We start from the raw sequence: 144,179 nt of genomic DNA, 5'->3' as shown, positions 1-144,179 counted from the left end.
ATACATGTATATTTGACCTGTACCTAGAATACATACATATCTGACCTGTACCAAGTATACATGCATATCTGACCTGTACCAAGTATACATGCATATCTGACCTGTACCAAGTATACATGCATGACTGACCTGTACCAATTATACATGCATATCTGACCTGTATCAAATATACATGCATATCTGACCTGTACCAAGAATACATGAATATCTGACCTGTACCAAGAATACATGAATATCTGACCTGTACCAAGAATACATACATATCTGACCTGTACCTAGAATACATACATATCTGAGCTGTACCTAGAATACATGCATAACCGACTTGTAATTAGAATACAAACACATCTGACCTGTACCAAGTATACATAAATGTCTGGCCTGTACCAAGAATACATGCATATCTGACCTGTACTAAGAATACATACATATCTGACCTGTACTAAGAATACATACATATCTGACCTGTACTAAGAATACATGCATATCTGACCTGTACTAAGAATACATGCACATCTGACCTGTACCAAGTATACATACATATCTGACCTGTACCAAGTATACATACATATCTGACCTGTACTAAGAATACATGCATATCTGACCTGTACCAAGTATACATACATATCTGACCTGTACCAAGAATACATGCATATCTGACCTGTACCAATTATACATACATATCTGACCTGTACCAATTATACATACATATCTGACCTGTACCAATTATACATACATATCTGACCTGTACCAAGTATACATAAATGTCTGACCTGTACTAAGAATACATGCATATCTGACCTGTACTAAGAATACATGCATATCTGACCTGTACCAAGTATACATAGATGTCTGGCCTGTACCAATTATACATACATATCTGACCTGTACCAATTATACATACATATCTGACCTGTACCAATTATACATACATATCTGACCTGTACCAATTATACATGCATATCTGACCTGTATCAAATATACATGCATATCTGACCTGTACCAAGTATACATGCATATCTGACCTGTACCAAGTATACATACATATCTGAGCTGTACCAAGTATACATACATATCTGACTTGTAATTAGAATACAAACACATCTGACTCGTACCTAGCATACATGCATGTCTGACCTGTACTAAGAATACATGCATGATATCTGACCTTTACTAAGAATACATGTAAATCTGCCCTGTTCTGAGAATATATGCATATCTGACTTTCAAATAACAATTCTATATTGCAGAACAAAACAATATGGATTCCAGGCTACAAATAACCATGCACTATACTGTAGAACAGGACAGCATGGATTTCATAGCCATGCTTTACTGTAGAACAGGACAGCATGGATTTCATAGCCATGCTTTACTGTAGAACAGGACAGCATGGATTTCATAGCCATGCTTTACTGTAGAACAGGACAGCATGGATTTCATAGCCATGCTTTACTGTAGAACACGACAGCATGGATTTCATAGCCATGCTTTACTCAGTGTAGAACAGGACAGCATGGATTGTAGACAACAGCCATGCTATATACGCTTTAAAAAATGATAATGGATTCCAGGCTACAAATAATGTTGCTACTTTAGATTTGGCAACCATACACAATCCATTGGACAAGTAGATAAGCAAGGTCATATGCATAACTTCAAATGGTATCATCACTCAATAGGTCAAAGTTCAAGGGTCAGAAGTAGTGTACACTAGAAGTCAGGTTAGAACACAGTATCCACAGATCCCCATAATCTTATTATATCACAGACGTTATAGTTTAAGTCTTTTGATGTCTTCACTTCTGAAGTCAATTCTGAAAAGAAAAAAAGAAAAAAAAGTGTCAATTTTTGCATGTGGAGTCATGGTGGTTGAATAATGAGAAAGACTTATTGGAATATGCAGGTTGCAGGTTTGAGCCTTACTACTACTGCCATATCTTTCTGATAGACTAAAGTCCTTGTATTGGACAAGATTTCAACCATGATTGTGCCCCTGTCAACCCAGCTGTATAATTAGGGACCTGGTAGGATAGAGGTTGCAATGTGAATGAATGCTTTTATCCTATATCCTTATAGAGGCTGCAATAAAGTGTATGCTCCCTGGGGAGTTGAGTAATTGGAAAGGGATATTGTGTTGCAATAGGTCTGTGCTATGGGTAATAATTGTATAGAGCTTATTAGTGTGGGAAAGCAGTATATATAAACTAATATTATTAGCACAAGTACTAAACTTACCTTAGTGCTAATATTATTCTAACTTCTGCTGGGGTCAATCTCCAGGTCAAAGGACCGGAATTAGGTCCCCAGTAATCTAGGATTTCAGCAACCTAGTGAAGAAGTAGGTACAAGAATGTATTAGTTGACAAAATCAAAGGTAATACAAAATGCAGGTATGCCTCCTTCCACCTCCCTAGGACACCCCCCCCCCCCCAATAAAAAATCAATCACCCACATATAAAATCCAACAATAACAAATAACGTTCCTATAGTCAATATGAAATATTCCAGTTACCCACTTTGTGGCTGTTTTCTACAGAAGGATTGTGTGAGGGCGCCATACTTTTGGTTAAAATGTTTAATAGGACTGTAAAATGGAGTTACTTTGGAACGGTAACTTGGAAACAAATACAATGCGTTTGATCCATCTACTAAAGGCCTTCATCATGGAATGATCTGATACATGATAAAAATGTTGAATACATGCATATCTGACCTGTACCTAGAATAAAAGCAGCAACATTGTTTGGGCAGATTTCAATGGTACATCGTACCTGTAAACTACTTGTACACTTCATCACTTCTAGTTTTTATAAGATTTCATACAAGACTTACCCTTTCTAGATTAAGAATGGTAGCCATCTGTGTTAACCTTGCAAATTTATCTCGAATTGTCCACTGTGTCACTGATGTCAGGTAGCCAACTAAGGCACGCAATTCCTTGTCAAACTGTAAGCCACCGAGCTGTAAAGAAAATCAAGCAAAAAAAAACAAGGGAAATAGTACAAAAATGTAGCAAGTGACAAAATGAAACCTATCTGAAGTCAAACATGTGAACAATGTCTAAGATTCCAAAGAAATCATTATATTGCAAACAAAGTATAAACATATTAAAGAAAAATGTAAGATGGGACAAAATGAAATCATATTAAAATGGAATATTTAAAAAAAGGTCTAAGGCATCAAAAACCGAAATCTGTTCCGTTAAAAATCCCCACATCTATCATTCCAATTTGGGGAGGGAGGGGGAAGGAGAGACAGACAGAGAGACAGAGCCTGACATACAGAGAATCAGAAAGACACATGCAGAGACAGAGAGAGATACTGGGCAACTGACAGTGACAGAGACAAAGATAAAAAGACAGAGGTAGAGAAACAGCGACAGACAGAGACAGAGATAGACTGACTGAGTGAGAGAGAGAGAGAGAGAGAGAGAGAGAGAGAGAGAGAGAGAGAGAGAGAGACTGACTGACTAACTACAACAAAGACAAAGATACAAAGAGAGAAACAGAGACAGACAGAGAGATAAAAAGAAAAAGACAGAAAGAGAGAAAAAGTTGTTCCAAGTAAAACTTACTCTATTAAATACAGACTTCATCACAGCTTTCTCCAACGTTGTCACAACTTCACTCGTCAACAAACTAACCAATGCATCATAATTACTGGTTGTCAAAGATGTCTGAAAAAATAAAAATAAAAAAGATATCAGGATTATGTATACATGTCACCATTATGGCAAGTTGTATTGAAAACCATAGGTTGACATATACCGGTATATACAGACAGGTTTGACAATAATAAGAATAATAATATTTATTTCTTTAAAACCGCTTTACATGTAGAACAAAACATCTCAAAGCGCTTCACACAACTTTGTAAAAAGAATTAAAAAACCATCAATAAAATACTTTCATTCAATAAAAAGGTGTGTCTTAAGATTTGATTTAAAAACATCAATATTTACGCTAAGACGGAATGAAACTGGTAGACAAAGTTCTATATCAACAGCTGTGTTAGTTGTACAGCACACATCCCCCACCCCCACATTTGTTATTGAAAGCATTTTTCACAGCATGGCACAAAACGAGTCTTTGTAGAAAATACACTGCATATTGCATGCTTTCCAACTGTACCTTTGTCTAAATGTTCCCATTTGTTCATGAGTTAGCAAGTGGGAGTTGAAAATTCAGATTTTTTCATGTCACAATGTATGCTCATTTCTTTGTCATTGTTGGATACCTCTACAAGTGTGCATGTGTGTGTTGCACAGGCAACAAGCATTTTTAAGAACATTATTAAACTGTTGTGACTGCTCCTATCCCAGACAGAGGTACATGTACTGTCATCACCTTTCAGTTTTATTTGGCACACCCTCAAATGCAGATTTGAGGTCTTAGTACAAGACTAACAGTCAAGTACAGTGTGTGTTCAACAAACTTACCTTGAATGAAAGTAGGAGTTGTTCTAGATTTATAATGAAATTTTGAACGAAGGGATCATTGGCCTCGTAGTTGGAGAATTCTTCTTCTGTGATATTATGGTTAGCAGACAAGAAAGCATCTACCATGGGTTTGATTCGAGGTTTAATTGCACTGGTATTCAACTGACTCAGACCATACTGTGTACAAAGGTAAGAATATCACTGTCAGAAGTTTGTTTTACAACCCATAACACAAATTAAAGAATTTTCTGTATATACCACAATTTTTTATAGTATCCATATCAAGTACAACGCATAACATCAAAGTAGTTTTCTGTATCTACCACAATCGTTTATAGCATCCATATCAAGTACAACCCATAACACCAAAGTAAAACCTTTCTGTATGTACCACAATCATTTATAGCATCCATATCAAGTACAACCCATAACACCAAAGTAAAGCATTTTCTGTATGTACCACAATGTTTATAGCATCCATATTAAGTACAACCCTTAACACCAAAGTAAAGCATTTTCTGTAATTACCACAATCATTTATAGCATCCACATCAAGTGTAAAAGTACACTGTTTCATTTGCTAATTGACTGCATTAGAAAGGCTACATGCTAGGCTTGTAAATAAACCAATTGAAACAGTATACTTTTACACTTGATGTGAATGAGTGTAGCACATACATAGAGAAAGTGCTTTACTTTGGCGTTATGAGTTGTAAATGAACATCACCTCTTAACTACACTGCTGTGAAGGAAATAAAATGTAAAGTTTTCACACAGACTTTGCTATGATACTTCAGTAAAAGAAACACACAAGTGTTGAGAACTATCACACAAACTTTACTGTACTGCAAAGAAGGAAGGACAAACATGTGCGTTTACGTTGAGGAAAATATATTTTACAACAGTTGAGTAAAAAGAACAACCCAATAAAATCCTAATGACACAGAGAGATCAAAATTGGAGAACTTACTTCAAGTACATCTTTAAACTTGTTTGAGACATGAGCTAAATCAGACAGACAACTCTCCAACTTGGCCCTTCCTTGTTCACTGGCATGTGGAAGTAGTACTGTACACTGGTCTTCCAAACTCTTCTTTAATGTGATCACATATTCACTACTCACTTCTGCATTGTTTAAAGTTGTCTGGAAATGTCAATAAAGCAAATGGTATAGTTGATCATACAGAATAGAAAATAGTGTGTGTGTGTGTGTGTGTGTGTGTGTGTGTGTGTGTGTGTGTGTGTGCGTGCATGCAGGTGTATGTGCATGTGTGTGAGTGCATGGATGCCTGTATGTGTTTGTCAGTGTGTGCATGTGTGCACGTGCACACATGTGAGTGAGTGTGCGTGTGTGTAAGGGGAAAGTAGACCAGTGCAAATATTGTTGACAACTTTCATAACTGAATATTGAAATACAACAACTTCTATAAAGTATGTTAGCAGGACTTATATATGCAGAATAAACTTTTAGCTTGTATTTAGCTAAAATAAATCAAATGCCGAAAAATATAATTATGACTACAATATTTGACATTGGTGATACATGTAGTATACTAATACTCACCAGAAAGGCTGCCTTTATTGCACTGGAATCTGCAGAAGATGTAGGAAGTTTACCTTGCTGCAGTAAATTGTATGCCTGTGTCATATCTAATGTTCCTGATGGGAAACCTGCTCTAAACTTGGAAAACATGACATCACGGAAATCAGACTCAAGGAGATTACAGGCATGGTTTAGCATTGCACATACTCCATCAATACTTGAACTTGAAATAGCTCTCCTGGAGGAAAACAAGAAAGCTAGGTTAATACATGTACTTCAGATAGACATAGAGTTATTGATATCTAGTTTTAACATCACTGTATATTAGTACAAATCTTCAAAATGTGTACAAATACATGTTGGTGATACTTTCAATTCACAATCCCTAATTTATCAATTTCATAAATATATAGATAGTTAATGAATCAATCAACAATTCAGTGAGTGGTGAGTGAGTGAATGTGTATGTGTGCGAGTGAGTGAGTGTGTATGTGTCTGAGTGAGTGAGTAAGTGTGTATGTGTGCGAGTGAATGAGTGTGTATGTGTCTGAGTGAGTGAGTGAGTGAGTGAGTGAGTGAAGGAGTGAGTGAAGGAACAAATAAATGTTTCAGTCACTGAATATATTTCATAAATGAATGAATGAATGAATGAATGGATGAAAGGAAGAATGAATAAAAGTGAACGAATGTATGAATGTATAAAAATGAATAATGATTGAATGAATGAATGAGTAGGTGAATAAGTGAGTGAATCACTGAATTTCATCAATGGAGTGAGTGAGTGAGAGTGAATCAATAAATAAACAAACAAACATACATATGTATGTATGAACGTACGAATGAACAAACAAACAAACAAACAAAAGAAGCAAAAGCAGCAGGATGAGACACAACATTCCTGACATTACCTGACACATTTCTTGACAATAAAGAATGAATCATCAACCATACTAGATGTCTGTAATCCACCCTCAATGCAATCTAGTTTGATAGCCTGAAAAAAAATCAAATACTCAGATAGTTAACAAAACAAACACTCACATGAAATAATGAATAAACTGAGTTGGGTGCTGACATCTTCTGAGCATTGACATACTGTGAAATACTAAATTTTCAAGTGGAATTTATTTCGCTGGTGTGGTTTTTTTTCTGTTAAAATAAAATCCATTGCAGTACTTTTCACTCACAGATACTATGTACACTTTCCTAAATCATCGAAAATTAGGTCAAGCAATATGACAAAATTCTCTTTTGTGAAAATCAAATCCCTTGAAAAATACTATCATAGTATTACCAGTATACAGTAGTATGTATTATTACATATGTACCAGAGATTACTTGCACTGGTGTGTGGGCATACTAGTGGTATTTGTACTGCAGTACATTACAGAAAACATTATTGCATACTTGTATGTAAATGCTATGCAAATGGTGATGCAGTCGTTTGTTTGGCACAAAAGCATGTGATCGCATATTGTCATTTTATGGAAAGTTGTTGTTTCGGATAAACATATGTAATAATAACAGAACCCCCATGCCACATGAGTTCCAGTGTGGTTACTTAGGGGTATTTGCACTCGTGCTTGCAGTATTTTCTGCTGCACTTTTATGAGCGTATCACATGAAAGTACAGATGCAGAGAACACTGAAAGGACTCATGCCAATACCTGAGTATGCCATACTTGCATTCGTGCATCATGGGGTTCTGTCATATTCAGATAGATACAGACACCAAATCCTTTAATTGCCCATGTTTGGGATGAATAAAGTTCTATTGAATTGAATTGAATTGAATTGGAAGTATCTTTACCTTACTAACACTCTCCCTCATGAAGTATTCCTCCATCATTATATAGTTGCCAATGATTTCCTGCATACATCGACTCAACTTACAGTTGATAACAACTTTATCTAACTCAGCAAACCTTTTTTGTTTCTCGGCATCATCAATGTCCAAGACATCAATATCGGTCTATAAACAAAACAAAACAAAAGATAAATTCAATAGGTACAGAATACAGTATCCAGGGTTCTTTACATGAGATTGCATAATATTAATAGTTAACGAATCTAAGGCTCTCTACAGGCCACTTACATAGGGCTTAGGGTTCTCCCAAGGCCAGCGAATAGCAGAGAACAAATCCTAGCTTCTCTACAGGCCATTACAGAGTGTGCAGAACACTGTATTAAGGGTTCTCTTCAGGCCATAGTATAATAGAGAACAAATCAAAGGTTCTCTACAGGCCATAGAGAACAGAGAAATTTGGGTTCTCTGCAAGCTATTATGGGTAGAGAGCACGACAGGCCATTATGATTATGGATAGAGAACACTGCAATTAGGGTTCTCAGTGCAGGCCATTATGGAGTGTACAGAACACAGTGTCCAAGGTTCTCCCCTGGCCATTCATTATGGAATATAAAACACAGTATCAGACCATTATAGAGTACTAAATACAGCATTCAGATTTCATCCCAAGTAATTGTGAAGCAAAGAACACAACACTCAAAAGTTCTTGTCAAATAATTACAACTGTTGACTTACGGTTACTCGTCTTCTTACAAATCGCAGATAGAGTTCAGTCCTGGCATTCAACAACGTAACTTCTGCTAGCATTACATCCAGGTCTCTTGGATCTAATCTAGAAGGCAGTAAAAAAATACTGCAATAAGTCTTTCCTTTGTGGGTAGATACAACAATCTCATCTCATTTCATTAGCAATGTCAGACATTATACATGACAATCAAATCATACACAGTTGTAACTAGGTGACCAGATAGTAGGAAAGGACACTGGTTTGACAAAGGATTTAGTCAAACAACAATGTAGCAGTACTGAGTATCGTACAACCTACTTATTCACTATCATACATATCATACATCTATATTTTAATGACAGGGCAAAGTCAAACTATCAAACGGTAACTTAGCCCAGAGACTAGTCTTGATGTCACTATCTCAAGAAGCTCTCGACACTAGCCCAGAGACCGGTCTTGGTGTTAGTTACTATCTCAAGAAGTTCTCTAGCCAAGAGATTAGCCTTGGTGTGACTGTCTCAAGAAGCTCTCTAGCCCAGATACTAATAGTACTTTGTCTTGCATGGAGTTACTATCTCAAGAAGCTCTCCACATCCAGATACTTGTGTCGGTGCTACTATCTCAAGAAGCTCTCTATACCAAGCCCAGAGATTTGTCTTCGTGTTACTATCTCAAAAAAGCTCGCTACACTCAGAGACTTGTCTCGGTGTTACTATCTCAAGACACTTTCTACACCAAGCAAAGGTTTATGCCCTTTAGAAACACAGAAATCTGTTCAGAATTTGAAATTACTACCAAATGTAAATGGATCTTCATATACTTGTCATTGGCTACCCTCCAAATTTAATTCATGTGGGGCCATAATTACATAAAAGGTTTATATATGGTTTATATAGAAGATACAACTGAGAATACATTGCAGGTTTCTTGAACAAAGGGACAGTATAGGTTTATACAAACAGTTCATTTCCGAGACGTATTTCACATTAATTTCAAAGTTACTTACTTTTCTGAGGCATTACTACTACTAGATTTATATGAAGTTACTTACTTTTCTGAGGCATTACTACTACTAGATTTATATGAAGTTACTCACTTTTCTGAGGCATTACTACTACTAGATTTATATGAAGTTACTTACTTTTCTGAGGCATTACTACTACTAGATTTATATGAAGTTACTTACTTTTCTGAGGCATTACTACTACTAGATTTATATGAAGTTACTTACTTTTCTGAGGCATTACTACTACTAGATTTATATGAAGTTACTTACTTTTCTGAGGCATTACTACTACTAGATTTATATGAAGTTACTTACTTTTCTGAGGCATTACTACTACTAGATTTATATGAAGTTACTTACTTTTCTGAGGCATTACTACTACTAGATTTATATGAAGTTACTTACTTTTCTGAGGCATTACTACTACTAGATTTATATGAAGTTACTTACTTTTCTGAGGCATTACTACTACTAGATTTATATGAAGTTACTTACTTTTCTGAGGCATTACTACTACTAGATTTATATGAAGTTACTTACTTTTCTGAGGCATTACTACTACTAGATTTATATGAAGTTACTTACTTTTCTGAGGCATTACTACTACTAGATTTATATAACATCATCATATTCTGTTGGACTAGTTGAGCCATATTGTCAAACTGTCGATTCTTGATGAATTCATCAATGATTTTTTTGGCTTGCTTGTCACATTCCCGCTGTAGAGCCGACATAAGTGAAAACATCCTACCAGGACCTGCAGAGAGATACATGCATACAACAAAAATGTACAATCAATCTTAGTGTTCTCCCTAACCAAAATGACATAGGGTTTTGGGTGCCCTCTTGATAGTCCGGTTATCATAAAAACAAAAGAAATTATATGGTTTGGCCACTAGTGGTGCTGTTCAGAAGCCATTATTAACCTGATGTGAGGACGATGATAGTTGAATACTTCAGCCTTATCTGACAAAGATTCACCATTTCTATGGTTACATAACAAACGCTGGCTGCATTCTCAACCCGTTCTACTAGCATAGTTTCCAATGACATAATTTTAGGAAATCGAGAGTTGTTTTAGCCACTCTTTGTTAAGATCTATGTACTGCCATGTCCTTTTTTTTAGCCCTAAATTTTCCGTATATGGGGCGCCCTCTGGTGACACTTCTTTCAAAAATCACTGCAAGGTAGGTAACCAGAATTTGGTCCACTGTACCAGCAACCTGAGCGGTAAAAATGCAGTGAGGATATACAACAATAAATTGATAACTCACCGTAATATGTTTCTACTAAGGGTTGATGTATTTCCACAACTCTAGCAATGCCTTCAAACAGTAAGGTCAACGTATCAGCATAGATAACATTAGCTCTTCTATCATTTGTATCTGTTCCTAGTGCAATTTCTAAATTTTGTCGTGCTGTGTTGGCTATCTATAATAGTAATACAAATATTATTCTTTATGTGGTCAATCTTGCTTGCCATTTGAAAGCATGGAACAAAATAAACATTTCCTGACATTGCGAATAGAATCTGTATTTTTGTAACGAATGTATAAATGATAGAGTCCGTATTTTTGCAAACAAACATAAATTTTTGAAAAAATATTTGGCAGTTCATAAAAAGCTTTTGGGATATATCTCTTTCGAAGCGTTATATACAAAGAACGATCTCACAAAAACAGAAATTCATCCTCTGCTAAAAATTGCATGTCTACTTTGTTCATTGCTGAGTACATGAAATAAGAATGCATACTCTGTATAGGTTACAATACAAGAAAACGTTGCTTCATTCAAGGAAAAGCACACAGGTTTCAGAATTAGAACAGTGTAAACCATCATTGACTATTCATATTTGTTTTATTATACCATGCTCAAACCAAGTTGAACAAAAAATATGGAATATATACTCCGATCATTCCATGTCACCACAACATGTGTCTATGTCACTACAATGTGTGTCTACATCACTGGTTCTGCTGTGTTTGAAATATGAATCAAAGCGTTCAAAATTGTCATTACTTTCCATGATTTTTCTTTGATATTACTGGCGCTGGTATAATTATGTTATTCTCCAATATTGTTCTTCATTCAGTCTGAAAATACTCGTGACCTAAGGGTTGTTACTACTTGTCAATCGACTCATAGTTACAAAGGCTCCCCTAGGTCACTCATATTTTCCTTGGTGGAACAAAGAAAAATATTGGGGGATAACATCAAATTATGACTCACCTGTGTACACAAATACATTGAAAATTTAGAAAGTCCTTCGTCATGCATACCCAATAACGGAAAGATCTTGAAAAAGCGTTCCACTGACGCTAAGTCTCTTGTTTCCACCGACTCGTCAAATTTCTGGATAACGATTGCTTTCAACTGTTTCTCTGCTTCATGAAGTAGTTCTAAAGATGCATCCAGGCCACTGTCTGTTGCAAGTAATATTTTGAAATTGAGTAAAACAAGATTTAAATATGACAATGTTCTAAAAAAAAAACCAGACCACCCCATTTTTAGTGTTTATAAGTTTAACTGGTAACTCTCACAAATTCTCATCCTTTTTAGATGAGCGTTGGCGGTTTAACATAATATGCACCTTTGAAATAAAAACCTTCAACTTTTAATACCTGTTATTTTGTTGAAGAAATCTGCAGCCTATTCTCAGTTAAATTCAATTTTTAAAAAAAAATATGTGGTCACTGTACAAACTTTTTACAAATAGAGGTCAAAATGATATCAAAATTAAATTCTAATCTGGAGTAACTTGTAACTACAATTTCACTCTTGTACAAACCTTCTTTAGAATCTGGAGTGACTTGTTTGAGTACATTTTCGTCCAACGTCAGGTATCTATGTACATGTGCTGCAGCCTGCTCATAGTCTTCATTTTGCAAGGCAGTCTGAACTCCATCAGTACAGAACTGTTTGTTTAAGAAGTACATAAGTATAGATATATAAATAGCTATCACCGTGATACTATCAGAGGTATGAGTCACATAGACACCAAAAGAAACCCACTCATGTAACCAGTCATCATGCTATACGGTAAAAAACAACAACCCTATGGTATTGTGTCAGATGTATGTAACAAGCGCTCAAAAACGACAGTAGATGTAACAGCTAAAAAGAAATTGCGAGTGTACACTACATTAGATTTTAATCAGATTGGGGTCTATGATGCCATCAAAGACATGCATCAACAGTAACAGTATACTTGTCATAGTTTAAGTATGGTTTTATGTAAGGGTATTCACTCAAGTCAAATAGTTAAATCCTCTCTCTCCCAACTTATCCTTAGTTGTGTATAAACAAATACTCCCTAGACAGAAAGAGGATTGAAAACTCAGCTTGTGCCACTTTTAATAATCTGCAGCAACCATACTGTAAACAAATGTGTCAACTCGGCTATAACCCTTTATGTTCACTTTATGTATCTAAATCAACAATATCTGACCAATCACAACGTAGTGATTCAAGCTACATACTATGTTGTAATTACTCTAAGATACAGCTAAAATGTGTTTTACCTTCAGGTCAAGTACATCATTAACTCTGTGGATGGCTTCTTGGACTCGGCTCTGAAATTTAAAAAAAAAAAAAATTGGATCTAATTTTATTGGCCTTTATTCTTTCAAGCTGGCAATTTTTGTGACTCATTCAATGTTGTTATGGTGATAATTGTCAATTGTTTGTACTTGATAAAATACCAGACTTTGGCAAAAAATTTATGTTTACCATTAGATGGTTGGTCTCAAATTGAAAGACTGACTTTGTGGTTATTTTGAGACCTGTAAGAGCATAAATATATTTGATTGGCTGCAACCAAATCTTGTTGCACTGTGCAGGATATTGGGCAGTTTTTTACAGTCAGTCGTGCTTTAGAAGCCTGATAGGGCTGAACAACAGGACGTATCTGACAGTCTAATTAACATGTTGTATCAATAGTTTCAGTTTGTGTCTATCTTAGTTACCTGAAAGCTCAGATTCTGCTGTCAAAACAGACATTTACTGAAAGGAAGGCTTACCTTAGCTAGATCCAACTGTCTGACTTTACTGCTTACATTTTCAGCAAGGTTACAGGTAAATGAGATCATACTATCTAACTGTTTGGCATCTGAATTGACTAACTGGAGATTTGGTCTGAGGAGGAAAAAGGGAAGAATAAAAAAACAGAACAATATAGTATATTTATATGGTATCAGCTAGTGTGTGAAGTTTTGTCGCATTATGTATGAACTTTGTGAAAGTATTACTGATGGCTTTGAAAACGTTCAACATCAGATCTGAAAATCAAAAGTCTTTCTGAGGGGTCCACTTCTCACTTTTGCTTACTTTCAGAATGCATAAAAAAATTCAAATTAAGACACAATACAAGAAATACATCATCATAGTGTTCTCTCCAAGAACTTTTTTACAAGAGGGCTCAGAAACCAGTTACTACCCCACGTTACCATTGCAAAGGGTCTATTTTGGGTCTGATGGCTGTTTGGATAGAATGCTTTCATAAATTTAAAGATTTTGGAACATTGATTTTTATTTTATCTTGTTACAGAAATTACAGAGGGCTTGGTGCCCTCATTACTTCGCTTGTCCACTCACTGGATCTGAGATTCTACTACACTTATTCTCTATCTAGCTTGTCCTGGTAGCAATTTTAACTTCTTTTTTTGACTTTTGAAAATATCCAATCACAAGGAGTGATTACACCGCATAAAAATGTTTGATTATGCAAATGAAGGCATTGTGTAAATGTACATCACCAATGAGCATGCGAGTTAGCATGAACCAGCAAGATAGTTAACAAGACTGATATTATGTAAATTTATGTATGGGCATTCAAAATTCAAATAATGGACTTTGGGTGTGTGGTTAAAATCACAAGTTGAAACTGATATCAGGACAAGTTGGGTAGCGAGAAAGTGTATCGGGAGTCACAGGTCCAGTGAGTAGGCAGGTAATCATTGCCTTGTCAAGGGAGATAATTCAGTAAGATTGTAACAATGATTTTAAAAGGGGTTGCCTTCATTAGTAATTTTAATATTAGTTTGTAGTACATGTGTGCTGTACATTTGTACTTACGCCATTCTGTATAATGTACTCATTTTACCCTCAAGTGAAACTTGATTGTGAAGTAACATGTCAATCTCTTCTGTTATCTCATCCTGTTAACATCAAAAGAATATATTCATGTTGTTACATTATATATTTAATAAATAACAATATAAGCTTTTTCACTGTCACTTGTCTATATATCTGTCAGTATCAGTATCAGTTCAATTACGTTGAAGAACCAATTTCTGGCATATGATCAACCTGAGACACTGTGAGTCTCTGTCTGTCTGTCTATCTATATGTTTGTATATATATGTTATATATATATTTATTGTCTATATTATATATATATCTTGTATTCTTAACAACATGTATATAGTATTCTGTACATATATATACAAACTAATATATACATATATATAAATATATATTAGTTTGTATATATATGTACAGAATACAAGAATACTAAATCATATATGTACAAGAAATACTAAATATAGTCAGTGTAATCACTGTTCACATGGTGTCAACAGAAACGTGAAGTTAAAGTTGAACTGTGAAGTGAATCAAAACATAGCCAGCAACAGTGCAAGGATGTTTCACAGGTTTCGTCATATTTAATCTACGCACACACTCGGTATCGACTGGGTAGCAAAATACATCGAACACTATAGACACTTGCCTCTTTGACTGATAAGTTGTCCAATGCCTGTTGGATTTGAGCCGAATCGGTTAGATTTTCGATGTTTTCTTCACTAGCAGACGTGGCGGCAGCCATGTTGACGTTGACACTCATGGTGACATTTCTACCGGTGATGGCGCTGTGAACAAACCGGAACTGGGAAAATACCCTGCCTCGTTTTGGTTACACAACACATGTGTCTCCATATGCCCGAAAGGTCGCGTATAAGTAGTCAGCTCGTGCATCGTGTGTACTCCTGGTCTTTTTGTTGGGTGTTGTACTTTGAGATTAGTTTTACCCTCTTTCTGTTTCTGCCCCTACACAAACGAGATTCCTATAGGGTTGTGTTCTTGGACACCAGGGAGCTGACTTCAAATGGCGTCGACCAGTGACGACGAGGGGAACCCGAAACCGGCGAAAATACTGAAAACACTACATCACAAGGACGAAAGAAAACGACTTATAGTTATCCTAGAGAGAGCATCGCTAGAAACTGTCAAGGTAATAAGTTGAACGTAAACACATTAGATTAACAGTAATGATATGTTTGTTATGTATGTATGTATGTATGTATGTATGTATGTATGTATGTATGTATGTATGTATGTATGTATGTATGTATGTATGTATGTAATGTATGTGTGTGTGTGTGTGTGTGTGTATGTATGTATGTAATGTATGTATGTGTGTATGTATGTATGTATGTATGTATGTAATGTATGTGTGTGTATGTATGTATGTATGTATGTAATGTATATGTGTGTGTATGTATGTATGTATGTATTTATTTATTTATTTATTTATTTATTAATGTATTAATAATTATGATATTTATCTATTGGCCATTCAGTTAGCAACTAGTGTACATATAATATACTGTATACAGTATTCACACTATCAACACCATGGCCATTGTCCTTCTACAACTCAATTGACACATACACAGACCAGTGGGCCTAGAATCATGTCTTGCCGTCAAGATATCTTATATACTTGAAAAGAAGACAAATACTAGTAGTCAAGTCTAGATAATGTATAATATTGGCCCTCCAAATACCGTTGTCTGGAAAATATATTGTTCCTGGTTCCAAGAATCAATAGGACAGTACAATATAGTTACTTTGGAACGGTAAATTGGAAACGAATGAGACGTTTCGATCCATCTACTACTGGTCACCTTGATCACGCAATTATTTAATTATTCAGCATTGAACTTGAAGTTTGTCTCTTGTGACAGTTCTGTCAGTTGTTGTTGTTGTTGTTGTTTTTGCATTATTTGCACATATATGATACATTTCTCCTGTAATAACTTGTTGAATACTTGCATTTCAATTATTTAGGTTGGTAAAAAGTTTGAATTAATGAATTGTGATCAGCATAAAGGCCTAATGAAGAAATTCAAGAAAGATCCTGCCAACTACAGACCAGATATTGCACATCAGGTAAGTACTCATAGACAAATAACACTATTTTTCAGATAGGATAGGATGCTAGCTTCAGAATCTGCAGTACCCTTCAGTCATATTTTGATTATGAAGCCATTTTTAAAACGTACACATTTAAAACGTTGGTGTTGTAATCGGAATCAGATTTAAGGTTGTTGCAATATTGATTCATATCTGAAAAATGGATGTGAAGCTGGACCATTCTTGTTGTAGTCTTGGTGGTATTAATTTTTGTATCTGATGGTGGGAAAAGGATGCTAGCATTAGTTACTGTTTGCAAAGTTATTTTTAACTGATTCTGATTCTGAAATCAACTTCTTTGTAATGTTCTCACTGTACTGTTTTATCAGTGACTACCAGTAATCAAAACGTGCCTTAAACTACCGCTGTAATAACATGGTTCTTTAACACCCATTTTGTTGATGGCTTTATGCATTACAATATCGATCAGCTACCATTTTGCTGCCTTACTTTGCCAAATCTGAGCTGACTTCTTGTATCCCTTACGTGTGAAATGGCTGGAATTTCGGTAACCTGAATAAGGCATGTTCACCCTTCATCAGTCAGACACCAAACTTCAAAATCAGGCTAGATAATTATCCCATTCTTTGATACAGTGCATGCAGTAGCAAGCTACAATGATAAAAGATTTGCACTTCAGGTAACCACCATTTTCAAACTGTTTTTGAATAGCCATGCCTCAGACATTAAATACAAATAAAAACTGGTGCTCAAAATGGTCGCATTGACAAGATCATTAGGTGCCAGTCAGTTTCTTAGCCACTTTTGAACACACTACATGTACCTGTGTGACTATTTTAGATGATACATGACGTAGCAAGACTAGTAAGAAACCATGCTTGTTGGTGGTGTGTATAAACATACATGTACCTGATCTTTGTGCAAGGTTTGATTGCCTTCTTACAAATATATACATGCCACTGTACAAATCTCATTATGTATTCTGCTTGTTTTACAGTGCCTACTGATGTTGTTCGACAGTCCTCTAAACAGAGCAGGCTTGTTACAAGTTTTTGTACATACAGAAAATAATGTGTTGATACAAATTAGTCCCCAGACAAGGATACCAAGAACTTTTACAAGGTTTTGTGGTCTAATGGGTTAGTCTTCGTCATATTTTACACAATGTACATGTTTCAGACTGTCCCCTTATCTCATGACAATCAACACATGACTTGTATGCAACAGTTGGTTACAGTAGCATCACATCTTGTTTTTTGTACTTACTACAACCCTAGAAGCAAATGTGTAGAAATGCTGCTGATCAGAACATTGTTTTATCAGTGGTGGACAATAGGGAACTTGCAAACCCGCCATGTTGAATGTTGCTTGGTGGGAAATGTGATAATAAATTCTAATCAAATAGTATTGTAAACAATAATGTTACATTGTTTTTAATGACAAATAATCAATTCATAGTCACCCTGACCTTTGTGGGAGGTTTATTTTATCGGTAGCTCCAGGTTAGGTATTATGATAACCACAGATAATCCCATAGTCATTTGCGTCTGAGCATGCTCAGTCTGGATTGCAAGTTCCCTATTAAAAGTGGCTATTAAAGTGCCGAAAAGTCTTCTTATCTGACTATCAAACAGACATATATTGATACAAAAACAATAGTGATTAGTTAATAATAATAATGTCTATGACGATATGACTGACTGAAATTCTTAGAACATGTTTTCCAGTATTATAATGTTCAGGCATCAAATAAGGACTGGTTTAGCTGGTAAAAACAACTAACTACTTTGTGATTTTTAGGTGGCTACTTTTTCAGGAGTGTATGTTTAAAAAATCTTTGTTTCTACCACGTCACAGTTTGGGTTGTTATTGGGCAGATGTGGGGCATATCAAGCTAAGCTTGTAATCAGAACCCATTCATCTGAAACTCAAACTCAATCTAATATGACAGAACCCTGTGAGTGCAAAGTGTGGTGTACTTAGGGTATTTGCACGAGTGCTTGCAGTGTTCTTGATGCCTGTACTTTCACAAGCTTAGCAAGTGAAAGTTCAGCAGAAAACACTGCAAGCATGAGTGCAAATATCCTTGAGTACCCATACTGGAATCATGTGGCATGGGTTTCTGTTATTATTACATATGTGTATCTGAAACGGCAAATTTCCATAAAAATCATTAAAATCCCACACAATATCACATGATTTTGTGTGTAGCAAATGATTGTGTCCTCATTAGCATATCATTTGCATGCAGGTATGCAATAATGTTTTCAGTATTGCATTGCAGTGAAAATACCACTAGTATGCGCAAGCACCAGTGCAAGTAATCTCTGGTACATATATAATAATATACTATATTATATATCCATTGTTGGACAGATTCATGGCTCCCCCGTCACAGATATTACTGCCTACATTTCCAATTTACCTGCTACTTGTAAAATTAGCTACATCCCTTGTTTTGTTTTTTCTTACATCCATGGTCTTGTTTTTCAGTACAACTCCTACACAAATTAAGTATCCATGCAGCAGATGGTCCACAGAAGTTATTGAAGGTGATTAAGAACCCTGTCAATCAACATTTACCAGCTGGATGTACCAAAATCTGTACGTCTTTTCAGAGTGAAAGATGTGTGAATGCCAGGGAGTTGGTGCCTACATCAGCTAGTCCTATTGTGATTGTGATAGGTGCCATGGCCCATGGAAAGGTAACTCATATGTACATACCTTGGTTTCTAATATTCTATACTCACCTCTTGTTAATATGTACATGTACTTAATAGCTGAGACCTGCCAAAATAAAGATATTTTGTTCATATACCAAAAGATATGGAACAAAAAGTATATCATATATCATGTAGTTATTTAGCAATAAATTCTCTAAAGATTACCAGTAATCTTGATTATGAATTGGCCATTAGGATTATATGGGATCATTCTTTCTTCTTACCTTTCTCTTTGCTATATCTCTGCCAAACAACCTACTTTTATCACACCTAGATTTGAATCCTAATCCAAAGAGGCCCTTTTAATGTATATATACCTCCATGTGTACTGCAGTGGCCGTATTCATCAACCACACTGATACACACATACATAGACACATACATGCATGCATACATACATACATACATACATACATACATACATACAAAATGTACATATGATACCTACCTACCTACACACACACACACACACAATCCCTCCTCAAGGAACTAATGTGAGTCTGCATTTACTCAATTGTTTACACCCAATTTGTTGTTTGTTCTATTTTCTTAGGTCTCTGTTGATTACACAGAAGAGGACGTCAGTATAAGTAACTATCCCTTATCAGCTGCTTTGACGTGTGCTAAGATATGTTCAGCATTTGAAGAAGGCTGGGGAATCCTATGATGCAAATGTATATCATGTTTTTGTACATCTTAGTTGTCAACTTGTTTTATTTTCAATTTATTTTCTTTCCGTTCAAAGAAAGACAAATATATAAATATTTCCCTATATTTCCCCAACTTACACTGCTTAATTAAAGGCCAAGGTTTCAATCCCAAGTTCTTGTATTTGATATTATATTATCAGAGGATTAGAAAAAGAAAGGCCAGTAAGCAGGTAAAATGTAGCTGAGTTATCTAGTCATTTTAACAGGGTTCCCGCCAAAATGTGATATTTGTCACGCACAGCTCTGTGTCATGATACGTTATGGTACTTTGCACATTACATTGCAGAGTAACATTTTCTTTTATCGTACGACACTTTTATGCAAAGCAAACTTGCAGCTAACTAAGATAGACACAAATCAAAACTTTTGTTGCAACATGCTGCTATAAGCCATTGAATCTGCGTTTCCGCTGTCGCTCATTTTTTTGTAAATTTACGAAGGTTTTAACTCGGTCATTTATTTTTAATTTTCTAGACTTTGTGATCTTCCAGTTTACATTTTGGGAACTTCCAATGTTTACCCTATCTTGATTACAGTGTGATTTTATCTGCATAACCAAGGCACTGCTATCACTGTCTCATGTTATCTACTACATTGAACAATAACAATTTTATATTATGTTTAACCTAGTTAGCTGAAAGCTGGCTTTCCACAGGCAGTAAAACATTTCTTCCAAACTTACTTTGTTTTACATAGAATTGATTGAATGGCAATTTAATTACACATATTTTTAGTCATTTTGGCTATGTTCATGTGACATGAAAATAAGAAAATAAAAGCATTTATACAAATCTCTGCATTTAATTGTTGTGTTTTTCTCCTACATGTGCTGTGGCTATCTGTTTATGTTGTCACCAATAGTCTTGGTTACCCAGACTTCTCTGTTTTCCCCAGCATATGCTGTGGCCAGCTGTTTATGTTCAGTCACCAATAGTCTTGGTTACCCAGACTTCTCTGTTTTCCCCAGCATATGCTGAGGCTCGCTGTTTATGTTCAGTCACCAATAGTCTAGGTTACCCAGACTTCTGTGTTTTCTCCTGCATACATGTATGCTGTGGCTAGCTGTTTATGTTCTGTCATCAATTGTCTAGGTTACCCAGACTTCTCTGTTTTCACCTGCATATGTTGTGGTTAGATGTATTATGGAAAAGGGTACGCGAGGTGACCTCTGAGCTCAGGGTCATCAATAATCTCAGTTACCCAAACTTTTCTGTTTCTTCTTGTGTATGCTATGGCTAGCTTTTTATGTTTAAAGCCCAATGTCTGAATCCCACATTCTCACATCATATCAGTGGCGCCATAAAGATTAGATAGAATCATTCTTTTTTTCAGGACCAACTTTTTCTATAGCACAGTCAGACAATGGTTTGTCACACCTAGGTTTCAATCCTAATCCAAAACGGGTCTACCATAAACAGCTTACAGACCTATTGTCAGCTTTCTAATCTTATAATGCTACACCAGTACCAAGCACAATAAGAGGCTTCACACTGCAACATGTAGAGTGGTCTCTCACAGTCCCTCTATCACATGTGGTTTGGGCTTAGTCAGCCTTTTCAGCCCGGACTAAACCAAGTTGGGTTTAGACCAGCCGAGCGCCTTCACACAGTAATCTTTAGGTTGGACTAAATAGTAAGCCTTAGAACAGACCAAACTGTCCAAAGTGAAGCCCCTAATAGTTTTTCAGTGCTACAGACCTCAAACTGAGAGGCCCTTAGAAACAGATACCATTTCAGGAGTACTTAATCATACACTGACAGGCACATGTATTTGGTTCAGCATCAAGATTTTGATTCCTCAAAGAATGCTGTCCTTGATTTTCTTCTTCTTGATGATGATGATGGTATTCTGAGCCCCCACTGCATTCTCCTTGATGATGATGATGGTATTCTGAGCCCCCACTGCATTCTCCTTGATGATGATGATGGTATTCTGAGCCCCCACTGTATTTTTCTTCAATTGTATCCATAAAGGAAAGATCATACACTGGATAATCTACTATTAATAGTTCGTCTTCATCATTTGTCGCATCTATGAATATGCCATCAAGTTGAGCAGTAGCAGTCTTTCGAGAGCACCGGTTTTTGCCGACAGGACAGTCAGAAATTGGAGTTGTGCGGGAATAACAATGGTCCAGCTTTACTGTGGAATCGTCAGGGTGTTGTGTACCGGTGTCAATCATAGTCTTACTACAGAAACACCTGCACTGGCTGGGATCCGTTTGTGTACTAGCATCAATGTACAGTTTTGATGCAATATACTGTAGGAGAAAAAATATGATTCATCATTTCAGAGGTGACCAATCTTGATACCAGATTATGAAATCCATTTTTTACTAATATTAAATGCAGCATATGTTTTCTAAGTAATTATGTCACAAGTAAATGTTTCACGCAAATAAAAGGTGTTGTACAGACTTTCACTTTGAAGTACAATGAACCACACCAAAAATGTGTCATTCTACAGACATCAGATTATCTAAATCATAATAAAAATCTACACTGTATACACACCATCATGGAACTTACTTGTTGACATCCTTGCACCTGTATATCTCCTTCTTTCCATGTTTTGCTAGGTAAACCTAACGTTGGAATGGCGCCATCTCTAAGTCTCCTCCGTGTATCACCTATTTTACCCTATGACACAATAGAGATAAAAGCATGATTTTTGTGAAAACAAATGGTGAAGGTGTCAAAATGATCATGATGCCAGCCTTTCACTGCTGACATCCCAGCCACCTAACGTTATGTCACTAGTAAACATAAGGTTCCAGCCACGGCCTGGTATTTTATAAAGTACAAACAAATAACAACAATTATCCTTCTTATCACCAGAAGTAGAAACTATTCTGCCTGATTTAAATCTACATAATGAATTCTGTTTGAACTTCTAATCACAAGTTCAAGGTGAGCCAATTATAATCTTTTGAGCTAACCTACAGCATGCACTGCAGGCCTACAGAGCTAAGTAAAGACGTGAGTGGTAACTGATAATGTGGCACGATGACATACCATGCAGACTATATGTATGTAAGCTTGTGTGTGTGTGTGTGTGTGTGTTCCAAAGAGTGGATGTGATAAGATACTGAGGGTAATGTGCTAGAGTGTAGATGTTGACCTAGCTCGGTTCCAACAATATCAATAGTGTGCCCACCTAGTCTGGAAGTTCTGGTCTTCAGCTATGCTAATGTGCATCATAACACAGGAAACAATTAATGCAGTACTTTCACACAAATTGATTGTGATGGTGATATTAGTGGGAAACTGCCAATGCCTATACGATTATCAATGTGGTGCTAAGCGAAGGGATCCATTTGACTTTGAGTCCAAAACACTGATTCCGGGTCTTGTGCGCCCCCCCCCGCCATAATTACTGAAGGCTCCCTAACCGTAAAGTTTATAATTCGTATCGATCTCACATGATTTTACAATTTTTAGACACCTGTTATTATGCATTGAGTTTTTTTTTCATATTTCAAAAATAACATTTTGTGAATTTAGAATCAGTTTGATCATTTTTTTAAAAAACATAGCATAAAATAAACATACATACATACCTCTGCAACAAACGAACTATCATCAAAGTGCCATGAACACAATCTAATGTTATACGATGAATTGTATTCTTTGTTGATCTTCTGAAACCAAATCTTCCTTATTTGCTCAATTTTCGGAAACCGATGGAAGGTCACACCGTTATCTTTGTGTCTAGAGTTTGCTTTACAACCAGGAAAGTAGCAATGTACCATGGCGATAAACACAACTATACTAAACTACAGAACTCAATTAATTAAGTGCAAGATCGGTGTTCAACAGTTCATGGAACACACACCATCACACAGACTGTGTACGTGTGGAGGAGCTGTACTAACAACACATACGGACGGTGTATGCGAATAAGATGCACTTGTGATTAGCATATAAGCTGAATAGGGCACGTGGGGGGGGGGGGGGTCACCTCATCTATCGACACCGGAGTTGACACACAGAGAGATTGTACTTTGAATTCACTGTAGCTAACCTAAGGGGTGCTGCTGACCTTCTAAGTTGACGAACATATGTGCATTCAAAATGGCGGGGTCTTTGACAGGAAGTCTCTCGTGCTCGGTAAGAAAACACTGAATATAGTTTGAAGTTGATCAGCTGCGCAAAAAATTGATGAGAGTTAGATAGATTTCCAAGACTGGATAATACTGAGGCATCAGATAAACGCATAAATGTTTATCGGAGCGAGCGAGGCGCGTTTCAGATTTCTAATGTCATGTACACTCCAACTCGACTCCGAACTCATGTGTTGCAAGATCAAAGTTTACCTAGAATTTGCATCAAGACGGGAAAAAGTGAAGAAGAAAAGTTTGTATTTCAGTTTAGGGTCAGCATAAGTGATTTATGGCCCCTGATATTTGCAAGTTGTATGACCTATCTTTTCTGTACTGTACTGTGCTGTCTGTGTGGTGTTTTGTTTCTCAAATTTCTTTCACTGTTCAACATTCAGATGAGATTCCAGTTAGCCATAAGCAAAGCACTAAAACAAAGATGCGATGAGATGACAAACATTATCAATGACTGCAGTACTAGGGTGAGTTTTTACCTATTTTATTTTGTAAACTTCCAAACTCAAAAGCACTTCGATTAAAGCTGTGTGTGTGTGTGTGTGTGTGTGTGTGTGTGTGTGTCTGTGCGTGTCTATGTATGTGTGTGTGTCTGTCTCTGTATGTATGTATGTGTGTGTGTGTCTGTGTATGAATGTGTATGTGTGTGTGTTTGTGTTTGTGTGTGTGTGTGTGTGTGTGTGTGTGGTGGGAGGGGGTCAGACCAAGATGATGCTCATTATGCTAATGTAAACCACTACTTTGTCCCAAAATCAACTGATCCTCAACCAACTCATCCCATACACCACATCGTCGCAAACCATGGTCTGTTTTACAGCAACATTCTTAACGAGCCTCCCACATATTTCGAAATGTAGTGGTAGAAATAATGGTTTGAGAGAATGATACACCGTCCCTCGTCCTACTGTTATCTTGTGCCATCTAAGAGCCTTAAAATCATCCATCAACTATACCCCAAGTATATAATAGTCTTTTTAAATAAATGGTAGTATCAAAAAACATACATTTCATGTCCAGAAATGTGCACCCAAACGTCCTAGACCACTGGACCGAATAGCAATGAAACCATACACGCAAACTGTCGGCCTATTCTTGTCTTGATAACTTTAAAATGCTGCCATCATAAAGTACATTTTTTAATGGAATCCTGGCATTATTTATGCAGCAATCTAATAAATTATTGAATATGCAAATGGTACATAGTGTGCAGGTAAATTTCATAGTTGACAGTTGGACGAGTTGCTTTGGGACGAGTTGGTTTTGAGACCAGTTGACTGGCAATCAAAGGTGTGAGTCTGCCTGGCATGTAATCGCTATGCAATAAGTAGCACTTCTCTACATTGTATGTGCTACACTCGTTTATAGCATTCATATCAAGTGTAAAAGTATACTGTTTCATTTGGTTTATTTACAAGTGGCCTTTCTAGTGTGGTCAATAGACCTGTTGCCGGTTCCAAGATGCATTGCGCGTCTCTCCATACAATGCCATGTATTGTGTACTCTCTGAGGGGTTTGCATGCGCTACTCAGGGGGATGGTTGTTACTTGACGGTACCCTGCGTTCACCAGCAAAATGTCCCTCTGCCATTGATGACGTTTAGTCTTTTTTCTATAAAATCACTCATAATCAAAGAGGTTAACGTGTCTTTCCATCATTTCCTGATGAAAATGTTATTTCAAACATAATAAAGACAAAACAAGCCTAAATGTAACAACATAAAGCAACGTCGTTTCGTGCAATGCATCTTGGAACCGGAAAATCAACTATTAGCAAATGAAACAGTATACTTTACACTTGATATGGATGCTATAAATGGTTGTGGTTACAGAAAATGCGTTACTTTGGTGTTATGGGTTGTATTTGATATGGATGCTATAAATGATTGTGGTTACAGAAAATGCTTTATTTTGTTGTTATGGTGTATATTGTTGAACAATAGAACACGTATAATAAAAATCTATCAAACACTCTCTTCCCGCTAATAAATGGCTTTTCTTTCATCATCAAGATAGACCTTTTTTTCATTTTACAGGAGCTTCACACCATTTTTCCTCTACTATTGGAGAGTTTGTTTGGCTTCAACAACTCTCCAGGATGGGGTTTGAAGACGGTGACCAGACAGACACATCCTGTTGAATTCCAGGCTCTACGAATGTTTTTATCACCGACAGGAGCATTGATGAATATGGTGCACAAGTTACAGTCTGATAGCTATATGAGATATGAATTCCTTGTCTCGTGTTTACCAGTAAGTACTGTCACAACAATTCTGTAATTTATTTATTTTAGGGTGGCCCCATTTCTGTTATTTGTAGTGTAGGGGCTATGAACCCAGTCCATAAACAGTCATTCTTGTATATAGATGTTGATGGTGAATAATACATAGTGTAAGATACTGTAAACCGGGAAATTTTCGCTAAGGACTTATTTTCACTTATTTCACTAGAAAACAAAGACACAAAAATTAGTAGTGACTAAAATGCCTTCTTGTACTTGAACACATTGTACTAGTCTGGTAATTATAAAAAAAAAAGGTTTGAGGACTAGCTGCAGACTGCAAGATCGCAAATTTTTCTAGTGGTGGAAATATCTAGATACTAGTATACAGTATTGATGCTCATTATTACACAACTCTGCATATTTTTTCTTTGTCTCCATGGCAACATAAATGGAGTAGTTTTAGATAAATACTGGCTTAATAACCCTTGACTTGTTTTTCCTGAACTCAAATTCAAAAGCAAATGGTAAATTGTAAGTTTTTTTGTAATGTTTAAAAATAAATTAAAAGAGCATATGAATATCTTTTGCTTTTCATGATTATTCCTGACTCTTTTTTTATGCAACATGTAGAAAATTGTGATCAATCTTGTTCATGAATCATGGAAAAAAGTGAGCTTTTGTTTTCTTTGCTCTTCAGATTCCAAGTCGACATTCTCTCCAAGAAGGCATCATTCCACTTCTGTACAGTAATAAACTTTCCTACCAAACACAAGGACGTCCACCCAATGCCATTTCTCTCAGTATCCTTTGAAAAACACTAAAGATTGTGTGTGTGTGTGGTGGTGGGGGGGGGGGGGAGTGTGTGTATGTGTGTGTGATTGTGTGTGTGTGACTGTGTAACACTGTATGCATGTTTGTGTTAGTCAGTTAAAGTAAAAAACTACTGAGCCCTGTGGTCTGCTATTTAGCTATTGTGTCTTGAGATATTAAAGTCAGTTAGACTGTATTGTGCAATAAGGGATTTTACATCTCTTTGCAGATCTCGCGAGATATGCAAATATGCCTAGCAACAATGGTTGCCAAACATGTGATCGTGGTCAAGCTTTCACCGTGGCCATATGTGATAATGTTGAGAACAATAGTGTTGCTAAGCATTTGACACTTTCAGCTTGACCACCCTCACATGGTTGCTATGGATGCAAAAGCTCACACGGAATCTCGTGAGATCTGCCGCGAGACGAAAACGGCTTATTAAGGATGATGATATTTTTGGTTAAAAGACGTAAAGTAAACAACAAATGAGCTGATGATAAGGAAGATAATAAAATACCATTGCCATTTTTTTTGAAAATTTCAGTCCATCTTCCATTATTTTCTGTAACAATACCTAAGATGCCTTTGAGTACTACCTTTTCCATTTTGCATATTTTATCGTTTATCCAAAGAACAAGGTAAGTTTTAATCGTGCACTATGTGACTCATTCTGTACTACAACCATTGTCAATGTCAATTAGAAAGTACTGTGATCAGAAGGCTGTTTTATCAATGATGGACAAATGAAACTTTTTGAGTTTTGATGGTGCTGAGTAATCTTCTCCTTATCACACTGTCAAACTGACATAAGACGATAAGTTTGCTCACAGATACACATGGCTGTAGCACACATCACAATGCAACTTACTCAAATACACACTGAACAAATAGTGTTCACATTTGTAGCATTAAACAGATGGCATGAACTTTTTTTCTTACGGATTACATCCTCCTGTATGCAGTGGTTAAGTGCATATGTAAGACAATATTATAGATGTGATATGGAGAAGATTTCAGTAACTGTCCACATACAATGTTCTGATCACAGTAATTTGCAATGAACATTAATAATGCTTGTAATATGGTTCAAGTGTCTAGTACTACATTAGAAAGTGAAATATGATTATTTTGGAATGGTAAATATGAAATGAACACAATGTTTCAATCCATATACTACAGCCCTTGATTACACACTGATTTGATTACCATTGTCTCGTATTTTCCCAGAAAATATATTTTTTATTGCACATGTACTGCATTATTTTACACTTCGTTTTCTTCAGAATTGTATGAATCTAATGAGAGATTTAGCATTTCATAGAAACTATATCATCATGATGACATATTTAACACTTGTACCATCATTAGATGGTTAGTTTACCATCGTGTCATATTTGACATCTTTTGTGTTTTTACAGAATCTGAATTTGTGGGCAAATCCTATTGATTGCATATACCCATGTGTGCTAGAAGATTATCTGAATTACTTCCTACCTCTAGACAATTATAGTGGTGTTGTATCAGGTGGAGCGAGTAATCTATCGTCACCAACCCACTCTCCTCAGTCACCATATAGCAGGTAATGATGAGTATCTCTGTCTTTATCATATATCTACATGTATAACCCTTTCAAGTTGACTGTGGGGGGTGGGGGAGGTTTATTCCAGTGGTTTCTGTCCCTGTATATGATAATGTCTCATTTATTCCTAGCCACAATGAGGATAGGGACTTTGGGTTTGTGTTCATGTACACTGGCTGTCAATGGGATGAGGACTTACTAGATGTACACAAGTATGGTGGGTTCTGTCCATGGGTTTGTCTCATGCCTTCATGTAGTTACATCTCTGATTGGGGCAAGGCCTTTCTACAAGTAAAATGGGTTTTTGTCTATGCTTATTTCTGTCTGTGCATGTGTCTGATGTCAAACTGCCAATGGGGGCTTACCGTACTACAAGTTCCTTCAATAGGTTTTGTCCATAGCTCTGATTCCTATGTACTTGTATACCCACTCATGGCAGGCTTACTAGAAGTACAATGGGTTCTGTAATTGGTTTGCCTGATTCCTAGCTATGTCATTGATAGGAGTGGTGTAATGGTTTTTGTCAATGTACCTGTCTGATTCCTAGCCACACTGCGAATGGGGCTTTTACAGGTGCAATGGTGCAGTGGGTTCTGTCCATATGGATCTTGATTCCTAGTCGCATTGCCAATAGCCTGAATAAAGGAGGCTTGCTACAAAGACTTTATGGGCTCTGTCAAAGTGTATGTCTTGATTCCTAGCCACATTACCAATATCAATGGGGTCTCACTATGTTTTCTTCATCAAACTTTCACCCTTGTTGGTATTTCAAAAGTTTGGAATTTGCTTGCTGATAGTGATACCACTTATATAAGATTGATAACATGTTTATACCCAACAGGATTCCACAAAATGGGATTTTGTACAGTTATTTTCTGTAAGTGTTCATGGTTTTTGTCTAAGTGTTACGCATGTAGGCTGTAAAATGCTTCTCAAGTTTCATATGTTTGTATCCATATGATTGTACATTGCATTTGCATGTGAACGCAGCATTTATGAAATGCAAACATATCTTAATGCAAGCTTGAAATTGTAAAATCCTGGTGGCTTCATATTTTCTATGTATATTTCATTTTTCTTTCAATACACTATAGGGTATTAATTTCATGTAAATAAGGCCAAAAAACCCCAAGAATTGTTTCTGGTATTAGTGCGCGCATCACTTAAATACCCTTGCGTCAGTCATTTTTTTGTGTTTGTCCAGCTCATGCAATCTGGGGGGAAACACAAAAATAATCCTCCCTACTTCAGTGAAGACAACTGCAGAGACAATTTGAACAAGCAAATTACATCTGCTCCACATACACACTTGCTCTAAAGTACTAAATAAAAAGAACAGTAACAGCCCTAAATAGTAGATTTAGTGATAGGTTTGTTGCAGATAAAAAAAATTTTGCATCGTCGCACCACTTTAGACAAAATGTCCTGACCAGAAACGATTCTTTTCTTTTTTTGCGTAAATGTTCAAATTTTATGCAAATTAGCCATTGTGGTTTATATTTATCCTGGGGAGAACACTGGAGCTGAATACTTCTGAAAACTGTTTCCACAAAATCATTGTCTTAAACATGTAAAGAATGATTCAGCAAATGCTTTTTGTTTACTTACATGTAGTCATAACAACAGAATGGGTCATGAGTTCAGTTTACATGTATATAGTTTATATGTGGTTTGGGCGTAGATGTTGGAGAGATCTCTCTTCCAACGTCTGTAGTTTGGGGTACTTTTTCAATCTTAATCATAATGTATTGAGAAATGTTCAAATTGACCTATAAAGTAAATATCAAAGCCAAACTTCAAAAATAGAAATAGTGAAAATTATGCTCTTAATGCATGTGAAGTACAGTTTTAGCTTCCAGCTTAGTTTATCTGACATTTAGATAAACTAAGCTGTAAGCTAAAACTGTATAATTAATCAGCTATTTTAGGTTGATTTATTGCAGAATTAATCTATAGTGAATGATCCGCTGTGAATATAGTAAGATTGTTCACAGTCCAGATTAGAGAATTCAGGTTTAAACCCTCCTCTGTTAAATAATATTATGTTCACACTCTTTAAAGGCCAGAGTTTGAGTGCCAGGTTCTCAAATTAATATTATCAGTGAAGCCATATTTAGGAGTACTTGAGATCAATGTCTTGTTCTGGACCAAATTTTTGTGTAGCTTTTTTGTGACAACTTTTTGTCATGCCTAAATTTCAATCCTAACCTCACTGGCCTTTAATAAGTATACTACAGCTAAAATGATGTAGGCTCTGTGTTTCTCTCATGTAACATGACATTTAATACACACCCTCAGACAACTTACAGCTAAAATGATGTAGGCTTTGTGTTTCTCATGTAACATGACATTTAATACACACCCTCAGACAACTTACAGCTAAAATGATGTAGGCTTTGTGTTTCTCATGTAACATGACATTTAATACACACCCTCAGACAACTTCTAATTCAAAAGAAACAATTACATACTAGGTGCTGTGCACAGTGGGGATGTAGAAGTAATCAAGTTGAAATGTTGATTATCAGATAGAAAATATACAATTGCAGCCATTAAAATCATCAAGTCAGTGTGTAATGCTTTCATTGGAAGCCTGTTTCTACTGCACTGTGAAAGAATAGCAATGCTTATCAGTGTTCAATGTGATTGGGTAAAAGATCCTACTGTGTTTATTGTGTTTCTGTTACTGTTAGTCTAGAGTTGAAATATCTTTGTGTCCAAAAACATAACTTCCCAAGAGTGAAACACCAAGCCTACACCATTTTAGCTGTAAGAGTGAAGGGGTTTAGGTTTGAAATATCAGCTTTTTAAATATTTACCGGTGTATTGGACTGTGAAATGTAATACTATCAGTACATGATTTTGCTCCAATACTGGTCTGAATTGCAATACTCTACATATTCTAATCTTTACAACTGTTTCTGTATGTTTGCTGACTGTGAACTGAGTGTATTTTAGTACACTTCTTGTCCTAGCAGCATCTGCATAATACCAGTATTTCACTGTCTAAATTCATAATTGTGTTAATGTTTCTGTGTTTTTACAGACAGTCACCCAGTGTCTCCTCTTCACATGCTAGCAATGTACATGCATCTCAGTGGTCTCACTCTGTTCATCCCAAAAGTCCATCATTTGGGCCTTTGATCCGAGGCTCCTTACCAGGTCATGGTAGATCTCCAACTTGTAAGGCTGCAATGAAAACAGATGCAACAGGACAGGAACAGTGGAAATCAGACACATTTGCACAAATTTTGGCTGAATTTTGGTTAAATCAAAATTCACTAGACCAACAAGACAGAACCTTGTCAGAACAATTCTCAGTAAGTTTGAATATATACTAGTGTTAGCTTTGAATTATCTTTTTTCGTCGTGCACATTTTGTAACATTGGTTCATATATTGTATGGATATCCTGATGTATATGTGGGATAGACTGTAAGATCATGTCTGTGTTTGTGTGTGTGTGTGTGTGTGTGTGTGTGTGTGTGTGTGTGTGTGTGTGTGTGTGTGCCTGTGTGTGTGTGTGGTTGTGTATGTGTGTGTGAGTGTGTGTGTGTGTGGTTATGTGTGTGTGTGTGTGTGTGTGTGTGTGTGTGAGTGAGTATGCAGGTATGTGTGTGTTTGTGTGTGTGAGTGACTATGTGTGTGTGGTTGTGTGATTGTGTGTGTGTGAGAGAGTGAGTGAATGAATGAGTGAGTGAGAGTCTTTTCCTATGCCTCAGTCTATGTGTACATGCATGTCAGTCTGTGTCTGTGTCTGTGTCTGTGTCTGTGTCTGTGTCTGTGTCTGTGTCTGTGTCTGTGTCTGTGTCTGTAAGTATCACAATGTGTCAATCTCCCAAAAACAGATGGCAGAAAAGAATACAGGGTAATCATTAAAAGTATGAGTATAATGTGCAGACCTTAGGAAGAACCATCTAGATTTGTCAGAATTAACACAATGTCATAACAGTTTTAGATCTAATAGTGGTCATAAGTGTCTACCATACTTGACAAATTTTTGAACTTCAGGAGTGATATAAAATGAAAGAAAAATGATACCACTAATATCGTCTTCTATTTTGGTTAACAGGAGAATTTTTTACCAAGTCCGGATCATGTACGAGTAGTCCGTATGTTGGTAAAACATGTCCATTTCTTTGTTAATACATTGAAAAGTACACCAATCACGTCGCCATACCAACAACATATTGACCTGCCATTAGATGACCTTAAAAGGTAAGCTATAGATTATTGAGTGTAGCTATACTAAAGAATGTATTCTTGTTATGTTTGTTGATCTACTGCATCTAAACCCATGTTACCAATCAATGTGTGTTCCAGACTATGGAGTGACTTCACATTTAGGTAGGATGGTACAGGACCAGTGCAACTGTGGTAAAAACAAACCCAGCTGTGACTTCACTTTAAGGGGGATGCCACTTCAGGAAATAAAGGCATTTTCATGAACTTTGGGTTCTGGAGAGTTATTTCATGGTTGTACATTACAGACAGTTTCAAAGAAATATCAATTTGAAGTTGTCCCTCATTTGAGGATCTTTGCTGTGGGCCATATTGCATCATGGGAGTCAGCATAAATGTTCATGCAAAAGGTGAACAATGAATATTCATGACTCCTAAGTGCCTATTACCTTCACTGAAAAAATCCAGAACCCAAAGTTGATGAAAATACCTGTGGTGTCCTCCCTTAAGGTTAATCACTGTAGGATGTACAGAACTAGGATGACCGTAGTGAAAGCAGAGCCTAGTGAAACCCAAGGAAAGTCAACAAAACTAATATCTATATTTCAGACTGATTATTTCATAACGATCTATACAGACCATTTAGAAAGACAATGCAAACAATTTTCCAATTTGTTTGTATTTGAGACATGTTTTTGGAGACAAAAATGTTTTTGGCAAATTGAATGCCAGGATAAGAACATCCTGTTCCCAGCTATTTTTTCATTCTTTTTTCCCCCATGTACAGATCAATTATTCCACACATACTTCAGAAGAAATTGTATGCATTTCTGAGACATGGTTTTGATAAATGGCCTTTTGATGCTTCCTTCAGATTGGTAAGTTTAGTCTTCGCTATGCCAAGTATTCTAGCTGCTAATCCCTCAGTCAATATTCAGTTAACGTTAAACACAGCCACAGCTCGTAAAGTACCAAAGGTGCTGTTGAAAGCCTGCCCGAGCTGTGCACCAGAGGTAGTCATCCTCAGCTTTTGTTCGTCAAAGTTTCAAGTACAGATCTGAAGTCTTATTACATGACTGCATGTATATGCTCAGCTACTGTTAAAAGACTTGCATCATATGTACAAGATATTACATTATTGTAGAGTTTATGTCATCTTTGTACCTAGCAGCTACTGCTACACGATTCAGACCAAACTTACAAAATAATCGCACAGTTGAGAGAATACGTCACTTGGCATTATTTCTTTCCACGCAGATGCTAGAAACTCAGTTGAGTTCAGTTGAGTTGGGTTTAGTGAAGGAGCAGTGAACCCTCTAACGGTAGCCAAGTTTTGTTGTTGTGAGTCAGTGACATGTCAAATTGGCTTAGAAGACTCACTGTGAAAGCAATATATATTACAATATTATAGTATTGATAGAATGTGTTGTTTATAGATATCACTTGTGCTACACTACCATTGCCATTTGGTTTTTTGTCCTTTACAGATGCTTGAAACTTGGTTAAGTTTCATTCAACCATGGAGATACACAGAAGATGGTAGATTCAATGTTGGCTTTGAAAAGAAAGATGGCCGTGATAGAAGTGTCAGTACACAGTGGTAAGTCCAAAACTCTTTATTATTCGTAAAAAAAATCCATATGGATGAGAGATGGGTGCATACGTATTTTAGATTGTGTAAGTGATACAACAACTTTTCTGTGTTTTTCTACTTGAACAAACAGTGTTACACAAAGAATATCAAGGTCATGTTTGTAAGTCATTGAATAGGAGAAAGCTAAAAAAAATATACATAAAAGGTTTGTTGTTGTATGAAATGAACCCCAGACCGCTATAGAAATAGTGGTCTGAGTATCAACAAAACATGATTTGTAATTAGGTATGTGCCATCAACATAAAAACTTTTTTTCTCTTTTTTTGTGATTTTTTTTTGTGATTTTTTTTTTTTTTTTTTTTTTTTGGGGGGGGGGGTCTTATAGTCACTTGCAACATAGCATTAGCCTGGATGGCCTGTGTAATTAATATGAATTACCATAGAGAGACTGACACCATGGTCATTTTGCCATAAACTATATTTGATTGGCTGCAACCAACACTGCTTGCACTGTGCTGGATAGTGGCCCATGTAGTACATGTACAACCATGCCACTTGTTAGGGTTGAACAATACAACATATCTACAGTCTCTTCATGTTTGAGATGAGAATCATACACTGTACCATATTGTCTCCTTCCTTTTCAGGGAACAAGTCATCATTGAAAGGTTGTTGTTTTACACGACATTGTTCATTGAATTCCTACCAAGAGCCTTCAGACAAGATTTAAGTTCATCTAAGAATGCCTATATGTTATTCAGAGTCTGTAAAGTGTATTCACAAATCAACCTATCAAATATGATTGAAGAAGGTTTGTCATTTCTTAGATTTCTTTGTAACGTATATAGAAATATATGAAATATGAATACACATGTATATGAAAATGCTTATACATAAAATTGTATCATATACATGATTACATGATGTCATATCACATGTACACAGAGTTTTCTGATGTCATATCACATGTACACATAGTATGCTGATGCCACATTTATACATGATTTGCAGCTTATCTCTTATCACATGTACATGATATTGGGGGTGTGGCTACCTGAATCAGTTTAAACTCTTCTGAAGACAAGCTGTCGATATGACTATGAGTGCTAGGAGGTAGGACCAGCCAACAGTGTATCTCAACAGCACAGTGAACAGGCTACATGTGTACACAATATTTACTGATGTCATACCATTTAGGCTACCCATGATTTACTGATGTCATATCACATGTACACAATATTTGTTGATGTCATAATTCAGTCCACCCTTGATTTACTGATGTCTTATCACATGTACACAATATTTGCTGATGTCATATCACTTCAGTCTAACCATGATTTACTGACGTCATATTTCTGTGCACATGATTCAGTGATGTCACATCATTTCTACTCATAATATAATGACATCAAGATTCATTCATTCATTGATAGTATTTGTTTCTTATCATTATATCAGCTGAAGGTTTACTGTATGAAGAAGCTTCTGTAGGTTTTATCAGACCACCTAGTTCAGATGGTAGTTACTTAGCAACACCTAGACCCCCTAGTGGAGCTTCTTTGAGACTACAAGTAGCTGAGTTGGAAGGACAAGGTTTTATCTATAAACCATTATTCAGTGAAGAAATGCAGAGACTGGTAAATATGCACTCAAATGATTTTGGTTTTATTCATTTTTTATCCCAGAATAGGAGGAGGGGTGGGGTCAGGGATGGGGTGGGGGTTACGCTGTTGGGTCCTGTCTGTGCATGCAAGTATCCATCCATCTGTGTCTATCTGCATCTCTGAAATGCGTGAGCTAATTCCAACCAAACCTGGCACAAATGTCAGATACTATAATCTGCATATGCACATTACTTTGTTTCTTGACCTTGCTGTAATGACACATGACAGCCATATTTGTCAAAAAATTCTTTTAGAATTGTTGATATTTTTCCTCAGTGACGTAAGAACTATCTAGCCATTCATACAAATGAGGTTACGGTTGTATTTTAAGTCCAGTGTGTATGAACCAGCATAATACAGCTTTCTGTATGTTGTGTACACATGTAGATACAGTGATTATGTATTTTCCATCTTCTCATTCTTGGTTGTTTTGACTGTTCCATCTCTCTGATTTCTTAGATAGAGCAACTGTTGGGTAGGTTACAACATGCACAGAATACACTGAAGTCATTGTCAAGTAGCAATGGAGAAGACACAGGTGGAATATTGTCACTGTTAGGATTTAAAGGTTTGATGGATTACAACAGTCAAGGTACAATGTCAAATAGTTATCGAGACCACGACATCTTTGATGAACCGTACCTTGATATTAAGAAGGTTGATAGCTACCTACAACAATCGTTGAACTATCTAAGCAGAATATTCAAGGTAATCCTATTTTCTCATGGTCTGATGACCATTTTTAAATCATTCCAGATTAATTAATTTGTGGATTTCAGAAAAAATAATTTTTCACATTTCAAAGCAAAGTATTCAATATAGAATAAACATCATAATATTACTAAATGTAAATCAGTTTCTCTTTCATTTAGTCAATAATTTTTTTTTCAAATTTGGCTTTGATTGTTATTTTTCGACTACCAAATTATTCATCATCATTTTACCATGGTCAAAATAACGATCAATATTTTTTTCAATTACTACATTTTTTATTATTTCAAGTGGCCAAATCATCGATCCTATTTCTGGATCTATCAATATTAATAGTTTTTGCAAACTGCGACTTCAATCCCAGTTTGAACTGATCCCATCCATTTTTTGCTGATGTCTTGCATCACGTCACACTTAACATTATTCTTAAGACATATATAGTATTTCGTCGTTCAGCCAAGTAAAATGCAAGTGACTTAAGGAGCCTTGTCACTGTGAGTTGAAGACGGGGACATTAACTACTAACACTTATTGAATGTTATTTTCAGGTGGAGCCTTCAAGTGGTAATGAAACCATGATGCCATGGGATACAATTAATAACAGTAAATACAATATTACAAATAGTTGTAGTCAACCAGATATGATGGATGGTACACTGACACCACTTGGGAGATATCAGGTAGGTAGATTTTCAACAATTCTAATACAGTGGGGGATTTTAAATGTAAAACTGAGGGAATGCTCATTGTAAGATCAAATCAGTCATTTGATCGCCTGTTTATAGTGCTAGCAGTACTCCATTTATCTCGTATACCACCACTTGTGTTGAGAATGTTAAACTGATTCCAGTAAGCCACACCCCTCAAAAGTTGTTGTCAAATACTTGGATGTTAAATTTACAGAATTATATGTAAATTATCACATGCACACTTCACATGTTTCGTGTGTGAACTCCTGTGTTCATCTCTGCTATACACATATATTTACATAATGACTTCATTTGAATAAAGTTGTCATTGTTGTAATCAGGTTATTGGGTGTACTCTTACATAATGACTTCATTTGAATAATGTTTTAGATGTAATCAGGTTATTGGGTGTACACTTACATAATGACTTCATTTTAATAACATCATGGTTGTAATCAGGTTATTAGGTGTACACTTACATAATGACTTCATTTGAATAACATCATGGCTGTAATCAGGTTATTGGATGTACATTTACATAATGACTTCATTTTAATAACATCATGGTTGTAATCAGGTTATTAGGTGTACACTTACATAATGACTTCATTTGAATAACATCATGGCTGTAATCAGGTTATTGGATGTACATTTACAAAATGACTTCATTTGAATAACGTCATGGCTATAATCAGGTTATTGGGTGTACATTTACATAATTACTTCATTTGAATAACGTTGTCATGGTTGTAATCAGGTTATTGGGCACACATTTTCAAATCATAATTACCAGCATGTTTACATTCTCAACACAGGCAGTGGTAAGGAACATAAGGGGCATAATCTGTGTATTCCGAGCTGGTTGGCCCCATTCTTTCTCTATTTTGGCCTTCTACTTGTAAATTTATAGAACACCCTGATTTATCTTTTGTTCTTACTATTACTAGATTTTCTCAAGTTTTTATTTGATTGTTTCCATGACAGCTAATGAATGGTCTTAGAAAATTTGACATCATGTATCAAGGAGATCCTGACTTACAACCAATCAGAAGTCACGAAAATCCTGAGCTGGTTCGTTTGTTGTACAGACTGTCCTCAAATATCAACAAACATGTAAGTAAACGAATGTCACTGACAATGCAAAAAAAAGAAAAGAAAACACGTCAGTGAACTTGGATGATAGTTTAGGTTAGTCACAGAAACATACACAGCCTATAGGTAAGTGATCCTCTAGACTGTAAGACAATACATCAAGTTCCATTTCTCATCTAATCAACCTCTATCCTACAAGGTCCCCATTTATGTAACGAGGTTGACTGAGGCACAGTCGTGGTTCAAATCGTGCCCAAGAACTTTAACCATTCAAAGCTAGGATTTATCCAAATATTTTGGTGCAGAACGAAGTTTTTAATTTATTTGTCCCTACAAATCTGCACAGATGAGTCTTCATTATAAAAACTTGATTTCATTATTTACAGGTCGGTGACAAAATTGACGAGTGGTGTAGTCGAACAGATTTAATAGGTCAACTGGCCAAAGTGTATTTCAATGCACCAAGTACTTCATCGTGTCAAACATGCGTGGACTTTACCAAAAGTAGTCCATCGACGCTGAAGAAAATGTCCACTCTGAAACCACGACTGAGTTTGAGATTTCTTGCAAGTTATCAAAACATGGGTTATCTTTTAGCATTTATGATGTTTTGCTATGTTTATGATATAAGATTTACATTTATAATTTGTCTTTTGATGTTAATCGTATTAATTTATGGACTCATCAAAGTTTTCATGACTTCTGTACAAACCAAACACTGAACAGCTGTTTGCACCCACACAAATAAATGTCAATCAAGTATGACTCAGGGCTCGAAATTAACTTTTTTCTTTGGTAGTCCTAGTAGTTTCAGAAAGTGGTAGCCCAAGGATGATGACCAGTAGTTCTATATTCCTGAGTTCCTCTAATGGAAATATGTTCTTTTTAATATACTTTCATGTCCGTTTGCCATCCTTTAAATCATTGCATAATCACTGGTACATTGTAGCCTGAATGGGCTACCAGCTGCAAATTATGGTAGCCCCATGACAAGAATTGGTAGTCTGTGGACACGGAACTACTGTTAATTTTGAGCCCTTCTGACTGTACTATACGACCAGTGTTATGTTAAAGGCCAGGGTTTCAATCCCAGCTTCTTACAATAGCATTATCGTCTCAGTGAAACCATATGGATTATATTCTTCTGTTCTGTATCAACTTTTTCTACAGCTTTGCCCGACAGCTTTTGTTCACACCTAGATTTTGATCTTAATCCAAACTGTGCCTTTAAGGGGTGGTGAGAGGTATAAAAGTGAGTTTCTAAGCTATTTTACAGAGGTTCCAACCTAAAGTATTGGGAACAATGTATGCAATTTTCTGCAAGTTTGACCTATTTTCTTCCATTCTGTTTACTTGGATTCCTAAACTTTAGCAAAAACACTGATGATAAATATTCCAATGACCAATGACTTATAATATTTAGCAATGGCAAGCCGTATGTAAGAAGGCAAAATGACTGCCATTCATGTAAACTTATAACAGCATAAGATGTTTTATGCAATTATTTTCATACACTGCCATTTTTAAAAGGGCTACAGATACAGACTGTGACTTTAAAGAAAGAACCATTGTGTTTTGGATTGTCCTAGTTGACATTCTTCGTCAGAGTGACAAATTCCATACTTACAGCTCATGGCCTCTAGGTGGCGGTATGGTTGTAGATACTGTTAGTCTGCTCATAGATATTGGACAGTTCTCCAACATCATCATCAGCTCACCTCTAGGTGGCGGTATGATTGCAGATGTTAAGAGTTAGTTAGTCTGCTCATAGATATTGGAGAGCTCTCCAACATCATCATCAGCTCACCCCTAGGTGGCAGTATGATTACAGATGTTAAGAGTTAGTTAGTCTGCTCATAGATATTGGAGAGTTCTTCAATGGTTTCTATGTTTTTACCAGGAAAGTCTAGGGAATCGGTCCAGTCAAATGAGACTTGTTGACAAGGAGAGAAGATTAAAAGCTCAATGATTCTCTATGAAGTTGAATTGTTTGTAATATGTGTGACCACCTTTGGAATCAATGTGAGTGTGGACATTGTCAAAGATTGCCACCAGAAAACATGACGATCTATTTACATGTGAATAGTATTGACCTTTACAGGGTTGAATGGTATTTAGATAAAGCTCTGGTCGTCAAAGTGAACGAATCGTAATATTCCCCAATATTTTACAGCATTCAGCCAAGGAAAATACGACCTAAGGGGCCTGTATCATCACGAGTTGAATGAAGAAATATTGGGGAATAATATAATTATACCATTGCCAGTAATATAAAAAAAAAAAAAGATTTGGGGAAAGTAATGGCAATTTTGAGCATTTTGATTCATATTTCAAACACAGCAGAACCAGTGATGTAGACATGTGTTGTCATGACATATAACGACCAGAGTACATATTCCATATTTTATGTTGAACCTTGCTCTTGCATTGTATAATCTTTAACGTTTTTATCTGGTCAGGAGGAACATAATAAATGCAATCTGACAGGCAGCCTAAAGTGTCTGGGTACTTGTTGTACCGGTATTGCCATCCACTCTTACATTAAGTAGTGGTAGAATGAGCAAGCACAGTTTGTAAGGGGAAAGGGTTTTCATAGGTAATATAATCTGTGATCATAATTTCATTATGATACATGTTATTTTTCTATCAACGACATGTAAATGGTTTGCAAGTCTTTTGTAATATAAAAGTGATATTAAATTTTGTGTTTTCATGCAAACATACTATTAAAGTATGTAGTTCTTTGTGTAGTACTTTCATTGAAGGAATATTGAATGGTGTAAAGGGTCAGGAAATGATGTTATTTGAGAGAGTGTTTAAGATGTACTCTGTATGAGAGTTTTACATGCTGCAGGAGAGTTCATGAAGATCTCTAAAACTCTGCCTCTGCTATGTTGTGTGTATTGCTGTTCTGACACATTGATCTTTCAAAAAAGGCTGTGGTGATGCTCTAGCAACTAGTTCTTGTCCATAACTTGCAGAAACCAATTTTATTCAAACTTTGCACAAATGTGACATACCATACTACTGGCCATATGTAGGTATTTACCCCTATGTCACCTGATACAACCTTTCTGCTGGTATAAGATTTAATCTTCACTTGAAGGCAAGAGATGTACATGTATCCACTACAGGGTCACATTTGTGTTAAGTTTGAATGAAATAAACAAGGGCATGCAATAAACATGATGGATATAAAGGGACTGTGGTGTATATACCCTGCCGAGTGAATACCCGCTTATTATGCAAGCAGCATGTAGTGCATAATTAACACTCCTCACGCAATAATGATGCACAAGACACACTTTCAAGGAAAAAGAAAATATTTCTTTATAAACCGTCTGAAAAGTAATACAAAAGGTATTGGTAAGTCATTTTGTTGGCCATTCAAAACACGTTCTCATGTATGTACATGTACAAGCATAATATGCTCACATCAATAATGTTGAAAAAAAAATCCACAAAAAACAAGCAACGTTGCAAACTGAAATTCAGTTATTGGTGGCATTCCTATGATCTCTCATCTAGACAATGCTAGGAACATCCTTACTAAATATTAGACTTATCGCACAGATGTTTTGGAAGATGAGACTTGGCTCTCGAATTTTACTGGCAATAAACACATGTTTTGAATTGTTCGAAGTATGAATGATGAGAGTGCCACCAATGATTGTATTTTGCCATTTTACAATGTTATGTGTAGAAATCATATAAAACTTCACTTGACACAAACACTAATTCTATACAAACATTACCCAACTTCTCTGATGTCATTGACAATGACCTTGGTCATGCCGTGTCACATAACAAGTCTTAAATTGTGCCGTTGGATGACCTTAATCGGACTATATGACCTAAGTCCTTAATAGTGTCATGTAACAACCTTAATTGTACCATAAAACGGCCTTACATTGTACCATGGAATGTCCTTAATTTTGCTGTACAATGATATTACCGTGTCGAATAACGACCTTTATCGCGCTTCGTAATGACCTTAGTCACGCTTCATAACGACCTTTATCATGCTCTATAACAACCGCAATCATACATGTAGAACGATCTTAACCATGCCATGTAACGACCTTAATTGTGTCGTCATATTGTGCCCCTAATCGTGCTGTCACTCTACAACTTTGCAGCAGTCACACAGAATAGGTTTGCATTGTTGACTGGGTTCAGATCCTGAAACCAATGGAAAACTTGCCAGGATTTTAAAACTTGTACGAGCTCTCAAAGCAACAGTTTGTTACACTAAAGTCTTGTTCAAAATTTGGCAGGGATTTCAAATGAAGATAACAAAGGTATTAGAACTAAAAATGCAGCTTGTCTTTGAACTTCAAATATCACACATTGTTTTCATCTTTATTAAATTCATATTCTGGCAGTGTGCAATATGTAAATGGACAATTATTGTCTGGTAAGTGCAATTCTGATCAAGCCCAAGTAGCAGTAACTTCACTATTGTCATTAATTTTTCTCTTGTTGAAAAATACAGCAAATACAACCCATAACATCAAAGCAAAGCATTTTCTGTATGTACCACAATCGTTTATATCATCCATATCAAGTGTAAATGTATACTGTCTCATTTGCTAATTGACTGCATTAGAAAGGTCACATGCTAGGCTTGTAAATAAACCAACTGAAACAGTATACTTTTACACCTGATGTGAATGCTATAAACTAGTGTAGCACATAGAGAATGTGCTTTACTTCAGTGTTATTCATTGTATTTACTGGAAACAGGCCAATTGGCAACTTGCAACCCAGACTGAGCATGCTCAGAGGCAAAGGACTATGGGATAGTCTGTAGTTATCGTAGTTCCTAACCTGGAGCTATCAATAGGATAAAGGTCAGGGTGACCATGAATTGATTAGCTGTGGTTACAAATTGTGTGATATTATCACATTTCCCACGATGCAACATTCAAGATGGCAGGTTTGCAAGTTCCCTATTCTCTGTATTCTAGTTACTGGTCGTAAAGAGTTGACTCTGTGTCACTGTGTGTAAACAGTGCCTATACACTGTAAATCTGGAAATTTTCACTAAAGACTTATTTTCACTCTTTTCGCCAGAAACCAAAACTGCAAAAACAAGTAGTGACTAAAATGCCTTTTTATACATGAACACAATAACACCAGTCAGGTAATTAGTAAAAATTAGTCTTTGAGAACTAGCTGAAGACTGTAAAATCACAAAAATTTTCTAGTAGTGAAAATATCTACGTTAACAGTATGTGTGTGTGTGTGTGTGTGTGTATGTGTGTGTGTGTGTGTGTGTGTGTGTGCGTGCGTACATGTATGTATGTATGTATAGAGAAAATTCATTTCTTTTGTTATTTTGCAGTAAACAAGTACGAAAATAGCTTGAACTTTGTCATCAAATTGTAAATTTGTAGGATGTTGACAAGGTTTGATCACTAGGCAATCAATCATACAATGCTTCAGTAAGTACAAAGCCATTGAATAGATCAAAATAAGAACAGAAATAATAGTAGCAATTACAACTACTTGGGCTTTACAAGTCAAAATAATCAAATTTATAAAACTCAGAATATTGATGAAACTGCAAACAAACATCAGTCCTGCAGCTAGCTATACACAAACAAGAAAACTGGAAAGTTTCAACGGTTTCTAAAAGTTAGCTTTCCCCTAGTTCACACCTTGTCATCAGGTCTGTAAATTGTAAAAGCCGGGAAGAAATTTTGGGGTTTACACCACAATAAAACTTGCAGTGTTACCTACTTCAAGTAATTTAATCTGAACCCAGTCATCAATAGATTATCTTCACTTAGTCACTTGTGGATTATCATAGCTCAGTTACTTGGAGATTATCCCCTCACAGTCCTCTACTGGGAGATTATCACCTCACACAGTCCTCTACTGGGAGATTATCACCTCACACAGTCCTCTACTGGGAGATTATCCCCTCACACTCCTCTACTGGGAGATTATCACCTCACACAGTCCTCTACTGGGAGATTATCCCCTCACACTCCTCTACTGGGAGATTATCACCTCACACAGTCCTTTACTGGGAGATTATCCCCTCACACAGTTCTCTACTGGGAGGTTATCCCCTCACACTCCTCTACTGGGAGATTATCACCTCACACAGTCCTCTTCTGGGAGATTACCTCCCCAAACAGTCCTCTCCTGGGCGATTATCCCCTCACACAGTCCTCACTTGGTGGATTGTTTTGGCTTATGTGTTTCAAACCTGAATATTGGAAGCTTCATATGCCTAAATCTCTTATCTCAACAACTGACACCACAAGAAACGTTCATAGAGGTATTTGGTCTATGTTTGGTTGGATACTGTGAATGTTCAAGAGAGAACTGCAACCATTCTCCTGTGGTTTCTTCTGAGTGTAGAATAGTATATACGCTTGGCATGCTGTTACGTCTTCTATCGAACAAAGGTCCAGTCTGGAGTCATTGCAATGCACCCAGAAACCTAGTGGGGTATATCAACAAGACATGCCATCAGTACTATTGTGTTCTGATGTATCTGGTACAGCTATGGGAACACAGTGTAGTGTTGTATGGACTTTTGTCAAATTGTGGGTATCAAAGCATGCAGCCTGATGACATCATGAACATATCCTATCGATGCAGAAAATAACTAATCAACAAAATATCTACACTTACATCGGTGTTCAAGTCAAAGTTAGCACACACTTGTATTAGTACTAAGTTTTGTGATGGTTTCAAAGTTGGTCTAAAGTCAGTCTAAGCAAGAACTTCTGTTAGGGTGAAGGTATATTACAGCATATACTAGTGTATTCACATTCTCATGATTTATGGTTTATGGTCCAATAGTGTATTGAAATATATATCAATACACCATGGTTTCATTATTGTTCACTTTGTGTTAAACATTATGGTTGATGTATTGAAATGTCTACAGATATACCATGATTTCATAATTACTTTGATGCCTACATATACAGTGTTATTTTAAGGTTGATTTCAAATATTACCTCCTTCTGCATTCCAGCAGTATGCTGTATAATGACCAGATCCAAATCTGTCAACAACAAAAACAAAAAAACCCAGCATGATGTGTTTGTAACATTAAATATGTATAGACAACAAGACTATTACTCTTTGTGAGTTTTTGTATGATACAACAATCTTAATCTCTTGCAATGAATGAGTAAACATTTGACAAATTTTTTGCATTAAATTATGCTTTATCGGAGCCATCCAAACACAATAAACTGCATAATGATGATCTAACACTGTGACAAGACTTTACAAAACAGTTCAAACTGTATATTTAGACTCAAATGTAAGTAAACGATACACAGCGAGGTGTGCGAGTACCAAGTTGTATATTCTACTAATACCACACCTCCTACAATGGTGATGACTTCATATTCATCAATATACAACTGCCATCCTTATCTCTTATTTTCACACAGACACCCACATTCACACCCAAACCAGGTCACATTTCATATCGGTCGTTAGGGGCAACACGGTATCAATGAACTTACCCCCTTCCGTGGTGTATAACTACAGCTGATAGTTGGTATATAAATGATTCATCTGGCCAGTCTAGTGTAGGGGAGCAGTATGTCCTCATATCCAACTCCTGATCAAAGGCGACGTGAATACTAATTTTTTCCCGATGCATCCTACCTGACCATCTGAAATATAAATATATTTATGTGTAAAGCTATCTTGACTTCCCACAAGTTTTTTATTACCTATGCTCTGCTGTAACCCTTGAATTTAAATAATTGTCGGTAAAAAATATATATGTGCCATGAAGGTGTGTACAGAAGATGTACAAGATATACTTGAGGTTTAGGTGACATGATATGTCAGTGAAAGAAAACACAATTGTCCATTGAAAATTTCATACACTACTTGTTCTTTAGTTGTTCGTTTTCAATGGCTCTCTTCCCCCCCCCCCCCCCCTCTCTCACTCTCTGCAGATTGGCAAATCATTTTTTCAATCCTCAGTACCCACTATAGTTAGCCTAGAATCCAGTGTCATGTGGGGATTTTGCTGTCACTTTTGAGAGTAAAATCACAACATGACTTCATTTTATGCTACACTCTAGATGACTATTAGATCAAGATTTGGACTGATCACACTCCTGTGATGTTAACATTGACAATATGTTCGTCATAGAAGGTACACTTTGAAATTGTAAAACTCAATAACTCAATAACTCAATGATAACCCCTGTGCCCTCTGAGTGAATTTGAAACACCACTGATGCACAGCACTTTAATTGTGACCAAACAACATTTGGTGTTCAAACATCTCTTACTAACTGCACGGTGACTCATGAGAAAAGTTTTATCATTTTGACCCACAAGTTTTGTCTACCACTAGAGGGCAGACTAACGTTAACCTGATTTGATTTTTAGTAACATCCGAAGTGACTTACCTAAATCTCTTGAGGTGAAGTCTTAGGACTTGAGGTAATCTGGTTATGAGCAGTTGTTTGGTGGCTTGTGTTTTGATGACAGGTTTGCCAGACTTTGCTCTCCTTTTCTTGTTGCATTGTTGACATTCATAGACCTGACCTTCTAATCTCTCAACTTCAGTAAATGCAGATAACATCTCTGTGGAAATAAAACACAGTGTGACACACATAAACACAAACCCTGGACATATCACAAATTTTAACTATGATCTCTGAAACGCGTGCAATGTTTCCTTAGCAATCGATCCAAAACTGTTGTAGTGGAAGGGTCCAGGGCGGTCAACACACTTGCAAACCATCAAACAATCTAAACAGTGAACCTAGTCAGCTGTTAATCCATGACATTACATAATATACATACCAATAACGTGACAACTCTCTGTAGATAATTCTGTACCTCTTCTACACTGGTATCTGAAATGAACAATAACATAATACAATATGTTAATTTACAATCTCATCCAGAATAACGTAAAGACTTCAAAACAGAAGTATATACAACTGGCTTTGTAGCACCACTGATAGCAATGAAAGTAAATACTACAGTGTTTTTGCGATGGCAATCAACAGCCTTGGCAGCATTAAATTTCAATGTCTGACCACCAGGTAGTTACTGGATCTAAGTCTAAAATTTTCTACTAACAATCAATTTTTTTAGACAAACTTTGTGTGAACCACGGTTCTGATCACTTTCCAATGACAAATATGGAGTACATTTTACTCATCCTTACAACAGTGTGCCCTCTAACACTAATTAGAAGTGTCACTTATGCACAAGTTCTTGTGACCAACCAAATTTTGTGTTTCCTATTCCTTAAGTTACCATGTGATGACTTAAAAAAAAAAACCCTGTTTCTACCATTTTGCCCCCACAGCAAATTCTTTTCTCATTCATTAGAGGGCACACTATCCTACAACCATACCCATTAAATTCAAACAAATCCATTCATATCCTATATGACCAAAGGCCAGGAGAGAAGGGCTCATTATATCACACATTTTCAAACAAAATCTATGGTTTTGTGTAAAAAAAAAATATTTTTTTAATTTTTAAAAAAAAAATTGTTTACTTACCTCTCTGGGAATTCAAGTGAAAGATCCCAGTATGGTTCATATGTGTTGGATTTGTTGCTACAAGAAAGACAAGTGACTTGGCTGACTAATTCACCCTGAAAACTGGTGCTGATAATCTGACTAGGCATCAAGGCAGCAGTCTTGGCTGACAATACACTGGATGTTACTGCATAGTGAAGTTCAGAATTCACCTTGTCCAATAACTCACTGAAGAAACAAACATACAAATTAGAGTTGGCAAAGTTTAAGGTTGGGTGCACCTCAGGGGACAGTTTCCTAGAAAAGTTCTTAAAATCTCTCCAAACTTGGAAGTTTGGAATTCAACAAAAATGTATTTATGTTTGAAAGTTGGTTATTCAAGAGTTTTCAGTAACAGCTGTCAGGTGGCTAGTTTTTGCCTTAATTCCACAAGCACATTGAGTGAAAGTGCAGTAAAAACAGTGTATGTGTAAACATGATGAGTGCAAATACCCCCCACCCCCCACCCCCAAGTACCCACACTTACAAATGTACACCAACATGTCATGGGGTTGGGTTATATTTTTTGAGTACCAGTTTGTTTGTATTTAACAATGTGGACTTTGGCATCAGCATGTGTAAAACCATGTCTGCTATCCTCTAGATATAGCACCATTATTTTAACAATTCTAAGAAAGTATATCAACTTACCAAAGAAACTCTTGTGCATCTTGTTGCGAATAGCCTTTGAAGGATGGTATTAGCTGCCACACTGAACTCAATATAGCGTGTGGTGATACTATAGCCCACTTACCAGACCACATCACACGGAATAATGCATGTAACTCATGGCATAATAAACTATAGGGAATAAAGCAAAACATGTCGTTCTTGAAGACTAATTTTTACGAATTACCAGACTAGTACTTTGTATTTATGTACAAGAAGACATTTTAGCCACTATTTATTTTCACGTTTTTGTTGTCCAGCGAAAAAAGCAAAAATAAATCTTGAGCAAAAATGTGCACATTTTATGTTTACAATGATTACAATATATTGATGTTTGAATCTCTACATGACTTCAATGATGTGGAGTATGACTAATACTTACACATTGCTTTGTAGTGTTTCTGAACTTTTATATTTCCATTTGTCGCTTCCCTTAGTAGCACCACCATTAAGACCACCATAGTATCTGGAGGACCCTGTCTTATACCTGCTTCTTGGGGTTTCTACCTCCTTCAAAGTAAACAATAGTTTATCATCATATTATAGTCAACTACCGTGACCTTTTTCGATCTTCCCTTTCTAGTCATGTCATGATGCCTGCCCACTTCACAAAGTGAACCCGTGTAGCTAAGAACAGTGTACTGTTTATTGTGTGTGAGATTTAGATGCATCCTTTATGGTAGTCTTGCTGCTAGACGTTTGGGCTTTCTTCTGATATGATAAGCGAACTAATTTCGCAGTGAGGGCTTGCCCAAACTCGGATGTTCCATCCTCGATAGCGATGTTTGGTCATGTGTTGTATTGTATCGGAAGAACATCCGAGGTCTAGCAGCTAGACTACCTTTATGGCTACATGTAGAATAAGAAGTAACCTGCCTTATAACATTCCACTGTGGTCTGTCTGGAATACAGCTTTCTTTTCAAGTTGGTATTCCTCCCATGAATACCTTTTCGTTTTTCATCTTCTGCAGCAGACACTTCTAGATTTAGAAAGCTGTCACGGAACCAGTCCAAGTGCCTGTCCATGGGGAGGAATAAGGTAACCATGTGAGAAGAATTAGTGGTCTTAACATAAAATAAGAAGTCAGCACAAAGTGGTACTTTTCTATAGACAGAGACAGTAAGCTCAAGGTCCAATCTTTTAACAATTATGATACTTTTACCAAATGTCTGAGAAATGTACCATGTCTAGATCCCCTCCCCTAGCTAGGCAATGAGTATACATTCCCTGGTGATATGCATGCTTCTTCCAATCCACTACTAAATCTTCATCTAGTTCAGACTGACATCAATAAAAACTTCTTGATTTTCTGCTGTTATTACTAAATATACAACCAAGTTTCAGGGGTGCCAGTTTTTCACGAAGCAAGTTAACCGATTTGAATCCCTGATGTTATGCCCCTGTCATTGGCATGTACCACATTGGACAGCGCCCTCAGTGGTGACTTTTGAGAATACTTTGTTGGTATTTTGGCCTTCGAGTACAAGTCCAAATTACAGCTATCATTTCTTCTCTACCTACACTTAGTTTTACCTGGTAGTATTCTTTAGAAGATCACTACTTGAAATGAAACTTTTCTTCATTAAACATGCAGAAAGTGGTAATTTATTTCACCCTATAAGAACTTGGTTCCACAAAAATGGTACAATTTGCCTTTAGTTCTTTTACCAATAATCAGTTTTCGTACTGTATATTGTATATTTTCCACTCTTCCGTAATAAAGTTTAAATTATTTTTTTTAGATTTAAAAATATAAAAGAATAAAATAAAATAAAATAAAATAATCATTTTTGCCATTCATTATTACATACCCGAAATCACATCACCTTGCCCGAAATAATTTTCAATCATCACTGCACTCCCAACAACATGTTCAGTCAATGTCCACAATACCCCACTCTCAACCTGAAGTTCAGCTGATCCCGAAACATGAAATCTCCATAATCCAAGAACATAAATCTTACCCTAAAACTTGTAAAATGGAATTCATGTAACATGTATTGCCCAGGTTTCTAAGCCCAGTCACACCTGGTGTAATTGAGGTCCACCTCTTCTTACTGGCTGTGGTGTGAAGTTCATCTATTGTGCTACCCCTTCTCTTCTTGTGATTGGTTAGTATACTTTTGTTACGTTGCACCTGTTTATTTACAATTTTATTATTGGTGACAAGAGTTACTTTCTTAACACGTGGTGGTTGTATTTTCTTTACTCTCTTTGGGCATACATTGTGCCACGCTGTAAATACTTTTTTCATCAATATATGTCTTCTGTGGTAGATTGCTGTGTAGGCTTTGTCTTCCATCTGTAGTAGTTTCTCTGTAATCCTGAAATGACAACGACATTTATGTTGTGAATACAGTTAGCTTCACCAATGGTACTATGAATGGTTCTTGACAAACTAATTTTCAAAAAAAGAATTACACCTAAACCCAACTCCTTTCTGGAGGAAGTGCGGTCAAAACCTATGTGGGTTGGCTGCAGTGTGCCCTCTTATGATCGCCAAATTTTGTTGTTTTGTGTCAAAATGATAAAAACTGGAATTTCTTGTGAGTCACCACATAGAAAGAGAAAGGGGAACACCAAATTTTGGTGCGTCACTAGAAATTGTGTGCGTCAGTGACGCGTCAAATTGGCTTAGAGGGCACACCGGTTGGCTGGGTCCAACTGAACAAAACTTGCCTTATTCATCCCAATCTTTGGTAAAGCCCATGCACGTATGCACACACACACACACACACACACACACACACACACACACACACACACACACACACACACACACACACGCACGCATGCATGCACGCATGCACACACACACACACACACACACACACACACACACACACACACACACACACACACACACACACACACACACAGCGACACAGCCATAGCGACACTTTACAATGCCCATAGTATTTGTAACTACATCTATGTTCAGTCAGTTCAGTTGTATTTAAAAAAATGTTGATGGGTAGTAGACAATGAACACCCATCTAACCATACTACATGTACTCAGCCGTAGAAAATAGACCTGTACACATAATACATGTAGGAAGACATGTAAGTGTAAGGAAAACTGGAAAACTACGTAAATACATACGCAATACCGTAAACAGACATCAAATACCTAGTCCTATTTCCACTGAACTACACACTAGTTAGAAGTGTATAACTACCTGCATATTATAACAGTACATAGACCATACTTCATAAATTTGTTTATACTTTAGCAAAGCAGTAGATTCAAAGAAGGATATGGCATATGCCAATGACTTACTTTCTTTTGGTCGTTTCTGGATAACTGGTCACTGGTCTCAAAACACGACCACTTCTTGTTGTCCTTTCATCAAAGTTTTGGGTAGCTATAGCACTTAGAGTCGTGCGCAGCAGTTTGATGTCTCCAGAACTGTTGTCATTGAGAACATAGTCATCGCACACATAGCTGCCAATATCAAAGGAAAGCATCTTAATGCATCATACACTGCTTATGTTACACAAGCTACTACCAATGTAGACTGTAAGATATGTCGAGGTTTCCACCTTCATCGGCCCACTCTATGTAACTATGTGAAAGGGGTTACCCAATGTGCGAGGGTGCCCTGTCACAGCATACCTTACAGACTACTACCAATGGCAGCATAAAACAACTGACTGTTGAATTCCATGTTCCATTGTTATTACAGAAGCAGTTTATTGTTTTTCATGAAATTGTCATTTTTTTTCTGTATTCTACATATACATGTATGCTATAATCAGCAGACATGGTGAAATTTCTAAAATGGGGTATTACAATGTACCAAATAACTGAAGAACGAGAGATGATTTCAACACAAAGAATTTGACTTTCAACAATGGCAGACACCAATTAATGGCATTAAAATAAAACATCTGCCCTAGCCATTCAAAGAAAGGGTATCAAGATAAAGAACTAAGTATTGATACAATGGTACCAAATTACAGTTATGCATTAGTCATTGAAAGAGATGGTATCACAACAAAGCATTGAGAAATTCAAGGTCAACTTCATTGGTTATAAAGCATGGCAAAGAATGAATACACATCAACATACTGGGGTCAAGTTCTCTCTGACCTACATGTAAACATAACAAGGAACATTCATGATACAATTATAGTATGGCTGCATTTTGTTTTGTGTCAGTTAGGGGGCCATATTATCTTTTTTTGGCAAGTTCTGCTAGAACTTTTGTACTGATTTGTATACACAAACTGCATACACATATCATGTCATAAGCATCTTGACACATTGAACTGATTATTCCAAACTTGGCTTGTTTGTGTTTGATATTATAAGTATTTACATTTCAAAATGTTACACTTGTCCTTGGAGGGGGGGGGGGGGTTACATAAGAAGATTCAGCTTATATTTGATGGAAGAAATGGCAATTTCTAAAATATTTTTTGGAAGTACATTTACTATGGTCAGCTATTTTATATTTCATTTACATTTTTTTTCATGTGTGAATGTCTAGTTCAGGCAGTTATGTTTTCTGTTGTTTTCCATATAGTCTCTGTGTTATTGGTTTCTTCTCACCAGATGTACAGCCATTACAGATTGGAAGAATAGTTTTATAATATTGTCTTTTTAAGATGATGTCAGTTCCATGATATCCACTATTTCTCGCGAGACTTCACAATTTTAATACTGTTTTCTCGAATACATACAAAAAGTTGTTCTGGAAGACAAAATAAAATTATGAAATTTGCAAACAAGACTGACTTTCTAAACAAACCATATTTGGTACAGTATCCAACCTTTATACTTACCAGAAAACATACTTCTCGTTAACTTCTAATGCTACTGGATGTTGACTTTCTTTAAAATGTTTCAATGCATGTTCTTCTATATACCTTCCACAGGCTACATACGAGCAGCTAAGACATGCCTGTTGTATAGTGAGAGACACAAAATATTGTAAATAAATGTAGAAAACTGTATGTACTTCAGAAATAAAACGTTTTAAACTCTTGTTGTTTTGCCATTCAAGAAACCTCGAACCCATTTTCAGTTAAAATCAAAATCTAAAAAAAAATATTGGGGTTCACTACACTTTAGACTGTAAGATTCGTTGTGTCACTCCACCCTCATTGGCATCCTCTCTCAACTATCAGTCTGGGGACATATCGTCGATAGTTTCCTACACAAACCAAACTCAACATTTTAAGGATTCCAACATGTATGTAACAACCACATAGTTGGTGATCTCTAACCCAACTACCATACGACCTGACTGAATTTTGCCCATGTTCGGAGCCGTTCCCCCTCTCATGTGAGAGAGGTTGATCGCTGTGTGAGGGCGCCCCATCATGTATCTGACAGACTAACTACACTATATTTGAGTAGTGAACATGATCTCATCTATATTACACTTCAATTGGCCATAAAACATTGTAATAACTCTACAGGAAATAGTAGATTGACTATTTCCTTGAAAACAAGAGAGTGAATGTGAACGATCAAACATTTTTTTAGGATTTTCAACGGATCAGGAACAAGTTTTCATACAAGGTGAAGTTTTGGGAGACTACAGCTACATGCATTTTGATATTCAAACAAACAGGGCCCATACCAAAGGTTCATTCTCCTCCATTGACATTGATAATACAAGAGCACAGTCAGTAACATGTTTACATCATTGAATTCTACATAATAACAGCTGAAGAAGGTTGAGTGATTTAGCGAAAATATATAATGTAAATTTTGGTCTGCATTTTGAACTACGACAAGATATGATTCCAGTGCAAGGAAACAACATTTTAGTTACACGTTAGACAAGACAAAGAGTCCATCATAGTATAATTACTACAAAGGAATTTGACCACCACTGGTCTTGTAAATTGTAACATTATATGATGTTATGTGATGTGATGTGATGTGCTACGAGAGATTTAAAGAGGCAAGTCAGACGAGTGGATTTTTAGGTGTGGGAATTATGGTGGTGGTGGTGGTGGTGGTGGTGGGGGTGTTCTACCATGTTTACATATATAGCTTTCCCAAATAAACCCCATCTGACCCGCCCCTTTTTATGAATTGTCTACCCCATTATATCAGTACTATTGTGTGTGTGTGTATACATGTAGCTTTCAATGACACACTGACTGGTGGTAATGTCACTGTTGTCCTGTCAAGAGGTCACCAAGAGGTCACCGTGTATGAATAGAATGTAACAATATACCACTGGTCTTGAAACTCTTGACTTACCCAAACACTGTCTGTCGTCCCACAGTCCCTGCAAAGCCACTTTTGAGGGTTCAAAATGGAATGGTCTTGGGCAAGACGTAATTTCCTGACGTGTTTGCATTTATCCATATTGCAATAGATTGATTATATTTTTGAATCTGTTTCGGAATCTGTTTGAAAATGAAAAGAAATATGCAATAAGCGAAGTAAGAAATTATGGCTGCATAGTTCAAAGATGTAAAAATGTAGACATGAAATATAAGCTACATCTTTTTATTTCAACAAACAATTTGTTTAAAAATAGCACTTATGAAAATATTTTGCATGTTCAGCAGCAATTACTATTTATACAAGAATACAAATGTACTGTGGAATGCAAAGAATTTGGAATTTTTTTCCATTTTTTTCAATTCAATGGTATCTTGTCTGCTTTAATGGCTGTGATAATTGTAGTGTTAGTTTTTTTAATTTGAAGTTTTTGTTTTGAGTTTTTTTTTTATCATTCCAAGGTTCATATTCAAAACTAACAACCCCAAGAACAATAAAAAGCTCATAAAAAAAACAACCTCAAAATACAAAAATATGGCTACAATTACTGCAGCTCCTTTTCTGCTAAAATGTTACAGGTTTACAAAATATTGAACAGCATACATAACTGCTCAGCAGGAATGTAGAAAAAAAAGGCAGAAGGCAGAAAAAATAACAGCTTGTCAGCAATAAATTTCTGACTGAGAAAATTCTAAAAACATGGAAAAAATTCTGAAACATGGATAACTCTATCGAAATGTTTAAACGTGTTGTGTTTTTTGACTTGTTGAAACATCACAAACAATTGTAAACCTTCTTTTCCCACCTCCTGCCCACAACCACAGATCAGTCACTGCAAACTTTGCACACCAAATTCCGCCAATCAAAAAAAAAATTGTTTTCCTTCTGTCTTTATAATTTTCTACATCCCTGACTAAGTTACTGTGACAAGGAGTTTGTGTACAGCAACAAGAGGAGCCAATGATAAATAAAAGCCATCCATGAAATAGTACATACACATGTACACAAACATCTATTTCCGGTTGGTTCTTCCTGTTCATTTCATAAATGAATGGAAAGCTTTGCCCACATATCATGTTATTATGTCAAAAGACACAAACAACATTGATCCACACTACCATATGACTACCAGGATCTGAATGATTATAGTCTATGGATACTTGTCCCATAAATCAACTGAACTGAAATGAACTAAATGTTGATTTATTGCAGTACATGATGTACATTGGTGTACATAATTCTTTTGAAATGTGACAATTTGACAGGAGCACGTTTCTCTTAATAGGCTTTGGTACACAAATCGTGTCAATAACACTAGCAATGTGTAGATCGTGACTGCGTCTTTTAACTTAATAAATGATACATGTATTGCACTTTGTAGTCTGAGAATTTCCCAGGCGAACGACTCTATGGCGAAATGTTTGTGAGGTGATTGATGGCCAAGGCCACATATGGGATTGACTTGTCATTGAAGTCCTACGAGATCGTGAACGTGTTTCCCATTTTTCACTTACTGTGTGCAACACATTTAATAAAACTCAATATCTAAAAATGTTACTGAAGCCAAACTGCTGCCCTATCTTTGGCACAAACCTACGAAATACTCGGATAGTGCAACTGCTTACAGAAGCTACAAAAGTATGTAAACAAAAACATGAAAAATGGCGGCGCCCATCACCCTGTATTTATTAAAGTTTTAATGTTTATAACACACAAAAGTCCCAATCCAATCCCTTTAAGGGTAACATCAGGCGTTTCTATAAGACTGAATACATTGACACACCAAATCTTAGAGAGGAATAAAGCTGTACAGTATGCTTCGATGATGATGTTTTGTGGTATGGTCCCACGCTATGTCACATGCAAAAGATCCCCGAGAGGATTATATAAAAAGACGGTCAGTAGGTCACAACTTCACGCTGTTTACACAGAATATACTTGGCTAAATAAATCTACCCTTACCGATACACGTCTACATGTAGAATAGTTATTTCGTCCTCTTCAAAATGGTTCAAATGTCTTCAGAAATATAAAGATCGGGTTGACTTTTCGGGGTATCACTCACTATCGCGCTAGGCCCCAGCAGTACACACCGCGCCGGCCTAGCCTATGTACGTTGAAAAACACACGCACTGTATTTAGCCGTGTTTTGTAAAAATTACGATTCCTCGTACGACAAATTATTGCGATTATTTTATCAGAAAATCACAAATTATTAATGAATGAAACACTAACTTCGTCTCGTGACGATTTTTAGCTCTGGTGACACTTCACAGCAAGTAAAGTTTGACTTTCTTTAGAAGACAATCCGCCATTTTGAAACTTGTAGTTACCCACAATTCACAGCTCAGGGACTGGCTGTTCTGTTTAGTAGCAGTATCCCTCCCTGCACAGTCTTGAAACAGCTTGGTTGTTTGGCGGCGGGCGGCCTTTCCTTTGATCTCGGGCTAGATCATGTATGCAATCCTACAAACTCTAAAACCAGTGGGAGAAACTTGGGAAACAAAACATCCAACCTGTCTCATTCATGAATACAAATGGGTACGGAAAATGACACGAAACAATTTTACTTTTGCTGTTCTCCCCGGGTGTTTTCCAGAAATTGCTAAAATCAAAGTTTCCCTCCACACCATAGACCCTAAACGAAAGGTGCGTAGGGTCTATGCCTCCACGACGTTGGTTAGGGGTGGGGGTGGTTTATGCTCCAATCTATTCGTTTTCTAATCAAAACCCACCATCAAATTATTGTTACTAAACAAATTATTGTGCGTTCTTTTGTGATTATATCCCATATTTTGTTATTTACTTAATAGGTTATGGACTGGCGTTTGGCTCTTTCTTTCTTTCTTTCTTTCTTTCTTTCTTTCTTTCTTTCTTTCTTTCTTTCTTTCTTTCTTTCTTTCTTTCTTTCTTTCTTTCTTTCTTTCTTTCTTTCTTTCTTTCTTTCTTTCTTTCTTTCTTTCCATTCTTCCTTCCTTCCTTCCTTCCTTCCTTCCTTCCTTCACTCACTCACTCACTCATATATTTAATTTATTGTTTGCTTGGTTGTTTATTTGTTTGTTAAACTATTTATAGCTATTAAAAAGACGGTTATTGAAATATGTTTATGAGTGATATGGAATTCAAGCTGATCATAGTGGCACAGTACATTTTAGCTCGTACTGCTGCACCTTTGCATTCTAAAATTTCTTGAAAATGTATATATATATATATATATATCTCCACGATCATAATGATATTAGTTGGTTTTTTTTAAAGTTTTTTATTTACAGAACAAGCGACCGACGGAAGTTATTAGTAATCATATTAAGTAGTTTATGCTGCAATGTACGTAAGCTCAGTGATAGCTACTAGGGACCTGTTATCCAGGATTGTTGTGGCTTCATCATCACTATGTGTGCTTTTATTAGTCTGCAGCATGTAAGTTGGAATAGTAATTTTGGATTGTGAGAAATACATGTATCTCATGTTTCTCTCCGTTCAACGTGTACGTGTAAGTGCAAGAAGCATGAAGTTGAAAGTGATATTTTAAACACTAGAGGGCGTTCTCCAGGTCCCTCTTCTTTTGTGTATGTGTGTTCGCTCATCAGCAGCGCAGCGTGTAGTGTTGAATAATTCATAGCTCCCTCCTTTGTGCCAATCGATCACTAATTTAAAAAAATAACAACGGACGTACGGAATCAAGTCACATTTTTTGTTTTGGTGTGCTAATGTTATCAACAGTGTATCAAAATAGGAAAAGCTAATTTGCAAATAATCACGAGAAATGAAACCATCCACAACATCATCGGCAAGCAGAAAAGGCAAACTACGCGATGTACTATAACCTCAGAAGGAGGTAAGTTTAAAAATAATAACATCAGTTTTCTACCGTTTTTAACGCACCGATAGCGTGCTGTGGGATTATCAAACCGGTTTCATTTCACAGACTATCCGAACCATGTAACGATTTCATTGCCCGTGTTTACACTTACTGGTCAGCTGGAAATATCACAAACGCCTGTTTACGTTTGATGCTCTTGTATGACTTTTGGTCGATGTGTTGGTTGTCTTTTCTTAATATTCTATTCACTATATTGACGGGACATTAGTTCGATGGAGACTGCCAAGATCATAAGAGGTCATATGCGTAACTAAGTTTTTTAACTGAACTGACCATTATAGCTTTTCTACCGCATATGATATAATATACAGTAAACAATGGAGTAATACTCCATCACAACAGCATGTATCAGCTGCTACACCTACAAATGCAGGGGGGGGGGGGGTAAACCGCCTCGAGATCATTCATGTGATCATATGTGGTGTGTAAGATATGATAACCGTAGTCAGAGAAAATAAGATTTCAGTTGTCCAAATTATTTGAAATAAGAGAGAAATAGATTTCAAAAAATGCAATTGTAAGTGAAAGATGAACCGTACAATTGCACCATACATGTACAGCATATGATGCTAATGAAGAGAGCACAGTGTAAATATTTTAAACTTGAATTCTGATAACATTACATGGAAGTAAATTGTTTATACTTCAGAGTTAACAATTTGACAATGTAAAATATCATATTACACTGAGCCATAGCACTGTTGTTGTCATAACGATCCTCTAAGAGAATAACTGTGAGAAGATAAGATTGCTAGGCAACAATTTTGAGTATATAATACATCAATGCAATTATCTAGATCATTATAGAGGGCCACTTTCAAAATTAAAAAGACAACCCAGGAGTTTCTGATTACATGAACCTATCAAAAATAAATAGGGTTGGTGTTGATATGGGGGGAGGGGGGTGTTTCTCTTGACATCTCAATTGTTATGTGTTGTTCTCTTGCTAGTTTCCCAATAGTTTCAGCAGAAGAAAAAGCTAGGCATAAGATGTCTATAAGCTAGGTAGGGCCAGGTGCTGATTCAAACTTTTTTAATAATTGGTCCAGTTATAATTTTTGTTAAAAAATAAAAACATGCATAACTTGTGCCCAAATTATTTATACGGTTTTGTTGTTGATACAACATTTCAAATTTGTAGCTCAATTTTTTTTTCTCACAAAGTATTATATACATAATAATTAAAATACACACACAACTTTGATGTTACAGTTGTGTTTTTCTGTAGCCTATTTTTAGTAAACACAAAATTGTATTTTTTAAAGTAAAATCATACTTCATGTTTAATTCTACATGTAGGTGTGCATGCTGAGTAAACACAAAATTATTAATTTTAGAATATTCAAATTGTGTATTGTGTACTCAGTTTATGATTTCTACCAAGTTGGAAATATTTATAGACATGTAATTGTTTTGAAAGTGTATGTGTTTGTAGATGTACATTTGTACATGTACTACAGTCATGTACATGTACTGTACAATGGATTTTACATTTGCTACATACATATGGTTAACAGGTAGAATATGAACTGTTGAACCAATAATACACATTGACTCTAATGATATCACTTTATACCTAATTTAGAATCCTCCTTCTCCCTATGGATATATGTTTGTACACAACTAAGTACAAATTGGAAGAAAGAGGATTTAACAACATGAATATTTTTGATAATATAAAAGAAATAATTATTGTACACTGTATTGTAAAATATGATTTCATTCATTTCACTTGTTTGTACCTTTAACCATAAAACCATTGTGATATGAATACTACATTTGTAGTAGTAAAACAGATATGTTTGTTGCACTCATAAAAATATAATTATTACTACCAGTGAAATAATTTTATTTTTGATGACGCTTAGTTTTGATATGTAGCTATTTTAGCTAGTCCACCATGTTTGTTAATTACTGTGTACATGATGATGTCATCAACATATTATTCCACCACTGTGAGTCAGTCAGCCAGGCAAGGTTACGCTGGGTGTGGTTAGATTTTATTGATCTGCACTCTATCAAACCTGACTATACATGTGTGCCATACTTTCCAGTTTCACTTTCCATTTCATACATCATGTTGGAAAATACTTTCTTTTTCAAAAAACACTGACAAAATTTGTTTTTGGATCAGTGAAACATATATTTACACACAAAAAATAGCATCAGGGTTCATTATAGTGAACAATACTACATGTATATGCATGGATGTTGACACTTTCACTGTCGGTGGTCACAGATGGTAACCTAACCCATTGTTGGTTCCAACATGACAAATTCAATCAAGCCCATCTCAGCTCATGTTGACAATACAAGTTATACCATAGAGTAAAATATTTGTTCATGTTGAAAATGTATGAAAACATTTTTATTTCAATGAGATTCAAAATATTATCCCAAAAATATATCTAAACCGTGTAAAGCCAGACACACTTATAATATTTAGGGTGTAATTATTACATACATGTAGATGTATAGAAACCAAATGTTAATATTGAATGTTTATCATCAGATGTACATGTACATTGTATATTTCATAATACATGTATTTCTAATTTATTCTGATTGTTGTTTCTTTCCCTGAACTCAACTTAGAGAGAACCCAAATTTTAAGATTTTTTTTGATTGATTATTAATTTCAAATAAATAATGATATACATAATGAAATATTGACCTAACAAGTTTTTTGACATGATTTGATTATACATATACATATAGGTTGTGCTATTATATTTGTACAATGTAGTATCCCAGGGTACATTTTTTGTACAGATCTACAATGTACTGGTTTTGTGATTCTGATTTCAACTTTTACATGTAGTAGTATTTCTTAATGAAAAGCCTTCAATTCCAATAGCTACCATATTTTGTAAATAATTATGTAATTCCAGTACTTAAATGTACCATACTTATTTATTAATTGTGTAATTCCAGTAGCTACATTGTACAATACTTATTTCTTTGTAATTTCAGTAGCTACATGTACCATAATCATTCACTATAGATTGTGTAATTCCAGTAGCTATGTACTTCCAGTAGCTACCATAGTTACCCCTATGTAATATTATTAATTGAGTAATTCCAGTAGCTACGATATTCATTTACTGTGTAATTCCAGTACTAAGAATAAGATACCATACTCATTTACTAGTTATGTACATGTAATTCCAGTAGCTACCATACATTTAATAATTGTGTAATTCCAGTAGCTAGCATACATTTAATAATTGTGTAATTCCAGTAGCTAGCATACATTTAATAATTGTGTAATTCCAGTGTTTACCAAACTCATCTACCAGCACCCATTACATATAGTGTAATTCCAGTAGCTAGCATACATTTAATAATTGTGTAATTCCAGTGTTTACCAAACTCATCTACCAGCACCCATTACATATAGTGTAATTCCAGTAGCTAGCATACATTTAATAATTGTGTAATTCCAGTAGTTGCCAAACTCATCTACCAGTACCGATTACATTTAGTGTAATTCCAGTAGCTAGCATACATTTAATAATTGTGTAATTCCAGTAGCTAGCATACATTTAATAATTTTGTAATTCCAATAGTTACCAAACTCATCTACCAGTTAGTACCCATTACATTTAGTGTAATTCCAGTAGCTAGCATACATTTAATAATTGTGTAATTCCAGTAGCTAGCATACATTTAATAATTTTGTAATTCCAGTAGATACCAAACTCATCTATCAGTACCCATTACATATAGTGTAATTCCAGTAGCTAGCATACATTTAATAATTGTGTAATTCCAGTAGCTAGCATACATTTAATAATTGTGTAATTCCAGTAGCTAGCATACATTTAATAATTTTGTAATTCCAGTAGTTGCCAAACTCATCTACCAGTACCCATTACATTTAGTGTAATTCCAGTAGCTAGCATACATTTAATAATTGTGTAATTCCAGTAGCTAGCATACATTTAATAATTTTGTAATTCCAGTAGTTGCCAAACCCATCTACCAGTACCCATTACATTTAGTGTAATTCCAGTAGGTAGCATACATTTAATAATTGTGTAATTCCAGTAGGTAGCATACATTTAATAATTGGGTAATTCCAGTAGCTAGCATACATTTAATAATTGGGTAATTCCAGTAGCTAGCATACATTTAATAATTGGGTAATTCCAGTAGCTAGCATACATTTAATAATTGTGTAATTCCAGTAGGTAGCGTACATTTAATAATTGTGTAATTCCAGGAGCTAGCATACATTTAATAATTGTGTAATTCTAGTAGCTAGCATACATTTAATAATTGGGTAATTCCAGTAGCTAGCATACATTTAATAATTGTGTAATTCTAGTAGCTAGCATACATTTGATAATTGTGTAATTCCAGTAGCTACTCTAACTATACTCATTTAATAATTTCGTAATCATGAGATTCCACTAGCTGACATAGTCATTCAGTAACACTAAAGTAATTTCAGTACTACATATAGCTACCGTACTCATTTCATAATTGCGTAATTCCAGTAACTACATGTGCATGTACAAAAAAAATGTACCATGTGCTATAATTATACACAGCATCACCAAGCCACTTTAGGGTTACATAGAAACTGAACTTCATAGTCAGGTGGCTTCAAGTGGATACTCAACTTAATAACAACACACTCACATCTCTGCGCATTTCAGGAAATATTTCATAAATAACACTTCAAAAATGAAAACAGATTTTCACTTATTATGATGTTTCCCATTCATAAAATAATGCATTATATGTATTCAGGTCATTGTGGACACACCCACACTGACCTCCATCATTTCCAAATATCCATTTCACAAATAAATTTATATAATATTTATATCATTTATCATTTATTCTGCAAAGTAGTTTCAATTATTAAATTATTATAAGTAATTGTATCGTCGTTGCTTGACTAAATCACACTGAGGAATGAGTGTCTGATTTAAGCTGTGATTGCTATGGCAACAAATGTTGATGAAATGTATGCATGGATAGGTCTTTAATGTTTTAGATTGCAAACGTCACAGTACAGTCATTGATGTGGGTGATACTTCCATAGTATTAGTACAGTGTGCTCCATACATTACAAACCTACACATATGGTCTAGTACACATTAATAATGTATACAAATTATACAGTATAAAGTGCCATTGTACTTTGTAGATATATTGTTTCAAATTTCAGAACACGTATGCGAGGGGACAAGACCTGTTTCCTTGTACGTATATACAGAAACAAACCCAATAAATAAACGGGTCACGTATACTGTATGCATGATTCAGTTCAGGGATAATTTATTCAGAAAAATAGGTAGCATTTTTTAGATGAGGAGGAAAAAGCAGATATGATACCTGGGTTCCCAACATTATGGGGATAAGTCACATGTTCATACAGCACTAGAAGTTTAAAGCATAGAGGGAATTCATCTACACATACATGTACATGTAGCCAGGAACCATACTTCCTGAACTATTTTAAGTATATCACACAAGGGGCAAGCTGTCTTGTAATTTCCTAGCACATTCTACTAATCTAGATATTATATATTCCAAACCACCTCATCATTTGCCATTCTTTTAAATTAATAAATAAACTTTAAAAAAAAATTTTAAAAAAATAAATAAATTAATTAAAAAATGGTATTTATTAAGAAAGCAGCTTCTAGACCAAATATGCTAGCACCCAGGTTGTTAAACCAACAGTTACAGATTTTACTATCATACTGGTGTCTCTGCTTTATTGTGAAAAAAATGTAGCAGAGAGAAGCTTACAATTTTTAGGAAGTTCTAAGTGAAACTATTTTTGTTTTAACATGTTTTACAATCGAAGATGGATTGTGACTTGTAAATTTATTGATTGGGGAAAAAAAAGTTTATACACAATTTCGTTCATTTTTCAATGATACAGGGACCTATGAACTTACACTTACAGACTTTTTGTGCCATTCAATGAAATTAATATATGTCAAATTTAGGCCTAGTGGCATGTACTTTGCAGAAAATAAATCATTATTGTTTTACTGAAGGAAGGAAGATATTTGTATATCCATACACATTCTTGGTTATCAATACAATGTATGTAGGCACTATTTTTGTTATAACTGATTATAATTTAACAATTATTGCATAATTATTTTGTATTGGGTATTAAACATTGAAATGATGGCATTGAAATGTGTTGTCATAGTGATCAATTATAGAAACAGCTGGTTGGTGCACAGAAACAGAGCATTGCTTGTTTGCATTATTTAACATTGATATGCATATGTACTGGTACTTTCTATTCACCTAGAAATAGTACAGGATTATTTTTATCCACATACATAAAGTGTATTATAATAATTTCATTCAAAGAATTTCCAATTCATTATTATTTTCGATTTCCCTTTGAAGGAGTTATAGGAAAATCAAAGAATCAAAGTTGCTGACATTTTCACATAAAGGGCAAGTCTTCCGAGAGGACACCATTCTGTATTTTTAAAAGGACATGAAAATACTATTGATGCAATTGGGTCATTTCAAAGACAACATTACAGTTTGAATGCTAGATGCTGATACTTCACTATTTCTCCAATGCACATAAATGTTGCTTCTGTAATTATTAGTACAAAATATTTTCACTTTTGCATAGCCCTTGAAAGCCAGAATCATGATTACAAGCACATTGTTGCAAACGGAAAACCTTCAACATCAAACTAAATCTAAATTGTAGTAACACTCATTTACATACATGTACATAATGTGTTCCGTAAATTCTGTATGAAGTTGCTTGGTTTGGAATTTGACCCTGATATAAGGGTCATGGAAAAGTCGACATATACACTAACAGAGAAATAAATTTTTATGATGTGGATACATGTATATGAATTTAGGATGTGGATACATGTATATATACATATTTTGGTTCAGTTTCTATGCACTAATAATATATATATACATTCGTATGTATGTATGTATGTATATATGTATGTATGTATGTATGTATGTATGTATGTATGTATGTATGTATGTATGTATGTATGTATGTATGTATGTATGTATGTATGTATATATGTATGTATGTACGTACTTACGTACGTATACGTATGTACGGTACGTACGTACGTACATACGGTATGTATGTACGTACATATATACATGTACATGTGTATATGTACATATACACCTCTAGTAGAATAAAGTACAATTAATGTACAGCTGTAACATTCTAATTTCTTGAACTCATAATGTAATGTTTTTTTTCCCCAGAGACTTCACCAAGACACTTACTGATGAAGACCAGCTTTTATTTGGAGTGAAGATTATTTGTGTGTGTTCATGATTATCAGTTAAAAGTTTGTGAGCTGCAAATCCATGCAGAATGACATTAAAGTTAGAACAATTATTAGACTTATGATATTGTGAGGATTATCAGTGAGAATGGAACGATTAAAATCTGCTGGCAGAAATACTATATTGGTAATTTTAATTATAGTGTTAGGTAAGTGTACTGCACTTTTTGATTGTTATAAGGCAGTGCTTTTGTTAAGGGCAGAGTTCCCCTGTAATGTTACCATGGTTCCCAAACACAAAATAAATATATGGTAAATTATAACTAAGGGAAACTTTGCAACGTTTATCCACTTCCCCTTTCTGTTACTGGGGTTCCCTAACAGGGATCTCCTCATGGCTGATGGTACTGTTATGCCCATCATTAGTTCAACATTTGTAAAAACACCTACATGTAGTCACCTCACAGCAGCCAAGATAATATGTCACCCATATCACCAGCCATATTTTTGTATCAGACATCAATGTGTGATCAAATAATAATGTTCCATATATCTTTGTATTGTATGAACAAATAAAGCCCATCAACTTACCAAGAACTATGCTATGTTTAGATAGATATTTACTATATTTAGGCTTTACTCACTTTTCAATTTTACTACCTTTATAAGTAGAGTGTAAAAATGACGAGTAATAAAGCATGTTCCTTCTTTTCAATTTATTGTAGATTACATGTGTATGTATTTATTTCTTGTGCAGTATAAGTAAATTTAAGTGAAAGAATATTTTTCATTGACGATGATAAATCATTATCATTAAATTTGCATATTACAATACTCATTAACATAAATTAACATAAATACAACATGGCCTCTGTTCATACGCTAGATACCATTTGTTACTCACTTTGTCTTTATCATTACAGTGTTACAGTGCCTAGATGCACAGACGATTACCGAAAAGTATTTTGATGTTGATTCATACTTAAAATACAACCCTGTCGCCTCGGCAACCCAAAATCATCTCAGAGGAGCAGAAGATCAGCTGGAATTCCGATTCCAATACTGCAATTCTCAAGGAATATTGGTATATCAAGAAGGAGATTCAAGTGAGAGTGGCTCCGGATTTTTCCTTGCGATCGGAGTGAGTGCTGGAAGAATCTATCTTGAGTGGAGAGTCACTAGTGAAACTATAGTTGAGGTAATGAATACTTTAAATGTTAGGGAAGATCGCACATTGTCACACAAGTTCAATAAGTAAACATTGGTCGTTTAGGGGTGGAGGGGACATCTGGCGCCATTCCGATTGCTGAACTTTATTTTCGCACTTCTAACCAAAGTTTGAAAACTTTCATGCCTTCAATGATAACAGCTTCTTTATTTACTACTGAGATGATGATAAGTTGATTAAAATTTACTTCTAATGTAAAATATGATGCTGGGTTTACGGTAGTATTTTAATGTATTTACTATCATCTCCCGACAGATTCATAAGGTTGGAACTTCATGTTTACCATCATGTTTTTACATTGCATCGATCGAAGTGGTGTTACTGCTACAGTTTTCAGCATTGTTTACATCAAACAAAAATGTGTCATGTCACACTTGTGAACATTCATGATGGGGGTGTCCAAAACGAATGATGTTCGTTTATTTAGTTTGTGCGACGTTGTGCGATGGTCCCATATATGTACATGTACATGTATTCTGTTCATCTCAATTCAAGTCTTAAAATGTACAGCTTTCATATCCTCTATCTGTGTCACCAATATCTGGGCAATTTCTGAGGTACATTAATTTGTACCTGAGAGAACATTTTCTATGTGAAAAGGACTTTTATTATTCAAAAGAGCTTATTTCCTTCAGATAAAAGTTATGAATATTCACTATTCATCTAATGAATATTCATGTCATTGACAGAACAATAGAGGTGAACAATAGTTGCAATTTGGTGTTTGTTGGCAACTGAGCTAAAATTATGTAATGTGAAATCAAGAAATGACTCTCCAGAGTCCAAAGTTTATGAAAGTGTACCTCTATTTCTTGGAGTGGCATAGCATTTAGTGCAACTTAACCAATTTTGAAATCTTGTTTTAAATTTACCATATGCTGTGCAGAAAGAAGAGCATCGTTCAGTTCAACTCTACCAAAAAAAAACAACTCAGGTTTTTCCCGAATACTTCAGTTTCTTAAACCCATGAGGGATGGCCCTCACAGGACTTCTTGGGAGATAAGTGTTTATATACTTAAAAGAACTATCCAGAATAAATAAAGATTATTATTATGTAAGAAGGCAAGTCCTAGTAAAGATCTTATGATAACATGATATTTATCATATCTTTGTTTTGGACTGTCTTTGTGTTTGTTTTGCCACGCTTCCTCAAAAGTTGACTTTCTTGTTTTGTGATTTTCTCTTTCAGCTCTATGTTGGAGAAGGTACACTACAACCAAACACTGTTTACATTATAGGACTTTACAACTTAAAAGGACCATTCCAGAGTACATTTGCATATATAAATGGTGAAGCTGCAACAGTTGACTTTCTTACACCAGTAACTACTGGTGGACTTGATATGAGTAAACTGCTTGGTAATTTGTATATTGGAGGATATCAAGATGCAGGCCAACTCAGGGTGAGTATAAGCAGAGAAAACTTGGGGTATGTTTTATTACCTTGCTGGTTGCGGGAACTCAGAGTAATTAAACTACGTAGCCTAGTTGGTTGGAACTCAGAGTATTAAGTTGCAGCACCTTGGTTGGAACTTGGGGTAAGTTTTAGCGACATGGTTGGAAGTTGGGATAAGTTGTAGTGCCTTGGTTGGAAGTTGGGGTAAGTAGTAGCACCTTGGTTGGAACTTGGAATAAGTTAAAGCACCTTGATTGGAACTCGGGGTTAGATGTAGCACCTTGGTTAGAACTTTAGGTAAGTTGTAGTACTGTGATAGAAACTTGGGGTAAGTTCTAGTACAATTACCTTGTGGCATCCTAGAATCAAGATAATGTAAACACAGAATGAAGTCGAATGTGTGGTCACTTGAGGAAATCTGACTTTCAGATCATTACAGAATCAAGCCATTAGCTAAGGAAGTGGGGTTTCTTATCTTTCTTATCACTGAATAATGTTTGTTGGCAATATTTACAAATGTGATAAAGCATTATTATACATAACACATCAGGCAAAGCTAAGCTCAATATCTAAGTGTGAAGCCCCTAATGTCATATCAGTTGTTATCAGTTTTACTGACCCATTGTCAGTGACATTGCAAATAGCTTTAGAGATACAAACAAGTTTTATGACACCCAACTTGCTGGCTCACCAAGTCAGGGAAAGTTGCACTTGAACTGCTAATGCAAAGAATCCGTCATGTATGCCACCCTACTGTGAGTGTATTTACATCCAAAGTTTGTTGCTAATAATAATAGTTTTAGTTTGTGTTTATCTGAGTTTGTCCTTTCAAAACATTGTGATGAAGTTTGTCATTGAAATGTTTTAGAACTAAGATTGACAATGTTTTGTTTTCAATTTTTTTTTCAGATAAACACAGACAGACTACATGGCTACTTAGTCACATGTATAGATTATATCAGAGCTGATGTCAACTCAGTACTAGATTTGAATTCAGCTGACGTTAACTGGGGTGTCAGTGATGGATGTCCTAGCGATTTCTGTGCTCCACCAACCACCATCACTTTACAGTCAGCTACGTCATACATATCAATGGATGTGGAACTACCTCCAAGAACCAGAACTGTCATTAGTCTTAGATTCCGTACGATGTAAGTATACGTTATGGTTTCATGATTCTGTAGCCTCGACACTAATGAAGTATACCCTTTTTCAATAATCATATATCATTCCCCCAATATTTTCCTTTGTTCAGCTAAGGAACATACGAGTGACCTAAGCCTAAAGGGACCAAAATCCTTGTCACCTAAGGGTTTTGTCACTACGAGTCGCTAGATGAGTTGTAACGAAACCCTTAGGTCATGAGTATTTTCTGATTGAATAAAGAAAAATAATTAGGAATAATATAATTATACCTCCTCGAGCGTAATTTATGAAAAATCAGGAAAAATAATGGCGATTTTGAACATTTTAACTCATATTTCGTTAATGACAGAATTTATGCAAGGGGGGGGGGGCATTGCTGAGAACATTCAGCAACAAAATACCCATGAAATAAGGGTTTTGTCAATACTTGATTTCAACTAGTTACAACAAGGTAAAGTTTCTTTGTCACTCATTATTTACTCCCAAGAAACCAAGTTAGTTAAGCTTACTTAGTTAAAATACACAAAACTTATCTACAAATGTACCAAATGAGCCATAAATAAATAGTGTATGAAAATACACATTAAATTTCTGGTTATGGCCCCCAAAATAGTTCATAAATAGTGTATGAAATTACACATTAAATTTCTGGCTAGGACCATACAAAAATAGTTCAGCTTGTGGCTCCGAGGAAGAACTCTGTGTATAACTGAGTTATACATGTTTGTTGTCATTACTAGGGCACCCAGTGGCATGATATTCTACTTTGGTGGTCCAGCCTACCTGACAGTGTATATGGAATTGGGTAGACTGGTACTTGGACTTAATACAAAGGTAGGTTGTTTAGACTTAATACAGAGGTTTGGCTGAGAGGAACATGCTAGTATATTGTGAGATAAAGTTTATTCTAAGGAGACAGGGAGTCATTCTATTGTTCATTCATGTTATTTGAATACTGGTCGACCAGCCAAGTATTTCAGTGCCAGAAGCACTTCCACAAAGTACATGTAAAATAAGTTTATGGGTTTCCAAATATTTACGCCATCAGACATGGAAAAAGAGGGAAATTAATTATTTAAGTTAACTGAGCATGTCATCAACATTTATTATGAAATGTTGGGAAAGGAGGGTTTCTAGCCCAAAATCTGCTCTTGAATAGCACTCCTAGTGTCAAAAGAATGCAATCTTTTGTTTTTTTAAAAACTCAGACTATGGCATATCGCCATTAGCCTGATATATTTGTACAGATTTTATGACTCGCTTTGAAACATGTCACATCATTTATTTAGTACAGCAGCCAATACAAATGTAACTATCAAACTTTGTTTTCTTTCTCTCTTTTACTTTGAACTGAGGATTTGTGTCTGTTTACAGGGAAGTGGAGAAGGTAGTTTTAGTGGCAATAGTCGAAACGGTTACAATGATGGGGCATGGCACTATATCCGTGTAATCCGAGAAGGAAACACAGCCAGGCTAGAAGATAACACTGGCACACAACTAGCACAGGTTATCTACAGTAAGTTGAACACAATTGTTATACAGCTTGCATTTTCAACTATTAACTGTGAATTTGACATAAAAGTGGACATTTCCGTTTACAAATGGAAAGGTGGTATATTTATCCACATCATTGTTTAGTAGTGTTTAGATTAAGATATATACTAAATATCATGTTGCCAGATGAAGGTTGTAGGTTTTTTCAGATTTTCAATAGAATTTGTGTGTACATGTAACACCAAATCAGGGTCTTTTGAATGTCGGTCTCAACCTTGATTTACCATCTTCTTGTGAAATATGTTCAATGTATTTTTTTCAAGATTTTCAATACCATGATTACATTTTTTCATGTTGTAAATGTGTGAATTTGAAGGTGTCGTCAGTATGCAAAAATATATTAATACATATAACTTTCATTTTTACTGTTTTACAGCATCAGGTAGGGTGTTTAAAACTTAATACAGAGGTAGATTTATTTTAGCATAAAGAGGAACAAAGGCGAGACTGATTTTAGTGTAGCTACATTTCTTTCTGCTTAGTGTACTCAGGCTAGTCATTTTTACCAATTGATTTGTATATCGAATGACCTCTCTAAAATTTGTTCTCACAGCTGGCCAAAGTTCATAGCATGGTAATTACTTGAAAAGGGTTGAAGCTCGTACCATCATTTATATCCCATAATATCTTGCGTCAGTGTATAGGAGAGCTTTTGTAAGTGAGCTTTGCTAATTTCTATGACGCTACTTTAAAGAAAAATCATAAAGTGAAAATGACTTTCCTGGGGTTCCAGTAAAGTGGCCATATGGATGGGGATTGGGTATTTATTTTGGATTTTTAAATTATAAAACAATTTTATAATGGCATCCTACTTGAAAAATCAATGTGAAACTGCATAGACCAAGTCTGTGTTTGTAACTCAATAGATTGCAAAAAGCTAAAAACTGTGTAAAGAGTGTGTTATTGTACGTACACTGACAAAGATTTTACACATATAGTAATCTTTTACAGTTTATTGAGTTATACACAAGGACTTGGCACATGTTGTTTTACATTGACTTTTCAAGTAGGAATTAGCCATGATAAAATTATTTTATATAAATTAAAAATCCAAAATAAATACTTTTCATCCATATGGCCACATTAAGCATAAAGAAATACAGTTAAGGTATACTACAATCAGTCGCACCATTTGTTGTCATTCACTGGTAATTATAAATTATGAAATAAAAGTTTATTCTAAGGAGATGTGGGGATCATTCTTAGACCATAGACTCTACGTGTAGGGTCTGTGCTTAGACTAAACATTTCAGTCATGTCATTTGAATAGCTCTACCATCCAAGAATTTCAGAGCAAACACTTCCACAACAGCATTTAAATAACTTGAGTTAAATATAGCACCATCAAAAACACAAAAGTTTGTAAAAAGTAGAAAGTTTTAGTATCCTTTTCCCCCAATATTCACTCCCTTTTACTGGTGTTAAGATTAAAATATGTTCTGATATATCTTTATTTAAGGTTGTGGGTGCTTGTAGATAATTCTAAGATTTAAATGACAATAGAGAGGTACAGCAACAACCACAGGAGCATGTTGTGTTCATTTCGTAATGGGTTTTTTACAGCAACAACCACAGGAGCATGTTGTGTTCATTTCGTAATGGGTTTTTTACAGCAACAACCACAGGAGCATGTTGTGTTCATTTCGTAATGGGTTTTTTACAGCAACAACCACAGGAGCATGTAACTTTCATTTTGTTATTGTTGTATAGTAAATAAGACAGGAGCATGTAATTTTTTGCTTTTATTGTTTTACAGACCCAAACACCGGGAGCATGTAACCTTCACTTGTTTACTGTTTTATAACAACGACCACAGGCACTTGTAACCGTCATTTTGTTGTGTACTATTTTACAGCAACAAACACAGGAGCAGCACAGACATTGAATGCGGGATCATTGATGATTGGTGGCGTTGAGAATCTAAATGATATAACGGTACCATTCCCCAATGCAGCACTAAACTCTCTCAGGGGTTGTATCACAGAATTGAGATTCGTAGTATACAGCATTGCTCCAGAGAGACCACAATTACTGAACTTTGACACACAAATTGCTAGTGAAAGGTAAAAAACGTGTAGCAACTTTGCTTTCTTGTATAATTTCTGAAATTACAAGTGTTTGTTATAATAATAATAATAATAAGATGATTTGTAATGCGCCTCATCTCTGAAGAGCTCGAAGCGCAGAGGAAGAGTGGATACAGAAATAGTTAATGGAAATGTATATACTATGAAATGAAATAGTACATCATAATAGTGTTACTTAGTGAACAAAAATCATGACTCCCCTTACAAAACAGAAATGCTAGCTTAAAGAGGCATGTGAACTGTTAGTACTAACATTTGAACTGCTAACTGTACCAGTTATAAGCAAATCACACAAAGTGATATTTCGGAAAAGTAAACTGCTAAATTCATGTATTGGAACTGGCTTGAAAAACCATTCGCTAGAAATATTCTGTCAAGCCAGTATGCTGAGTCACATAGCTCTAAATCTCTGTTTGGTAAATCTCTTTTTGGTAAATCAACCCAACTGGCTTTCGGCTACCCTGAGACTTCTCAAAGCACTTAATGTATTCATACTGTTAATTTGTTTTTACTACAGGGGTGTATCCCATGGTGGATGTTTTCCATCTGAAGTCTGTCAACCTGGTTGTACTGTACCATCTGAGGTCTGTAACTTCATATGTGAATGTGCACCAGGTTTCTATGAATATAACCCCAGTCCATTGATGTGTTTTAATATTGATGACTGTACACCTAATCCTTGCCTCAATGGTGCTACGTGTGTTGACGGTATTATGGACTATACATGTCAGTGTACACTGTTCTACAATAAAGGTAGGTGGCAACAATGTCATTTCTCATCTGGATTATACTTTGAATGAGAATTGTATCAGCTCTCTCACAGCCACTCAAATCAATCTGTATAAATCTTTTTAAAAATGTATTGTAAATAAGAGAAGATATAAATGTTTGGCAAGCCAAACGAGTCACCGACAGTTTGCAATTCAAACACCCAACGATTTCAACGAACAATTACGATAATCAAACCACCACTAAACTCACCGAAGTGCACTTAATAGAAGTGCTATTAAATATATGCCATGGTTTGTGACATTGATAATCAAAATTTTAGTGCAAGAGTACAAAATTTGATTGATTTTTGGAGCATTACAATCACGTATATACAATAGGAGGTATTTAAAGTTACATATTCAACATTTGAACTGCTGACCTCAATTTTACTATACATTTAAAAAAAAATAAAAAATACTGATTGATTTGAATGCCTGTGAGTTCTCTAGCAGAGCTACAAAATGTAGTGGCAGAATGATAGAAAAATTTGGTCTAGAACAAAAGAATGATTCTACCATAGAATTATGGCTCTACTGATAAATAACACTTATACAATAACATTAGCTAGACCTATAAAGTGTATAACTTTTTGTACAAGATACAAGAAAACTTTATTATGTCTCATATGAGAAATTACGGTGACATGGTTCCATACATTAAATTAACACATATTAAAATATAAAATGATACAATATGAAAATAATCGGTTATGAATACAAACTTTAAAAGAATCCCAAATACAAGATTAAATAACACACTACAAATGACAAAGTTTACCATTAAAATCTATGAAATATTACTCTGCTTAAGACCTCTGTAAGTCAGAGAATACTGATTGTATAATTGTCTGTGTTTATTTTGTAATCTCAGCATTTACATAATATCTATGTGTTTAAAATGTGTATAGTATTTTTATCAATTGAATTGCCCAATATGTGATGAATAGTTGAGTTGAATTGAATTGAATTGAATTGAATTGAATTGAATTGAATTGAATCGTACATTGAAAAGAACTGAATGGGATGGGATTATATGCTACGTTCATACTCATTCAAAACCAATTATGTGTATTAACTAATTGTTATCTTTGTAGTCTGATACCCCGGGTACTTACTACATATTTCATGACTGCACGCGCTATTAAATATTATTTAATCGGTCAGTATTTCAACGTAGCACTGCTGTCAGAGTTGTGATGAATTTAATGTGACAACAATGCACTCTTCTTTTGTTTCCAATATAACTTAGTAAAATTTTTAAGTTGATTTCCTATTAAAACTGCAAACCTTAGATTCTCTCAATATTTTTATGTTCGTACCTTGCTGTAAGGTTTGCACCTTGTACTACACTCCTTTTAAGTAATGGATTTGCATACCTTTTCTTATGCAAATGATGACTTTGTTGGAGTTTTGTCACGTTGATACTGTTATCCAAATGAACTCCCCAGAAACACTATTTCAAAATTGTAATTTTGAAAATGTGTCTGAGTATTTAAAGATTTCATGAACGGTATGATTGAGTATAGCCCAAAAATAAAGTTATTATGCATACTACCCCCCCCCTCCCACACACCCACCCACAGATAGTCTTTTGTGATCTCAGCCTTATCAAGACATCATGATAGTTTATCATGCCAATTTGAGAAAGTTAAAATATTTAAATGCCAGTAAAAAACACAGACGAAAACAAAATATGTAAAATTATTATTATAAATGGGGAATTGTGAAAAATAAAAACAAAATTGTGATATATAAACAAAATTTATAGTTTCTGAGAACATTTCCTGAAATATTAAATCACTGTAGGTTTTAAATCTACTACTAAATTGAGATTTCCATTGACAGTTTGGTTTTGAGAAGGATGCTATTTTCTTCAATACACTTTTGCACCCTTTATAAATGCATGGAAAGAATTTCCCCTGCTTATAAATTCCTTTGAAACAGCTAATTACTATTACCTAACTGTTTTAAGATCATGTACAAACATATAATTGTCAACCAAGGCCTCCCTTGGGAATGCTAAGTGTTGGCAGGAATCCAGTCTTTCTATTGTGTGGCATCACATCACCCCTCTAGCCGACATGGAATCACCCAAGCTGTCAGCCATTTTGAATATTTATAGTGGTAATTAACTCAGGTGTCAAGGTTTGAAATGGAAAGTGTCAACTGACTGGCAAACAGTGGGAAACTGTGGAAGTGTGAATGTCATGTTGGAAAATAACACAGCATCATGAAGATAGGGGTATTAGCTTGTTTACATCTCACATATTTTGTATTTCTGTTATTTCAAGGTAGGTTATTTTAATGATTTGCAATCTGACACCTGTAGCTTTCTTCAGTATTTCTTACTCAGGTTGAAGTCTTAGAGTGTAGATATGTTGAAAAAGACCCTGTGTAAATACATTTTGCAGACCCATTACTTGAATATAACAACATTTCTGACTGCAATGGTACAATATGTCTTAATTGATATTAAAACTTGGTGGTTGTTTCATAAATTGCTGTCTTGAAGAAGAGTAGACATATTCTTGATGCATTTAAATGTACACACAATTGACTTTAAAATATTATTTGTCAGAGTCAGTGCTCTCTGTTGTTATACATACAAAGATCACAAATAGGAACTCTATAATATTGTTGTCATACATTATATATTATATATATAATTATATAGATTACAGTATTCACCCAATAATTTTATGTAATACACAAAGTTTGTACAGTCCACGTTGGTAAATTGCAACACTATCTCTATGTTGTATATTGCACTGTACATTAGACATACAATTATACTGTAATCAATAGATTATTGTAACAGTAATTGTACATTACATATATATTTATACCACGGGTATTGAGTCAATAATTTTCATTTAATACATTTTTGTTCAGACAATACTTCTGAATTGACTCACTATTGTGTTGTACATCAGACTGCTATTGAAGTGACTCAATAATATTCTGTTATTCAGTATACAGACCACTTTTATAAATTTCGACACTGACTTCATTGTGTGTTCAGACAACTACAATCTTGGCTAGAATATTGCTGTGTACATTTGTATGTATACCACTAGTATTTACTCAATAATTTCTGTTACATAATTGACAGACCACTTTAATTTATAAATTGTATAATTTTGAAATGTTGACTTTATATTCTGTTGCTGCATGACCACTAGGGTCACGAACATTGTCTTCTTTTATGATATACGGTATACCTCTGTACTGCAGTGTGTGTGGACCACTGTAGTACTGCAGTGTGTGGACCACCGTAGTACTGCAGTGTGTGTGGACCACCGTAGTACTGCAGTGTGTGTGGACCACCACAGTACTGCAGTGTGTGTGGACCACCGTAGTACTGCAGTGTGTGTGGACCACCGTAGTACTGCAGTGTGTGTGGACCACCGTAGTAGTGCAGTGTGTGTGGACAACCGTAGTACTGCAGTGTGTGTGGACCACCGTAGTACTGCAGTGTGTGTGGACCACCATAGTACTGCAGTGTGTGTGGACCACCGTAGTACTCGGAAGTGTGTGTGGCCCGGACCAACGCAATACAGCACTATGACTATATAATTACAAAATTTATACTTTTGTGTTTTGTGTTGAATTACATTAATATAGTATATTCTACCTAAAAATGAAACAAGTGAACAAAATTCTGATGAGGACCAATAGAAAAAACTTACCTTTTTAAGTCGTTTTATAATTAGTCAATTTACCCATTTTACTACCTTTTTGCAAGTAAACCTTTTTACTAGTATGTTTCTAATATCAGGGACATTTTTAACAGTTTTAACTGGGTTTTTTTGTTTTATTTTTTAAATAATGTATTATTGTTGTCTTTTAGGTCTTTTTTTTGTTTTTCCAATCAGTTGTACAGCACATTGTGATTATTTTTTAATATAATGCACTTTATAAGAATTATAAAGTATGACTGATTAGATTATCAAATATTCACAGTACTAGTGAAAGAATACATTCATTCAATTTAGTGAATTAACTTATTAATTTGTAACATAATTTTTTGGCAATTATGTTGTTAAGAGCAACAGATGAGAGGGGCTCAATGGATATTAAGTCTACTATCGAGAATAAAGTGCTAATAATTTATTGTCAACAAGATACTCAACTGCACATTCTAATAATTGAATATTGATCCATTGTTTTGTACAAGTTACCATGACAACAGCTTTGTTTATACTACTTAGGCTAAGCTCGAGATCCTATAGACCACATCTACCAAAATAACAAGAATAATATTTACTAGCTTAATAATTTTGGAAGTTTTAACAGTAAATACAAATTTAAAAAAAAAATAGGAGCTCAGAAACATTCTATGTAGATATTGACAGAAAGAGGAAAATGATCTAGTTGTAAATGATAATTAAAAATTTTTATGTATGTTTTATGATTGTGTTGTACAGTGCCTTATGGTGCCTTTTTTTTTTCTTTTTCTTTTTTTACATGGAAGGCGTTTTTCAGAAATAAATATTATTATTATTATTATTATTATTATTATTATTATTATTATTATTGATAGAAAATTTAAGTACAAATTCATTATGTACCCTCAAAGTCATATTAAAACACTGACACACAGCAATTTTTTTGTGATGTTCCAAAATGGGGTATTCCCACTGTGAGGTGATTTACAAGAAAACACAGATTTTTAGTCCATTTATACAGTTAAATTCAACAACAAAATGACACAGGCACTATAGATATTCAAGTATCTGTCCTTATATTGTCAGATATGGCCTGGAATTTTAATCGGTTTTATCCAGTAGGCAAAGAAGTAAAGTTTGAGTGGGTTGATGGGTGGGGGAGGGGAGGGGTCTATGTCTTTTATGAAGACTTGTATCATCAAGACTTGACACAACAACAAATGTTGCCATATGTTAGAAGGGGACACTGTCTGGATACCTGAACCAGTGACAGGATGAGTGATAGTCTTGTTTTAATAAGTCTTCATTCTTTTTTCATACAGGTAAAAACTGTCAATTTGCCAACAACTGTATCCCTAACCAGTGTCAGAATGGAGCCACATGCAATGATTACATGGATGGATACAACTGTACATGTGCTGATGGCTTCGATGGTGAATTCTGTCAAACAGAGATCGATGAATGTCTGAGTAATCCTTGCCAACACAATTCAGTGTGTGAAGATTTAGTGGCTGGGTATATCTGTGTTTGTACTGCAGGTAAGATTTAGTGGCTGGGTATATCTGTGATTGTACTGCAGGTAAGATTTAGTGGCTGGCTATCTGTGTTCATATAGCCTGGAATCCAGTTGTGTGGCAATTTTTGGCTCTCTAGCTCTCTCTCTCTCCATTCTCCCACCATGCCTGGCAGTTCGCTAGTGGTTATTCATTCAAACCTAAAATTAGATTGTGACTTCCTGCTACATCATATTGCTCAACCCTTCGAGTTGGTTCTAATCACGTAGTGACACTATTGATGTCATCTCACAGTGCTCAACCCTCCAAGTTGGTTCTAATCACGTAGTGACACTATTGATGTCATCTCACAGTGGGAAAAATTTAAAACCCCAATAGACTTTGTGCCTTCTTTCTGGCCAGATGCTAGTGAAATACCGGGTGTGGTAGGGGAAAGGTGAGAGCCCAAAATCTCCACTTGATTGCATAGATTCTAGGCTAGTTTTCATGCTGCAATTATAGGGTAGCTAGTGTGCACTGATTGCATACAATAGTTTGAGGGGTTGACGGTGGCCGAGCGGTTAGTTCGTACGCCTCTTATTAGTACCTCTGCAGTCAGGGTTTGAACCCACAAGATTTCGGCTGGGTTTGATTAAATTTACCACGCTGTATTAAAGTAAGAATTAAGAGTGTCGTTCAGTTTGACTCTACCGTACAACGCAGGTTTTCCCGGGGTACTCCAGTTTCCTCCTGCACTAACACTGAACCAAAAGATCCTATAAATGGGACTAGCTCCTGTTGGTCATCCAATAAATAAATAAATAAAATACAAATCAGATCTAAGCTAGGGGGTCTACTCCTATTCCTATCCCTAATGTAACCCTAAACCCAACACCCTAATATCTACCCGTTGCAGAAGGTAGTCCTTTATCAAATAAATATAAATTTCAGGACTTCTAAAAGACATATCCATGATTAATGCAAACTTATCTCAATTTTTTTTCTTCAGGATTTACTGGTGCTGACTGTGAGATTAACATTGATGAATGTGCATCTGATCCCTGTCAGAATGCTGGCACCTGTAACGACATTGTTAATGCATATTATTGTACCTGTGCACCTGGTTGGCAAGGTAAGTACTACTGACTCTTGAATTTCACTATATTTGTGCATGAATGTCAACTCATATCATTACATGTAGTACTTATAGTCCGGGATATTAATTCAAAGGTTACCTCACATTCACTCCATCCTTCTCTGTATGTTTGGACAGACATGGGTCGTCGATGGCCGAGTGGTTAAACCACTTGACTCTTTAATACCACTGCGGCCAGGGTTCAAACCAATATATTTACCATGCTATAATTAAGAAGAGTGTCGTTCAGTTTGTCTACTGAACGGCGCAGGTTTTCCCCGGGTACTTCGGTTTCCTCCTGCACTAACACTGAACCAAAGGAGCCTATAAATGGGACTAGCTCCCGTTGATTATCCAATAAATAAATAAATAAATAAATAAAATAAACTAGCTTGAAACATCACTTTTTAAAATGAATTATTTTGGGCAGGGACCACAGTGACAACGTTGTTTGACAACTTTGCGTTTTTCTATCTAGGGTATGACTAATGAGATTGCGTGGCTGGAAAGTGCAATCTCTCAATGATATATTCAATGTCAAATTATTCTAATTCTTGACAAAATTCCCCATTTCCAACCCCAATGTTTTTCACAGAAGAATAATTTTGAACCAAAATCATTTTGAAAAATATCCTAAAGCTAAAATTGCACGTAAAACACCAAAGCTTGCCATACCAGAAAAAAGTGAGTTCTTGCTGTGCTAGATATTTCATAATACAGTCTAATTGACAAAGTATACACATATACATACATACATGATAGAAGATGTGTTATAGTGTTCTTCTCATTTTCTTCATTCAGCCAAGGAAAAAAAGCAGTGACCTAAGGGGTCTTGTCACTATGAATAGAAAATGAGTGAGAAAATCTTTAGGTCACAAGTATTATCTCACTGATTACTAGAACTAGTAGAAGAAAGATATTGCATAATATTATAATTACATCTGTGCAAAATAATGGTGATTGTAAACCTTCTGACCAAATTTCAAGTGCTGGAAATATTATGGTATTGTTGTGCATCGCTGTGATGTTGAATGACCTGGTTACATGCATTTTCTGTTTGAATATGTACAACTCGGCTTGCATATGGCATGTTATTGTATATTCTCATATTATGTATCTTTAACTTTTAAAATGATTACAGGACTACACTGTGAAGTGAACACAAATGAATGTGAGTCTCAACCCTGTTTGAATGGTGCAAGATGTATGGACCTCGTCAATGCATACTTCTGTCAATGTACCGCTGGTTGGGAAGGTGAACGTTGTCAACAAGACATCAATGAGTGTGCTTTAGGATATTGTAAGAATGGCGCCCTCTGTAGTCACGGAATCAATACATATCAATGTGTGTGTGCTGTAGGATGGACAGGGCAGAATTGTGATATTAATATAGATGAATGTGTGTCTCAACCGTGTCTAAATGGAGCTGTATGTGTAGATGCTGTAGCAGCTTATACCTGTCAGTGTGCACCAGGGTAAGTACTTGGTCTTCTATAAACATTATAATAATAACCCCAACATGTGTAAATGCCAGTATAGGTATTTGCTCCTAGACTTGTGGTGTTTTCTGCTGCATTTTCAGTCACTTAGTCTGTAAGATATTACATTAGTACCATGCTGTGTTTAGTAGCATGATAGGGCTAAACAACATGACATATCTTACATCTTATCAGTAACTACTTCTAAGGGCTAAAAAAAAAATTGTTTGGTTCCGGTTTAATACCTGACTCCACCTAGATTTTCAGTGCTGAACCTTAAACTTTTTTAAACAAATTTTAGAAAAAAATTCTCGCAAGAAATAGTGGATGCAGAAACTGACATCAAATTAAAAAGACAATATAAAATTGTTTTTCCAATCTCTAATGGGTGTACATCTAATGAGAAGAAACCGATAACACAGAGACCATATGGAAAACAACAGTAAACATAACTACCTGAACTAGACACTCACATATGAAAAAAATACATATATATATAAAAATGAAATACAAAATCTACCTACCCCACCTACATGTTGTATTTTAAAATTGACCATAATCGGAACCACATAATGTTTTGTATTAGACCCAAGTATAACCACAAAGAACACCACAAATACCATAGTCAGCCACTCTTGCACTTTGTCACCATAAACACTTTTTTAAAGTACCTCCAGGGTACTATTTAATCAAAATTTGTTTACCAGAATTTTGTTACCAAAGTGTTTATGAAAATATGGTTACATTGAGACATTGTAAAACCAAAAAAAAAAATTTTTTGTATATATTGTGTATGGTATCTGATTCATGTTTTTTTAAACTAGCTATGCTAGTAGGTGTTGTATTGTCATGTGTTTCGAGACTGTTTTGTAATTCTTGTTGTTTTCAATGTTACAGTTTTACTGGACGGCTATGTGAAGTGGAAGTGGATGAGTGTGCATCATTCCCATGTAGAAATGGAGGTACATGCCAAGATCAGATAAACGCATTTCAGTGTGTTTGCCCAGTTGCATGGATGGGACCTCAGTGTAACATTGAAGTCAACGAGTGTGCATCCAATCCGTGTCAGAACGGTGGTGGTTGTACTGATAACATTGGGTATTACACTTGCGCTTGCCAACCAGGATTTCAGGGAGTCCATTGCGAAATAAATATCGACGAATGTGCGAGTTTTCCATGTCGTAATGGCGGCACTTGTGTAGACGGTGCTAATCGGTTCAGTTGTATCTGTACAGCAGGCTACTTTGGAAATGTTTGTGATACTGAGATTGATGAATGCGCGTCTAACCCGTGTAGTAATGTCGCAACCTGCGTAGATCGGGTTAATGGTTACACATGTGAATGTTCACCGGGTTATACTGGACCACAATGTGACCAGGACGTAAATGAATGCGACTCACAACCTTGTCAAAACGGTGCCACATGTTTTAATTTAATCAACGCAGTCATCTGTAACTGTCCCGCTGGATTTACCGGCACATTCTGTGAAGTCAATATTGATGAGTGTGAAATCTTCAATCAATGTCGTAACGGAGCTACGTGTATGGACGAAGTTAATAGATACAGCTGTGCGTGCACTCCAGGCTGGGAAGGAATGTTTTGTGAGAGGGAAGTGGATGAGTGCCAATCCAATCCTTGTCAGAATAGGGGGACTTGTACAGACTTACAAAATGGATTTACGTGTTTGTGTCCGAGTAATTTCCAAGGATCAACGTGTCAGCTTGATGTCAATGAATGTCTGACAATCAGTCCATGTGTACCAGATCATACCGCATACTGTAATAACACATATGGTAGTTATCAGTGTGTATGTCAATCAGGTTAGTCACATTTATCTGTCGGAATAAGATAAAAAAATTCTAAAAAAGTCAAACAATTGCTACTGTAACTGTGATTTTTATAAGGTTTTTCCAGCCCCTTGTAACAGAAAGTTTAACATTTCAAGGTTTTTAAGTTTACCAGAAAGTTTTATAAACGTCAATATGACTGCAATGAATTTTTTGGCCAACACACTTGAAATCTAAAATTGCTGTTATAGTGAATTAGTATAGAATTCTTGATATCTAAAATTGATTTTACTACCTAGGCACATCACAAAGATAATGATCATTTGATTTCTAGGTTGACATCAAGACTTCTGCTCTACACACTTCACATGCATTACTATATGGGTGTGTGAGAATAAGTCCACCCTCTTATTTTGACTCTCTAGCTGAGAGTAGAATGTCATTGCAGTATGGTAACTAGAATTGCATGGGATATTTCTATGGTATCTACATTCTAGATCATGCTGCTAAAAGCATGAAGACTAGATTCATGGTTTGAAATTTGGGTGAAAAAGTTTCAAGTCAAAATGCTGATGGGTTAAATGTTTCAATTTTTACAAGAGGTGTTTCATGAAATTAACTTTGAAAAATGATAACTGTACTCCAGAAAACCATGAGACATTTTTTTTTAATTTTATTTTTTTTTTATTTTTTAATATTAAAAATCAAATGATATAATGTGAATCAATTGATTGCGGATATATCAGTAAAACACCATTGATGCTAAATTTGACAATATCAATAGTATTACTAAATACAATGTACATGAATACCATCAGAGATTACTTGCACCGGTTTGCACACATACAAGTGGTATTTGCACTGTAGTGTGATTCCAAAATCATGGTATGCATGTACAATGTACGAATGAATGCATAATCATTCCTTGCACATGAAATCATGTGATCACACAGAAAGATATTTATGGATGTTTCCTGCTTTGGATAAACATGTGCAATAATAGCAGAATCCCATGTTGCCTGAGTGTCAGTATCACGTATACAGAGGTATTTGCATGAGTTTGTATTTGTATTATTTCTACTGCACTTTCACTAACTATATATGCTCTATGAAAGTATGGGCACATAGAGCACTGCAAACACACATGTAAATGCCCGATTCGAGTATGCCAGACTTGCATGCATGCATCAAGGGGTTCTGTCATAACATTAGTACATTGTAAGTTTAGTTTTGTAACTATAGTAACTTTTAAATTATCATATTGCTAGGTTTTGAAGGCATTAACTGTGAGATGGATGTAGACGAATGTCTTAGTAATCCCTGCTATTTTGATGGTACATGTATTGACCAACCCAGTGGATATTCCTGTCAATGTCAGGATGGATTCATTGGACAAAACTGTGAAGCTGTAGTAAGAAGTTGTCCATTCAACCCATGTGGTGTGAATGCTGTGTGTGTAGAGAACCCTACAGGTAAGTGTAAGCTGTCTATTCAACCTATGTGTTGTGAATGCCATGTATGTATAGAACCCTACTTGCCCAGTGAGTGTCTATTCAACCTATGTGATGTGACTGCTGTGTGTGTAGAGAGATCTAAGCCCACGTGTTAGTTTAAGCTGTCTATTCAACCTATGTGATGTGGATGCCGTGTGTGTAGAGAACCCCACATGTAGTTTCCAATGAAAATGAGATGTTAAAAACTAGCTAAGTACAGCAACAGTCACATGATTCTAAGTGTTCATGCACCTACACCAGGAAATGAACTGAAAATGCCCCTACAGCAGGGAGGCAACTTATGACTCAACTTAAATTTGCTTTTCAATACCAGTCAACTGAAACCATATGCAAATATGTAGACTTGCGTGATCCAACTAAGGCATATAATTTGACAAGCTCTCAGCCGGATCAACATTCTGTAAAGTGTGGTGTACATTTGTTGGTTTATGTACAGGTTATTGTCTCCTTTATAAATCAGCCGTGGACAGTCAGCACAAACTACCCTCCTCATGTTGGGTTCAAAGTTTTGTAAACACAATTTCATAGGAATTTGCAACATCTATACATGTTTAAAACAGTTACTGGTATTTGTCACTGACATGTATACAGAATACAGATATGTTGTATCACTATGCCCTCAACGGCATACTACACTATGACTGAAAGAGGAAATGAGTTGACCAATGTATGATGAGCACACACCCCCCCCCCCCCCCTGGACATGCCAACTTACAGACTATCTGTCACCAGTTGTGGACATATTACATATGGCAGTGTGTGGAGTATGGCAAGGAAAACGTATTTATACTTATAATTACTTTCTGAGTATAACACAAGTCACTGACATGTTTATGTACTTACTCGAGATACTTAGTAACTCTTGATACAACTCATAAAAAAACACTCAGATGTGTTTGCTTGCATGAGGTGAGCTTAGGAAAGACTTCAAACAATTGCAAAATTAGGTGAAAACAACAACACAACTGGTACAACAACAACAGCGGGTGCCTCTGATGTATAATGTAGGTTCATGCTATTTAACCCCCCTTGGCGGTGGCTTATATGTTGGGTCCTGTCCGTCCAACCGTCAATGCACTCACCCTCATATCTCTGGCATGCACCAACTGATGTCAACCAAACCTGGAACAAAAGTAACATACGACAGAGTGAAAAGACCCAGCTTCAACCTTGATATACACAGCCAATATTAGAACCCAAAACATAAACTCAGGTTATATGCGTCCCATTTAAGTTTAACACTGTCACACATAGTGGATTCATAATTTCTCAGCGTAAACTATACATGCATTCACCTCACAGTTTGATATAATTATTAATGTTGTTTTGTTGACAGGGGGTTTTAGATGTTATTGTCAACCTGGTTACTATGGCGACTTGTGTGATTCCGATGCAAACGAGTGTTGGTCTAATCCCTGTTTAAATGGTGGTGTTTGTAATGATATGATCAACAAATACAGTTGTACGTGTGCTGACGGTAAGTTTGAATGTTTTGTAATTTTTATTGGACATCGTATGATATACCCAGACGGGGGTTAAGTATTAGGTATTGTCTGGCCATCTGTCTGTCTGTCTGTACACTCAGCTGTTTCTGTTTCATGCCTCTGTTTCCAAACTTGGCTAGATGAGGTTTGCATGTCTGCTATCTTTATAGTTAGACCTAATATTTCCTGTTATTTGTTGTAGAAAATCCACAGTTTACAACATTATTATACATGTACTGACATGGTTCAAGTGTCTAAACCCATATTGTCATAGCTGTATATTATGTTGACCCTATTCATTATGACCTTGATCTCAAAGGTCAAATGTCAAAATCAGGCTATATGCTATATATCATCAAACTGATAAAAAAACAATGGATGTGTTGCCAGTTCTGAGATGCATTGCGTGCCTCCCTATAAGTATAAAACCCCATGTATTTTGTACGCATAGATGGGTTTGTATGCACTACTTAGCAGGATATTTGTCACCTGAACATACATTGGATTTACAAGTAAATTCCTCCTCATTTAGCCTGTGTTCTCCAAAATCACTCGCACGTATATCTTAATTTCCATAATTTCTTAATGATGGAAGTGTTTTTTTTTTCAAATGCAATACTAATATTATAGACAAAACATGTCTACAAGTAACCACATAAGTGGTGTGTCGTCTCGTGCAAAAAGCATCTTTGAACCGAAAGTAAGTAGAGATCATCTAATGTTCAATTTGTCAAGAGAACTTTAAGGTAAATTTGATAAATTAATAAAATATGTACTATCTATTTGCACTGACAGGTTTTATTGGTGATAGGTGTGAAACTGATGTCAACGAATGCAGTAGTAATCCGTGCCAAAATGGCGCCCTCTGTAGTCAGGCTGTTCCCAATAAGTATGAGTGTATCTGTCGCCCTGGTTACACTGGTGACAATTGTGAGACTGACATAAACGAATGTGAAAACCAACCATGTCAGCCACATCAGATTTGTCTAAATCTAATCAATGGATTCCGGTAAGTAAACAATTTCAGTTCTTTGTTGTTTTGATACTTCAGCCAGAGATAATGAATGAAAAATATGGAGTGACCTAAGGGGTCTTTGTCTAGTGACAAGTAGTGATCAATCCCTTAGGTTACAAGTATTTTCAGAATAAAGGAAAATATTGGAGAATAACATAATTATACAAGCGCCAGTAATAGCAAAGAAAAAGTGGGAAAATAATGGCAATTCAAGTTGAATGTTTTGACGAATAATTCGAACACAGCAGAACCAGTGGCGTCGACACACGTTGTCGTGATGTAGAACGACCACAGTATATATTCCATATTTTTGGTTCATGCATGGTGTAATAAGTATTATAACTAAGTGGCCAAAAGTTGTAACATTTAATTATCAATAATCTTTTGTTTGTCTGTTTCTTAAATATTTTGTAATATGCATGTTAGAGGTAATCTGTGTTATTTTTCCAGGTGTGAATGTGCAGAGGGCATGACAGGTGCACTGTGTGACATCTTTATTGATGATTGCCATAGCAACCCATGTCAGAATGGCGCAACTTGTGTGGATGGCAACTCTCGTTATGACTGTATATGTGTATCTGGTTATACTGGTATCCATTGTGAAATAGACACTGATATATGTGAACCGAACCCATGTATTCATGGAGGCACCTGTGTGAGGGCAGTCTCACCAAGAAATCCAGAGTTAGGGTACACATGCTACTGTGCTCCTGGCTTTACAGGTATAGGAAGAAAAATATATGCTGATATAAAAGCCCTCTATAAGCCAATTTGACACAACACTGATGCACACAATTTTCCCCTATCTCTTACTATGTGGTACGTGACTCACAAGAAATGTCACATGTTATCATTTTGACTCTCAACAAAATTTGGCTATCACTAGGGGGCATACTGATATCATCTCACTTGTATAATTTGTCCATCCCAAATCATCAACGGTTTTGTTTGTATCCATGTCAAAATATGAAAGCTTTGCAGGTATTCACATGTACATATATGAAGCACGCCCTCACATGGCCAAACAATAAAATTATTAAGTAACTTTTTGGCCAATCAGAATGCTCCTTTTATACCAGCCACTTTGAACAATTTGTCGCTTCACAATGACCTGATCTTAGTACTAACATTATATTTTTCAAGCAAACATAATGTCACTCTTGGGGAAGTTTCTGAAGTTTGGCGTAGAAAATTTATAAAACCACCCCAACATGTAGAATTGATCAGACTGTGAATACACTGTGGGTATTTCTTTCTTGAAAATCAATGAATGTGCATATTCGTTTGCATGTACCTTGCTTAAATTTCAGCTCTGCAACATTCATTCTACTCCTAGAACACAAAGACTTTGCCAGGTCATGGAAGTACCGCACACACCGGCAGATCGCCAGTCCACATAGTTTATAGTTAGAACTAAGATAAAATCTTACCATTCGTAGATCTCTAACTTCCATTGTTTTATTTCTACTTTAGGTGCACAGTGTGAAGGTGATATTTATGAGTGTCGATCCAACCCATGTCAACATGGAGGTTCCTGCATAGAATTCACTGATGGCACACCAGGCTATGCCTGTCTATGTATGTCAGATTACTGGGGTACTAATTGTCAAATCTACAAATATAGCTGTCTCTCTAACCCTTGCCAACATGGTGGACAGTGTGTGGACACTGAAGAATTAGGTATGTGGTGGACTTTACTGACAACACCCAGAAGGTAGTTTTGAGAAAATACTACAAGTTTATATAATTGATGTCAATTGGCCAAAATTTGCCATGGTGGCGCTCTACTTCCTGTCTGTGTGTACCTTAGGGGTATACATGGTATAGGTTACTCAGTTAATCATAGAGCACTGCTGTTTTCCTTGATGTCTGAACAATACAAAAAAAACATCCCTGATTTACACTTCTACAGAGTACCCAGGGACAAAGCATGAGGTGATGATACCCCCAATTTGAGCAAAGGCGCTGTATTCTCAATTTCCTGTTTGCAGTCTTAAAAGGCCTATTGTCTATTCTCAAAATTAATTAAATTTTATTTCATTGGACAGCTAAAAATAATAAAATGATAATGAGGAAAGAAGGAAAAGATACAGATCATTTGAAAGTAACCAATAAAATAAATATATTATAAAGACCATGGAATTATAGTACACTGACCATCAAATGTAACAATATACTTCCAATCAGTTCAAATAGTTACATAAACTGTGGAGTTTAATAATAATAATAATAATAATAATAATAATAATAATAATAATAATAATAATAATAATAATAATAATAACAGTAATAATTGAATTTTTTGATCCTGAATTACCTCCTAAATATCAATAGCCGACCAGCACTGCTTTGGGCCTGGGGAGAACACGATGTATATTTGTTATCACCAAAGTTTTCTATGTAGACCTCACAAACACATTAAAGTTTAATTAAAAGTATACCAGTCCTGTAAAATGCAATCTTAGATCATTGTTGCATCAGAAGAGATGTACTCGGCAGCAGTGTGTCGTCTAAGCCAATTTGACATGCCACTGACGCACACAATTTCTAGTGGCATACCAAAATTTGGTTTTCCCTGATCTCTTACTTTGTGGTGACTCACAAGAAATCACAGGGTTTTTTTTGTCATTTTGACTCACAACAACATAATTTGGCTATCATTAGCACACTGCTCGGCAGTCAAAAATCAGTCCAGATATTTTATTTATGTTTTTGATTGCAGGTTATGTGTGCACCTGTAGTACCGGCTGGCAAGGTATTAACTGTGAGCTTGACGTCGACGAATGTCAACAGATTTCACCATGTTCAAACGGTGGTGAATGTGTCAATTACGCCGGCACCTACCAATGTCAGTGTCCTGATGAATGGTTTGGAATGCACTGTGAGCTGGATTATCCCGAGTGTCAGTCCGATCCATGTCTGAATGGTGGCGTTTGTCTTGAACAGATCGGTCAGCGCTATTTGTGTAATTGTACTGAAGGTTTTACTGGTGACACCTGTGAAGTCAATATCGATGATTGTTTATCTAATCCTTGTCGAAATGGTGGGACTTGCCAAGATTTAGTCGCTGGATATGTCTGTTACTGCCAACAAGGCTACACTGGTAGGTTGACCCCACAACTTTCTATAATTTCATCTCTTATAGATGCTAGTAACTGGTAGGTTGACTCCCTAACTTCCAATAATTTATGATCTTATTACATGTACTGTTAAGTTGACTCCCTAATTTTCTATAATTTCATCTCTTAGTAACTGGTAAGTTGACTCCCTAACTTCCAATAATTTATGATCTCATTACACTTATGTTGACTCCCTAACTCGCTGTCTATGATTCAATCTCATATAGATAACTAGTAGGTTGACTCCTTAACTTCCAATAGATTTACCTCTTACTGGCAGTTTGATTCCCCAACTTCCAATAATGTGATCTCCTCTTGTATATTGACTCCTTAACTTCTAATGATTTAGCCTCCTACTGAATAGGTTGACCCCTTAACTTAACTAATTGGCAACCTACTAGTAGTTTGACTCCCTAACCACTAGTAATTTTACATACAAATTAAACAGAGCAGGTAGAATAGTACTAAAGTATCCAATATCGGGACCTCTTTTAGACTACAATGCAGGTGATTGTGTGAGATTTTTAAGCTGTCCATTTTTGTTTGTCCACAATCATTTCTAAGTGATGGAGCTAATTAATCAAACATGGCACAAATGTGATTGGACACTATGCAAACATATGCAAGTCGCTTTTCTGTACCTGGTTAAAATTTGCAAAAGTTTCTCTTGTTTTAAATCCAGACTCTGGAAAGTATAATTCCTTTGAAATAGAGCACAGTAAGTAATATTTATCCTTCCTAAATACTGACTTTGACATTTTCTCTTTTCACTATGCACTTACAATCTCTTTGTAGGTCTGCTATGCGAGTCTGACATCGATGAATGCCTGTCCTATCCATGTATGAATGGTGCTACCTGCATGGATGAAGTGAATGGTTATACATGTTTATGTCAGCCGGGATTTATTGGTTTGAACTGTCAGACTGATAATGATGAGTGTGCATTCAATCCGTGTCAGAATGGTGCCACATGTCAGGATCAAGTCAATGGTTATATATGTCAATGCCCACCAGGTTGGCAAGGTACTGCAAAAACTGCTCTGAGACTGTTTTTTTCTCAGAACCCGTAATAGCATTTTACATCATGCTAGGGGGTCAAAGTAGAACAAGAATTAATAATGATAGTAATAGTACATGGTTTATTAAAACAAAATTGTGACCCAAAATAAAATGAAATTGCTTGAGTTTACATATCAGTAAAATGAGCATGGTGAGAAAGAAAAAATAGGTTGATAAAAAACAGCCCCTGAAAGTCATAAAAATCCAATCAAATATGAAGCAGAATTTTGAAAAATTAAAATACCAGTTATGAGGAACAAAATGAAGGAAGGTCGATATCTATCTTTAGCAACTCGATACTGAATGCTAGGAACAGGAAATTTCTCCATAGCAACACTGCACTGCATAGTCAGAATGAGGACACCTTTCCTTAGCAAAACTGCACTTCAGATGGTAGTACATGTTACATGTGTGGTAATTAGAAACACCCTAGGCTAGTTCTACTAAATAAAGTGTCAATTGTCATTTCTTTGCTAGGTTCAACTTGCTCTGTGCCAGTGAATGAATGTGACTCTAACCCATGTCAAAATGATGCTGCCTGCATAGATGTATTCAATGGATACACTTGTATGTGTTTGCCAGGTTGGGCAGGTAGGTTATGATTTGATGAACATAATACCTCCACGTTATTACAATTCCATTCGCTCTGTATAAAGTTTTTAATTAATAGCCCAAACCCCTACCCAAATTGCGCTGACGAAAGTTCAGTCGCTGTCCTGCACAAATGATGTCTTGTCTGTGTAAGTATAAATCATACACAAAACACTGCTGTTACCTTATGATTGCAACTACATACCAAGAAATGGCCATGTTGTAGTATGGTCTTGTTTTCAGTAGTACGCCTGTTGACATGGATATATGGATGTGAAACTATTGTATTTCGGTTTTTGTTTGAAAAAGAAGTTGACTACATATAGGGTTTGATGACTGTGTACATGTTGTATGATGTAGGAAAATGTAAAGCATTATTCAAAACTGAAATGACAACAAGTAATTTAGCAAACAGTTGGCTGTAAGAATGAACGTAACTTCATTAAAAATGTAAAAGCTGACCTGGTGATACTTAAGTCAAAGAGTTCAGAAACCTATAGAGTTGACTTTTGTTGAGACGTCCAATTTTCTTTTAAAAATTTCATCAATATGATGACGTCATTTACTCTTTACAGATCCAGTATGCAGTACCAATATTGATGAGTGTAATTCCAATCCATGTCAGTTTGGTGTTTGTAATGATTTCATTAATTCCTACTCCTGTACATGTAATCCTGGATACACAGGTAAGCTTTCATCTAGGTTGTGTTTAAAGGGCCATGTTTCAATCCCGGGTTATTGCATTTAGTGTTATCTTAATAAGGATTACATGGTATTATTCCTCTGCTCTGGGTCAACTTTTTATAGAGCAATGCTAAACAACGGCTTTTCACACCTAGATGTTAATCCTAATACAAAGTAGCTGTTTAACTCTTGACCTTGTGTCGAGAAATAATTCAACAAAATGCTCTCGTTCCTAATAGAATTCTGATAATAAAAAATGCAGCAAATTCTGCTTAGTTATCAAGTAATATATGCTGTTCCCCATTATCTTATTGTTTTTTTCAAAAACACATCACATATGCATTAGCTGCTTCATCTTTATTTTGGAAAGAAAATCGCTTCAAATAAGAAATGAAATATCCTTACAAGGGAAAAGTTAAAGAGATACATGTATATTTTTTTAAAGACTTTCCAATACAGAAAAGTACAAATTATCAGAGTGTATTTTTCATAGTAAAATATTATGTTGGAAATAACTGTCATTGTGTTTTTCTTTCAGGGTACAATTGTAACATTGATATCCAAGAATGTATTTCTGATCCATGCAAGAATAATGGTATATGTACTGAACCACAGTTAAATATGTATCAGTGTTCATGTCCACAAGGTAAGTTTACATACAATGGTATATGTACTGAACCACAGTTAAATATGTATCAGTGTTCATGTCCACAAGGTAAGTTTACATACAATGGTATATGTACTGAACCACAGTTAAATATGTACCGGTGTTCATGTCCACAAGGTAAGTTTACATACAATGGTATATGTACTGAACCACAGTTAAATATGTACCGGTGTTCATGTCCACAAGGTAAGTTTACATACAATGGTATATGTACTGAACCACAGTTAAATATGTACAAGTGTTCATGTCCACAAGGTAAGTTTACATACAATGGTATATGTACTGAACCACAGTTAAATATGTATCAGTGTTCATGTCCACAAGGTAAGTTTACATACAATGATAGTGTTTATCTGATTCTCACAATAAATCTGTCCAGATATGTTGATCTTGGTAAAAGCTTTTTGCATTGAACCAAAGCAACTGAGAAATCGTAGTTCTCAACTTAATACTGCTTTTGAACCACTCTGTATTTGCAGGTGTTACAGGACGAAATTGCGATGTGGTCAACGTGGCTACCTTCTCTGGTGATACATACATAACATATCCATCCATACAAGATATAATTGGTATCTATGGTAACTCGAGACGTAGGAAACGAGCAGTTGGTCAGGATGAAGTGTTGACCATCAATATACAATTCACTACCCTGTTATCGGATGCTATCATTTTGTACACTTCAGGGGTAAGTCAGTGTGTAATACTCTCTCTTTTGTGTTGTGTGTTGATTGAAAAATCCACCCTGAATACAGGAGTGTATGTGTATACCTCATGCAAGCCAATTTGTGTTCATTCAAACAGAAGGTATGGGATTTCATATCTGCTTGTTCTCCATCACACTTTACACTCAGTTCTGCCGTCTTTGAAATATGAGTGACAGTGTTCAAAATTATCGTTATTTTCACCTATTCTTTCATCGATAATCTTGCACAGGTATATTCACCAATATTTTTCCTCAATCAGTTAGAAGCTCAGTTGAAAAATTCCCACAACATAAGGGTTTTGCCACTACTCAACTTTTGACTCATCGTGACAAGTGCACTTTTGGCAGTCCTGTATTGTCACAGGTATTTTCCTAGGCACAATGAAGTAATATTAATGGTATAATTACAATATAATATATGTCAACAATTCAAGTGAATTTTTACCAGTTAACCAATACAAATCAGAATCTATCAACTCGATTGGTTACTTACAGACACAACCAGACGGTTATCCAGATTACCTGGCCATAGAGCTATACCAGGGCAGTTTACGGTTCTCGTATGATGTCGGTGGCGAAACAATAGAGGCGATACTTGGACAGAGTCTGAACAATCTACTACAACATGCTGTCAAAGTGACTCTGATGGGTGGTAATGCTGAGGTGACGCTGGATAACAGAAACTGTGGTCCTGGTTTGTGTTCTGCATCACTGTCAACTAGCAGTGCTGGCTACGTAGCTCTCAATGGTCAGCTAAAAGTTGGAGGCTTAGAAATCAAGGCATACGCCAGGTCTAAACTTAGAACTGGTAATATGTTTATTGGCTGTCTACAGGTAAATACATGATAGCAATCTTTCATCATCATCAGGTCAAAGTTCATGTGAAATTAAGATACATAATGATGATAATGATAAAAAAGTATATATATAAATAAAAGAATGATATGATATTTAGATATATTTAGAATAAATAGCAAAGTACTTTCAAACGTTGCCAATGATAAGCACTTCTTTGTATTGAGGCCCTTATACATCACACTTATTATGCAGAAATAAAAATGATAGATGTACAAGCACAATATACAGTGAAAAATACTAAAAACATGATAATAAAAAAAAGTTCAACAGAGTTTGGAGATAGCAGGGGAAGGGATATTGCACTCGAGTTACCCCTCTCTTCCTCCCCTCACCTCAACCCCTCTAGATTTGTTCCTGTGAAATCCAGCACTTTGAGAGCACACATCCACTATTATTGTGTAGTTTGAAATTTGCAGCTAGTGGTTTCACAAGGACCCATCTAGTAACATACCAAGAGTCATTGCATAGTGGTGGCCAAGAAGAATCAGCTCTGTTCATATTATACGATAATTTTCAGGGATATTAGTTTTAACTTTAAAATCTATAAAGAAGATAAATGCGATTTTTTGTAATAATTTGGGGTTTCAATTTCATTTTTTTGCAGAATTTTATCCTGAATGGAAATGTGATAAGTCTTGATTCTGAGTCATTCAGTAGTTCATCGACCTCACCATTATCAAGAAAGAAACGTCAAACTGAGGGGTCACCTACTCCAGGATGTGATATTCAATATGGCTGCCTATCTAACCCGTGTCAGAATGGTGGTGAATGCATTGATAAATGGCAATCGTACGAATGTGAATGTGTGACTGGGTATAGCGGCATTAACTGTCAGTATATGACCATGGCCAGCTTTACTCCAAACTCATTCCTGCATTTTGCTGGTGATGCAAGTTCTAGGAGGCTGTCACTCTGGTTTTCAGCAAGAAATGATGTTCCCAGTGATGGAGTCATTATGTATATGGTAGGAATGCAATCTTTCAATTTCAAACCAGTATAATGAACTATTCAATTCTTAGCAACCATAATTATGGCTGTAGCAACCATGCAATGAATGAAATTATCTATTATGGTAATCAACATAGAATCAAAAAAGCCCCCCCAAAAAATTCAAGTCAGGACATTTTGTCTATAAAAGTCATGCGATGATGCAAAACTTTTTTTTTCTTTTTTTTTTAATATTATTAATAAGTCTGTCACTCAATCTACTACTTATGGCAGTTACTGCTCTTTTTATTTAGTACTTTGGAGCAAGTGTGTATGTGGGGCAGATGTCATTTTCTTGTTCATGATTGGCTCTGCAGTTATCTTCACTGAAGTAAACATTTGATGTCGCACTTGTGAACGTTCGTTTAGAGGGAGGGGAGGGGGTTATGTCTTAAATGAACGAGTTTTCTCATTGAGCTTGTGCGACATTGTGCAATCATCCTTACTAGAGCAGTGTTGTTCTCCCCAGTACTGTTGTTCTCCCCAGTACTGTTGTTCTCCCCAGCACATAAGAGAGCTCTGAGACTAGTATTACTTTTAAATAGTACATGTACTAGTTGGTTAGGTTTTAATTAACTTATAGATCAGGACAGGAGAAACTTGTTCTAATAGCTGTTGTACATAATTATTCAGCGAGTGCACTAAGCACTATAGACAAGATATAATGGTGTATTTATTATCTCCTTTGTGTTTTCATTTTCAGCCATCTGGTTTGTTGATAAGTCTTGACAATAATGCATTGAAGGTGAATGTGATTGGATTAGGTGGAGTTCAAAGTAAGATAGTTGGTAATGATATGGGCAATGGTCAATGGTATCAGCTCTCACTTACTGTGGATACAGTCGACTCAAGACTTCTAACAATTACAGGTTAGTTTACCTTAGAATTCTAATGGGTTCTAGAAATCAGTACAGATCAGTCTTGACGTAGAACTCCACTAGAATTATAGCCATTACAAGGCAGTGGTGTACTAGAATTACAGGCCAGTTTTGACATAGATCTCATTATGAGTTCAAAATCTAGTTTTTTCCGTAAAACGTAAGGTGTGGTCTAAAAATTTACAAGAAATTAATTATATGTTTTCTTCCAACAGTTTATGTACTTAGTGCTATCTTGTTACTCTGTTGAGAACAAACATTGAGGTTGGACACAAAATAGAGAAAACAACTTAAGTTATTGTTGTATGATTTCAGAACAATAATGTACTTGATATTAATATGGATTTATTTTATTTTTCAGTTGCCAAGGATACCAACGAAGTATTATACTCAGAGCCAATGTATTCCAGTCTGTCAGTCAGCCTGGCCTTACCATTGTTTCTTGGTCAAGTTCACAGTGATCCAACACTTGCAGTACTTAGAAATATGGTAAACACAGACCAAAGGTACGGTAGTAATAAACTCAAGTTATTCAAGGACAAGTACCCTAGATGACTTTAAATTGTGCCGTTGGTGGCGCTCTACACTGACAGTCTACACTGTGTGCAGCATACATTATCAGGGTTTCACCAATGATTACATTTTACAATCTGCTCGACAAACGATGTAATATCAAAAGGTCTATGTCAAATTAGAACTAATATTTAGATGAGGAAAATGATTGTATGACAGAGCTGTAGGAAACGTTTGGTCCTAAAGAGTATCTGTTAATCCCCATATCTCTGATAATGGTACTGAGAGAGCTTGGAATTGAAACATTGGGCTTTAGGAACAAAAGAAAGGCACTCTTGCTGAATACATAATTCTATCAAATATTAACCCAGGTACATCAGGTTACAAAGCAGTCATTTGATATGACACAATTCTTGACCCAAGTTACTAAGGGTCAGTACTTAGGAGTATTTGTCTTCCAAGTGTATGGTTTTATGTGTGAAAATAAGAGAACTGGTGATTCATATATTCTATGAAAATTAAATGCTGACATAATAATTACCATTATAGCACACACACAAGCCAGGTTGAAAGTAGTGTAGTTCCTATACGGTATCGTTACCATTTACACCTCCACTCACAGTCTAGTCAAAGTCGTTACTCTCAAAGTCCTGAGATGCATGAGATGGTTTTAGTTATAGAGACCATGTTGGCCTCCAGGTTGAATGTACTTGAAAAAAAAAATATGGGTTTTTATACCCTGGTCGATCTACATCACAACAACTTGAGAGTTATGTAGTGCTTGAAATATGAGTCAAAATGTTCCATTATTTTTCCTTATTTTTCTTAAATTTTGAGGTATGATATATCGTTCCCTAATGTCTTTCTTCACTCAGCCCACAAAATACAAGTGACCCAAGAGTTCTAACACTACCCATCTAGCAAATCGTAGTGACAGGGCCCCTTAGATCACTCATATTTTTCATGGCTGAAAAGAGTAAACTATTAGGGAATAATATCCAGTTGTCTATGTGTGATTCTTGATGTGTTGATATTATGGCAAACAAAGAATTTATGCAAGACATTATTTCTGGTTCTAGTTTCACAGGATGTATTCGTGATGTGACCTTGTCAGACCAGTTACTAGATTTGCAGACAGCTTCACTGTACACCCAGTTAGATCCTATACAAGCAGTACCTGGATGTGATAGAGAAGATGACTGTAGATCTGAGCCTTGTCAGAATGGTGGTATATGTATGGGTGCATGGTCTGGTTATAGCTGTCAATGTGCTACAGATTACACTGGAGTAGACTGCTCTGAATGTAAGCAATTATACTTCTCATGTATTTTTTCAGTGAATATTTGAAGTGCAGAGAATTGTTCAAAGACTTTCTCATATGGTATCTGTCTTAGTGTGTGTGTGTGTGTGTGTGTGTGTGTGTGTGTGTGTGTGTGTGTACGTGCGTGTGTGTGTGTGTGTGTGTCGTGTTAGGGTATGTGTGTGAGCTTGTGTATGTATGAGCATTTGTTTGTGTGTTAGTTTGTGTGTCTATAATGAATGTATGTGTTTGGTGTATGTATGTATGTCTGTCAATGTTTCTCTTTCTCTCTCCCTTTACAATGCTACAAATTCAATGCTCAATTAGTCTGGCCCTCACCTCCGGTCCCTTTGTGGTCTGAGAATAGCACTCCTAGTGGCCAAATCAAGCAATCTTTTGTCTTTCTGAGCTGAAATATGGTGTATTGAAAATATGCTAATTGTCAGTGTGTTTGTTACTTTACAGCTAAAGGTAGTACTTACAATGGTGATGACAGTATACTGAGTATGGTGGTTGATACCAATCTTATCAGTTATGGTGACAAGTTTTCCTTTGGTTTCCGAACCAGAGACAGTAATGGTGTTATCATCAGGATTGAAATGTTGTCTGTGTTTGGATCCAGTGTGAGATCATATTTTGTGTTCAGAATCAGGAATGGAACTCCAAGATTGGAAGTTGATTTTGGACAAGGTAACAATAGTTTCCTATCCTGCATTAATGTGTCGAGTGTAGTCTTTGACCAAACAGTATTCTTGAAAATGTTATATAGTATCATGTAACCTGAGGGACTTTTGTTCAACATGCAACAAACACAGACAGACACATACATACATGCATACATACATACATACATACATACATACATACGTACGTACGTACGTACATACATACGTACGTACGTACGTACGTACATGCATACGTACATGCATACATACATACATACATACATACATACGTACGTACGTACATGCATACGTACATACGTCCATGCATGTGTGCGTGTGTGTGCATACATACATACATACATACATACATACATACATACATACATACAGTGTCACGCGCGTACACACACACACACACACACACACACACACACACACACACACACACACACACACACACAATTATGCAGCTTAATTACCATTAGCAATTGCTGATAATACCAATCTCTATTCCTTACTAAGTAAGTACAACACCAATAGCACTGCAGTAAAATAATGTATTTCTTTATTTTACTGTTGCTTTCCACTTCATCATTCTGTGTGTTATTGTGTCACTGCAGGTCAACAAAATCTGGATATTCCAGTAATAGTTGATATAGGTGATTGGTTAACCATTGAGTGGACTAGACAACGTGATCAAATCACCCTGTCATTCCAAGATGTAGTATACAGTCTTCAAGGAAGCTATCCTATCTATCAACCACCAAGAAATGATATCATTAACGTCTACCTAGGAGCTGTGCCAGGAGGTAAAAAGTTCTCAATTTAAAAGTTACATAGTCCAAATTTAGACACCAATTTTTTTATCATTTTTAAATGAATTTGCTATCTTTAGGCAATTAAAAACAGTGTGTACAAAAACAAGCTGTCAGTGCACATATTTTGTGGAGAAAGGAAAACAGGGGAAAAGAAGACATCTGTGACTAATGATGTGTATGGCATATGAATGGTATATGAATTTCCTTCATTTGCATAGATTACCCACGATGCCTTTTATCTACCCCTGTTGTGATTTTAATTAAACATAAACTAATCTCATTTCGTTTTAAAGGTGTTACAGGTGAAGACTACATGAAAGGATGCGTACGTGACATACAGTTTAATGATCAAATGATCAAATATGTTAATGCAAGCTCTAGATCTGCTGGAATAATTGTAACAGAAACCAACGTTGAGGAAGACTGTGTAGGTGATGATGTTTGTTCTGTGAACCAATGTCCTACTAATGCCAACTGCATAGATCTATGGAATGACCATATCTGTACTTGCAAAGATGGATGGGAAGGTAGTCTATGTGAATTTAGTATCAATGATTGTATTGGTAAGTTCAAACTTCACTTTTGTATTTTTACAAACTCAAATTTGTCAATTTTACAGCAAAAATCATGAAACCTGAAACAAACTGTTGCCTGGATGGATAGAAATCGTACTAACATTGCTACATTTTATCATCTGACACGACAAAAATCTCACCACAGTTGCTTCTTTAATCATCTGGTGCCAACAACTTAACCAGCATCGCTACACTTTCTTTGTGCGTAGGGTGAGCTACCGTTACCAGCAATGACAACACATGAAGGTAAACCTAATGTTGGTGTGTTGATTCTGTACAATGACAACACATGAAGGTAAACCTAGTGTTGGTGTGTTGATTCTTTAAAGTGGCAACACATGAAGGTAAACCTAATATCGGTGTGTTCGTTCTGATATTTTTGAGACAGTTAATTAACTAAAATGTAACAAGTGTACTTTAGTTCTTGTTATGCCAGACAACAACATGTGGAAATGTTAATTAGATTTTATGTTGAGTCAGACGATAAGATTTAGCAGTGTCTCTAGATGTTTGTCTATCCTGACGATAAAATGTAATACTGTTGGTAAGATTTTCATCCAGCCAGGTGATGTTTTATTTCAGGTTTCGTGATTTTAGTTGTACCTAGCCTTCACATCTTGTTCACTTAGCCATCACTGACTGTTCAGCTTAGCCTTCAATAGCTGTGATAGCTATCGAAAGCTTATTTTTCACCAAAATTCAGTTTTGAGAGCTATTGGATAGCTATCCGAGAGCTTATTTAGCCTTCCAGTTTGGTGAGGGACACCACAGTACAATCTTAAATATCTTTTACCCATGTTATTTAATAAGCGACTGTTAATTATTACGTATGGACCAATGATTACTTGCTGATACATTGTATGCCCTTGCAATTTGAATTTTGTACACTATGTAAGTTCTTTGTAAAAAGTATATATATTATGTATTAATCCAAAGACAACCATTCTTTTGGCAGGACACCAGTGTGCTCACAATGGAACCTGTGTTGATGGACATTTGGGCTACACATGTAACTGTGCAAAAGGATATACTGGAGACTATTGTCAGGACACTATAAACCTTTGCTTTGACAAGCCTTGTAATGAAGACAATTCACTGAGCTGTATCCCACGTTTCCCTGAAGATTACACATGTGTGTGTAAAAGGGGATATACGGGTACAAATTGTAGTATTGATACGTTATGCTCACCACAGCCGTGTGAGAATGGTGGAACTTGTGTCAGAAATGCTGAAGGTACAGCTTATTCCTGTAGCTGTCCAGAGTATTATGAAGGCTTTTATTGTGAGAGCTACAATCCATGCTTCATACATTATTGTCAGAACGGTGCAGCTTGTGTTGCAAACGGAACAAACTACAATTGTGAATGTACAATTGGGCATTGGGGAAGATTTTGCAATGACATCGATTACTGTATATCTCAGCCTTGTGTGAATGGCGGACTATGTGAAACGCTACTGGAAGGCTATGAATGTCACTGTCCTGCCCACTATGAAGGAATCAATTGTGAAGTGCCAATTGACAAGTGTGATATCAACCGATGCATCAATGGGGGTACATGTTTCCATGATACAAACAGACCTGAGACAGAATTTGAATGTGTGTGTCTGGATGGCTATTCTGGTCTTACATGTGAGGTTGATATTAATGAATGTCTGTCCTCACCCTGTCAAAATGGAGCAACTTGTATTGAAAGCAGTGTTTCAAATGAGTCATTCTTTGCTGGTTATCAGTGTACCTGTGTACCTGGTTATACTGGCACTAACTGTGAAATAAATGTTGACGAATGCGCTAGTAATCCCTGTCAAAATCAAGCACAGTGTTATGATTTAGTGAACATGTACCATTGCAGCTGTCCCACCTACTTTGAAGGTACTAACTGTGACCAGGACATGAGAACTTGTGACTTGAATTTATGCATAAATGGAGCTACATGCAGTAATAGGCAAGAGGGTGATGGCTTTACATGTACCTGCCCAGTTGGTTTTGGTGGTAATTTCTGTGAAAATGAAATCAATTCCTGCTCTAAAAAACCTTGTTTAAATGGTGGCACCTGTAAGTATATACATAACTGCGTGTGTGTTAATTATCCTGACGTTATACTTGAATGTGAAGGTGATGCAGAATGTGAAGAATTAAACTGTCCAGATGGCTGCAGAACAAGGGAAGCAAATGAGCCAAATTATGAATGTGAGTGCCCAGCAAACTATGAGGGAGCCATTTGTCAAAATAATGTGGATGAATGTATCAAATATAGCAATCCACCAATATGTCAAAATGGTGGTACATGTATTAATAACGATGTAGCCTACAGCTGTGACTGTTCAAATACTGGATACAGTGGACCAAACTGCATACAAGATATTGATGAGTGCTTTGTGCTTATGCCATGTGTACCTTATGGTGAATGCATAAATGTCGCTGGAAACTATTCATGCGTGTGTGAAGAAGGGGTTATAGGTAGAAACTGTGATATTATAATTGACCAATGTGAACAGGAACCATGCTTAAACAATGGAACATGTGAAAGTCTGATTGGAAGTTATATATGTACTTGTAATGAGACTGGATATTCTGGTCAAAACTGTGAGGCCAATATAGATGAATGTCAGCGGAACACCCATGAATGCCAGAATGGTGGACAGTGTGTAGATACACAGGGGAGTTATCAATGTCTATGCAGTAAAGAATACACAGGTAAGTAAAAAATAGGTGAAATTAATCTAAAAGTATGTCAAAGTATGGTAAAGTACTAGTAGGTCAAAATATGTCAAAATTAGGTCAAAGTATCATAAAATAATGATAGGTCAAAATTTTTCAAAAGTATGATGAAGTATCAGTAGTCAAGGTATGGCCACTGTATGTTAAAATTACCCCAAAGTATGTCAAAGTGTGTCAAAAGTAGGTCAAGTTACCCCAAAGTAGGTCAAGCTGTCAAAAGTAGGTCAAGGTGTTCAGAAGTAGGTCAAAGTTACCCAAAAGTAGGTCAAGATGTGAAACGTAGGTCAACAGTATTCAAAGGTTAAAGTATGATAGAGTACGAAAAGGTCAAAGTAGGTCAAAGTATGATAGGTCAGAAGAGGTCAAAGTAGGATATAGTACAAGTAGGTCAATGTGTGTCAAAAGTCTTTGACTTTTGTGATATGACAAATTCACACTGTTCATCATTAATTTCGTCAAGTGAATGAGAATTGTAAGTAATTAAATGTATGCTTTTTCCTAACAGGTGATTTCTGTGAGCGAGCAGCACCAACCTCTCTAACACCAGCCATCTACATCGTCCCAATTGTAATCATCATTATCATCTTGTTAATTGTAATCTTATATTGTTGTTGGTATGTGAGGAAAACCAGGAGAATGAAGGGAAAGTACAATCCTGCCAAAGCTGAACTAGAAACAGGGACACCATTATCTAATATGCTGGATGCTGATACTGGTGAAAGGTTGATATAATAAATACACTCATCTCATTCTTGCCAAATGAACACAAAATTGTACAGGTGCAGCTCATTTATGAACTCAACTTTTGTTAATAAACTGTAAATAACTAAAGAAATGTGTTGATTTCATTGGGAACATTGGGAACAATTAAAGAATTACATTTTGTCAATCTGTAATGTAACTTTGATAATTTTTTAATAGACTTGTTTATCGATAATGATTCAAGATAACTGCCGTGATTTCAATATAAGATGAATTGAAAAGTTGCAGTCAATTTATACATACTAAAACAAAGATTTTGTCCTACAATAATTTTATTAAGGAGATCTTTTATCATTTCTGAAATACTCTACACTACTACACCTTGATATTCTATCCCTGTAAGGGAACCTCATGAGAATTAGAGAAGTTAATCTTCTTTCTCCCAACTTGTATTTACCCGGTAGTTGTATACAAACAAATACCCCCTTGGGAGAAAGAGGTTTAAATAGTGCTATAGGAATAGTAAAGTGACTGCCTGTGTAACCTTATGTCAATCCAAGTGGTAAATGTCTGTCTGTATCTCAGAAAGCAATTTCAAGGTGATGATTTAACTATAACTATATACATGTACCAATCTGACCAAGAAGAAGTAAGACAAAAATCCATAGCAACCATGACAATCTCCATAGCAGTATTAAAAGTAAAAAAAAATCAACTATTATTATCAGTAACAGGTTTTCTGAGAAAGCGTGTGTGTTTCAAAACAACATATCCCTATAAACAACCATGACTGCATGCATAGAAACAGTAATCAGCTGATGTGAATAATCTAGTAATCATGAAAAAGATGTGAACATTTCAGTTAAGAATAAAATTCTCAAGTAGCCATGACTGCAAGCACAGCAATAGCAAAATATATTTTATATTGTCAGTTTTGACATTAACATTGAATGTTTGAGTACTCAAAAACTTTGTGAAATCCCTGAAAACATAGGCAAAATACGAGAAGAAGATTTTCAGATAAGGCTGTAAGGTTCCTAAGATGGGAAGTTGCTATACATTGTATATGATATCAATTCTTTTAGCAGACAATTACAGTCATGGTGCCACTAAGATTCCAGTCTTTCTAGCTTAAGATATATATTTTAGTGGTTAACATTTCTTAGCAACAGTGACCAAACCCATAGTAACAACAAAAGTATTGACTGCTGTACTATGTTTTCTATAGTACATAACAAGTATATCACTTTGTTGTGTCTCATTGCCATTGGCAATTATTTTTATACAAGCCTTAAAGAACATTAGCATTTCGAACAAAACAGATTTGAACAAAGAAGAACATGTATTTTGCCTTTATTTATATTGCATAAAATGTATATTCAGAAGGTGGAATAGAGTGATGTAGGATAGCAAAAGAAACTTACCTTGACTTTTCAGTAGAATAATATTTTCTGGTACTTTATCCAAATTGTCTTTTTTTACCAGAACTTGAAAAGTTAAAAACTACCAAAATATTCCATCCATCTTTCCTTATGTTTTGGTTATGTGGTATTATGGATAAATTTGACTATATCCACCTCTCTAAGTTATAACAGAGTATTTGTATTGTAATGTATTTTAAAGCTCGTTCATTTTAAATTTAAACCTAATGGACACCTCCAGCTGTGGCTATAGGAATGTGTTCCATGTGTTCATCTGTGTGTCTTTGAAGTGTGTGTCATCTTAATCTGAAAAAAAATGTTATTTTTTTTCAATCATTATGTTTATTCTTTCCTTTAAATATAGCAATATGTAAGTTGTAACAGTCTTCCATGGACGATGTGACGTGTTGCTAGGTAAACTTGTCACTTCATCCATCCTGTCCAGAACACATAGTTTTTGTATTAATGCGATATTGAATAAAATCCTTCACATGGAGCATGGACATTTTACAAGTCTGAACATGTGCATGTGTAATATATTTATGCTTTTTTAAATAGTTTTTGTCATCATATATGTGTAATTGTGAATTAACCAAAAGCCGTTATAATTTATATTCAGTAATGTGAGCAAGAAAGATTTTGTATTGTTACCGTATTTGTTTGCTGTGCATACAGGAAACAGTACCTTGTGAATTCACTGTTTAATAACAACTGATCTATTAAATGAGATAAGATGTGTTAGTTTCATTAACTTTAATTTAGACGAAAGTGATATATGGACCTTGCAAGGCAACTTCTGTTAAACACATTGTCCACTGTTTCTATTGTTATTGTAATTAGTAAAACAATGCAACAGTCTGCAATATGTTAAACTGATGCTCCAAGGCTAGCTCATTATTTCAGCTTAAGTTTTGACAGTGCCAGCTCCATACTGATAGGTGAAAGTGAATGAAATTTAACATAGTATTTTTTACAAAACAAAGTGAATTCAGAAGGTCTCCTTTTCCTTTATACTTTCAAATTTAAACTTTCAAATTTAAACTTAAACTGTTTCAAATGTAAGTTTCAACAGTGTCTTTTCCTTTAAAAAGTACATTTTCCAATACAAGACGTTTTTGTATAGTTATGTTCCAAAAAGTAATGTTTTACAGGTACTGTTTAACTCACCTTGCTGTTCATTTTTAGCAAGTTTATATTACTCATAATACAACTTTTCTTTGAATCATTTATGTGTATATATTTGTAACTTCATAAAATTTTACCTGCAATAATGTATATGGAAGTATTAAAATATGTCACTAACATGAAATAAAGTGTTTACTTTCTTTCTTATTTAGCTATCATATACTCTTCAATGGTTTGTTATTTTATACATTGAACATTACACATGGGGTCATGAATTTCATTCACACATACTGGTATTACAATACTGTCTGTGTTGGTCTGTCTTTATGATTGGCTCTCTCTCTCCCTCCCTTCCTTCTCTCCCCTCCTCCCTCCCTGCCCTCCCTGAGAAGGATGTATGTATGTATGTACGTATGTACGTACGTATGTATGTATGTATGTATGTATGTATGTATGAAGGGAGTACATTTTCAATACTTACGGGTGTTTACAATAATGTTTGAAGGCTGTCTGTCACTTTGTTGAAAATAATAACACATCAGTCGCAAGATTTTGTTAGCTCTTTTATGCTAGATCTAAAATAGCATCAGAATTACATCAGTGAAATTATTTGTAGAATGTTAATCGTAAACCAATGGCTAGGTCTTGCACCATCTTGAATAATTAATATAGTCAAACTACAACAGAGTTATGTCTTCATGAAAAAGACACAATTCTAGTGTACTTGGAATACCTTAATTATTGAAGACGGCCTTGCACTTCAAAGTACACTCTCTTTCTTACACCCAGGTTATTTTATGTTATCAGCAATACTGATAACAAAATGCAACAGACTTGTAATTTCAAAATTCAAAGAATAAAGCTCACATACTGTTCAATTTGATTCAATAGTGTTTCCATATTTGACACCCGAGTTGGGATGTTGTGGGTGAAATTCTACATCCTTGAATTACGAAATCTTCACTCCTGCCCATAGGTGTTATATGATACAGAGTTTTACCTGTATGCCAACCATCCATTACATACTATAGTCTGTGCTGCCTTCGGCCATACAGGTAAAGCAGTGTATCCTGCAATTCTACAAGTACTTTGTGCTCCTGCCGAAAAAGATCTTTCAAGCAGTAACAAATTCAGGTGATTTATTGGTGTATTGCAAACTCACTGTCATGTAATTCTCAAGACATCTATTTATACTAATATTTGTCAAGGTGGAAACCATGTTTGGCAAAGTATGTATACATACATACATACATACATACATACATACATACATACATACATGACATACATACATACATACATACACGTGCTTGCATGCATGCATACATACATACATACATACATACATCCATCCACAGTGTTTTTTTTCTTTGCAACACTCCAATACAGATCCATTTTCAAAGTGCTACAAATAAACACCCATGCAATTTAAAATCAAGATGTGTGTACCAATAGTTATGAAGTGAGCGACCAAGTAGTTGTACTTTCATGCATTCGCTCTAGAGGAATTTCTAATAATTAAAGCTAATTTAATGATACATAACTCATAGAGTATATGAGTTGCCAATATCCATAATGCCTTGTCCGTATCAGTTGTCTTATCTGGTCATGTTCCGTCTATGTGGTGATGAAGCTGGGAGTTTTGTCCAATAAGGCTTTGTGATCTGCAAAAAAGAACGTCCAATAAGGTTTTTTTAATCTGCAAAAAAGAAGCCATTGCTCAAAGTTTTCAGGTCAGATGATTTGAATAAGTGTGTGTTTGCCGTGGAGATACAACTGCAGACATCGGACCGTTGACTAAGGAACCTGTTACAAACAGGGAAAGTAAACAAATGAATTGGCCTAATAACTCTTGGCACAGCATGTTGGAAATACAGAGACTTGTATTACAATTCATGATTTGATAAGAACAGTTGTATGGCCTCTTAACATAGGTCACGTTCACAAACAGATTTGAAGTTCCCCTGGCATTTCTTTTACATGCAAAGAGGCCATAAAACTGTTCTCATCAAACCATGAAATATAATACAAGTCTCTGCTGTTCCATCGTGCTGTGTCAAGTTTTATTTATCGAATTCATTTGTTTACTTTCCCTGTTTGTAACAGGTTCTATTCGTCAATGGCCTGATGTCTGCAGTTGTATCACAGTGTCTGTTTACCCCATTATAGGAATCTATCCTACATGTACTAAAAAGTCAACTTAAATCGACAATCAAAACGGACATACCTTCACATGATTTATGTGCCAACAATTTCATTTCTCCCAAACCATCTTTCCATTTATTGTATTTTTCTTGTTCAAAGAAACACCTAGACAACAAACATTAAAAGAGGTCATAATGATTTATACAATAACAACATTGAAATGTCAGATTATTACAAACAAGCCGGCTATTTCATTGCTATTTGCATGTCTAATGTGAATCTATTTGCATAATTAATGGTTTTAGCCTGCTATGTATTTTGTCATTATGTTTGAACTCGTTTCCTTAATAAGGGTTGTGTATGTTATTAAACCACCAGGCGGCTGCCATCAATAACTCAATGCCAAAGAAAAGAACCATACATTAACAGAATACCTAAACAATTAAGACAAATTTGCATGGAGAGCTAAGGTAGGGATATGGTAATTTAATTTACAAAACCATTAAACAAAGCGAAGTACCCAAATGTGTATCGAGTCGTCGATGGCAGCCAATCAGGTTAGCCACTTGGTGGCGCGTTAACATATACAACCCTTAAAGGGGTACTCCACTCCAGGAAATAAAAGGTATTTTTGGTAAACTCTGGGTTGTAGAGAGTCATTTTATGGTTTTATGTCAGTTACATTACGACAAGAAATCTGAAGTGAAAGTTTAATATTGGTCCTCCCTTGTTTAGTGGCTGCCCGTATTAGCCGTCAAACGTTGTCTCATGGGGCTAGCCTCATAAATATGCAATAGTTGAACACTCCATATTCAACAAATGCTGAATCAAGTCATGTGTCGAAATTATGTAAATGTACCAAGCAACACAACGCAAGGTAACTCATGAATATTCAATGTGTATGTGTTCCATACTCATATATTATAATGGTACGCTAAAGATACACTAGTTATACAAAATTGTGTAACACATTTACAAATAACAGTGAAACAGCAGATGTTTCTATAAAGATGATGAATGCCCAGTACAGGTATAGTCTACTTCGAAAAACAACAACCAATCTCCATACAAATGCCCAACAAAAAAATTGTGAAACACATTTACAAATAACAGTGAAACAACAGATGTTTCTATAAAGATGATGAATGCCCAGTACAGGTATAGTCTACTTCGAAAAACAACAACCAATCTCCATACAAATGCCCAACAATAGCTTTGAACTTTCAGCAATGAATACGTAGTCAAGGCCAATATCGTACACTAAATCGCAACCTTCAACCCCTTGTGTTTCACCTAGTCTTCGATAAAATACTTTGTAAGAATAAAATTTCAGACTTGGTTTGTAGAGGCCATGTCTTTAAATACCTGTTTATGTACGGTGTGAAATCCTCACCACATACAGGTGCGACCACTTCGTCAGTACAGTCATAGGAATTCAATTCACATGCAGGCTCGTCATTCGAAATGACACACTTGGAGAACAGCTTGCAATTCACACCTGGGTGCTTACATCGAGCTAAAATAGAAGATAATATTGTGTGTGACCTTGGTGTGATGGTTGATTCTTTTGGACTCATGGATGAGCATATTCGTTATGTTTGTAAGAAGGCGACTCATTCACTCTGGCGGTTGAGTAAAATTCGAAAACTGTTGGACCAGTCTAGTGCTGAAAAATTAGTTCATACTTTTGTTACATCGAAATTAGATTACTGTAATAGTTTGTTTTTCGGTCTACCTGCATATAAATTGAACAAACTTTAACATATTCAAAACTCTGCTGCTCGATTGGTGACAAGATGGAGGATTGGTCGTCAAGCTGATGTGAATTCAGTGCTGAAGGATTTACATTGGCTGCCAGTCGAACAGCGAGTTCGTTATAAAATTCTTTGTATTATCCTCAAAATTATCCGTCAAGGAGAAGTAGCGCCGAACTACTTGTCCGAACTTATCAGTATCGATCATCCATTACATAATACGAGAAAGAGTGTTGGAATCAGGCTGAATCCTTTCTCTATTAAAGATCATGGAAAACAACCTTCTATTAAAAAACGTATGGTGACAGGGCTTTCAGTGTGTATGCTTCTGAACTGTAGAATAGTTTACCGCTTGAGCTTCGACTACTTCAGAAATTTGCTCCTTCCAAGGAGTCTTAAAACGTATATTTTCCGACAATGTTATTGCTGATGTTTTTAAATTGATTGCTAATTTTTAAATCCGAGTTTGTTTTTAGAGACGCTTTCTGAATATTCATTGTTCTTATGCTAGATTTTGTTGTTGTTGTTGTTGTTGTTGTTGTTGTTGTTGCTCTTTTGCTAGTCTTTCTCATTTTGTAATGTTCAGACCGCTGAGACATGTTTGTGTAGTGGTAAATTATTATCATTATATGTTAATAATACTCTAATTTATACCGTCTACCATTTGTACATCACACCTGTGTTACACATGCACACGCACACACACACAACTTGCCACCTTTCACCTTTACACACCACGAAGATGGAGAAAATGTACTTTGCTATCGATGATGATGTGTTTTATATATATATATATATATATATATATATATATATATATATATATATATATATATATATATATATATATATATATATATATATATATATATATATCGTATTTCGTCTGATCTCAATGAATCAACTGTGTCAATTTACCAAATTTTTTCGAGGTTGATTGATTTTTCCAATCCAAACAACTACCTTGACAGCACTATATAAAACTATCGATCGACAATATTGACATTTCTGTTTGCGTGTGGTCAGCTACCCACCGTTGTACAAATCTGTTGAGTTTGTGTGTATGTGAAAGACCATGCCATCCGGAGCAATCCATACATTAAATATACCGTTCTGTTAGTAATACGTTGTATTGATCAATAGTTATAGTCCAGGCCAGATTTAAAAGGTAGTTACACGTAATGTGCTGTAAAGTTCTGTATGATTTTTTGTGTGTGAATTTTTCTTATTGTGTGTGGGGTTCTTTTGAAATCCCCGAGTATGTCAACTTCAAGTGGTTCACGAACTCTTTGGGATTTCCGGCCAGGTAAAAGTCCTGGACAGAATGTCAGGAGCTTTTCTCCAAAAAAAGAGAAGAAATACACCACCGAAACTTATTGATTATCAACATAATATGACGAATTTTCGAAGCACAATGCGTTATATCATTAGAGTCTTTCATTGTAGTTTATAGCTCTCTCTCTTTATCAAGCAACAGAGGACATGGTTTCCGCCTACTTTCTCGAATATATAAAGAACAGGTGGTATACCGAATGAATTGACTTCCTTTGAAGAAACATCCAGACGACGCAACGAGTATCTTCAATAAGTATTATAGAACAAAATTCATGTTAATGACTTGTCTATCAAGATTGAAATACGCCATCACTTTATTTGCACTAATCAAGCATTACGATTCGTGATACTTACAAATGCAAACGGCTGGTTTACTCGAATCTTCTGATAGCCCACAAAACGTACCAACACCACAGTGATCTGAGCCATGTGCTGTTATGGAGCATTCGTCTCCTTCTTTATATCCACAGTAACAATAGCAATCAAAGCTATCGTGTTCTTTCAGCAGGTCCATAGCTCTTTCATTAGGTGCCTTGCATTCACACATGTCCTCCTGTATACGGTAAACATATAGTTTGTTTCATAGGTGATTCAACCAACGCCTGCTAATTCAGGGTTTGGCTAATTTCGGTAAATCGTTGAAGAATGTACGCTAAACGTCAAGGCTTAATAACAGCAAGAAGAATGGGTTGTAGTCACATTTTAGTGCTTTAAAGACTGAGTTTTACTTTTCCCCAATTTCCCCCCAATTTTGTTTGCCACGCAGTAATACAGTATACTAGACTATACATAAATGTTAAGGGAATTAATGAGCCTGGTGTGTCATGTTTATATAAAACAAAGACATGTATTAAAGTTTTATTTCGCGATTTTTTTTCAAACAAAATAGACGAAGATTCGCCGTCAGTGAAAATTTCTAGGTTTACAGTATTCTTACAACGTATAGTGTCAAATCAGTATTCATACATACTTTGTGCTGGACAACTAATGTGTACTCACCTCACAAATTGTAAAGTCAAGGTGACCTCCTTGAGCGTATACGTAGTTACTCAGCGTAAAGAACGCCAGTAGTAACACGGTCTTCATCATGACTGCCTTGTGTCTGTCTTTTCGTCACCCTGCTGACGAAACGCGACTGAACGAAAAAAGAGAGTGAATGTGCAAAACTATGATTCAGATTTGAAATACGGACGTCATCGATTTTTTATACTTTTTAAATGACGTGTCTGTATTTTACAACTGATTAAATGTGTTGAGGACAAGTCAATATTGACCAAAAAAATGTAAAAAAACAAAACAAAACAATAATCGATTATGTCGTCCAATTCATAGAAAGTATGTGCCAGGTTTTTAGCTTCACATGGAAGTATGTACAGTATGATGAAACGACACAAGAGAAAACTGTAACCTATAATCGTGAACAAATTGCTGACACGTAGGTAATTTACTATATCATTTCATAGGCTGCTTATTTCGACGTGGCGCCTAAAATGCTTCATGAAAAATGTACACACTCTGCAAAGTAGAAGTTGTCCAAGTTTTGACATTTCAAAGTCATATAACTTTAATGTTTCGTTTCATTTGTAAAATCACATACATATTGGTTAATAACACAAAGAAAAGCTATCCAAAGGTACAAATATGTTTGACTAGGCTCTTCCTTTAAATAATTATATGCATATTATTTCAGCGAAGGAATCCCCGGCGTACTACATTTTTAGATTTCGACGAACAAAAAAACACCGCCAGCACTAGATAATTATCCTCCAACTAGACCGGCATAGTCGGGATTTGGGCATGTGTGTGTGTGTGTGTGTGTGTGTGTGAGTGAGAGAGAGAGAGAGAATCTATTTTATCGGTTTGCGTGTAAAAAATGAAATCTCGCGACACCGCAAAGTATCGCGTGATTACGTAAAATTACTTTTAACATCCAATTCACGACTGTTTTCACTTTTTATTTGCATATCGATAAACTGCATCACAAAACAATAAACCAAAATCTAAACTTTGCCAGGCTATCCTCCAATGGACACAACTTGATGGTATAAGACTTGAACTGTTTTTGGCCGGCGTATGCGTTTTCATTCAGCCATAGCTCTCGCAGCTGTATTTACCGTTCATTCCCAAACGTGGGAAAAACATGGCATGCTATTGAGTCATATGCAAGTCAACTATTTTCTCGACTTCAGATAGAGACCACATGTCCCAAAAAAAACATTATTTCCTATTGTGAAGGAATGCTCCTAAAAGACATAAAGACCCAACAAGTGTACACCTCACCGCATATGGTCATTCTGCTATAACGTTATAATATTTTATCTTGAAAATGATCCTAGGATCAAATTATCAAAATCACGAAATTTCTTTCATGTCATCAAATATTATGTAAGTGTGACTGATTTGATAAAAAGGTGAGGCAGAACATTGGACAAGCTTTTGTTAGTGTTTGCATTACCTTTGAATGAATGGCGGCCATGTTTTTAAAATATATATCTATCATTCAAAAAGAGCAAGAGAGTTGGTTCAAGTGTCTACAACTATATTTAAAATATTATCTCTCTGGTGGTTATACTAGATTTGAGCTTGATCTTGATTTCTACAGTCAAATTTCAAAATCAAGACATTTCTTTTGCATGTGGATGTAACTTGATTTCTATTCCCATAAAACAGTACAATCCGGGTGATCGCCCGGAACAAAACAGACGACACAAAACGAGGGAAACAGAGGTGAATAAAGACCTCTAGCCGCTTTCACCACATCAGATTTTAATCAGATTGAAAACAGTACACAGTCAATGAGAACGACCAAAAAAGGAGACAAACGTGATTTTTGAATGAATGTTCATCATATTTACTTAAACTCAATATTGAATAGTATTCACTACTCTTGCAATGACCTACCAATGTATAATATACTTTTGCTAATTATAGAAACAATTTGTAAAATTCAATTTGCATACCAAAGATACCTTCATCTTGCCTTTATAATGATTTGCAGTACTGTTCTTAATAACCTTGATGGTTGAGATGTGTATGTAAATGACATGCAAATAATTACTTAAAGATCAAAAATGTCATGATCAAAAGTTGTATTATTATACTAGTAATATAATCATCAAATTCCAACATGCTCTGTTTTCAAATGGAGTGAGATATTAATTACAATCACATCGTGAAAACTAATTATGCAATCGCACTCTGACCAGTGATAAAGAGTCCATACCACTAACACCATCATGACCTCTTTCATAACGAATAAAAATATCATTTCCATATTTGAGAGTGTTTTGGAAACTGGTCATACAACTATATCCACTGTAATCTGGGTTAATAGCCAACTTTCCAGCCCAAGTAGTTCCATTGTCATAACTCCATTGTAAGTTTAGGTTTACACCTATAGAATGCAAAGGAAGGACACTTTTAGGAAAGAATCAACTGGAAAATCCTCCAGGACTTTGAATTCGTGTGCTGCTACATCTTCATGTTGGTCTCTGAGAGTAAAATCACGATCAATAGTTAACTGACAACAGCATGACCTCAAGAAATCTTGTAAAATAGCCCCCATACAAGAAAAGAGTATGTATCATCTCAGAAAGAATGATTCAGTTTGATCGAATATGCATATTGTATGTTTGAAGATAGAGGATTGTGAAACAAGACCACACTACACATGTCATTTATATTAGTATAGGTCTGTATTTACATGCATTATGAATCTGGCAATTCTGCAGCTAGACAAGGAATAAATAAGACAAGTTTTCAAGTAGAGCTTATGACTGACTGTATAGATAGGTATACATGTTGTAATTCTGCAGTGAAATGCGAATGGTGTCGCATTTTTGTGCATCAATGAGTTTGTCCTATGTCTGGCAATTCTGCAACTAGAATAAATAAGGAATGTGAGATTTTAGCGTACAGATAAGTAAGAATGTGGCAGCTAGACGCATAATGAATGTAGCAATTCTATATCACCGACATTTCCGAAAGAATTCGTCAAGTTAATGTGTATGCCATATATACTTACGGTCACTCGTACTCATTGGATTACTAAAGAACAAGACATCATTGTGATAAAGTATACTAGCTGCACAAACTGGTTCAATCAATGTTTCATCAAAATAAAGATCATCAAATGAGAAAGACTCAGCTCCATCAAAACTTCTGCTGACTACACGACAACTACAATGATAACGACCTTGGTTTCTTGCGTTGATGATAATAGATCCATCAGGAAGTTCAACAGGCTGAAAAGAAAAAAAAGAAGCAATTTCTACTTTAAGGTGTCAATATAGTGGGCGTCATCTTACAAACTAACCTTCATGAGTAATGTTTACAAAATGATTTAGAGGTAAAATATCTGAAAGCTTTAACTGTATTTCGTTCTACTTATTATAATAATTGTACTTATCATCCCATCAATGCCACGTTCTTTTTTTTAATTTGCCTACATTTATGTAATGTCCTTCATTCCAAAAACTTGAAGTTCGACACATTCCAAACTTTCCTTCTACATTGATACGTCTCGTTGCAAGTTTGTATTTACCTGCTGCACCATGCAGACATCAAATGCAGTCAACAAAAAATGTTGACCGGATTTCTACATCTAGTTGCAGTACATTTTAAATGGTTTGTTTCAATCAGACTATATTTAAAAAGAAATTGCGATCCTGCCATCTTAAAGTGTAGAACGTGCAGTTTCTTATTGGTTTCTGTCTGCTTGTATCAAACAAAGCCAGTGAACAGTAACATGCAATGGACTGTATCTAATTTTTAGTGACGTCTAGTGGTTAGTGATCACATTACATATTAAAATAAATGTTGATAACAATTAATAGTATGAAGTTTATCACCTGACACTCATCTGGTTCAAAATCTCCACTTTTCTTGGGTTGGTTGTACGGAATACTTTTAATCATACCCCCATACCTCCATGTATCTCCATGATCATCACTCAACAGACAAAACACTCCGTCCCCACTAATTGTACCATGACCACATACAATAAGCCGGCCCTTATGAGGTGCATACTTTTTCTACAGATCAAATGACAAACCGCGCATTTATGAAAAAAGAATAAATGATCACATGCACATGATAATAACCTGGCATTCATTGGGGAATGAAATATTTGCTTCTGATTGGTTGATAAAATGGAGTAGATGTACTGCTGCCACCATATGTTCATAGTAGCGTTATATACCACACAGATACACATATTTGGAGTGCAATCTAGTCACCACTAAGATATAGAGCAATTACTCGTATAACATAGCAATAGCATTGTCACTGTTTGAAGGCTCAAATTATAATAAATGTTATCTCCCAAGAGTATCTGGGAGTAAAACTGGAGTTTCCCTACTTACTTGTATTCCATAGCCTGGTCCAGGTTGAAATTCTTTAGTCCCTATTTGAGTTGATATATTAATTGGTCTTCTCCATGTAGCACCATCATCAAAACTCTTCAAAATATGAGTAGTTTTTGGAGTACATGCTGCAGAATTTACACAGTCAGCATAAACTATGATAACAACGTCTTTTTCTTCGTCCATCACGATTGCCCCTAAACTTAAACCATCTCCAGTTTTTAAATCATCCAGTATGAACTGTTGTGGTTTCCATTTGTAACCTGATGATAAATATAATATTGTACTTCAAATTTCTTTTACGGACAGAAATCAAGTGGAATTTTGCCCATATCATGAGTACATAGCAGTGGATATCAAATGTAAACTGAATACCTTCCTTCAATGGCAAAACGCGTATTTCGATTAGTACACGCATCATTACAGTACTAAATTCTGAGCTACCATATATGGCATACCCCTTGATTGGAAAAAATGTATCAACTATGCAAATGACTCGTTAAAATAAAAACTACACCATCATTTGTGTATAGGACACATTATCATGACATTTGAAACTTGCAAGGCCTGATTACAAAAACTCACGATTTATGCAAATGCCATAAAATCTACAACAACAAGCTTTATCGGAAATATGCGATTTGTTACAATCAATTTACATGTTATTTATGTTACATTATTTGAAACTTGAAAGCTTGCATGTTTTAATCATTGACTAATTTAATACAGAAAATTGTTAAATTATGCAATGCGTCATTTTAAGCTACATCAACAAGCTTTTTGTGGGACATTTGCACTTTGTTATCATTAACACATGTACCAAAGTGTATCAAATTTTCAAGTTTGCATACTAAAAATATTGCCTAATTGCCAAAACTAATTAATTATGTAAATTACTCATTAAAGCTATAAGCTACATCAACATACTAAGCTTTATAAGAGACAAATCTAAATGATGCATTCTTATAAAAACAAATGTAAGCTAATGCTTAATTACCGAAAATCGTTATGTATGCAGATGTGTCATTAATATTCATTGTATGTTTTCCAAAATGTAATCAGTTCCAACCAAAAGGTGTGTATAAGGTTTCGCGTGAAAATCTGTGTGGTTTAGTGACATGCATTTTGGCAATTATTCAGGTTGCCATATTATCAACAATATTCATGAGTGACAGGTTGCAACAATATCACATGACCAAATGTGGTGGATAAAGATTTGTAATGTATAAGGGGACTAAGCAATAATGCTTACATATATGCATACATACATACATACATACATACATACATACATACATGCATACATGCATACATGCATGCAGGCAGGCAGGCAGGCAGGCAGGCAGGCAGACAGACAGACAGACAGACAGACAGACAGACAGACAGACAGACAGACAGACAAATCATCACCAAAGAAATATATATAAACACATACATTTTTTGTCTTCACAATTAACTGTTTTGGGTCCTTACCTATCCTGAGTATTAACACGCAATGGTGCTATACATATACAGAGGTCAGAAAGATTATAGAAGACAAAACCCAAATAAGCCCAGTCTGTGTACTATCCCATAATAGTACTAATACATGAACAGATGTCAGAAAGGTTATGAGGAATGAGCCCGCAACAGCTGCTTCAAATATATTTATAGATTTTGACTGGATATTAAGGTCTGTTCTTGTACATAGAAAGAGGAGCTTTACCAGGATTGCCTCTTGTTTCCCGCCCTTTTTACTTGTTTGTTTTCTTGTCACAATTTGTACATACATGAAGAACACATTGTTGTGTGTATTTATTTGTGTGTTCATGTTTTTTTCTTCATTGTATAGCCCTTCTTCATTGGTTTGTTTGTTTTCTGCACATTATTCGGAAGTAAACAAGTTAAACAACAAACACAACCAAAACAACAAATTATCCCTAGGGTCTTTAAAATAGTAATGTTTTCATACCTCCATCTAGAGATCTTCTTATTGCCAAAAACTTGCGACCTTCATCGCCACTGCTAAACTTTCTTGCCTCTGAAGCTGCTATCAGGATTCCCCTTGGAGTGGAAATAATGATTGGTATTCTGTAGAGGGAAATTTCTCCCTGTCCTTTTATCCATAGTAACTCTTCTTCAACCACGACGGGGGTAACCTGACAAAAATTAGCATATTGTCACCTGATGCCACGTATATATGCGTAGCCGCAATAACTGTTGAAGTATTCGACAAATGGGTGGTAAAATAAATAGGTTTGACAAGAAAATGCGAACTATGAAACAGACACTGTGGCAAGATAATTAAGGACAGGATTATGGAAAAGACAACAAGCACTACAATTAAACTTCAGTAATTGCATGACTCCTCAAAACATACGTTAAAAATGAATTAGAAAAATGTACCTACACTTGAGTCAATCAGCAAAAACTATTTATAATATCGTAATAATGACGTCATAGTTCTTTTAAACTGATGGAAATGGCAGAAGGTGTATACTGTCACATCAATTCTTAGGTATGTTGTGAATATTTAAACTATTCAATTTTGATCATATCATTCATAGATTTCTTCCGAAGTTCAAAAAAAACAAACCTTTTTCTCATCCTTTACATAGGGATATGCCACTGTTGCTACTAGGGATCTTTGTCTAATTTAAACTTGACCAGTTTAAATCAAAGTGTAAAGATATGTAAGTTATCAACTACATGACAAATAATCCCCCGTTTTACATCTAAGCCTTCAAGAGCTTGATTAATGAGTCATGGAGATGATCACTTTTCCGTTTATGTACCCCAGGGACTATGTTCTCAAATAAAATTATAGTTTGCCGTCGTATGATGAATTTTGTATTAGTTCAATTTACATGGATGCAGGAAAAGGTTATGTAATCATTATTATGGAGTCATGATGGGCAAATGGTTAGAATGGCCGGCTTGGAATCTGCAGGTTGCAGGTTCTAGCCCCATCGATGCCGTTTGTTTCTGTATGTCTAAATTGGGCAAGATTTGAATCATGACTGTGCCTCAGTCAACCCAGCTGTATAATTAGGGACCTGTTAGGATAGAGGTTGCAATGTGAATGCTTTAATCCTATGCGCTTATAAAGGCTGCAATGGATTGTACGCGCCCCAGGGAGTTGAGGAAGTATAAAGGGCCGATTTGCCCCTATAGATCCGAGCTAAGGGTAATAATTATAAAGATCTTTGAACACCAAGAAAAGCGCTATATAAAAACCATTATTATTATTATTATTATTATTATTATTATTATTATTATTATTATTATTATTGTTATTATTATTATTATTATGTAAAACATGAATAGAGAGACTCTCAAGTACAACTGATAAAAAATTAAGGTTTGGGGAGGTACTCCCCCCAAATTGGCTATACGTATATGTGCCGCCCTTTGGCATAAAATGAAATTACTTTTGTATTTCATCAACTAACACTTTTGCCCCAGTGATCGGTTTTCAGGTGACATGCTTTTTATCGTTTTCCAAAACATTAAGGTTAATCCGGTGATGACATCAACGACACTCGCTGGTTTGCCAGTCCGAAAGTTAAATTACTTACTGACACCCCCACTCATCCATTTGGTGGGGTTTTATTATCAAAAGTTGGGGAGAAGTAAAACTCGTTGTTGAGTAAAGCAATAAAATGCGGATAAACAGGATAATACATGATTTACTGATGTAACCTCGAGTGAACTCAAGAATAGTTGGGCACAAGTGTACTCTTGCCCGTGGACTTGTCGCATTGTTTGGTCGTAGCATTAGGCGACTAGTAGTATGCAGCAGATCTAGACACAATAACAGTTGCAGAACTAAAGCTCTAGTTGTCTCTTGAATGTCTAAATTGTTTAATGGAAAGCTGTTGTCAGGTCATGGTTTCTGTCGAAGTTAATGTTCAACCTGTCACTTTTATCTGTTTCACAGGGTTATTATTATTACAACTACCTTGGTTTATGAATTGGAGATAATGTACCACCCACCTGTTTCATGTTAGCGTTCACTGGCTGTTTGATACAACTACATTGAAACCAGTAATATACTCTACATTCTACACTTTAGGATAGCAAGATTGCAATTTCGTGCTACATTTAAAAAAAAATTATTTTCGTGCCATAATAATACAGGGTAAATAAATGAAAATCACAATTTAGGCTATGATTGCGACGAAGCCTTTCCATTTCTTTCTAGCCTTTACATCGTTTATTTTACATTCAATTCTGATTCTCTCTGATAACTCTTCTTTGAAAAGGAGAAAAGGACAAAATCTCTCAAACACAGATACGCTTTTGTCCTGGCAGATAAGCCAAGATTTGTAAATCGTAAACATTGCAATCACAATAATATGATTTACACAGCTACCTACGTTAATGATTCTAATAAATAAATCACGAAAACATAAATCAATTCTAGTGTTGTTTATATTGTTGATGAAGTCCATTACTTTTTTCCATAGATTATCAAGTCGTCTACATTCCCAAAACATGTGTTTTTGTGTTTCTACGGTACCACAGATACGACATAAGCTATTGACGGCTCTCTTCCACGTGTACAATTTCTCATTACAAGGAAGGATACAATGAAGAAATTTAAACATAAAATTTGACAATCTGCGTTCACGCGTTAAATTAATTTTCGATGAACCCAAATGTTTGACCAATTAACGTCAAGTTCGTACTTTCTATTCCACATTTCTACAACCCAAGATTTCAAAAATGTGTGACTAATTAAGCACCTATAATAGTCTTTAATTTTTACTTTTGTGACCAGTGAGATATTATCCTTGTCTTCAGACAGTTTGACAAAAATCATTGTTCTGTTTGACGTTTCCTCCTGTAGACGGTGATTCTTCAAGATTGCTTTCCAGTCATTAGGAATGGAATTTAGAATCTTGCAAGTTTCAGATATTCAGTTTGTGTGCACATTAAGTTTTCTATAAACCAGCTCAACACCAAAAGCTCCAACCAAATTGACAAGATCGTTGACATAAATTAGATCCGAATTTATCGAATTGCGGAAAAAGAGTGTTTGTCCTTTGAACGTAACGTTCTTATTGCACCAAACGATTTGGTTGAGTACAGATTCTGCATCGCTAATAGAAATATTTCCTCCGCCACACTCATGCCAGGGAAGGATAACTTCCTTGTAAAACTGAGGTAACGTTTTTAAGACATTTACAAAGCTTGGGCTCACTAAAGTCCATTTGAAATATTAACTCAGCGATACCAGCTTGATATAAAAAAAATGAAAAGGAATAATTTTCCACAAAGGAGAATTACAATTAATGGGTTGAGCAGCTAAACGACTCACCCATGATGCCTTTAGAGCATTATTCTGGCAAAATACATCAAGAGCATGAATTCCACCTTCGCAATACTCGCCAATTGTGGTAGCTCGTTTGACACGGTCAATTTTGAACCCCAAATAAAGTTGGCAAATAACCTGTCCAAATAGACAAGCAAGTCATTAGGAGCGACACATAAATTAAAAAGGTAGGTAAGTTTTGGATTTCAAAACTACCACCCTACCATACAAATTTCTCGTTGACCAATGATTCAGAATGTTTTCAAATGAATTCAACTTGGCATCAACATTTAGCCTTAAAATGGACTCTGTGTCACATGTGAAGTATACACCAAGTGACTTTATTGGTTTATCTGGCCAATTTATATTACCAATCTTTTTCTCTCCTCGTTTTCCACTTCGCAACCCAAAGACCCTCTGTCTTCCTATTGTTCAAAACAGGTCCAGCAAATTCACTAAATTTGTTGATAACATAGAGAGCGTTACCAATTGATTCCTCATTTGAAAGAAATATTGTAGTATCATCCGCTACCTGACAGATTTTGATTTCTCTTTCAAAAAGATTACCTACTTTGATATTAATACCTTGAATTTCTTTTGAGGTTCTTATTTTAACCCAAAGAACCTCCACAACCAACATAAATAATAAGGCAGAGCGTGGACAACCCTGTCTGATACTCCTACTGAGTTGCACGTTTTTTGGACAGACATCCATTATTCATAATATGCTTTACAATAAGAATAGACTGATTTTACCCATGAACAGAAAGTGGTACCTAAATTAAACTTCTTTAAGACTTTAAAACGAAAGTTCCATTCCACTGAATCAAAAGCTTTACAGAAGTCCGGGAATAAGACAGACAGCGCCAGGCATGTTTTCAATGTCTGTAAAACATGACGTCGTAAATCAGCCTTACATTTTCTTTATATTAGCAGTCTGGTCTTTATGTATAACATGCTAACATCCCAAAATTCTTTGTAGAACTCGGCAGGTAATCCATCGTAAGCTGGAGTTTTACCACTTTTCATTTTGCCTAAAACATTCTAATATACAAGTAGCGGCACAATGTCTGCCTTGTGATACATTTGTTAATTTAGTCACAAGAACCTGCATTCGTTCAAGTGCATCACTTGCAGTTTCTTATTGGTTTCTGTGTGGTTGTATCAAACAGAGCCAATGAACACTAACTTGCAACGGGCAGTGTAAACAGGACCGAAAATACTGAATAAAGAAATGATACTTACATTTTTGAAGGTACAAACACATGTCGAGTAAAAAGTAAGGACGATAATCAAGGCGTACACAAACAACATTTTTAATGAACTTGTAGCTACGTACATGAAACAGAAAATGGTATACGGAATAGGCGTCAACAACACAATACACACATGTTGTACATCGTTATATAAATAGTTGACATGAAAATGTGTTTGTGATGAGTGTACGGGCTGTTCTGTTGAGCTAAAAATGAAATGCAATCATAAATAGTTAGCCAATAATAAGTAGCTTACACGCGATCTGTTTTTCTCTTCATTTTCGATACGGAACATTATGGTCACAAACAGGGTCTTTTCACTGGTGACTTGTCCATAGCAAGTGAATCAAGGGGGGGGGGGACTGGTTTGTTGGGCTGGCCAGGGGTGGGGGATGGTTTGAGATGATTACTAGAAAGGTCAAACATTTTGAATGCGGAAGGCAAACAATGATCACTCCCACTCGAGTCTAGGGCTTGGACTTCTTAGCAAAAATTTGATGATGCCCAAGCCGAAAACGAGGGCATCATCAAATGTTGGTAAGGAGTGTTATCTCGAGGTCAGGCAATAAATTGTTGTATTATTATTTTTGTTCCATCAACCTTTCATTCTGACACTCATACGTCAAACATCATCAATGGAAGAGTTTCTATCCATTCGCTACGTTAATCAATCAATCAATCAATCAATCAATCATATCAATCAATCAATCTATATATCGATCTATCAATCAATCAATCAAAAGAATTTGTATAGCGCCAAAATCCAATACGACGTAATGCTGTATGGCGTTTGAACAGGAACAATAGTAGATCATTGTAAAAAATTAGAAAGCTTTTGCAAACAGATGTGTCTTGACATCCTTCTTGAATTTATTGACAGTAGGTGAAGAATGAAATACTGTTCAATCCATAAGACTTGCGCTGCTCGCGTTTTACGTTGTTTTCATGTTTTCGTCCCTATCTCTTCTTTCCGGAACATGCACTTTGTCCATTTATAAACACATACTGGAACGAGACACCCAGAATCCTCTTCCTGTATTAAATATTGGGTTGATCTGTAAAGGGTTATCGAAACCTTCTGTTGGTTGTTTATAGAAATATACACACTTTGTGATTGATAGATATTCATATAATTTTGTAGAAAGTAACAGCGTTTAGACCCCATTTCCATAGAGAAAATTTATAGTCTAAGCGTCTTTCTTTCCTTAGAATTCCATAATTGCATTTAATGGGAACCTTGAATCTTTCATGGAATTGTTTTTACCAAGTTTTGTCTATTGATTCACAATTATACGCAGATGTCATTTAAAATTTGTTACTGAAGGTGGGGGATATTTGTCTGATAATTTAACACCAGTGTAACTTATCTTGTATTCATTAATTCATTGGCAATGAACTGCACCATCAACGGCCAGAGTACGCCCAAAACCATTTTTACGCGGAGATATCTATTACATGATCAAGTGACTGAGCACGGTTTTTGCTTGTTGTACTACTAATTTCCTCGCACTACATTTTGCCAGACAGACAGAGAACCACACACACACACACACACACACACACGCGCGCGCGCGCATGCATGCATGCATGCATGAAGGCGGGCGGGCGGGCGGGCGGGCGGACGGACGGACGGACGGACGGACAGACGGACAGACAGACAGACAGACAGACAGACAGACAGACAGACAGAGAACCAATTCCAAAAATAAGCATTCTTTCAGAAGCTATAATAATATGATTTCGTTGCATTGCCGAGGTATTTAGTAAAATTTGAGAATGATTTGTCCATAATTTTTTTAGGAAACTGAAGAGAGAAATCCCTTTAACGCTATTATTCTGAATTTTTGCATCCAGCTATTTAATTGCCAAATACAATTGTCATACAAAAACTGTGCGATTCGTAGTATTGTAGCGGTCAGGCCATATCAGCCAGGGGTCCCGACACGGTATAAAGTACCATAGAGACGACCATATTACCATAGGGGAGGGGGTAATCCACCCAACAAAAAAGTTTGGTCCTGTCCCGAATGTCCTTGAGTCCCTCAATGAGGTCTGACCACCCCTTTACCAAATAGTGTATTGTCCACTTCGTCACTGTTGAGCTATCGGCTGAAAATAGACTAGCATACATTTTCTTTCTTCACAGCTTCACAGGATTGTCACTGTTGGTTTGGAAATACAATCCTCTCTAGTAACACCCTACATAGTTGATTTGTATTGAGTTCAGGCAATGGCATCGAAAGAAACAGACGAGGAGTTTAGCGGTAGAATCCAGGGTGTACTGTCATCAGGCTTCCTTTGCATCGGTCTTGCAGTAGGCTCAGCAGCCGGACTGTTTCATGCTATGTCGAGGTTAGGAGAACCGAAAACATCCAGTGAAATAGCTCGAGAAGCTAATAAGAAAGAAAGGCAAGCATTCTATCATCTATATCCTTATCTTATCGACTCTTTGATTCAACCGTATTTCCGTATTTGTGAAAAAGGTGATTTGTGTGTATGTGTGTGTGAGTGTGTGTGTGTGTGTGTGTGTGTGTGTGTGTGTGTGTAAAATTAAACATAACCCATTTGTATCATACATTTTTAAACGAGGAACAGGGTGTGGTACAAATTGGTGCTAGTCTGGCACCAAACGCCATTTCGAGATTCAATGGTCCTTTCTCATTTATATGCAATACATTTACAGGGGTGGCTAGGTCGATACAGGTCTAGTGAGCAAGTGTCAAAAGAACTCGCAGTGAGTCTAGACTTGAGACTGCAGCTCCCAAGGCTTTGATAATATGTATGGACTCAGCTCCCAGGGATCTGATAATGTGTATGGACTCACCAGAACAGTACAGCAATCCGTTTTCACAGCAATGTAACCCTGCACATTAGTCCCTGGACACTTATTGACTGCGTATCCCAATCACTACATGTATGTGGGCTGTGCCGTGCCTGTGCCTGTGGTATTGTTTGGAAGTACTTCCATGGGTATTGGGATCAATGAAACTTACGGTTCTGGGAAAATAACTTAAGAAAGACCCGAATATTGAATCTGCTTTCCAAGAAGAATTCTCACCACCACTGCATGCAATAGCCCAAACTATTGATTCGTTTCTTTCTTCTTTTGTCTGAGACTCGATGCTTCATGAAGCTCTCTCTCTCTCTCTCTCTCTCTCTCTCTCTCTCTCTCTCTCTCTCTCTCTCTCTCTCTCTCTCTCTCTCTCTCTCTCTCTCTCTCTCTCTCTCTCTCTCTCTCTCTCCCTCCCTCCCTCCCTCCCTCCCTCCCTCCCTCCCTCCCTCCCTCTCTCTCTCTCTCTCTCTCTCTCTCTCTCTCTCTCTCTCTCTCTCCCTCCCTCCCTCTCTCTCTCTCTCTCTCTCTCTCTCTCTCTCTCTCTCTCTCTCTCTCTCTCTCTCTCTCTCTCACACACACACAAATTTGATATGATTATCATATTAACATCCTGACTATTATATCTAATAATAGTAAAATAACAACTTTAATATCTCCAAATAAACAAGGTTTCGCAGGCATAGAGCAAAACGATTGAGATAACACTTGACAAACATTTCAGCTGAGAGTCACTTTGTTGTAATTTATCACCCGTTTTTCACTAATGCGAATGCGACGCGATAACAAACATATAACATAACAATTTGACCATGATAACGAACTTTGTAATTTATATTGACCTTAGCCAACCTCTCCCATTCCAGTTAAATCAGAATCTGACATAAATGATTATTTCAATACATAACTATAAATTATGCTAAACTGACTGGTGACAGAAGTCGTCAGCTTACGAATCTAGCGGTCATTTTCAATGCCTCCCAGTTATTATTTTGCACATATGCCTCGGATCGTGCAAAGTGGAAATGTGGACTATTCCATTTTCACATGGGGGTATCTATCAATAGATGAACTAACCTAACGAGCATTGTTAATGCCAATTACGCGAATTAATTTTCACAGATCTTGTCAGAAACGTATCAAATTGTGCCTAGATTGAATCAGCCGGCATTTTGGGGAATGTGATGACACAGACATTGTGTCTATAAATCCCTTTCCACGTTACAAAATGTAAAATGTCTCCAAATATGTCTCCAGTGGAGGTAATTAATATGAACAGTTTTGGCCCAAACTCGAATCAGTTCAAGCCATGCCTTCATATTTTCTATATACCATATTTTATTTACGAATCCACCTCGTGGTTATGGGATTATCAGTACACAGACAGAGAGACAGACAGACAGACAGACAGACAGACAAACAGACACACAGACAATACTATATATAATGATAGTTTACCTTATGGGATCTATAGCGATTTTTAAAATATGAAAAAAAATTCCTACAGGTATGTACGAGAGTGGCTTGGAGGTATGGTAAATGGGCGAATCGTTGACTACAATCCTGAAGAGGAAACTTATTCTATACCCAAATCACGTTTGGACTGTCTCCTTGGTGGACAGACTCATACAAACGTTTGCGGTATATCAGAATGTATACCAACAATATGTGACGGCTATAATGAGGTTTTGAAGTGTATGGAACCAGAGGGACCCAGAGGTAAATATATAATAATTGATAATAAATGTTCAATGAGACCGGTCCCGCAATTTGCATTGCATTAAAATGGAACTTTCCAGGGGAACTGTCCGTCAACTTGTTAACCATTTGATGGTACATGCGATACCACCCCTGGACTTTGATTTTAATCTATCACCACCTTTTTGGTATTGTGTGTGGCTGAAAGTCCAGTATAAGTTGACTATGCAATCATGGACAACCACTCTATGAAGCGAGTTATGAGAAAATATTGTTTGGTATGCATGCTATGCAAAGGTAGATATGGAGAAATGCAATTATTGCGTAGCAGTGCTGTAACGACTCTTCAATGATGATGATGATGATGATGATGATGATGATGATGATGGGGTGGTGGTGGTGGTGGTGGTGGACCCCTTCATAACTCATCCCATTTTAATACTGTACAAATACGAAAAGAATCAGAAGCATAAACTTGAACCAAAAGTGTAAATTATCTTAACGTGCCATCTGATTAAAATCTGATGAGGTGAATACGACTCAAGTTCTTTATTTATTTTAGATTTCTTGTCCTCAATCTATTTTCATTTTTTGCGTTTTGTTTGTCGAAGGCGGTCACTCCTGGAACAAACCGAGCCGTATTCACCACATCAGATTTTAATCAGATTGCTTACTGTGTGGCCGTACTAGAGCCAGACGTCTAATATTATTAACGTTCAATATGTTGCTGCGATATACACAGTGGAAATGTCGACATTGTTTAAAGATGGAACTTCTCTTTGTATCTCTGTTGTCAAAGATTTGTGGATTAATCAATACATATTGTGTAAGTACTCATCTGTTGCCTGAAACCCAATCCACTATATCCCCTGTAATGATGAAATTTCACAGATTGGAAGGAATAATGTATTCCTAATCTTTCCAGGTGTCCCATACTCAGTTTATAACAAATTTCACGAGGTGATGAACAAGATATCGTCTACTAGGTTTGCTGGTGGTATTCCAAAATTCCTTAAAGATATGGATGACGTAATGGCAAAATTAGGTAAGCGGTATCAAGACACATCCTTCTATTTGAAGCTCTCCTACAATCATATACATATAGGCGAACGGTGAAGTGTCTTGGTGGTTTTGGTATATACATATGTGTGTGTGTGTGTGTCTGTGTGTGTGTGTGTGTGTGTGTCTGTGTGTGTGTGTGTGTGTGTGTGTGTGTGTGTGTGTGTGTGTCTGTGTGTGTCTGTTTGTGTCTGCATGCAAGAAATTCTTGAAATGGAAAAATACACCATGGATGTGGGAAAATTGTCATTTTTACTCAAAAATCGTTCAACTGGAAAACTAAGTTTTGATGTGTTTAAGTTTAAAGGACATGAACATCAAATACCATGCTTGTTGTAGATAATCCAATGGATTTTGTTATATATACAAGACAATTTGAGAGAATCAAACTAATGACAGTAGTATAGTTAAATTTTAAGTAATATCTTGATCAAATCCTTACCCAAGTACACAAGTATCACATAAGTCCTTCTAAAAAAGATAGTTTGTTTTCTTTTGTTAATGCAGAATCTGGTATCATGGTCTGTGACATAGGATGTGGCAAGGGTTCAGCGATTCTCGAATTCGCCCAAGCATTCCCAAAGAGCACCTTCTACGGCATAGATTTTACAGAATGGCTCGTAAAGGAAGCTCAGGCTAAAGCAACTGAATTGAATCTTCCAAACCTGGCCTATTACTGCTACGATGCTGTCAAGCTCCCTGCTGATTGGTCAGGAAAATTCGAGCTTCTGCTATCGATTGATTCACTTCACGACCAGGCTCGTCCAGATTTGGCATTGGAAGAATGCTACCGAGTACTTACAAGTGATGGCCATTTCATTGTTATTGATATTGACAGCCACACTAAAATGTCCGATAATTTAGATAATCCGACCGCAACTACTTTCTATGTTGCCAGTTTGATGCATTGCATGCCGGTATCTTTATACTTTGATGGTGGGTTTGGTCTAGGCAATATGTGGGGTATGGAGAAAGCAATTGAAATGTTTGAAGATGCAAAGTTCACGTGCGAGAGGCATTTTCACCTTGAAGGTACACCAGAGCGAGTTTTTGTGTGTAGAAAATAGTGAAGTAAATAGAGGCAATCTTAAAGATCAATCTGATTAAAATCCGATGTAGATGTCGGCTAATCGTTCATTGTTATTTTACCTTCGTTATTTTGCCTGAATTGACCTTCTTGGTACATGTTTATTTTTTAGCCTGATCGCCTCCTGTACATCTACATCGGATTTTAATCAGATTGTCTTAAAGATATGCAAAGTAGGCTTATTAATTAGTCTTGCCAAAAAAAACTACCAAAGCATATGTACCACCCATTTCAACTTACTATTCTGTGGCTCTGTTTGATTCAACCACATAGAAACCAATGCAATAAGAAACTGCATAAGCGACATTCTAATATAACAAGGTTGAATGGATACATTTTCTCACTACATTTTCTAAGGGTGGCCCTATTTTTTCTGTTTCTCATCACCCGACCGGCCCAGGTTTTCAGCTCCGGCATCAACCATGTTTTTATTTTCACCCGTTCTTCATATTTTGAGGAGCAGTGCCCTCTCTGGCAAGAATAAGCAAGTGTCTGGAGTGTCGACATCATCTACAGTCATGGCGGCGGCATCGACACTTGTTCACGTTATTCAAGTAGGGGAGCTGAGAACATGCCAATTGTGTAGAGAAGCTGGGAAAGGGCTTACCAGGAATCCAATAACCGACCGACTGAACCATAGTTGCCACGAAAACGTAATCAGAAACAGAAAAAAATAGGGTCAACGTACGCTACCCTAAATGAAATGAACTGAAGTGTCAACCATACAGACATCAATGAAGATGTCAAAACATTGGCACCTGCACGTTTGCCTCTGGTTGTAGTATGTTTTCTAGTAAATGGATTTCATAACTGTAGCAAGCTATCTCAAATGCAGAATATGCAGTTTCTTAATGGTTTTTGCATGGTTGTATCAAACATAGCCTGTGAACGGTAACTTGTAATAATCAATACATTTATTACTAAGTTTAACTCATATTAGGATCTACTAATTTGTCATTTCGTCTTTTCTGTTCTTTTTATCTACATGTACTTGCGTTGAAAATAAATAATAGTATTCACTGTGGAAGATGTAGACAATTGGTGAATATTTACCTCTTTGTCCGTTATATTTTGAAAACATACTATTTAGCAATTTAGTTCAGTTTTGTGCTTTTTTGGCAATTTTACCACAACTATATAGTGTATAATTTACCTGTGAAATAGACTTCCAGTTCAATGTTGGAATGGTCACATGTTGTCCGTTCCACCAATATAACCCAGAGGTTAAAGACATCTGTTAACGCTAATATACGAAATGGACTTTCCATTCATTAAATAAGCCCCCAGATTTAATTGATTGTTACTCATAATTTTTTTTGTGTGAGAATAAATGACGTGAAGCTATAATTATGGACTTAGTTATTTTCGTTTAGGTTATACTAATGGACTACTACACATTACTTGATGTGGAGAAAACACTACGCTACTGTACGCCCCTACCCTGATGAGATGACAAAGTCTAGCTAGCAAAGCATAGAGCTAGAGCATCTCTACGTCATGCCATGCTCATCTAGGTAATTTTACTCCTGATATATTATATTATATTCATACTTATAGAGAACGGGCTTTTTATTTAAAAACTGACCTCGATGTTGACCATCAATCTAGGCAGAAATAGTACGTTCTTCAAACCTTAATCTGTAAGATTAGCCGTGAGAAAGGACACCGGTGAGGGCGGAGCGACACGTGACATATCTTCCAGTCTGAATGTGTGTGTGGTGGGGGGGGGGGGGGTATCTTTAAGACATGATTTAAGTTAGTCTATAACATGGTTAAGGTGTACCGTGGTGGGGCGTCCTCACACATCGGTCAACACTTCTTGAATGTATCGACAGTTGGTGAAGAACGAAGTTCAAGTGGTATACTGGTTCATAAGGCGGAAGGACGGACGGACGGACGGACAGACAGACAGATGGACAGACAGACAGACAGACAGACAGACAGACAGACACAGACAGACAGACAGACAGACAGACAGACAGACAGAGAACAATTCCAAAACATAAGCATTCATTTAGAAGCTAAAAATAATATGATTTTGTTGTATTGTCGTATATTTACGGTATTATTTTGAATTTTGGCACCTAGCTATTTAATTGCCAAATACAATTGTTTTACTAAAACTATGCGATTCGTCACTTATTGTAGCGGTCAGTCCATATCAGCCAGGGGTCCCAACACGGTATAAAGTACCATAAAGACGACCATATTACCATGGGGGGGGGGGGGGTAACCCACAACAAAAAAGTTTGGCCTTGTTCCGAATCTCTTTGAGTCCCTCAATGAGGTCTGACCACCCCCTTTACAGAATAGTGTATTGTCCATTCGTCACTGTTGATTTATCGGCATTATTTGGCTGAAAAAAGAACTAACATACATTTTCCTTCTTCACAGCTTCACAGGATTGTCACTGTTGGTTTGGAAATACAATCCTCTCTAGTATCCCGACATAGTTGATTTGTATCGAGTTCAGACAATGGCATCGAAAGAAACAGACGAGGAGTTTAGCGGTAGAATACAGGGTGTACTGTCATCAGGGTTCCTTTGCATCGGTCTAGCAGTAGGCTCAGCAGCCGGACTGTTTCACGCTATGTCGAGGTTAGGAGAACCGAAAACATCCAGTGAAATAGCTCGAGAAGCTAATAAGAAAGAAAGGCAAGCATTCTATCATCTATATCATTATCTTATCGACTCTTTGATTCGAGAACAATATTTATTTTAAAGGGTAAGTTTGTATCTTACATATTTAAACAAGGTACAGAGTGTAGTGGTACAAATCGGTGCTAGTCTTGGACCATGTACGCCATATCGAGACTCAGTGGTCCTTTATCATGTATGAAATCAAATGGTTCTCCCCTAAATACATGTACAGGGTTTGGCCACTAGGTCGGTACGGGTCAAGTGAGCAAGTGTCAAAAGAACTCGGCTGTTACTGCAAGGGACTCTGCTAAGGGCGGCCCTTTTTATTTTTCTGTTTCTCATCTCCCGACCGACCCTAATTTGCAGCTCCGACATCAGAAAAAAAAAAAGTTTTTTTATTTCCGACCGACCCTGAGCACAGCAAAATTGTAAGGTTCCTCATGGCGTCTTAGACCAGTTGTACCGAGGCCACGACCTTGCGACATTGGCCCTTTAGAAATGACGCAATAATTTTCCCACCTTGCGTCGCTTTGGCGCATTCATTTTACGGCAGACATCAAAAATATCTAAGTCCACGGCCGGACCAGGCCAGGCTCTGACTCGACGTCAATCCCACAAGAAGTATACTGACTGCGTAAGGGAAAGTTTTGTTGACATCATATAGGATACAGTGACAACGCGCAGTTCTATTGTTAACATAAAAATGCCACAAAAAGATCAACTTTGATAAACTTAATCTACAAATTGAAACATTAGAGGGAGTAGATGAGACGTCGAAATGGACGTCTCTCGTCACATGTTTTGTCTATCGTCACTGTCGTGACCTCTGACCTACTCACTTGCTACCGGAACGCGGAACATATATTATATCTGCCACAGCTCAGAAGCCTGAGTAAACCAAATTTATGGTACAGGTTGTGATTTTAATTTGTTGATGGGTTAAATTAAATGAGTACATGTGTATTTTGATTCCGAATTAGTTGTATTAGGGGATCTTGTTGCATGATGTTGACAGTGACACATGTGAATGTTGGGCACTGAATCAATGCGTAATCACTGGCATGGCCACTATAGACGGCCGATGCATGTGCGCCCGGTCACACATGAAGAACGAACTTGTTGTGCAAATCAGAAAAAAAATAATATGGTATTTAATACAGAGCATCCCAACTTTGACGTTGTTGATAGTTTTCAAGTTCTGAGTTTCAAGGACACCTAATGCCAGCTTTCCCTATCAAGTTTACGGTATGTAACTATGCTGTCATTTGATATAGCAGGACCAAATCATGATACACAGCCAGTAACGGTTAATTAATAAAAAATAAATTATTTTAAAGTTAGTTTGACTATTATTTGTAAGTTTTTCGTTCACATTTGGTACTTTTTAAAGTCAGGGATTTTTTTTCTTCAAAATGTCACGAATTTGAAGAGGGAATGATAAACACAGCAGTGTACTAACAATTTTTAAAATGAAACAAGTGGTTATAAGCTAGTTTATGATTTCTCAAAGTTTTTATTCAATCATATGTTCACTGTCACTTATTTTGAAGTTGTTCTTTGTCCTTGTCTGAAAAAAGGGAATTATAAATTTGAGCACTGCTATTCATTGATATTCAGATTAAAAATTGTGACTTCCTGGTTGTCCAATCTTTCTAAACAATATATAATATACTATGTAGAAATGACTTAAAATTACATAATCTTAATTGCCTTCTTTTTATAAGGTGTAATGTGTAGTACACAATTTTCAAAAAATAGCTTACTGGGAACTGTTATTGTGAATGGAATTCTTTTATGTAGTTAGGTAATGGTCTATACGTAATGGAATATCTCAGACCACAGTATCTATAGTGGTCTGAGATAATTTATATGAATATTTCATAGACAGTGATAATTGACCCCACTCCCTGTCAAATGACACCACTTTTTGCAGCCAAGGGGCCTTTGTCCCAACTTGTTGGAAACCTTGGCAGAACACTGCCGTCTACCCCCACCCACCCACCCACCCCTTTGTTACATCAGAGCAGCATGTGTCTTTCATCATGGCTGAAGCCGTTGAGGTTTGATGAGGGACAGGGCTCGAAATTAATACTGTCACATGGTACATTTTGCTGCAATATAATAATAGCTCAGAATATTTCCATCATTTTCAAAATTATGCTTAAAATTGGTAAAAGTCATACTGCATTCCTAATTTCTTGACCAGTTTTTAGCTTTAAATCAGTTATACAATGTATCATCGGGGAAATGATCGACTTCATGACCCATGACATGCATGATTCCGATGTTTACATTATTACTTGTAATTACTTTTAAACAGTAAATCCCAAAGGAGTTCTGAGTTCTAGAAATGTTTACATGTTATCTGGTGGATTATTTTGACAAGTTCACACTGAAGAAAATGTTTCATAGAAGTAATGATTTATATAAATAAAAATTCATCTCGCACACTGATGACAATCTTGTAAGTGTTTCAAAAAGTTACACACTGAAGTTCAAATTGGATTACTTGAAAAAAATGTTAACGATGGCAATGCCACTTTGATTAATAGGACAAATGTATTAGTACTCCTGATAAAATCATACAGTAGTTCATGGCTACAGATATACACCCATCAGGATGATAAGTATTCAATCATCTTCTTACAAAGTTGTTCTACGGACTTGTCAACCTTGCTAAAATGAAGGAAAGAGACTTGTAACAAGGAATTCAATAAAGAGAAGAGAAAAGAAGTTGTAGAGAAACTGACAGGACAGAAAGGAGAGAGAATAGAACTGAAAAAATACAGATTTTTTTTCTTGCCCCCTTTTTTTTTTATTTCGCCCGCCCGCCCCACCTGACTATTCCATTGGAGATGAGAAACAAAAACAAAACAAAACCTCACCCTAATGTCTATAGACTCACCAGTACAGCATTCCGTTTTGACAGCAATGTAACCCTGCACATTAGTCCATGGACACTTATTGACTGCGTGTCCCTATCACTACGAGTGATGTGCCTTTGTTATTGAGATATATGAAACGTACGGTTCTGGGGAAAGTAAACTCAAGAAAGACTCGAATATGGAAGTTAATTAATTGCTAAGATTAAGAAGAATTCAGGAACAATGATTTTAGTAAGCCCTTCTGTCGTCTCTCTCACCACTGCACTGAGGCCAACCTTCTTCACTAATCTAATAACAGTATCACAACTTATCTCCAAATAAAAAGAAGGATTTCGCAGAATATAGCGAAACGATTGAGAGAACACATGACAAACATTTCAGCTGAAAGTCAGCATGTCGTAATTTGTCATTCGTTCTTCACCTATAATGTTAATGCAACGCGATAACAAACATATAACGATAACAATTCGACCATGGTACATGACGAACCTTGTAATTTATATTGACCTTTATCTCTCTCTTTCTTGTTAAATCGTACCCTGGCATATATATGTATAAAACACATAATCATAAATGCTAAACTGACTGGTAACACAAAGCGACACAAGACTTTGGCTTTTGCAAATTACTGTAGCTATCATTTTCAACGCCAAGGAGGACCCACTGTACTCAAAGTCTTCCTAGACATCATGTAGAAAATGTGGTCTATTCCATTTTCACACGGGGTATGTACCAATAAATGAACTGAAAGAACGAATATTGTTAGTGCCAATTAGTTGTACACAGATCTCGTCCAAAAACGTATGAAATTGTGTCTAAATTGAATCAGCCGGCATTTTGGGTATATGATGACACTGGCATTATGTCGACAAATCCCTTTCCCTATTACAATAGGTAAAGAGTCTCTAAATATACGCCAATGTAGACAGACAGACAGACAGACAGACAGACAGACAGACAGACAGACAGACATAGACAGAATGACAGGTAGACAGGCACGTGCATGCACACATATACATACGTATGTATGTATTATATACACACATACACCATCAGATGAACAGACATGCATGACATGTACAGACAGACAGACAGACAGACAGACAGACAGACAGACAGACATGTCGACAATACTGTAATGATAACTACCATGGGAACTGTATTGATTTTTTCAAAATGATCATTTTTTTCCTCCAGATATGTACGAGAGTGGCTTGGGGGTATGGTAAATGGAAGAATCGTTGACTACAATCCTGAAGAGGAAACTTATTCTATACCCAAATCACGTTTGGACTGTCTCCTTGGTGGACAGGCTCATACAAATGTTTGCAGTATAGTACAACTCATACCTACAATATGTGATGGCTATAATGAGGTTTTAAAATGTATGGAACCAGAGGGACCAAGAGGTAAATATATAATAAGTTGTATTATAAAGTCCTTAAACATTGGTTACTTTCAATGACAATGCTCTCAAATTTGCTTGCAAGTCAACATGTTAACCATTTGATGTAAATGCGATACCACTCCTAGACTTTGATTTTAATCTAACACCAGCTTTTTGGTATTGTGTGTGGCTGAAAGTTCAGTATAATGGAGCCTTCAGCAATTACAAGGGCTAGGGGAATTAGAGGGGGGGGTCATATTTTAGAAAATGGCACTGGGGAAGGGTCTCATTTTACTTTGACTAACTGTATTGTCTAACTTGCCATAACCTTGTGAATTTGGCATCCCATCGCTGCAACCGGTTCTACATCCCACTGCTGCGTAATCAGTTAGGGTCCATTGGGCCTTATGTTATACCTTGCATGGGCCTTATGGTTAGTATCCTTGTAACAATGGTAATGAACAGCTTAATGATGCCTTAAATTATGGCTTTATGCATACACTGTATGCAAACTCAATGAAATATAGCCGATAGGTGCACACTTAAAGAACCCTCAAAAATCATAGTATTGTGATTGTTGATACTGTACTTTGCATTGTTATTAGCTATGGATAAGAGGTGCTCAAAACATGTTCATTTTGACTATAGCTTCCTTGTGACCATGGTAATGAACAGCCTAAATTGCCTTAAACTATGGCTTAGGGTTAGGGTTAGGTATGATAACGTCAGACCACATCATCGAATTGCTGCTGACAGCCATCTAGTGTTTGGGAGTTAACGTTCTGGCCTGCAACTCAGCCAATAAGATCCAAATACATGTACAGGTATTAATGCAGTGTTTCCATGCAAATATACTGTAGTTGGGTGAATAACCAATACCATTAAACTTTGAACGCGGTGGCAGCGGTGGGATTAATTCCTTTAAACCATTGATTATGTGGACTAGTGTCCTTTTCTATGTCTGACAGTATTGAATCCGCGTTTTTAAAATATTTGAACAGGGGAGGGTAATATTTTAGATAAAGGAAATTGCGGGAGGGTCACTTTTAGCACGATGGAATAGGGAGAAGGGTCACATTTTAAGCAACAACCCAGGCCTGATTTGCTGGCCCCCTCCCCCTTATAGTTACTGAAGGCTCCATAAATTGACTATGCAATCATTGACAACCACTCTATGAAGCGAGTTATGAGAAACTGTTGTTTCCAATTCTTACATGTAAAAAAATTATGCAGAGTAGATATGGAGCAGTACAATTATTGTGTAGCAGTGCTGCGGGGCAATACCACCTCAATGATGATGATGATGATGATGATGATGATGATGATGATGATGATGATGATGATGATGATGGTGGTGGTGGTGATGATGATGATGATGATGATGATGATGATGATGATGATGATGATGATTATGATGATGTTGGTGGGGATGATGATGATGATGTTGGTGGTGGTGATGGTGATAATGTTGACATTGTTTTAAGATGGAATTTCTCTTTGTATCTCTGTTGTCAAAGATTTGTGGATTAATCAATACATATTGTGTAAGTACTCATCTGTTGCCTGAAACCCAATCCACTATATCCCCTGTAATGATGAAATTTCACAGATTGGAAGGAATAATGTATTTCTAATCTTTCCAGGTGTTCCATACTCAGTTTATAACAAATTTCACGAGGTGATGAACAAGATATCGTCTACTAGGTTTGCTGGTAGTATTCCAAAATTCCTTAAAGATATGGATGACGTAATGGCAAAATTAGGTAAGCGGTATCAAGACACATCCTTCTATTTGGAGCTCTCCTATTCATACAATCAATCATATACATATAGGAACACACGTAGCCCTTCTAAAAAGATAGTCCGTTTTTTTGTTAATGCAGAATCTGGTATCATGGTATGTGACATAGGATGTGGCAAGGGTACAGCGATTCTTGAATTCGCCCAAGCATTCCCAAAGAGCACCTTCTACGGCATAGATTTTACAGAATCGCTCGTAAAGGAAGCTCAGGCTAAAGCAACTGAATTGAATCTTCCAAACCTGGCCTATTACTGCCACGATGCTGTCAAGCTCCCTGCTGATTGGTCAGGAAAATTCGAGCTTCTGCTATCGATTGATTCACTTCACGACCAGGCTCGACCAGATTTGGCATTGGAAGAATGCTACCGAGTGCTTAAGAGTGATGGCCATTTCATTGTTATTGATATTGATAGCCACACTAAAGTATCCGATAATTTAGATAATCCGACCGCAACTACTTTCTATGTTGCCAGCTTGATGCATTGCATGCCGGTATCTTTATACTTTGATGGCGGGTTTGGTCTAGGTACTATGTGGGGTATGGAGAAGGCAATTGAAATGTTTGAAGATGCAAAGTTCACGTGCGAGAGGCATTTTCACCTTGAAGGTACAACAGAGCGAGTTTTTGTGTGTAAAAAATAGTGAAGTAAATAGAGGCAATCTTAAAGATATGCAAAGTAGGCTTATTAATTAGTCTTGCCAAAAAGAACTACCAAAGCATATGTACCACCCGTTTCAAGTTACTATTCTGTGGCTCTGTTTGATAGAAACAATGCAATAAGAAACTGTACAAGTGACATTCTAATATAGCAAGGTTGAATGGATACATTTTCTAAGGGTGACCCTATTTTTTATGTTTCTCATTACCCGACCGGCCCAGGTTTTCAGCTCCGGCATCAAATTTTCGCCCGTTCTTCATATTTTACGGAAGAGCACCCTCTCTGGCAAGACTAATTCTGGAGTGTCGACATCATCTACAGTCATGGCTGTGGTAGCGACACTTGTTCACGTAGAGAGCATTTCTTTCATGGCGGAAGTTATTCAAGTAGGGGGTTGAGAACATACCAATTGTGTAGAGAAGCTGGGAAAGGGCTTACCAGGAATCCAATAAAAAGAAGACAGAGAGGAGGAAAAGGAGAGGTAGAGAAACTTGAATAAAATTATTTGTTACTTTTTTACTCTTTTTAAAATCGCCCATAGTTGCCATGACAAAGTATTCAGAAACAGAAAAAATAGGGTCAACGTACGCCACCGTAAATGAAATGAACTGAAGTGTCACCATACAGACATCAATGAAGATGTCAAAACATTGGCACCTGCATGTTTGCCTCTGGTTGCAGTATGTTTACCAGTAAATTGTTTATTTCATAAATGTAGCAAGCTATCCCAGTGTAGAATATACAGTTTCTTAATGGTTTTTGCATGGTTGTATCAAACACAGCCTGTGAACGGTAACTTGTAATAATCAATACATTTATTATTAAGTTTAACTCATATTAGGATCTACTAATTTGTCATTTCGTCTTTTCTGTTCTTTTTATCTACATGTACTTACGTTGAAAATAAATAATAGTATTCACTGTGGAAGATGTAGACAATTGGTGAATATTTACCTCTTTGTCAGTTATATTTTGAAAACATACTATTTAGCAATTAGTTCAGTTTTATACTTTTTTTGGCAATTTTACCACAACTATATAGTGTATAAGTTTACCTGTGAAATAGACTTCCAGTTCAATGTTGGAATGGTCACATGTTGTCCGTTCCACCAATATAACCCAGAGGTTAAAGACATCTGTTAACGCTAATATACGAAATGGACTTTCCATTCATTAAATATGCCCCCAGATTTAATTGATTGTTACTCATAATTTTTTTGTGAGAATAAATGACGTGAAGCTATAATTATGGACTTAGTTATTTTCTTTAAGGTTATACTAATAGACTACTACACATTACTTGATGTGGAGAAAACACTACGCTACTGTACGCCCCTACCCTGATGAGATGACAAAGTCTAGCTAGCAAAGCATAGAGCTCGAGCATCTCTACGTCATCCCATGCTCATCTAGGTAATTTTACTCCTGGTATATTATATTATATTCATACTTATAGAGAACAGGCTTTTTATTTAAAAACTGACCTCGATGTTGACCATCAATCTAGTAGTACGTAAGATAAGCCGTGACGGGGCGCCCTCACGCATCGGAGAAAGAACACCGGTGGGGGCGGAGCGACATGACGTATGTTACAGTGTGAGTGTGTGTGTGTGGGGGGGGGGTATCTTTAAGACATAATTTAAGTTAATCTGTAACATGGTTAAGGTGCACCGTGGTGGGGCGTCCTCACACATCGGTCAACCCTTCTTGAATGTATCGACAGTTGTGGAGAACAAAGTTCAAGTGGTATACTGTTCCATAAGACTTGCTCTGCTCGCGGTTTACGTTGTTTTCGTCCACATTTCTTCTTTCCGGAACATGCACTTTGTCCATTTATAAAGACAACACTGGAAGGAGACACCCAGCATCTTCTTCCTGTATTCAACATTGGGTTGATCTGTAAAGGGGTATCGAAACCTACGAAAGTCTCAGAACCTCCTGTTGGTTGTTTATAGAAATATACACACTTTGTGATTGATAGATATTCATATAATTTTGTAGAAAGTAACAGCGTTTAGACCCCATTTTCATAGAGAAAATCTAAGGTCTAAGCCTCTTTCTTTCCTTAGAATTTCATGGAATTGTTTTTTCCGCGTTTTGTCTATTGATTAAGAATTATATGCAGATGTCATTTAACATTAATTTTGTTAGTGAAGGGGGGGGGGTATTTGCCTGATAATCGTAACACCCTTGTAACTTTTCTTGTATTCTTTAATTCATTGACAATGAATTGCACAATCAACGGCCAGGGTATGCTCAAAACAATTTTAACACGGAAATATCTATCACAAGATCAACTGACTGAGCACTGTTTCTGCTTATTGTACTTCTAATTTCCTCGCACTAAATTTTGCCTTAAAATCCTAATCAGACGAACGGACAGCCAGCCAGCCAGACAGAGAACCAGCCAGCCTGACGGACGGACGGACGGACGGACGGACGGACGGACGGACAGACAGACAGACAGACAGACAGACAGACAGACAGACAGACAGACAGACAGACAGACAGACAGAGACAGAGAGATAGACAGGCAGGCAGGCAGGCAGGCAGGCAGACAGACAGACAGACAGACAGACAGACAGACAGACAGACATACAAGCAGGCAGGCAGACAGACAGACAGACAGACAGACATGTACAGACAGACAGACAGACAGACAGACAGACAGACAGAGACAGATAGACAGGCAGGCAGGCAGACAGGCAGACAGACAGACAGACAGACAGACATACACGCAGGCAATCAGGCAGAAAGACAGACAGACAGACAGACAGACAGACAGACAGACAGACAGACAGACAGACAGACAGACAGACAGAGAACAATTCCAAAACATAAGCATTCATTTAGAAGCTAAAAATAATATGATTTTGTTGTATTGTCGTATATTTACGGTATTATTTTGAATTTTGGCACCTAGCTATTTAATTGCCAAATACAATTGTTTACTAAAACTATGCGATTCGTAGTATTGTAGCGGTCAGTCCATATCAGCCAGGGGTCCCGACATTGTATAAAGTACCATAAAGACGACCATATTACCATGGGGGGGGGGGGTAATCCACAACAAAAAAGTTTGGCCTTGTCCCGAATCTCTTTGAGTCCCTCAATGAGGTCTGACCACCCCTTTACCAAATAGTGTATTGTTCACTTCGTCACTGTTGATTTATCGGCATTATTTTGCTGAAAATAGAACAGGCATACATTTTCCTTCTTCACAGGATTAACACGATTCATTGTCACTATTGGTTTGGAAATACAATCCTCTAGTATCCCGACATAGTTGATTTGTATTGAGTTCAGACAATGGCATCGAAAGAAACAGACGAGGAGTTTAGCGGTAGAATCCAGGGTGTACTGTCATCAGGGTTCCTTTGCATCGGTCTAGCAGTAGGCTCAGCAGCCGGGCTGTTTCAAGCCATGTCGAGGTTAGGAGAACCGAAAATATCCAGTGAAATCGCTCG

At 36.1% G+C, this 144,179-nt stretch overlaps 12 protein-coding genes across 14 annotated transcripts in view; 7 read left to right on the top strand and 5 right to left on the bottom strand.

Moving 5' to 3' along the window:
* Positions 1-15,360, bottom strand: part of LOC144440562 (conserved oligomeric Golgi complex subunit 4-like) — a 16,453-nt gene extending 1,093 nt beyond the window's left edge. Inside the window, exons 1-19 of one of the 2 annotated variants that reach the window (XR_013481211.1) lie at positions 15,253-15,360; positions 14,598-14,680; positions 13,544-13,658; positions 13,046-13,096; positions 12,313-12,439; positions 11,754-11,947; positions 10,799-10,955; positions 10,110-10,281; positions 8,527-8,623; positions 7,795-7,956; positions 6,893-6,978; positions 6,006-6,222; positions 5,412-5,585; positions 4,442-4,618; positions 3,578-3,679; positions 2,836-2,964; positions 2,239-2,330; positions 1,169-1,817; positions 1-1,137 (exon numbers count right to left, since the gene is read on the bottom strand). The exon at positions 1-1,137 is cut by the window's left edge and continues 1,093 nt beyond it. Coding sequence is in view for 1 of the 2 variants with exons in the window: in XM_078129947.1 (XP_077986073.1) it covers positions 1,775-1,817; positions 2,239-2,330; positions 2,836-2,964; positions 3,578-3,679; positions 4,442-4,618; positions 5,412-5,585; positions 6,006-6,222; positions 6,893-6,978; positions 7,795-7,956; positions 8,527-8,623; positions 10,110-10,281; positions 10,799-10,955; positions 11,754-11,947; positions 12,313-12,439; positions 13,046-13,096; positions 13,544-13,658; positions 14,598-14,680; positions 15,253-15,348 (2,274 nt within the window). In the remaining variant the exon portion in view is untranslated. Of the gene's footprint in view, positions 1,818-2,238; positions 2,331-2,835; positions 2,965-3,577; positions 3,680-4,441; positions 4,619-5,411; positions 5,586-6,005; positions 6,223-6,892; positions 6,979-7,794; positions 7,957-8,526; positions 8,624-10,109; positions 10,282-10,798; positions 10,956-11,753; positions 11,948-12,312; positions 12,440-13,045; positions 13,097-13,543; positions 13,659-14,597; positions 14,681-15,252 lie in introns of both variants that reach the window. The other variant, XM_078129947.1, reaches the window with a different exon arrangement.
* A 109-nt stretch (positions 15,361-15,469) lies between these two features.
* LOC144441164 (ribosomal RNA small subunit methyltransferase NEP1-like) lies at positions 15,470-20,826 on the top strand. Its single transcript, XM_078130704.1, has 5 exons — positions 15,470-15,753; positions 16,593-16,694; positions 17,677-17,818; positions 19,173-19,384; positions 19,956-20,826. Exons 1-5 carry the CDS (start codon positions 15,628-15,630, stop codon positions 20,067-20,069), a joined length of 696 nt encoding a protein of 231 aa, XP_077986830.1. The 5' UTR covers positions 15,470-15,627; the 3' UTR covers positions 20,070-20,826.
* Positions 20,827-21,844: 1,018 nt separating this feature from the next.
* On the bottom strand, positions 21,845-23,877 carry LOC144440599 (uncharacterized). The gene is made up of 3 exons (XM_078129985.1): positions 23,672-23,877; positions 22,641-22,751; positions 21,845-22,372 (listed from the first exon to the last, which is right to left on the bottom strand). The coding sequence occupies exons 1-3, from the start codon at positions 23,861-23,863 to the stop codon at positions 21,845-21,847; spliced, it is 831 nt and encodes a 276-aa protein (XP_077986111.1). The 5' UTR covers positions 23,864-23,877.
* Positions 23,878-24,195: 318 nt separating this feature from the next.
* LOC144441023 (sphingomyelin phosphodiesterase 4-like) lies at positions 24,196-41,456 on the top strand. The gene is made up of 17 exons (XM_078130534.1): positions 24,196-24,221; positions 24,610-24,693; positions 26,259-26,474; positions 27,144-27,246; positions 27,839-27,897; positions 28,678-28,838; positions 29,680-29,715; positions 31,885-32,158; positions 32,910-33,055; positions 33,807-33,897; positions 34,507-34,619; positions 35,261-35,424; positions 36,072-36,250; positions 36,737-36,985; positions 37,537-37,668; positions 38,662-38,790; positions 39,156-41,456. The coding sequence occupies exons 2-17, from the start codon at positions 24,610-24,612 to the stop codon at positions 39,489-39,491; spliced, it is 2,472 nt and encodes an 823-aa protein (XP_077986660.1). The 5' UTR covers positions 24,196-24,221; the 3' UTR covers positions 39,492-41,456.
* Positions 41,457-44,076: 2,620 nt separating this feature from the next.
* Positions 44,077-57,538, bottom strand: LOC144440919 (ubiquitin carboxyl-terminal hydrolase 44-like). 2 transcript variants are annotated; one of them, XM_078130381.1, is made up of 14 exons: positions 57,464-57,538; positions 55,202-55,350; positions 53,767-53,885; positions 52,259-52,423; positions 50,943-51,302; positions 49,854-49,995; positions 49,360-49,487; positions 48,960-49,109; positions 48,291-48,497; positions 47,578-47,630; positions 47,178-47,355; positions 46,272-46,424; positions 45,753-45,799; positions 44,077-45,226 (listed from the first exon to the last, which is right to left on the bottom strand). In XM_078130381.1, the coding sequence occupies exons 2-14, from the start codon at positions 55,307-55,309 to the stop codon at positions 45,054-45,056; spliced, it is 1,983 nt and encodes a 660-aa protein (XP_077986507.1). In that variant the 5' UTR covers positions 55,310-55,350; positions 57,464-57,538; the 3' UTR covers positions 44,077-45,053. The 2 variants fall into 2 exon arrangements, with proteins under 2 accessions (XP_077986507.1, XP_077986506.1); XM_078130380.1 differs by having other exon boundaries at positions 57,191-57,536.
* Positions 57,539-66,773: 9,235 nt separating this feature from the next.
* LOC144440598 (uncharacterized) lies at positions 66,774-73,481 on the top strand. The gene is made up of 8 exons (XM_078129984.1): positions 66,774-66,783; positions 67,303-67,577; positions 68,797-69,009; positions 69,912-70,153; positions 70,889-70,982; positions 71,523-71,664; positions 72,079-72,084; positions 73,459-73,481. The coding sequence occupies exons 1-8, from the start codon at positions 66,774-66,776 to the stop codon at positions 73,479-73,481; spliced, it is 1,005 nt and encodes a 334-aa protein (XP_077986110.1).
* Positions 73,482-73,601: 120 nt separating this feature from the next.
* On the top strand, positions 73,602-107,807 carry LOC144440997 (uncharacterized). The gene is made up of 27 exons (XM_078130502.1): positions 73,602-73,765; positions 74,307-74,542; positions 79,550-79,765; positions 80,730-80,852; positions 81,997-82,330; positions 83,231-84,153; positions 85,389-85,592; positions 86,971-87,111; positions 87,914-88,127; positions 88,584-88,855; positions 89,607-89,813; positions 90,856-91,236; positions 92,048-92,275; positions 92,789-92,902; positions 93,478-93,588; positions 94,125-94,232; positions 94,733-94,938; positions 95,452-95,790; positions 96,419-96,778; positions 97,505-97,670; positions 98,041-98,185; positions 99,272-99,495; positions 99,958-100,182; positions 100,778-100,966; positions 101,269-101,538; positions 102,506-104,245; positions 104,775-107,807. The coding sequence occupies exons 1-27, from the start codon at positions 73,602-73,604 to the stop codon at positions 104,999-105,001; spliced, it is 8,067 nt and encodes a 2,688-aa protein (XP_077986628.1). The 3' UTR covers positions 105,002-107,807.
* Positions 107,808-108,849: 1,042 nt separating this feature from the next.
* On the bottom strand, positions 108,850-113,940 carry LOC144441134 (uncharacterized). Its single transcript, XM_078130667.1, has 5 exons — positions 113,751-113,940; positions 113,106-113,304; positions 111,028-111,178; positions 109,745-109,827; positions 108,850-109,181 (listed from the first exon to the last, which is right to left on the bottom strand). Exons 1-5 carry the CDS (start codon positions 113,838-113,840, stop codon positions 109,135-109,137), a joined length of 570 nt encoding a protein of 189 aa, XP_077986793.1. The 5' UTR covers positions 113,841-113,940; the 3' UTR covers positions 108,850-109,134.
* A 1,990-nt stretch (positions 113,941-115,930) lies between these two features.
* LOC144440597 (sialidase-1-like) lies at positions 115,931-124,439 on the bottom strand. The gene is made up of 7 exons (XM_078129983.1): positions 124,374-124,439; positions 123,417-123,548; positions 120,066-120,252; positions 118,115-118,377; positions 117,602-117,784; positions 116,776-116,995; positions 115,931-116,145 (listed from the first exon to the last, which is right to left on the bottom strand). The coding sequence occupies exons 1-7, from the start codon at positions 124,437-124,439 to the stop codon at positions 115,931-115,933; spliced, it is 1,266 nt and encodes a 421-aa protein (XP_077986109.1).
* Positions 124,440-126,896: 2,457 nt separating this feature from the next.
* LOC144440596 (S-adenosylmethionine-dependent methyltransferase Rv2258c-like) lies at positions 126,897-131,320 on the top strand. The gene is made up of 4 exons (XM_078129982.1): positions 126,897-127,075; positions 129,004-129,215; positions 130,120-130,239; positions 130,761-131,320. Exons 1-4 carry the CDS (start codon positions 126,897-126,899, stop codon positions 131,318-131,320), a joined length of 1,071 nt encoding a protein of 356 aa, XP_077986108.1.
* Positions 131,321-133,816: 2,496 nt separating this feature from the next.
* On the top strand, positions 133,817-140,695 carry LOC144440595 (S-adenosylmethionine-dependent methyltransferase Rv2258c-like). The gene is made up of 4 exons (XM_078129980.1): positions 133,817-133,995; positions 138,063-138,274; positions 139,896-140,015; positions 140,136-140,695. Exons 1-4 carry the CDS (start codon positions 133,817-133,819, stop codon positions 140,693-140,695), a joined length of 1,071 nt encoding a protein of 356 aa, XP_077986106.1.
* Positions 140,696-144,021: 3,326 nt separating this feature from the next.
* Positions 144,022-144,179, top strand: part of LOC144440594 (S-adenosylmethionine-dependent methyltransferase Rv2258c-like) — an 8,431-nt gene continuing 8,273 nt past the window's right edge. Inside the window, exon 1 of the mRNA XM_078129979.1 lies at positions 144,022-144,179. This exon is cut by the window's right edge and continues 21 nt beyond it. Within this exon, the coding sequence (XP_077986105.1) occupies positions 144,022-144,179 (158 nt within the window).

The sequence above is a fragment of the Glandiceps talaboti genome, chromosome 10, assembly GCF_964340395.1.
Source record: "Glandiceps talaboti chromosome 10, keGlaTala1.1, whole genome shotgun sequence".
Taxonomy (NCBI): domain Eukaryota; kingdom Metazoa; phylum Hemichordata; class Enteropneusta; family Spengelidae; genus Glandiceps; species Glandiceps talaboti.
This window is presented reverse-complemented; position numbering and strand designations above follow the sequence as displayed.

What these genes read in the sequence shown, in the direction of transcription:
- LOC144441164 (XM_078130704.1), top strand. Translation starts at nt 15,628, where the DNA reads ATGGCGTCGACCAGTGACGACGAGGGGAACCCGAAACCGGCGAAAATA. An exon ending in GACCAGATATTGCACATCAG is followed by an intron (nt 16,695 to 17,676) that starts GTAAGTACTCAT and finishes CTTGTTTTACAG; the next exon opens with TGCCTACTGATGTTGTTCGA. An exon ending in GTGCCATGGCCCATGGAAAG is followed by an intron (nt 19,385 to 19,955) that starts GTAACTCATATG and finishes CTATTTTCTTAG; the next exon opens with GTCTCTGTTGATTACACAGA.
- LOC144441023 (XM_078130534.1), top strand. Translation starts at nt 24,610, where the DNA reads ATGAGATTCCAGTTAGCCATAAGCAAAGCACTAAAACAAAGATGCGAT. An exon ending in AGAAGTGTCAGTACACAGTG is followed by an intron (nt 34,620 to 35,260) that starts GTAAGTCCAAAA and finishes CTTCCTTTTCAG; the next exon opens with GGAACAAGTCATCATTGAAA. An exon ending in ATCAAATATGATTGAAGAAG is followed by an intron (nt 35,425 to 36,071) that starts GTTTGTCATTTC and finishes TCATTATATCAG; the next exon opens with CTGAAGGTTTACTGTATGAA.
- LOC144440919 (XM_078130381.1), bottom strand. Translation starts at nt 55,309, where the DNA reads ATGGATAAATGCAAACACGTCAGGAAATTACGTCTTGCCCAAGACCAT. An exon ending in TCCATTTTACAAGTTTTAGG is followed by an intron (nt 49,996 to 50,942) that starts GTAAGATTTATG and finishes CCCCATGGACAG; the next exon opens with GCACTTGGACTGGTTCCGTG. An exon ending in GTTATACACCACGGAAGGGG is followed by an intron (nt 45,800 to 46,271) that starts GTAAGTTCATTG and finishes TGTTGTTGACAG; the next exon opens with ATTTGGATCTGGTCATTATA.
- LOC144440598 (XM_078129984.1), top strand. An exon ending in AAGATGCAGGCCAACTCAGG is followed by an intron (nt 69,010 to 69,911) that starts GTGAGTATAAGC and finishes TTTTTTTTTCAG; the next exon opens with ATAAACACAGACAGACTACA. An exon ending in TACTTGGACTTAATACAAAG is followed by an intron (nt 70,983 to 71,522) that starts GTAGGTTGTTTA and finishes GTCTGTTTACAG; the next exon opens with GGAAGTGGAGAAGGTAGTTT.
- LOC144440597 (XM_078129983.1), bottom strand. Translation starts at nt 124,439, where the DNA reads ATGAAAAGTGGTAAAACTCCAGCTTACGATGGATTACCTGCCGAGTTC. An exon ending in ATGCTCTAAAGGCATCATGG is followed by an intron (nt 120,253 to 123,416) that starts GTGAGTCGTTTA and finishes AATTTTTGTCAG; the next exon opens with GTTACCCCCGTCGTGGTTGA. An exon ending in AAGAAGATCTCTAGATGGAG is followed by an intron (nt 118,378 to 120,065) that starts GTATGAAAACAT and finishes ATTTATCATCAG; the next exon opens with GTTACAAATGGAAACCACAA.
- LOC144440997 (XM_078130502.1), top strand. Translation starts at nt 73,602, where the DNA reads ATGATTGGTGGCGTTGAGAATCTAAATGATATAACGGTACCATTCCCC. An exon ending in CTGTGCACCTGGTTGGCAAG is followed by an intron (nt 80,853 to 81,996) that starts GTAAGTACTACT and finishes AAATGATTACAG; the next exon opens with GACTACACTGTGAAGTGAAC. An exon ending in CAGTTGTACGTGTGCTGACG is followed by an intron (nt 87,112 to 87,913) that starts GTAAGTTTGAAT and finishes TTGCACTGACAG; the next exon opens with GTTTTATTGGTGATAGGTGT.
- LOC144441134 (XM_078130667.1), bottom strand. Translation starts at nt 113,840, where the DNA reads ATGATGAAGACCGTGTTACTACTGGCGTTCTTTACGCTGAGTAACTAC. An exon ending in TTGACTTTACAATTTGTGAG is followed by an intron (nt 113,305 to 113,750) that starts GTGAGTACACAT and finishes TACCGTATACAG; the next exon opens with GAGGACATGTGTGAATGCAA. An exon ending in TTCACACCGTACATAAACAG is followed by an intron (nt 109,828 to 111,027) that starts GTATTTAAAGAC and finishes TTTGTTGTCTAG; the next exon opens with GTGTTTCTTTGAACAAGAAA.
- LOC144440599 (XM_078129985.1), bottom strand. Translation starts at nt 23,863, where the DNA reads ATGGTACATTGCTACTTTCCTGGTTGTAAAGCAAACTCTAGACACAAA. An exon ending in ATAGTTCGTTTGTTGCAGAG is followed by an intron (nt 22,752 to 23,671) that starts GTATGTATGTAT and finishes ATTGTGTCATAG; the next exon opens with GGTAAAATAGGTGATACACG. An exon ending in AGGTGCAAGGATGTCAACAA is followed by an intron (nt 22,373 to 22,640) that starts GTAAGTTCCATG and finishes TTTCTCCTACAG; the next exon opens with TATATTGCATCAAAACTGTA.
- LOC144440596 (XM_078129982.1), top strand. Translation starts at nt 126,897, where the DNA reads ATGGCATCGAAAGAAACAGACGAGGAGTTTAGCGGTAGAATCCAGGGT. An exon ending in GAAGCTAATAAGAAAGAAAG is followed by an intron (nt 127,076 to 129,003) that starts GCAAGCATTCTA and finishes AAATTCCTACAG; the next exon opens with GTATGTACGAGAGTGGCTTG. An exon ending in GGAACCAGAGGGACCCAGAG is followed by an intron (nt 129,216 to 130,119) that starts GTAAATATATAA and finishes TAATCTTTCCAG; the next exon opens with GTGTCCCATACTCAGTTTAT.
- LOC144440595 (XM_078129980.1), top strand. Translation starts at nt 133,817, where the DNA reads ATGGCATCGAAAGAAACAGACGAGGAGTTTAGCGGTAGAATACAGGGT. An exon ending in GGAACCAGAGGGACCAAGAG is followed by an intron (nt 138,275 to 139,895) that starts GTAAATATATAA and finishes TAATCTTTCCAG; the next exon opens with GTGTTCCATACTCAGTTTAT. An exon ending in TGACGTAATGGCAAAATTAG is followed by an intron (nt 140,016 to 140,135) that starts GTAAGCGGTATC and finishes TTGTTAATGCAG; the next exon opens with AATCTGGTATCATGGTATGT.